Here is a 144,179-nt window from a genome sequence, read left to right as displayed (position 1 = left end):
TGATATGCGAATCCTAGGGTCTATGTGTGATGCAATATCTTGGTTATTTTTAATTATATGCCTAATCTAAATAAAAACCCTCCCTTAACTGTTTTGAGAAATAGTCCTCAGAATAGGTTGTGAAATGGAAGCCAACGGGAAGCAGGTAGTGGCCTGATTAATGATACCTCCTCTTGTGTTCCACCTACCCAATGCCTTTGGCGCTGTAGAGACTGTGGCTCTGATGACTGCAAGGTCACTGTGTTATCCACTAAGAAGAGTTGAATCCCTCAAGCTAATTGGAAAAAGGGTTGCCCTAGATCTCTATCAACCTAGCTTATGCTAGGAGGTAAATTTTAATGCAATTTATAGCTAGTATGCTTGTGCAAAAGATTATGAGTGAGACTTTTAGGTGAGATTACTTAAATGTTCTTTAAAGTACTTAACTATATTTTACCCAAGTTATGATGTTAAGTACTTCACAATGTTTAGAAAAGGTAACCCAACCAAAAGACGAGTGCTAGATTTTAATAGTGCCAACAAGAGATGAGATATCCACAAGTTGCAATTGCTTAATGAATACAGATCCACAATTGATAAATAATGTAGCAACAATTAACCAATGTTTCAGTATGATAAGCCAATGACCATTATCTATGAAAATTCCTACACTTGAAGGAACCCCTACTACATCAAATCTGAATTCACTTCACCTACTTGATTTTTAATATACATTAAACAAGTTACTCTTCTGAATACTGAAGCAAATTACTTCTTGAGCCCACACTAATTAAATATTTGATCTCATGAAACAGAAAACAGAGCAACGAACAAGATAAATAGGACACTTATTTTTGGACACAATAGTCCCCCGAAAAACCCAATGCGGGAAAACTGGTGCAACAGCTCTGAGGGTTTATTATTATGTAGGAGAAATATTTGAATACAAATCTAGGATGCTAGTCAACAATCCTTTACAGAGAAAACACTGGCGGAAAATCTGAGTGAGTTTTACCTCACTTCACCCGACAGAATTCTGGCTGATCCAGCACAAGATTGGCTAACCCCGGCTATTTCTGCGCCGACTTTGCATCACCTTCTTTGCCCTTTGCGGCAACTCTCCTGGCTGTTGTGGCAGTTTTTGACCATTTTGGTTGTTCTGGCAGTTCTGGATTTTGTGTGACATGCAAATTTTCTGCGTCAACTCACCGGCTACTGTGCTGCCTCTGCGTCAGCTCTTCCAGGTGTTCCGACAGTGCCGGTAGTTACCGGCAATTTCAGTTGTTTAGGTAGTTCTGGATTTTGCGTGACAGGCAACTTTTCTGCGTCTGCTCTCCCAGCTATTGCGCTGCCTCTCTGCAAGCTCTCTTCGCTTCTCTGTCAGTATTCTCCCGGATTCTCTCCCCCTCAGCTGAAAAATCTCCTCAATCGATTTTCCTCCTGAGAACTTCTCACCTCAGAAAATCAATTTCCTCAATCTCTCTGTGTGTATTTCCAAATGAACCCCAAGCCTCCATTTTATACTTCTCATGTTGAGTCTTCAACGACTAATATTAAAACATGACTTGATCCGCCTTTTAGATCATTCTCACCCATATTTTGATTAATACCCATTAATATTTTAATTTCCCTAAGTTTAGACTTAGGAACCCTATTAAAAATATTAATTATTTTAATAAAATACAATCTGTGTGGAATTTCGCCAAACGGTTTCTGGGTTCTTTAGAACTCATGTGCCTTAGCCTCTCCACCAATTTTCGAAGCTAGAGAACTTCCGATGCTACCAAAAGCTAACACTCTCTCTTAGTGAGGAAAGTGCTCTAGCAACAATGTCCACCTGCATGCTGCTCTGTTTCTGAAGCACCTCCTTTCTGCACTGCTGCTGCCACCAACACTGTGCTGCTGCTACTACTGTATTGCTGCCCATGACACTGCCACTGCCACTGCTGCATCTGTACTACAACTCCCTCTCAAATGTTGCATCTGCTATGCTGCTAGCACTGCCACTGCTAACACTGCATCCATACTGCAACTCAGTTGCTGAGAGAAGCAACTGAAAAACATCCAAAATTAGTTGAACTTAACTGTGTTTAGCATAATACAATGAATGTTCGAATATCACTGCTGCTAATCCTCTGAATCTTTTGCACTGCTGCTAACCTTTGCATTGTGCCATCTGCACTACTGCCAACCTTGCTCTGCGCTGATCAGTTTTTGGTTCCAAGCCACTGCTCTGCCCTCCAAACACTCCACTACCTCATCTAACACTAAGTCCATCTCACTATTACTGAATCTTGGGCTCCCGTAGCAAGGAATTGATCCAAGAGGTGGATTGCTCAAGGATCCTGCCCACATGTAGTCCTCATGACTACAGCTCAATATCGCCCCATCTCCCTCCTAGAGATGTGTGGGCACTCATGGCAAACTCATCATCGTCAATCTTTGCTGAAGCAGCCTTAGGATCATGTTTCTCATCCTTATCCTTTTTCTTCAAAGGACACTGGGATGGATAGTGGCCCATCTCGCCACAACTGAAACATTTCACCTTCGAAATGTCCTTCCGCTTCTGCTGTCCCTTCGATGCTAGAGCTACGTTTTCCTCCTCCTCCTTCGTCTTTGTGCCACCCCCACTGTTGCCATTGAGGTTGACCTTCACTAGGTCCCTCCTTAACTCCTCCTGTTGAAGAGGCGCCCACATCTCCTCCCATGAAGATAGTTTTTCCCTGCCCAATATGCTTTGGACGAAAACTTGCCATTCATTCGCGACTCCATTCAGGGCTATCCTCACTATCGTGGTTGGCTGAGTGGACCCCACTGCAGCAAGCTGGTCTCTAGTGTCCTGAAGATGTTGAAGATAGAGGTTCACCCCTTCTCCTTTCTGCATCAAGGTCCACTGCAACTTCTACTCTAAATACATCTTCAGCTGTTCGGAAGAGCTTTCATACAAAGACAACAAGGCTTCCCACATTTCTCGAGCTGTATCCTTGTCCTGCAAATGTGAGACCACAAGATCTCGAACTCCATCGAGAATGAACCTCTTTGCCTTCCCCTGCTCGACCTTGTACTTCTTCTTTTGATTGTTGTCAGCAGGAACAACTACAACACAATTGACGTAGGCCTCTAGATCATATTCCTCCAGAACAACTAAGATTCTGGTCTTCCATATGACATAGTTTGAAACACCTTACAACCTGTCGTGATCTCTGAGCCCATGCAATGCCATCTCACCCAACTGTCGAACTGACTCCTCTTGTCATTGCTTAGCACTGCACAGCTACTCAGCAAGTGAGAAATTCGAACTTTCTGGTAGAAAGTTCTCTAAGGAGAAAATTCCCCTTTTATGTGTCTTCGCTCTTTTTTGGTGGATTTCTGCCTTGTAGAAACTGCGTACTTCAAAAACTGCGCTGAGACTCTACGTCACTCCCTCTGCCTCTGCAAGCTCACGATCCATAAATCGTACCTCTCTATCGGATCTCTCGGAGAGAGATTTCCTCGAAATCTCTGCTTCCTGGCAAGGACTGTGCAATCCCTTCAAGGGGATTCGAATTGCTGCCAAATGCAGCTTTTGGCCTCATTGCTCAGCATTGGATTTGCTCTTCCTGTTTCAAAGCCTGGCTTTGATACCATGTGAAAATTCCTACACTCGAAGGAACCCCTACTGCAGCAAATTTGAATCTACTTTACCTACTTGATTTTTAATATACATTAACCAAGTTATTCTTCTGAATACTGAAGCAAATTACTTCTGCAGCCTAGACTAATTAAATATTAGATCTCATGAAACAGAAAATAGAGCAAAGGACAAGATACATAGGACACACTTATTTTTGGACACAATAGTCCCCGGAAAAACCTAATGCGAGAAAATTGGTGCAGCAACTCCAAGGGTTTATTATTATGCAGGAGAAATCTCTGAATACAAATCTAGGATTCTCATCTAGCAATCCTTTACAGATAAAACACTAGCGGAAAATTTGAGTGAGTTTTACCTCACTTCACGTGGCAGAATTCCAGTTGATTCGGCACAAGACTGGCTAACCCTGGCTATTTTTGCGTTGGCTTTGTGTCAACCATGCGTCAACTCTCCTGATAGTTCTGGTAGTTCCCTGTAGTTTCGAATGTTCGGGCAGTTCTGGATTCTGCGTGACAAACAACTTTTCTGTGTCAGCTATCCTGGCTACTGCGCTGCCTCTGTGTTAGCTCTCCCGGCTGTTCTGGTATTTCCAGCAGTTCGCGGCAGTTTCGACTATTCCGATAGGTCTGGATTCTGCGTGACAGGCAAATTTTCTATGTCATCTTTCCCATCTACTGCACTGCCTCTCTACAAGTTCTTTTCGCCTCTCTGTTAGTATTCTTCGGAAAGTGCTTCTCCCAGATTCTCTCTGCCCCTCAGCTGCAAAATCTCCCCAATTGATTTTCCTCCTGAGAACTTCTCACCTCAGAAAATCGATTTCCTCAATCTCTTTGTGTATTTCCAAATGAACCCCAAGCCTCCATTTTATACTTTTCCTGTTGATTATTAAACTGCCGAGATTAAGTCTCTAATCAACGGCTAAGATTAAAAAATGACTTTATCCGTCTTTTAGATCATTCTCACCCACATGTTGATTAATACCCATCAATATTTTAATTTCCCTAAGTTTATGTAATATTCCTAATTAGCCATGGCTAATTAGAATATTCGATTTTGCTCAATTTTGCCTTCTATAGTTATTTATAAATAAAAAGGTGAGGAAAGGGGGACCTAACTCACTTTTAGAATAAAGTCACTCCCTAGTAGCACAACGTTGTAACTTAAAGGGGAGCCAATGGGGCCATAGGACCATGTAGAGAAAGGGGCCCATGCAGACACTTGGAGGGACTACGCAGATGGAGAGGAGCACGTGGCAAGAGATGGCTATGTTGGAGGAGGTGGGCCTTAGGGTTTTGAGAAAGGCCAATGCTATAAAGGAGAGAGGAGCCTCCTCATTTTGGCATTTGATTATGTGCATTTGAGCTAGTCACTTCGACTTAGAGCACGCTCGCTGTTTAGCCTGTCTGCAGCACTGTTTAGTGCATCGAGTGTCTCTGTTCGGAGATCTCACCCTTAGCCCTGGGGGACTTCGAGTGCCTACTCGGGTAAGGTAGTTTCATCATTGTTTTGCAGGAGGATCGATTTTGGAGTTGAGGCGGAACTGGGCATTGTGATGACTGCGCAGTCTTGAGAGAGGAAGACGCAGTTCCTTCTAGTAGGAGTTCCGGATTGGGTTCATGTGGAGGATTTGAGCTGGGAGATTGAGCAAGGGATCAGCCCTTGCATATTGGAGGATTTTTGCAGAGTTTCGGGTAGAGTCTTGGAGGGTTTACTTCAGTGGCAGCGCAGAGCCTTGAGGGACAACGTAGATCCTCAAGGGGGTGATTTTCGGGGGTCAGCTGTTTCAGAAAAGCTTTCTGGGTTTTTCTGGGTTTATTGAGCAGAGGCCGATTCCAGAGTTTCAGCATTTTCTGTGGAGGGGAACAACCCCAAATCCTCACTTGATTCTAGCAGTAGCAGCAGCACAACAGTTCTCCGGCAGCTTGGACGCAGTTCAGAGAGAGGCCATTTTCTTCCGTCTTGAGTGTATTTCTTCACTTGCCTTGTGCAAGTCGAGGTGCTATCTTTCTGATCACCTTTGTACTCTGTCCATTACTCAGCATAATAAAATGGCTTAGCATTTCTCTCTGCATTTCTTGAGTATCTGCTATATTCCGTGTATGCGTTATTGTATATTGCACTACTGTTATTTTTATCTCTGTGAGCTTCCCGGCTACTATACCACTTGTGTGTTTTTCTGGTTGGAGTTTGCTTGTGTTCGAGGGATATTCCTGGAAAGGGATATTACAGTTTAGACTTAGGAAACCCACTAAAAATACTAATTATTTTAATAAAATACAATTTGGGTGGAATTTCACAAAATGGTTTCTGGGTTCTTTAGAACTCTTGTGCCTTAACCTCTCCACCAATTTTCAAGGCTAGAGCACTTCCGATGCTACCAAAAACTAACACTCCTTAGCGAGGAAAGTGCTCTTAACAACAATGTTCACCTGCATGTTGCTCTGTTTCTGAAGCACCTCCTTTCTGTACTGCTGCTGTTGAATTTTCTAAGACTATCCGTTAGAAAATTAATCTGTATTCTACTGGTTTATTTCTTCTACTTGTTAAATTCGAACAAGTTATTTAAGACATAAATAACGAAATAAACACAATACAGTCTCTGCATCTATAGATCATCAATTGAAAGAAAAAACACACAAGTGACACTGTTATTTTTGGACAAATGTCCCCTGAAAAACCCAATGCGGGAAAACCAGTGTAGCTATTCTGAGGGTTTATTATTATGCAATATTTCCTTGAGTACAACTGGGTGCCTAACCGGCTCACCCAACAGAGAAAAATAGACGGCAACAATACCTCTCTATTCGGAAACAGGTATTCAGAAAACCTATCCCACGAAACTCTCTCTGGCACAACTGCAGCTTAGCGTTGGCCCTTCTGGCCTCTGTGTCAGCCTCCTGCTGACCCGCGTCAGCCCTCTGAGGCACTACGCAGCCTATGGGACCCTCTACGTCACTCCAGCAGCCTTTGCGTGGATGACGCAGTCCCTCTGGCCTCTGCGCTGTCTCTGCTGGGCTCTGTGTGGCTTGAACTGACTGCTGCTCTCGCTCTCCCTGCTTCTGCGCTGGTCTCTCAATACTGTCTCTACCTCTCTGTCCAGTACTCACTGCCCCTCGCTGCTGATCACTAATTCACTTTTGCTTAGCAACCCCGCTCTAGCAAAATGAATGACTGATCACTCTGGTGTATTCTCCAACTGACCCTCAAGCCTCTTCTTATACTTTTCTCGTTGGTCCTTCAATAGCCGGGATGAAATCTCTAATCAACGGCTAAGATTAGATTTGGATTGATCCATGACTTTTGGAACCTTCTAACCAAATTTTATATTAATACCCATTAATATTTTATTTTTCCTAAGTTTAGACTTAAGAACTCCATTAAAAATATTAATTATTTAAATATCTCCCAAACCGGGTACAATCTGTCCAAACCATTTATGGGTCTTGGAGATCTTATGTGCTTTAGCCTGTCCACCAATTTTTATGGCTAGAGCACATCCGATGCTACCCCAAATCAACACTCCCTCTTAGTGAGCACTATGCTCTAGTAATACTCCACACTGAGCATCACCCTGATTATCCGACATTGGTACTTGTGCTGATGCTAGGCCTCCCCGCTCAACATCCTCTGGATTGTCGCACCCTGCACTACTGCCCATGGCCTTGCCACTGCCACTACTTCGTTCGTACAACAACTCCCTCTGCATCCGTGTTGCTGCTGGTCCATCCTCCTAACACTGCATCTGCATTGCATCCCTTCTCATCATGCTGCATCGTGCTACTGCATACTGCTACAGCCCACTGCACTGCAACTCAGTTACTGAGAAGTAAGTAACTGATCCACCCAACTTCTGACATCTCTGTCAGGTTAGAAACACTCCCGATGCTGAAGCTCTCTCTTTGCCGCTAACAAGTGCTCCTTCTATTGACCTCTGCGCTACTACAACAACTCCCTGCATCTCGCACCGTTGCATACCTCTCTGTGCCATCCTGCACTAGTGCAACACTCCCTTGCCTCTCGCACTGTTGCAACCTGCTAGTCTTGCCCTCCCCAGGGACTCTTGCACTGTAGCACCCTCTGCTGCTTCATCCGCATCCGTCTCTACCTACATCTGCCAGTCCTGCTACTCCTCTTCGGGGCTCCTATAGCAAGGTATAATCCAAGAGGTTGGGTACCTCAAGGATCCTGCCCCTCATCGCTTGCAGTCCTCCTGACTACAGCTCGATGTCTCCCCACTTCTTCTCAAGTGGCACATGATCACTCATGCCACAATCGTCATCCTCCTCGACTTCTTTCTTCGCCTTCGCTGGTGTTGTCTTCGAGTCAGAAGCCTCTCCCTTGTTCTTATTCCTCGGACACTGATTCGCATAATGACCCAGTTCCCCACAGTGGAAGCACTAGACCTTGGAGAGGTCCTTCTTCTTCCTCTTCTCCTGCTTTCCCGCAGATACCAGAGCTGCATCCTCTTCCTCTTCCTTCTTGATTCAAACTCCTTTGCTACTACTTCCCGTCTTGGTCAGTCGTTTGATCTCTTCTTGACGAAGAGCTGCCCATAGTTCTACCCAATCTGGAAGACTCGCCCTGCCCAGTATGCTCTGGACAAATGTCTCCCAATCCTCAGAGACTATGTTAAGTGCGGTCCTCACCATTAATTCCTGATCCAGCGTGGCCCCTATGGAAGTCAGTTGGTCACGGATCTCCTTCAACTGACTGAGGAAGACATCTATCTGCTCTCCCTTCTGCATCTGGTATGAATTTAGCTGATTCTCTAGGAGCATCTTCCTCTGCATGGAAGTAGGCTGGTACAATGTCTTCAAAGTGCCCCACATCTCCTTTGCCGTTTCCTTCTCGACAATATGTGGGACCACATGATCCTTGACCCCATCAAGGATGATACATTTTGCCTTAGCCATTGCCTCCTTGTACCTGTGATTAGCTACCGGGTCAACTGGGACAACTATCACTTTCAAGGTGAAGCCCTTGATACGATGTTTGTCTAGAATGGACAAGATCCTGGCCTTCTAAACCACAAAGTTGGACGCTCCGTCCAGCCTGTCTTGATATCTCAGCCCATTCACGGCCATCTCGTTGCTCTCCTGTTGACTCCTTCGAGTCTCTCTACTTCCAACCTGGAAGTTCTCGGTTCGACTCCTGCTGAGTCTCTCTACTTCCCGCCTGGAAGTTCTCGGTTCGACTCCTGCTGAGTCTCTCTACTTCCCGTCTGGAAGTTTTCTTCTGGACTCCCTCTGAGTCCCGATTTCCCTCTTGGAAATCCTTCTGCCAACCGTCAAGTTGCCCCTCTCCAATCATTTGTGCAACTACAACACTGATCTGGATTCCTTAGCTAGAAATCCGCCTCAGCAGCAACTTCCTCTACCTTGGTATTGTCTTGTTAGGTACTGTTCTTTTATAGTACCCCACTAGCTTCTCTCCCGCAAACTGCCCACAACTTCCTTTGCCCCAACAACTGAAGGATTGAGCCTCTTGGCTCTGCGTAATCCTGGCACCGGCAAAACAACTCCCTCAGCAAACTGCATCAACCCTCCTGGTCTCTATGTGACTCTGCGTGAGCCTCTCTCTGCCCTCCTCAGCCTCTGCGCTGGCCTCTCTCTGGCCTGGACTGATGACACAGTCCCTCTGCGTCAACCCTTCCTTTGTTGCTTCTGCAAGGATCAACTACGGTCACTTGGGACAGCTGATTCTGCTGCAAAATGCTTTGCTTAGCTGATGCCTTCAGCTCTTCTATGATCTGCAAACACAATCTAATACCATGTTGAATTTTCTAAATCTATCTGTTAGAAAATTAATCTGTATTCTGCTGGTTTATTTCTTCTACTTGTTAAATTCGAACAAGTTATTTAAGACATATAAATAACGAAATAAACACAATACAGTCTCAACATCTACAGATCATCCGCTGAAAGAAAACAAACACATAAGTGACATCGTTATTTTTGGACAAATGTCCCCGGAAAAACCCAATGCGGGAAAACCGGTGTAGCTATTTTGAGAGTTTATTATTATGCAATATTTCCTTTAGTACAACTAGGTGCCTAATCGGCTCACCCGACAAAGAAAAATACACGACAGCAATACCTCTCTATTCAGAAACAGGTATTCAGAAAACCTGTGCCACGAAACCCTCTCCGACACAACTGAAGCTTAGCGTTGGCTCTTCTGGCCTCTGCATCATCCCCAGGACCCTCTGTGTCAGCCCTCTGAGGCATTGTGCAGCCTTTAGGACCCTCTGCGTCACTCCAACAGCCTTTGCGTGGATGATGCAGTCCCTCTGGCCTTTCCGCTATCTCTGTTGGGCTCTGCGTGATCTGAACTGACTGCTGTTCTCGCTCTCTCTGCTTCTGTGCTGGTCTCTCATTACTGTCTTTGCCTCTCTGTCCAGTACTCACTGCCCCCCGCTGTTGATCATTGATTCACTTTTGCTTAGCAACCCCGCTCTAGCAGAATGAATGATTGATCACTTTGGTGTATTCTCCAATTGACCCTCAAGCATCTTCTTATACTTTTCTTGTTGGTCCTTCAATGGCCGAGATTAAATCTCTAATCAATGGCTAAGATTAGATTTGGCTTGATCCATGACTTTTGGAACTTTCTAACCCAATTTTATATTAATACCCATTAATATTTTATTTTTCTTGAGTTTAGACTTAGGAACTCCATTAAAAATATCAATTATTTTAATATCTTCCAAACTGGGTACAATCTATCCAAACCATTTTTGGGTCTTGGAGATCTTATGTGCTTTAGCCTTTCTACCAATTTTCATGGCTAGAGCACATCTAATGCTACCCCAAATCAACAGATGCTACCACCAACACTGTGCTGCTGTTACTGTACTATTGCCCATGACACTGTCACTGCCACTGCTACATCTGTACTACAACTCCCTCTCAAACACTGCATCTACTACGCTGCTAGCACTGCCACTGCTAACACTGCATCTTTACTGCAACTCAGTTGCTAAGAGAAGCAACTGAAAGACATTCGAAATTAGCTGAACTTAACTGTGTTCAACATAATACAATGAATGTTGGAATCTGATTGTTGTTGACCCTTTGAATCTTCTGCACTGCTGCTGACCTCTGCACTGTGCCATCTGCACTGCTGCTAACCTTGCTCTGGACCGATCAGTTTTTGGTTCCAAGCCACTACATTTATCCTCCAAACACTCCACTGCTTCATCTGACACTATGTCCATCTCGCTACTGCTGAATCTTGGGCTCCCATAGCAAGGAATTGATCCAAGGGGTGGACTTTTCAAGGATCCTGCACACATGTAGTCTTCCTGACTACATCTCAATATCGCCCCATCTCCCTCCTGAAGATGTGTGGGCACTTGTGGCAAACTCATCCTCGTCCATCTTTGTTGAAGAAGCCTTAGGATCATGTTTCTCATCCTTATCCTTTTTCTTCAAAAGACACTGGGATGGATAGTGGCCCATCTCACCACAACTGAAACATTTCACCTTCGAATGTCCTTCTGCTTCGGCTTCCGTTGTCCTTTCGATGTTAGAGCTATGTTTTCTTCCTCCTCCTCGTGTTTGTGCCACTTCCACTGCTACCATTGAGGTTGACCTTCACTAGGTCTCTCCTTAACTCCTGTTGAAGAGTCGCCCACATCTCCTCCCATGAAGATAGTTTTTCCCTGCCCAATATGCTTTGGACGAAAACTTTCCATTCGTTCGAGAATCCATTCAGGGCTATCCTCACCAACGCCGTTGGCTGAGGAGTGGACCCCACTGCAGCAAGTTGGTCTCTAGTGTCCTGAAAACATTGAAGATAGAGGTTCACCCCTTCTCCTTTCTGCATCAAGGTCCGCTGCAACTTCTGCTCTAAATACATCTTCCACTGTTCGGAAGAGCCTTCATACAGGGACGACAAGGCTTCCCACATTTCTCAGGCTGTATCCTTGCCCTGCAAATGTGAGACCACATGATCTCGAACTCCATCGAGAATGAGCCTTGTTGTCGTACAACATGTCTAGGCACCGCGACAATGGCTCAGATCGGGGGCTGTCACTTTGATCCCCAATCTCTTCGTTTAAGCCATCTTCCTACAACAGGGTAAGGGGGGTAGACCCTATGGAAAAATGGAATGGAGAAGAACTAGTTGGGAACCAACCAGTTCGAGAGACACAGTGAAACGATCAAGTACTTGATTAAGATTTAGCAAGACTTAGAGGATTTGATCATATTTTAAACGATTGATGCCAGTGCCTTATGGAGTCAATGATCTTGTTAGGGAAATTAAGACCAAGTAATCGATTAGCAAATGCAGCTTATATGAATGACTATCTTATATGAAATGTAGATCCTAAAGCTAATGTGAGATGCAAGAATGTTGGTTAATTTTAGTTAAATGGCTACTTAAATGTGAATCCTTCAATTCTTTCTGTGTTGAGTCTGATTTCGTAGTAATTGGCAGAGAGAAAATAAGGCAAAACACACTAAGGTGTGATTAACGATACCTCTCCTGAAAACCTAACATACTTGGTGCCTCCGGCACTACAAAGAGTTGTGTTTCAGATGACTGTAAAGTCACCGTTTTAAGTACTATTAAAAGCAGACTTCTCAAGCAAAGATGGATATCTATCTCTCTATCGACCAAGCTTATGCTTGGAAGTAAATTTTATTTATGCAAAGCTAAATTATATACCAGATGATGGGATGAAGTTAGACCCGAGGATTTGTAACACTTGTGTCGCAAAAGCTCTTAATCACCAAAATAAAATGCTCGCTTTATTGGATGAAGACTTAAAAATAAACCTCTGAAAATATTATAATTAAACCACAAGATTATTTCAAATCTTTTTTGATACAATTATAGCTCAAAGAGAACAAAACCTTCTTTGCAATCAATGCCAACAAATGCTCAAAAAATACTCAGTTTATGAAACAAAAGATATGCATTTGATCACAATTCCATGACAGAGTAGTTAATTTTCAGAAATTAGTTTTTAGGACAGCAGTAAGAAAAACTTTATGACAGCAACAATATGGCAATGAAAACAGTAAGTTATCAATGATATCTTTATGCCAAAAATTTACCGAAATTTTTCCAAACTTGCCCACATGAATTATAAAAAAATTTCAGCGTGTTATGATGTGATTCCCATAATTATATAAGATCTGCTATACTTATTACAACGAGCAATTAAAACATGAAATAAGCCTAATGATGAATGCCCAACTCAAAAAATTAATTTCTTAATGTATTAGACAACTTAGGAACTGATTTTAGGCTAACCCACATGAAATTTTGCCGTTGTTATATTTCAGACTTTAGAAACAAAATTATTCAGAGATAACAGCCACCCAAAATGTAGATCTAGGCCAAATTTTTGATACACATCAAACATAAATGACTTATTAATGTATTTAGCAATTTTTTTAGTTAATTTCAAACCATTTAGATGTGTTTTTCAGCACTATTAGAAATGTACATGACTGCTGTAGCAAACAATGAGAAAAAATATGGTTTAGAAATCAAACCCTTAGGCCCTAGGCCTTGAAGATCATTTGCTCAAGTTGCCAATAAAATTTCAATACCAGAAACACAAATTTTTACCAATTTTCTGCAAAAACCCACCAATGATCAGTTTTAGAAAATTAAATATTCAGATCAGAAATGGAGCAAGGGGAATCTAGGGCCAATGAGAGCTAGCACTAGACCTAATATAACTAGCGTTGGGCTAGGAGAAGGCAGATCTGGGCTTAGGAGCCCCGAAACATGAAACCTTTGTTTTGAAAAAATTATTTTGCTTCAGATTTTCAGATTTATTGCAAAATCTTTAATCGCTGGCCTTACAAAAATATTCTAGACAAGATATTGTTCTCCAAGTCCTAGATCTGTCTCAAAATCCCCAGATCTGCTTGAAAAAATCTCAGATCTGAATATTTACTTGGCTGATTTCCCAGATCTATTCCTACAAACAATCTTTGAGCCCAGATCTTGCTCTCTAGGGTCTAGATCTAGCTCAAATCTGAAGATTTTCTTGGCTGATTTCTTAGATTTATTCCTGCACACAATCTTTGAGCCCAGATCTTGCCCTCCAGGGTCTAGATCTAGCTCAGATCTGAAGATTTTCTTGGTTGATTTCTCAGATCTATTTTTGCACAAGTGAAAAGAGAAAAACCCAATACTCAATATGTACAAAAATAGAGAAAATCCCCAAAACCTAAGTGGTAAAATTCAAAATTATGTTACAAAATTTCAGATCTACACAAGTAAATAACAAATCTATACAATAATTTACAGATCTATACAAGTAAATAACATATCTATACAAATAATTTACATATCTATTAGATCTGAGGACTCAGGAGTATGAGTCTAACTCCGCTCCTAGATCTGATAATCTAAGGCTCTTAATAGTCAGATCTATCAAAATTTCCACAAAATATTTAAATTTTTTTGAAATTTTAGAGAGGTATTAGCCCAAAAACACCCTGCAGAAAAAAAGATTATCGTTAGATAAATCCTGAGACTTATATGAAGTAGGCTCTTCAGAAAATATGTGTTGAGAGTTCGCTGGTCCAACCGAAGACTATCCCCAAACGCTCAATGAGAACCTGAGAGATCTTCTGCAAACACTAGATCAACCATCAAATCAAATAGAGAAATAGAACAACAATATAATTTTGAAGAAATAGAGATACCTGCTACTTCAATCAAAATTAAAAATGTTACCCTAGATCCAACAAACTGAATAAGATACATGTATTCAGGTTATTCTAAGAGAGCTATTGATTGACAGTTTTCACATAATATTAAGCAGAAATTAAAACAACGTTACCATAAGTTCATGAAGAGGAACACTACAACACGTTAAAACCCCAAAGACTTTTGTTTTAATTCAAAAAAGTGTACAAGAGAGCTTGAGAGCTTAGTACACGATTCAAAGATCGGATCAATTGACTGACAATTTAAAGATAAATCCTTCAACGTCTAGTTCGAGTGATCATCGTCAAAGCAATCTCGATCGTTGATGAGTATTAAAATTTCTTTTAATCTCATCCGTCAAAATTTTAAATTCTTGAGGAAATTCGACTTTTTCAATTAAATGCATTTTAATTAATTCAAAAATTAAATTTTTGAATTAATTTCCTCAAAATTTTGACTTTGACTTAACCCCAGGGATCAAAGGCTTAAAATTTAGCAAAATAATTAATTTACCTTAGTCTCGGGACCTTTTAAAATTTGAATTTTAAGGACCGACGAATTTTGCCTTTGGAGAATTTAAATTTACCTAGGACTTAGAATTAATTAAATTTCTGGCTTAGGATTTTAATTAATTTTTTGGCCAAAGAATTTAATTACTTAAAATATGAGTGGATAAATTATTTTTTCCAACCCTCAAGACACTTTACATCATAATTTTCATATTTTTTACATCTCAAGGGGGAAAACCCATTTGTAAAAGACCCTCACAGACTACCCATTTCTGCAACACAAATATAATCCAGCAGACCAAGCAATTTGTAATAAAATAACCTAACCAAATAGTGAGGATTATTCCCAAATCACTTTTACATAGACTTGATCTAGAACACTAGGACTCGCTTAAGATCGCATTGACAAAATCCATTCCAGATTTGGGGTAAGGCTGAAGGAAAACTCTGTCAACCATTTGAGAATGGATTGGTGAGACAAAAAACCTCCCGGAATGTAGATCATCACCATAGAAGTAGGTTTACCTAGGCAATTACATACACGACACGGATTTGCTGAAATTATTTACATTATACACATGCAGAATGGGTTTACATTATAACATGATAATCAGGTTGATGATGATAGCTGAACGACACGAACACATCGATAAGGCGCTATCCCTTTTGCGAAAAAAGGGGGCGTACTGCTATGGGTCATTGACACGTAGTGGTCAACATCTGGCTCTACTTGGGGACACGTTGCTGCAACGGAGGAATGCGAGAATAAAAAATCTGCATCCACGCAACACACAATATAAAATAAGTAGCATCCATCCAAAAAATCATCATATAACATTAAGCACATGAAATATATAAGCTCTTCATTTATTAACTATCCTAATAACATGAAAAACACAAATCTAACTACAAAATGAAATACTGAAATAACAGGGTATAAGGTTAGAAATACAATACAAAGATGCCCCATGGCATCAGATGTGTTCAATATAGTGCATGTTGAGCATTTGCCTGCTTTCAGGCAAATCTGTCGGCTGTTTCTCAGATGTGCCATGTCCAATCCTGCATACGGTAGGACTTTTTCCTATCCGAAAATCAAGTTGATCGCAACCATCTGATGCATCAAACCGTTTTCGCATTCTCTTTCTTTTACGCTTTTTCTTTGTGGCAGGCTGTATTACTGATGATGTGGAACATTCTGCTTCAAAATTCTCAAATGAAGTATGTAAGATATGCATGACATGTCTTTCTTCATTCTGCATCTGCTCTATCAATATTGATGGATTAGTCTGACAGGTGTCATGAGTTATAACTTTATCTTTTATGACCGATGGATCAAACATGCAAGCATCAACCTGATTCTTATTAATTTCCATTTTATCTGAGTCACCTTGAATTAACCACTTTTCATTGGAATAAATGACCTCATAATAAGATGGAGCTTGCTGCAGCAGATAGGGAGGCTTATGATTTGTTGACGTTTCCTTGTTTCTTTCATCCTCTGACTGATTCTAAAGTTTCTGTACCTGTATTATTATGGCATCCATCTAGGTAGAGTGTTCAACCTTCATAGCACTGACTTCCTTGGGATGGTTTTCCTCCATGGTCAATAACTTATTCTGAAGACATATTTGACCAACTTCCATATTTTTTATTACTGTGTCATTATCTACTTTTTTGGTCATCAAGCAATGTTGCATAGAGTTTATCTCTTTCTCATTATTTTCTTGTATGATAGCTAAATGATTATTATAATTGAATTTCATGATGGTCATTTCTTCATCCATAGTTAACAATCTATTCTGAATCAAACTTATTTCTTCTTGATAGCTTGTTTCCATGGCAGTCACATGATTTGAATGATTAAATTCCATGATCGTCATATTTTCCTCTAGAGCTAATAACTTGCTTTGCATATAATTAATTTCCCTGTCATGATTAGCTTTCATGATTTCCATTTCCTTAGCATGCTGACTCTGCATGTCGGTCCTCATATCCTCCATATTTTGAGCACACTTTTCTACTACGGTGGCTACGTGATCGGAGTGTTTAATTTTCATGGTTTCCATCTCCTCATCACGTTTTTCCATTTGAGTGTACAAAGTTCTCATATCCTTGACGTAATTAGTTATAAATTTTTCTTGATTAAGTTCCATATTTTTTACCAGCTGTGTTTGACTGAATTGCATGTCTTTAACCAACTGCTTTTGTTTTTCTATAACATTCTTATCATTCTCCCTTTCATTGTCGACACTGATTTGATAACTTTTTCCTGCTTTTCCACCATCATGGATTCGTCCTGCAATGGTACAAGTGGATGGCACATTCTGATATGGAGAATTGTCTTGAAATATTTCATTGACAGTTGGATCCTTTACAAGATCACTTTTATCCTGTTGCATAATGTTAGGGGCACTAGGCGAGCTACCTTGATCACCACATCTATCCTTAAAAGCATTGATGATGTCTTGTAAAGAAGCGAAATAATATTCAGGACAATTATGACACCAATTCAAAGCATCACCCTCTAAAGAAAAGGCAAATAAATGCATTTTGACATCTTCATGTTTATATTGGGGAGAACTACAATATTTTATTATTGTATGAGTAAACCTGCATAGATGCTTTCTAACAGCGACTGAATCACCACCCGAGAACAAAGGCAATTTATGAAGGGCCTCTTCCGGCATATCATGGAGAAAATCAGTAAAATGACATGGGGTAAACGAATCATCCATGATGACTTGCTTGAAAGGATAAGGAGGGACCAAATGGATGCTAGAGAGAGACCCTTGCTCAAGAAAATCAAGAGATCCACAAGAAGCGAGCTTCTAGTAGAAATTCTTGTAAGAAATGAAAGAAGTGGAGTTGCCACTTGAACATGAATCTAGCACTAGGATCCATAAAGCAAAAACAGTTGGATATAAGGGAGGGCTTCTTGTCTGAGAAATAATGGATGAATAAGTAGAGTCGCTACCCAAACAAGAAACGAACTGAAATGTCCAGGTGTTAAAAGTGCATATGAAACGATTAATGAGATGACGAAAAAGAAGGTGATGAAAAGATCAAATGACGCCAAAAAATGTTTGCATTGCCGGCTCAAATGAAAAGATGAGAAACGATAAGAATGATGAGGAAATGTCGTTGAAACGTCGAGAATAAAATGTCCTCGGCAATGGCATCAAAAAATGTTGTTGTTGCCGGCTCAAATGAAAAGATGAGAAATGAGAAGAATGATGAGGAAATGTCGTTTAAGTGCTGATAATAAAATATCCCCGGCAATGGCGCCAAAAATTGTCGTCGTTGCCGGCTCAATTGAAAAGATGAGAAATGAGAAGAATGATGAGGAAATGTCGTTGAAGCATCGAGAATAAAATATGCCCGGCAACGATGCTAAAAAATATTGGCGTTGCTGGTTAAAATGAATGATAGAAAGATGAAAGATGAATGTCATAGAGCCAAGGCCCAATAAGTGTTGGAAATAATACTGAGAGGGGGGGGTGAATCAGTATTATCTAATTCTTTTAATGAACCTTCCTTATTTGATCTTTGAATTATTTTTGCATGTCAGTACCATAAAATAATGTGCATGAACAAAGAAAACAGATAGTCACACCAAAGAACACAAGATGTAAGGTGGAAACCCAATGTGGGTGAAAACCACCTGCTGCAATATGTCTCTATCTTCTTTCAAATTAGAAACTTCTTTTACAATGGTTTTGTACTGGTGCAGTCCTTTACCAGTACGCAGGCTACAACCTGCAGAGAGCTACAACTCTCTCTCGTTTTCCAGTCTCTCCTGGAAGGGAGTTACAACCCCCTACTTCTTTTCTTACAAGGACCACTTTTCATAAATTTTCAAACTGGATCCATAAGCATCAATTGATCATCAAGTATGAGAGAATCACCCAATCAACTGTAGTAACCAGATCAACAGTAATAGGACCAAACCCAGAACACAACAATGATAAACAAAGATTTTAAGAGAAGGAAGCACCCTGCTCCACTGCTTGCCTGCTTCCCGGACTCACCCTGCTCAACTGCTAGCCTGCGTCCCGGACTCACCCTGCTCAACTGCTAGCCTGCGTCCCGGACGCACTCTGCTCAACTGCTAGCCTGCGTCCCGGACGCACTCTGCTCAACTGCTAGCCTGCGTCCCTCGCTCTGAGTCTATTGAACTGCCTGCGTCCCGGCGCACCTGAACCCTTCTGCACCTGCGTCCCGGCGCACCTGAACCCTTCTGCGCCTGCGTCCCGGCGCACCTGAACCCTTCTGTGCCTGCGTCCCGGCGCACCCGAACCCTTCTGCGCCTGCGTCCCGGCGCACTTGAACCCTTCTGTGCCTGCGTCCCGGCGCACCTGAACCCTTCTGCGCCTGCGTCCCGGCGCACCTGAACCCTTACTGCACCTGCGTCCCTCCGGGCATAGATGATTTCAAGACTTCAGAAGTAACCCAGACAGTCAGATCTACAGATCTGAACATGCGCCGAAGAGATCTCGGTCCATCAGTAGATTCGCCTTCTTTAGATCTAGACCAGATCTAGCCCTCATAAGATATTCAACCAAAACCATGCTCAAGCCAAATGATCTCCTTTGCTTTATATAGGCAAGCTCCTCCTAAAATCATGGAACAATACCACGAGCCGACACCATAATAACCCAATACCGTCGGCTAGATACCAAGAGTAAAACACAAGAAACCCCCACGTGGCTTTTCTCTGCCTTGAAATGTGTGCACTGGGGGGACGCACCTCCTAAACGGCTGGCCTGCGTCTCTGGACGCGGTCCCTGCATGGTGTACCTGCGGGTACGCACCTTATGAACTAATTTCCTGCGTCCTTAATTTTCAATAAAATGAGAGCCTTGCCACGGGAGTTGCCATCAAGTACAACATCTGTAACATAAAGCCATACCAGAAACATAATGCCAACAATCTCCCCCTTTGGACTTGATGGCAACCTCACAAACTTCAGCTTCATTCTCCCCCTTTGACATCAAGGGCAAAGGGGTATACTCCCCCTAAGATCATGCTTCTCCTGAAAAAGAACCAGATCTGCAACAAAGAACCATAATCCACCATGAAAGAGATAGAGACATATTGCAGCTATTTCCAAGATCTCCTTCTGACCATCCTCCATAATGCCAACAATGCATTATATGCTCCCCCTGAACCTGTGAGCCAACCATGACTGAACCATTTCCTGAGTCTGTTCTGCTCCCCCTGAGTCTGAGCTAACCATGACTGAACCTGAGTCTGTTCTGCTGCCCTTTCTTCATATACGCGACTTTGCAGCCTGTAACTCGCGTATATACGCGACTTGTCTTCATTATATCAGCGTATGCAAGATGGAATACTGAATTTCATCACTTTCAGATTCCCCTGTGTCTGTTATGTCCGCTGTCTGAATTATGCCACACCTTTTTGTCTCTGTCTTCTTCAATTCCTGCAACTGTGATGATGTATGGTCCTTTTGTTTTGAGTTTTGAAATCTGCTCCTGCATTCCCTTGCTTTATGCCCATAGTTGTTGCATGTATAACATCTTACATTTTTCATGTTCCTTCTATCACAATCAATTGCTTTGTGTCCATATGCATTGCAGGCAAAACAATATCCTCTGAAATACCTGGGATGCGATGATCTTTCTTGAACCATTCTACTTTTACATCTGGCTGCAACATGTCCAAGATTATGACATACATAACATTCAACATTTTTCAGTGGAGGAAATAATCGTCTATCACGTCCATAGTTAGGAGTAAAGGATCTTCCTTGAGGAATTTCTTTCCTTGGTTGTTCCTTATTGAGCATTTCTGATTTCTCATTAGAGTTTCTTGCCTCACCTTGTGAACTAGATTCACCTTCAACATATTCGTGAAAACCAAGACCAGTCTTGATAGCAGGAGACCTTTGACTATTAAGAATATCATCCAAGACTTTAGTACTATTTTGAAATCGTAAAAGCTTATCTTTTTCTTCTATTTTACCTTTCAAGATATTTACCTCAACTTGATGTTGTTCTTCCTTTTTCAGATATTGATTCCTTAGATCTTCTTCAGCTTTTCTTCCTTCTTCCACTTGTCGCTTTAGTTTGGTCACTTCATGTTCTTGATCTTCAAGATCTTCTCTATTCTGTTCTCTTGATTTTTTAAGATCTTCTTTTAGAGAGAGGATCTTTGATTCAAGTTTCTGAATAGTTGTACTCTGATCCTTTACTATATCCTGCAATTGCTCCCTTACCCTGATTTCTGTCTCCAATTGTTCTTTTAATTTGGCAACTTCTTCAGTTTCTGCATTCTTCTCTTCATGTGCCATGAGACTTTTTAATATCTTCGCTATTATTGGATGAAACATTCTTCTTCTTATGTGCCATGAGACTTCTAATATCTTCACTATCATTGAATGAACTTTAATATGGGTATAATAGCTTCTACCATCTTCTTCAGATATCTTTCCTTTGTTATGAGGACATCTAGCAGCATAGTGACCAACTCTACCACATAGAAAACATTTGAAAGGTAGCTTACCTTTGAACCGTCCTGTTCCCCGTTCAAGATTCTTGACAAAATTTACCTCATCTTCTTCCTCTGACACTTCGAATGCGGCCTCTGGTGGTACCTCTTGTCGCATTTCAAAAGCAGTTAAGATCCCATGAAGTTGTGACATGGTGATTTTCTGCACATTCTCCTTTTCTTCTATGGCAGATACTTTAGAATCAAATTTAGCAAACAAAGATCTCAAAACTTTTTCAACTAAGACAACTTCCTCAAATTCTTCACCCAGATCCCTCATACAATTCACAATCTCATCCATACGCAGGAAATAATTAGCTATGCTTTCATTATTACGCATCTTAAGAGTTTCATACCGGATTCTGAGAGTTTGAAGCTTTGCTCTTTTTACTTGATCATCTCCTTCGTAGCTTGTGACGATTTTGTCCCATATTTCCTTAGCTGATTTGAAATGCATGATCTTCATAAATTCTGATTGAGTCAAACTACTCAATAGGACAGTAACAGCTTTGGCATTGAGCTCATATTGCTTTTTCTCTGCTGGATCTGTAGGAGTTGCTGATGGGAATTTGTATCCTCCTTCTACGATTCCCCAAACTTCTGCTCCAAGTGATTGTAGATATGCAGTGGTTCTTATCTTCCAGTGAGTAAAATTGTTCCCGTCAAAGACTGGTGGCCTGATGTGTGCTTCTCTTTCTGGATTAGCCATTCTGATGGATCTTTTCCTTCAAGCGATCAAGCTTCCTCAGAAGGACCTGCTCCGATACCAATTGTTGGAAATAATACTGAGAGGGGGGGGGGGGTGAATCAGTATTATCTAATTCTTTTAATGAACCTTCCTTATTTGATCTTTGAATTATTTTTGCATGTCAGTACCATAAAATAATGTGCATGAACAAAGAAAACAGATAGTCACACCAAAGAACACAAGATGTAAGGTGGAAACCCAATGTGGGTGAAAACCACCTGCTGCAATATGTCTCTATCTTCTTTCAAATTAGAAACTTCTTTTACAATGGTTTTGTACTGGTGCAGTCCTTTACCAGTACGCAGGCTACAACCTGCAGAGAGCTACAACTCTCTCTCGTTTTCCAGTCTCTCCTGGAAGGGAGTTACAACCCCCTACTTCTTTTCTTACAAGGACCACTTTTCATAAATTTTCAAACTGGATCCATAAGCATCAATTGATCATCAAGTATGAGAGAATCACTCAATCAACTGTAGTAACCAGATCAACAGTAATAGGACCAAACCCAGAACACAACAATGATAAACAAAGATTTTAAGAGAAGGAAGCACCCTGCTCCACTGCTTGCCTGCTTCCCGGACTCACCTTGCTCAACTGCTAGCCTGCGTCCCGGACTCACCCTGCTCAACTGCTAGCCTGCGTCCCGGACGCACTCTGCTCAACTGCTAGCCTGCGTCCCGGACACACTCTGCTCAACTGCTAGCCTGCGTCCCTCGCTCTGAGTCTATTGAACTGCCTGCGTCCCGGCGCACTGAACCCTTCTGCGCCTGCGTCCCGGCGCACCTGAACCCTTCTGTGCCTGCGTCCCGGCGCACCCGAACCCTTCTGCGCCTGCGTCCCGACGCACCTGAACCCTTCTGTGCCTGCGTCCCGGCGCACCTGAACCCTTCTGCGCTTGCGTCCCGGCGCACCTAAACCCTTACTGCACCTGCGTCCCTCCGGGCATAGATGATTTCAAGACTTCAGAAGTAACCCAGACAGTCAGATCTACAGATCTGAACATGCGTCGAAGAGATCTCGGTCCATCAGTAGATTCGCCTTCTTTAGATCTAGACCAGATCTAGCCCTCATAAGATATTCAACCAAAACCATGCTCAAGCCAAATGATCTCCTTTGCTTTATATAGGCAAGCTCCTCCTAAAATCATGGAACAATACCACGAGCCGACACCATAATAACCCAATACCGTCGGCTAGATACCAAGAGTAAAACACAAGAAACCCCCACGTGGCTTTTCTCTGCCTTGAAATGTGTGCACTGGGGGGACGCACCTCCTAAACGGCTGGCCTGCGTCTCTGGACGCGGTCCCTGCATGGTGTACCTGCGGGTACGCACCTTATGAACTGATTTCCTGCGTCCTTCTTAATTTTCAATAAAATGAGAGCCTTGCCACGGGAGTTGCCATCAAGTACAACATCTGTAACATAAAGCCATACCAGAAACATAATGCCAACAATAAGCTGGTCCCCGACAACAGCGCCAAAAAATGTTGTGCCACTTGACGGGCTAATGAATGGCGGAAAAGATGAGATGATTAAAACGATGTCAAGGAAACCAGGGACAGAAAAACTCTATCCTCGGCAACGGTGCCAAAAAATGTTGCCCCACAGAATGTCTAGGCACTGCGACAACAGCTCAAGTCGGGGGCTGTCACCCTGATCCCCAATCTCTCCGTTTAAGTTGTCTCCCTACGGCAGGCTAAGGGGGGTAGACCCTATGGAAAAATGGAATGGAGAAGAACTCGTTGGGAACCAACCAGTTCGGGAGACACAATGAAGCGATGAAGTACTTGATTAAGATTTAGCAAGACTTATGGAATTTGATCAGATTTTAAACGATTGATACCAGTGTCTTATGGAGTCAACGATTTTGCTAGGGAAATTAAGACCAAGTAATCGATTAGAAACTGCAGCTTAGATGAATGACTATCTTATATGAAATGCAGATCCTAAAGTTAATGTGAGATGCAAGAATCTTAGTTAATTTTAGTTAAATGCCTACTTAAATGTGAATTCTTCGATTCTTTCTATGTTGAACCTGATTTCGTAGTAATTGGCAGAGAGAAAATAAGGCGAAGCACACTATAAGGTCATTAACGATACCTCTCCTGAAAATCTAACATACCTAGTGCTTCCGGCGCTACAAAGAGCTGTGGCTCAGACCACTGTAAGATCACCGTTTTAAGTACTATTAAAACAGGCTTCTCAAGCAAAGATGGATGGATACCTATCTCTCTATAGACCAAGCTTATGCTTGGAAGTAAATTTTATTTATGCAAAGTTAAATTATATACCAGATGATGGGATGAAGTTAGACCTGAGGATTTGAAAAACTTGTGTCGTAAAAGCCCTTAATCACCAAAATAAAATGCTCGCTTTATTGGATGAAGACTTAAAATAAACCCATGAAAATATTACAATTAAACCACAAGATTATTTCAAATCTTTTTTGATACAATTATAGTTCAAAGAGAACAAAAACTTCTTTGCAATCAATGTCAACAGATGCTCAAAAAATACTCAGTTTATGAAACAAAAGATATGCATTTTATCACAATTCCATGACAGAGTACTTAATTTTCAGAAATTAGTTTTTAGGACAGCAGTAAGAAAAACTTTATGATAGCAGCAATATGACAATGAAAACAGTAAGCTATCAATGATATTTTTATGCCAAAAAATTACCAAAATTTTTCCAAACTTGCCCACATGAATTATCAAAAAATTTCAGCCTGTTATGATGTGATTTCCATAATTATATCAGATCTGATATACTTATTACAACGAGCAATTAAAACATGAAATAAGTCTAATGATGAATGCCCAACTCAAGAAATTAATTCTTTAATGTATTAGACAACATAAGAACTGATTTTAGGCTAACCCACATGAAATTTTGCCACTGTTATATTTCAGACTTCAGAAACAGAATTATTCAGAGATAACATTTACCCAAAATGTAGATTTAGGCCAAATTTTTGATACACATCAAACATAAATGACTTATTAATGTATTTAGCTTTTTTTTTAGTTAATTTCAAACCACTTAGATGTGTTTTACACCACTATTAGAAAGATATATGACTGTTGTAGCAAATAGTGAGGAAAAAGATGGTTTAGAGATCAAACACTTAGGCCCTAGGCCTTGAAGATCACTTGCCCAAGTTGCCAATAAAATTTCAATACCTGAAAAACAAACTTTTACCAAATTTTCTGCAAAAACCCACCAATGATCAGTTTCAAAAAATTAAATATTTAGATCAGAAATGGAGCAAGGGGAATCTAGGGCTAATGAGAGCTAGCACTAGACCCAATAGGATTATCGTTGGGCTAGGAGAAGACAGATCTGGGCTTAGGAGCCCCAAAACATGAAACCCTTGTTCTGAAAAAATTATTTTGCTTCAAATCTTCAAATTTATTGCAAAATATTGAATGGCTTGCCCTGCAAAAAAATTTGGGACAAGATATTGCCCTCCAGGGTCTACATTTAGCTAAGATCTGAAGATTTTCTTGGCTGATTTCTCATATCTATTTCTACACACAATCTTTGAGTCCAGATCTTGTCTTCCAGGGTCTAGATCTAGTTTAGATCTGAAGATTTTTTTGGCTGATTTCTCAGATCTATTCCTGCACAAGTGAAAAGAGAAAAACCCAATACCCAATATGTACAAAAATAGAGAAAATCCCAAAACCCAAGTGTTAAAATTCAAAATTATGTTACAAAATTTCAGATCTACACAAGTAAATAACAAATCTATACAATAATTTACAGATCTATACAAGTAAATAACATATCTATACAAATAATTTACATATCTATCAGATTTGAGGACTCAGGAGTATGAGTCCAACTCCGCTTCCAGATCTGATAATCTAAGGTTTTTAATAGCCAGATCTATCAAAATTTCCACCAAATATTTAAAAGATTTTGAAATTTTAGAGAGGTACTAGCCCAAAAACACTCTGCTGAAAAAAAGATTATCGTTAGATAAATCCTAAGGCTTATTGAAGTAGGCTCTTCAGAAAATATGTGTTGAGAGTTGGCTGGTCCAACCAAAGACTATCCCCAAACGCTCAATGAGAACCTGAGAGATCTTCTGCAAACACTAAATCAACCATCAAATCAAGTAGAGAAATAGAACAACAATAAAATTTTGAAGAAATAGAGATACCTGCTACAATCAAAATTAAAAATGTTACCCTAGATCCAAAAAACTGAATAAGATACCTGTATTCAAATTATTCTAAGAGAGCTATTGATTGACAATTTTCACATAATATTAAGCAGAAATTAAAACAATGTTACCATAAATTCATGAAGAGGAACACTACAACACGTTCAAACCCCAAAGACTTTTGCTTTAATTCAAAAAAATATACAAGAGAGCTTGAGAGCTTAGTACATGATTTAAAGATCTGATCAATTGATTGACAAATGACTTTCTATTTAAAGATAAATCCTCCAACGGCTAGTTCGAGTGATCCTCGTCAAAGCAATCTCGACTGTTGATGAGGATCAAAATTTCTTTTAATTTCATCTGTCAATTTTTTTTTTTTTTGATATCTAGTGGAATCGACAATGGCAGTGGTATCATACTTGTGTTACAGGGGGTCGAATCCCACCAGCTACCACTATAACCTCTAGGAGGAACCGCCTAGCCTGCAAGAACGGCCCTCAGGTTAAGACGAGACTTGAACTCGTGACCTACATAGCGACACGAACGACTTAGCAGACCGTCCGCTGGCCACGAGACCAAACCCCTGAGGCCCATCTGTTGAAATTTTAAATTCTTGAGGAAATTCAAAATTTTCAATTAAATGCATTTTAATTAATTCAAAAATTAAAATTTTGAATTAATTTCCTCAAAATTTTGACTTTGACTTAACCCTAGGGACCAAAGGCTTAAAATTTAGCAAAATAATTAATTTACCTTAGTCACGGGACCTTTTAAAATTTGAATTTTAAAGACCGACAAATTTTTCTTTTGGAGAATTTAAATTTACCTAGGACTTATAATTAATTAAATTTCTGGCTTAGGATTTTAATTAATTTTTTTGCCAGAGAATTTAATTAATTAACCTATGAGGAGATAAATTATTTTTTCCAACCCTCAAGACACTTTACATCATAATTTTCATATTTTTTACATCTCAAGGGGGAAAACACATTTATAAAAGACTCTAACAGACTACCCATTTCTGCGATACAAATATAATCCAACAGACCAAGCAATTTGCAATAAAATAACTTAACCAAATAGTCAGGATTATTCCCAAATCACTTTTACATAGACTCGATCTATAACACTAGGACTCCCCTAAGATCCCAGTGACAAAATCCATTCCAGCTTTGGGATAAGGCTGAAAGAAAACTTTGCCGACCATTTGAGAATGGATCGATGAGACAAAAAATCTCTCGGAATGTAGATCATCACTAGAAAAGTAGGTTTACCTAGGCAATTACAAACACGACACGAATCTGCTGAGATTATTTACATTATACACATGCATAATGGGTTTACATTATAACATGATAATCAGGTTGATGATGATAGCTGAACGCCACGAACACATCGATCAGACGCTATCCATTTTGCGATAAAATGGGGTGTACTGCTATGGGTCGTTGACACATAGTGGTCAACAGGCCTCTTTGCCTTTCCCTGCTCGGCATTGTACTTCTTCTTTTGATCGTTGTCAGTAGGAACAACCATAAAACTATTGACGTAGGCCTCAAGATCATATTCCTCTAGAACAACGAAGATTCTGGTCTTCCATATGACATAGTTGGAAGCACCTTCCAACCTATCCTGATCTCTGAGTCCATGTCATGCCATCTCACCCAACTGTCAAAATGACTCCTCTAGTCACTACTTCGCACTGCTCAGCTGCTCAACAAGTGAGAAATTCAAACTTTATGGCAGAAAGTTCTTTGAGGCGAAAATTCACCTTCTATGTGTCTTCGCTCTTTTTGGCAGATTTCTACCTTACAGAAATTGCATCCTTCAAACATTGCACTGAGGCTCTGTGTCACTCCCTCTGTGTCTGCAAGCTCACGAACCAGAAATCGTACCTCTCAGTCGAATCCATCAAAGAGAGATTTCCTCGGAATCTCTGCTTCCCAGCAAGGACTGCATAATCGCGTCAAGGGGATTCGAATTACTGCCAAATGCAGCTTTTGGCCTCATTGCTCAGCGCTGGATCTACTCTTCCTGTTTCAAAACGTGGCTCTGATACTATGTGAAAATTCTTACACTCGAAGGAACCCCTACTGCAACAAATCTGAATTTACTTCACCTACTTGATTTTTAATATACATTAACCAAGTTATTCTTCTGAATATTGAAGCAAATTACTTCTGCAGCCTACACTAATTAAATATTTGATCTCATGAAACAGAAAACGGAGCAAAGAACAAGATACATAGGACACTCTTATTTTTGGACACAATAGTTTATGGAAAAACCCAATGCGGGAGAACCGATGCAGGAGCTCCAAGGGTTTATTATTATGCATGAGAAATATCTGAATACAAATCTAGGATACTCATCTAGGAATCCTTCACAGAGAAAATACTGGAGGAAAATCTGAGTGAGTTTTACCTCACTTCATCCGACAAAATTCTAGCTGATCCGGCACAAGACTGGCTAACCTCGACTATTTCTGTGCTGACTCTACGTCAACCCTGCGTCACATTCTTTGCCCTCTGTGTCAGCTCTCCTGGCAGTTTTCGCAGTTCCCGACAGTTTTGGCTATTCCGACAGTTTTGGATTTTGCATGACAATCAACTTTTATGCATCAGCTCTCCTAGCAGTGCCCGGTAGTTCCAGAAGTTCAGCAGTTTCGGCTGTTCCAACAGTTTTGGATTCTGTGTGATAGACATCTTTTCCGCGTCAGCTCTCTCGACCACTGCGCTGCCTCTCTGCAAGCTCTCTTCGCCTCTCTATCAGTATTCTTTCGAAATTCCTTCTCCCAAATTCTCTTTGCCCCTCGGCTGCCAGATCTCCCCAATCGATTTTCCTCCTGCGAACTTCTCACCTCAGAAAATCAATTTCCTCAATCTCTCTGTGTGTATTTCCAAATTAATCCCAAGCCTCCATTTTATACTTTTCCCGTTGAGTCTTCAATTGCCGAGATTAAGTTCTAATCAACGGTTAATATTAAAACATGACTTGATCCGCCTTCTAGATCATTCTCACCCATATTTTGATTAATACCCATTAATATTTTAATTTCCCTAAGTTTAGACTTAGGAACCCCATTAAAAATATTAATTATTTTAATAAAATACAATCTGGGTGGAATTTCACCAAATGGTTTCTGGATTCTTTAGAACTCATTTGCCTTAGTGTCTCGACCAATTTTCAAGGCTAGAGCACTTCTGATGCTACAAAAAACTAACATTATCCACAAGACACAATAAGATAGAAATTGTTCTTAGCCAATACTCCTCAAAACAATATGATTCTCCAATTCAAGCTAAGAACACTTAGATGCAGTTTAGATCACCACTAATTAGATGCACAAATGAAACAAGTTATTTCTATACCAATTGGATTAGAGAGACTTAGGAGCAATTTATGTACTTAAACCAAAGATTTGAAATGTGCTTAGAGAGAGCTTATTAGATGTGAATTACAAACTTTGTAGCATATAAAATCACAATGAAACACAATGTCAGTCACTTTCACAGTGCAAACACTAGGAACAAGTAACAAGAAAATATAGAGCTACGAAAACACTTGTGCACTCTATGTTCCAATGATCTTTTTATGATCAATAAGTGACTATTATGACAACAGTATAAGATTTTATGACAGCAATAAACAAATTAGCTTAGATGCCAAACTTAGAGTGCGAATACTTGCCCAATATCATAAAGAGAGACCCAATTACCAAATCAACCTTACCAACTCAAGATCTTGGATGTATTAGCCTTTCAAAAATGCAATTTACCACTGTTATATCAGATTTGTTATGCAGAAATGACAGTCATTAAAACTCTTAGATTTATGCCAAATTATGATTGCCCAACTTATGCAATTTATTCCTTAATATGCCAAGCAACTTATGAATGATTCTTAAGGCCAATTTAGGACGTTTTTATCACTGTTATGAGTTAGTTTGTTTGCTGAAATGAAACAACGAGGAAACAAGGGTTAGGAGATCAAACCCTTGGGCCCTAGGCCTTGAAGACTACTAGCCCAACTTGTGCAAATTTTTTCCAATAACTTGATACCTGAAACACAAGCTTTAGGCCATTTTTCTCTGCAACATACACCCACAATCAGTTTAGAAAAATTTCATAAATAAGCATATGTCAGTTTAGGGCCAAGAGAGGGCAAGAGGGAGGCCAAAATGAAGGGAAAATGCCTCAATAGGCTTGCGTCTAGGGTAAAAGGCCTAACAGGCCTTACGACAAGCCCAAAAAATGCTACCGTTGGGCTTAGGAGGGACCGAAAAGCCCAAGCCTAACGTTTTGAGGCCCTAAGGCCTGCGGCACCCTAGAGGAAGCCTCAAAAGAGGCAGCCGCAAGCCCTTTAGGGGTTGCGGCTTAAGGGAGAAGGGTATGGAGGGAAAACAAAGGAGGTTGAAGAAGGATGGAGGCCGAGGGAGGGATAGTGTAGGAGGACAGAGGTCTTGGAGGAGGGAGGAGAGGCCATGGAGCGGGACAAAGGCCTAGCGGAGGAGGGCTGAAGGGAAGGAAGTCCGAGGAGGGTTAGTGGAGGAGGCCAAAAGACCTCTAGAGCCTGCAACAAGGGTTAGGAGGGGAGGTCGTAGCCCCTAGGGCTCGCGGCTAACCTCTAGGAGGCCTAAATCCCAAACGTTGGAGGCTAAAAGTGTGACGCTGAGGGTTTGAAGGGGAAAACCAGGGCTACAAGCCTTGAAAACCTTGGAACCCTTGCTCCAAATTTTTTTATGCTTCAGCTCTTCAATTTTCTGAAAATTCTTCTGTGGGTAGTTCTACAAATTTTTTAAGAGACTAGATCTTATCCTCAAGGGCCTATATCTAGCTCTTTTTCAACTTGATCCTTTGATCCAACCTGCAAAAATAAAAATACAACACCCAAAACCCCAAATATATACAAAGTTCTAAAATCCCCAAAACCCCAATTAGCAAAATAATATACAAAACAAATTTACAAAATTATTTTACAAATTATACAAATTTACAAAATTATTTTACAAATTTACAAAATTATTTTACAAATTATAAAAATGCTTCAGAAACCCCATGTACACTAAAGCCTTAGCGAAAATTTAATCCACCATACAAATACTTAGGATCCAAGCAAAATGATCCTTGCCCACAGTCTGTGAACTTGGAGATCAAGGATTGAAGTACCTGCATACACTACGTATTATCTCAAAATAATCATAGATAAACACAACATAGGAAGCCCATAGTTAGTACATACCACAAATCAATGAAAAAGTACACCTCGAGTTGCACCCCAAAGTCTTTATTATGGCAGGAAAAAGTAGTTCTCAGCTGGACAATAATTTACACAAATGCTTCAGTGGCGATTTACTAGCCAAAAATTAGATCGCTAGAGACTCAACTGACTTACTAGTTTATAACTAAATCCTCCAAGTGGAAAAATAATGGTTATTTTCTTTGATCCTTGTCAAAATAATCTCGGCCGTCAAATAAAACTTGATCATCTTTTAATCTTAGCCGTTTTTATTTTTGAGAAAAATTTGAAAAAATTTTTTTGATCCATTTTTTCTTAAGCTCAAAATTAATTATTTTGAGCTAATTTCCTCAAAAAATTGACTTGACTTAACCACCAAGGTCCAAGGGTCCAAATTTTCTTGAAATATACAATATTCCCTTGGTGGAGGATCTCTAAAAATTGATTCCTTTTAGATCCACGAATTTTTCCACTTTGAGAATTATTTTTCCTAAGACATTTTAATTTTGACTCTAATTAATTAATTTTCTAGCTCAGGATTTAATTTTATTTTTTCAGAAAAATGAATTAATTTACACATGAGGGGATTCAATTATTTTTCCACCCTTTAATACATAAGATTTTACATTTACAACCCTCAAAGGGGGAATACACATTTGGTTAGACCCTCAAGACACATACCCCATTTGTAACACAATATGAGCTAGTAGACCAAGTGATTTGTAATAAAATAATTTAACTAAATAGCTTAAATTATTCACAAATCAATTTTACAACATACTCGACTAATACACTAGGACTTACCTAAGACTTTGACGAAGAATTCCACCTTAGCTTTGGGGTGAGGTTGGAGGGAAAAACTTTGTCGACCATCTGTGTTTGGAAACACATGAGTCAGTGAGAAGAAAAACCTCCCAAGATGAAACTCTTGCCAAAATAATAGGCTTACCTAGGTTGTTACATACTTTCACGGTCTTACTAGCATCATTTACATTAAATGACTTGCAGATTGGGTTTACAAATGACATGTAGACTACTGATAGATGATTTGATTCTTCGAAAAATTTGGTCTTTCAGTTTCCTTGGAGCTTTGACAAATTGAGTGCAACAAGAACAATAAAGGATCGATTTATTCATTTTTCTTGTAAATATTCTATGTATTTGAATATCTTTATGGCTATTGCATGGAATAGATATTGTTAGGTTTTCTATGTACTAATTTTTGTTGAAATTTTTTCTATGAAATCTTGGCAATGGTATTGTGTGCATTACCCTTTTATGATTGTGTGGCAATCCTTTGAGTGATCTTTCATGTTAATCTCTCCTCAATGACTTTGCTCCCTCATAAAATGACAACTAGGGTATGAAACTAGGGTTTTTCATATTCCCTTACTCTATTCTAGGGTTTAGTTTTCTCCTAAGTAAATCTCCTTCTAGACTCCATCACCTAATGTCAAGCACTGGCCTCTCCACATTGTTGCTCACACAATTAAATATCCATAAATTAAAATTTTCTCCTTTTTTATTTTTATTTATTTTCGGCCCTTTAAGAAAAACCTCTAAGCTAGGATTAGGGCTAAAATTCAACTAGGGTGCATGTGTTGGCTTGTGGAAAGATTCATCATTCAACACATGGTTGGTAAGACATTGCCTCAAAATCATCATTTTCTCTGTTTCTAATTCTTCCATTTTAGGGATGACATCATAAGCCCAAGGCAATTTTTGCCCTAGGTAAACCCTAATCTAGCCCTAGGCTTCAACTTGGGGCTTGTTAAAGACTTGGTGTAGCTAAAGTTGATCATATTAATCTATTCAAGCTTTTACTTGCCCTTGTGTACCTAGGTAAACCTGTTAAACTTGCCTATTTGCAAACCCTAAGTCACTTGTACCTAGATAGGCCTTTTGGAGGGTATGCATTGCCTTGTTTAAGCTAGTTTGGGCCCTGTCCTTAAGTTGAGTACCTATCCTAAGCCTATTCTTGTCACCTCCAAGCCTTAGACTTGATATATCAATTAAATGACCTACATAGGGAAGCTTCCCGTATGGTGAAAATCCACTAAAGAGTAGGAGGCAGTGGTTGTGGTGACAGTGGGCCACACCTCGTAGTGTTGTCACTTGGTTTAGCACTTGCCTTGTGAGCTCCCCTCACAAGACCTACTAGATTTTGAGGTAACACAACTCTTGGCAACGAGATCCATGTGAAGCTGTTGGCTTAATATTGGGATAGTTTATGCTAGACTAGTAGGCTTCCCTCTACTTCTAGTTCCCAATAGCGATCTACCTCTTCTAAATGCAAAGACATATCTTGGGCTATGTTACCCACCACTTTGTGGGTGATATCCCTAGGAGAAAAAATTTCTCCATGATGGTCCTCAGCCGGCAACCAGCAGCCCCTTGCTGCGATTAACTAGCTCGTGGTGCCATTTCTCCGCCACCTAAGCCAGCCATGTGGTCCCTCACCCATCTGTCATGATCGTATGTTTGAAGGTGGGCCTCCCAATCCTAAACGTATGTCTTGTCATTTAGTAATTGAGTATTTTAGTTTACTTATCATGGAAACTCTTGGGCATGGAATAATGGGGGGATTCGGTGGAAAGAGTGGACTAGGTCTGTGCTCTTGTCCCCTAGGTCTCTTTTGGGATGGTAACCTTAAACCTTAGTCCTGTGGGATGTCTTTTATTGGCCTTTGGGTTTCTGGGATGGTATTACATAGGAAACCTTGATTTTGGCTGCTTGGTCCCGCTTCCCAATTCCCATATATCACCCCCCTTTCTACTCATTATAACCCTTTTCATGACTTCTACCACTGGGTCCACATTCCTCTCCTGGGTCCACATAGGGTCATCCATCCACTCCCCTTGCTCACATCTTGGGTCGGGCCTGCAACGATGCCCCAGGAGGTTGATGGAGTTGAAAAGAAAAGAAAAAGCATAATTGGCCACATTCAACAGGAAATTGTACCATAAATTGCAAAAGATGGTCGAGACAAAAACATTTAGCACGTGGGCAAAAGCCATTACATAAGCTCTACCCCTTCTAGGGCCATCACCTTGGTTCCTAGAGGCCCTAGATGAGTCTCCTTTATCATTCAGGAACCCATGATTGTCCCAACCCCTGGTGGGCGATGAACTGCCCCACCTTAAAAGGGGGTATACACTGCTATACTTTATACATCATGCTCTCATTCCTTTGAGCCTCTAGTAGTGAACCAAAGAAAATCATAAAAGGCAAGAGGCATACAAGGAAGGATGGAAAAATCAAGGCTGGGGTAACTTATGTACCACGATTGCTCACTCCTAACGTCATTTACCCAAGTGTGGGCTTCCCTTTTTATTGGCTACCCTTGTGCCATGGCATGTGACCCAGTTTGTTCCACCTCATCCCTTACTCTGTTCCATCATTATATCACATGCCACCACCATTTGAAGGATGTACCATGGACATATCACCCCCTTTGGAAGCAAAAACCACTTAATAGGATAATTGGTTAATCCCATTTGGAGCTTGAAGACATTAGCACACGCCAAAGCCCATTATGGAAGGGCATGCCATTATGAAGTGCCAACTTGTTTCCATGGTTTGTAAATTCTCTTACTTGATTGCTTTAATGACTTGATATGTTGGAAGGTACAGGGACGCATTGGATCTTATGCAGGATTGCAGATGGTCTCCATTTTGGGTTTGGTCTCCCTATACGGGGTTCTAACCCTCCAAAGGGCTACATTGGCACATGTAGGGTGTGTGTAGAGAGCCATGGGCCTCCAAAGCAGCAGGTACCATTCCATGGATCTCTAGAGTCACTCAGAGATCGCTTATAGTTCACCTATTGGGCGAGGAAGATGAACCTGGTTCACCATGCCCAACTGACCCCATAGTTACATTATGCACTTAGAAGATGACCTAGGACTTGTATGATGATGTGGCATCATTTATACTATCATCCGAACGCTTACAAATGATCTACAGGCATCTTCGATTTGTTTGGAGACCCATGAGGACACTTGTGTGCCCCCACACCCACTTGGGAGCACCACAGGTTTACTACATGGAGAACAAAGGGCCACCCCCTTATTCAATGCTTTTGGGAGTCCTATTTCACATTATGGCACCTATGGACTTCATTAGGCCTCCTCCAAGGCTCAATGACATGCATTATTGATCATTCGACCTCTTGAGAGGCTTATTCTTTTCATTTTGAGCTAGCTTGGTGGGCTTGTTACCAAAAGTTAGTTATCTTGTACATTATGTTATTTTAGGGGCTCAATTAGGCCTCATTAGACAAATCAAATTCATTTGGACATGTATAAATACAAGTGATGTGATTTCATTTTAGGATCATCACTTGGTTTTGGGACTTGTATCTCTTAAGAGATTTTCGCTATCCTTCTTGGTGGGCGAAATTTGGAGCATGGAATGAATTTTGATGTTTGGATCATTGTTCTCTTGTCTTGGAGCTTCTTGATTGGAAAATTTTTGATGGTTGGATATATTCTATTACATGTAAGTACAATTTAATGCTATTATTTCTTTTACTTTGTCACTTGCATTGATGATGAAATTTTTGCTATACTAGGGTTAATTCGCTGCATCCATTTAGGCGAAGTTGTGGAAATTATGTTTCTAGATAGTGCTTCTTCGTGTTTGGGCCACGTATGATGAATGAATGTTCCTAGGGATGTTCCATTGTTGAATTTATCTCGATAAGCCATCCAATCTTGTAAAACGAAGTATAAAGCTTTCAAAGCTACTCTCCTTTGCCCTAATGCTAAGCGAAGTTGTCTTTGAGGCCTCCTTGACCTAGAAAACGAAGTCCATAATCAATATTCTCTTGACTCCAATCTCCCCAAAGGATTAGGCACTGGTCTACCATAAGTTAATCACCTTAAAACCTATCTTTTCTCTCACCTTCTTCCCTTTTGCTAGGCCTAGTCCCATTAGGTCTCCTAGGGCATCACGTTTCTTGCAAACCACTCACCTCCCAAAAAAATTGATCTCTAGGCTCCTACTGCGCTGGTGTGTCTCCTAGGTTTCTCCAAATTTGAAGGAATTTTGACAGTGGGATTGTGGGATACACCAAGCCCTATCCTCATGATCGAATGTTGCCCTTGGTTTCCTTGGACTTGTAGCCTCATTGGGATCATCATATTTCCTTTATTATAAATTCTTTCTTTGATCCCTTTCTCTTCCCTAGTTGGGTCAGGTACATTGTTGGTTTCCAAATCCCATTACCTTGACCTATCCAAGGGTCCATTTGGTCCCGTGTTGTCCCACTTCCTATCAAAATTGATTCTTCAAAAACCACTTGGGAAACCAAGTTCCATAATGATTTTAGGGATTATGAAGCTCCTTTGCAAGTCATACTCATCAAAACTAGCCCTCGAATCCTCATCAACCCCTCCTCGAGAGCCCTACACCTTGCTTAAAAGCAAGCAAGCCCTAATTTTGAGTTTCTCCTGGGAAAGGGTTATTGGAATCACCTCCTATCCATTTCATTGATCTATCCTTCGTAGGTGATTCTCTATATCTATTGGGTCTCCTCCCATTGGTGAAAGTTCATAAAGAGTAGGGAGCTTTAGCTATGGTGACAGTGGGTTATAGCTCCGTTGTTGCTCTTAACCTAGCAAGTGCCCCTCTAGGACCCCTGCTAGTTTGAGCGGTAACAAGCTAGATCCAACTCTTCCAACTAGTCCTATATTCGGAGATTCTTTCCTTTGGCCTTGAATGATAGGACTAAGGAGAGTTGCGCATTCAAAAATGGATATTTTAGAAGAGGACTACAAGCACTTGGAGCTTTGAGGCACTTTTCCTTGTACTCTCTTCTAGAGGATTGTATTTTGTTTTCGCTTCACCCAATAAAGCTTAGATATAATAGATTGGCTTTTCTATTTTACTTTTATAGTAACAACCTTTTCCCTCTTGCTTTGTATCATCACTCATATATTGAACAACACTATTGACCTGCTTTTGGTCATTTGTTGGATATTAATAAACTTATTTTATCTTATTTTTGTTATCACGATTTGTTGTAATTGATGTATATCCACATTGTAGTAATGAACAATGTGCATGGGGATGTTAATTTGTATTTGGATTTCTTGATTGAACCTTGTTAATTGATGCACCATGGTTAGCAATGTACCCAACTCAAGTTTCGCGTGTTGGTCTAAACCAATGTTACGACAATCGTGGTCGGGATTAAATCGGAGAGGGTCTGAAATCAGAAAAAGTCGTAAAAATCGAGATAAATAGGCAAAAAATTGGCAAAATTAAAAAAAAAAATACAAAAAATACAAAAATCAAGATCTTTCCCCAAAAAATCGTGATTTTTTCAAAATGAAAAAATCACTGATTTAATCGTTTCAACGAAAAAATCGTGATTTTCGCAACACTGGACTAAACCACCCATGCTATGGACAACATAAGAAAATTCATGCAAAAATGAAAGCCAAATGATAACAATTAAGTCACAAAGGTTTACTGATTGATTAATTCAAGGATTATGATTAAATCACATTGAATTTTTACCCTTTGAGTATCATAGGTCCTCACAATCTCTCTAAATACAACTGCCTTTGCGAAGCAAACATGCTCAATTCTCTGTTTCTCATAGACTTCTTCTTCTTGCATAAAATTTCTTAATCCCAGTGCTTTTCTTACATTGACCAATCAAGTATGTCCTCTACTCAATGTTCTAGACATATGCATTCTTTCTCGTCAATGGAAACTCTCTTATCAATCTTCTCTACCTTTTTTCCCCCAGGAAAAATCGTAATTTTCTTAATGAAAACAAAATTACATGTTGTAGATGCTCACAAAGCATTTCGTCAAGCCAGTGAAAGACTAGTGATCACATATCCAATAGAAAAACTGTAACATGTAGAGAAACAAGTTATCGTTTTCTCCATTTCTTCTTTTCTACTTTCTGCCATTCTCCTTGAGTTGGAGTGTTTGCTACAAGTGCTAGCTAATTCTCAGCGTTTGTTCTTGGATTTTCCTTATCTGAGTCCGAGCTTTCCGATGCATGATGACGTTTGTAACCCCATTGCTCCTTTGCTTCTGGAATCCTCTCCATTTGAATTGATGGTTCTGGGAGTTCTGATATTGCGTGATTCGATTCCTCCTTTCCTGTATTTTCATGTGGATGCTGAACTTATTCATTGGTAAATGGTTCCATTTCTTCTTCATCATCTTTGTCATCTAGCAAATGTTGATGAAATTTCCATCCTTTGGGTTGTTTTCTCGGTTTCTTCTTACTTTGTTGCTCTTTCTTGGCATCGGGGCATGTTGATTGAAGATGACTCGTTTGTCGACATATTTGGCATCTAAAAGTCGTGTTCTCAAAATCAAGAAACTGTGTCCAACACTGATTGTTGTGATTCAATAGGATGCGATCTGGCAGACCCTTGCTGAGATCCACTTTCACACAAATTCTGGCAAAAGTGTAGATCCTTTCTTCGACTCTTTGTGTATATGTTTTGATATATCGCCCTAGGAGGTTCCCAATGCTTTCCAGTACTTTGAGATGCTAAAAGTGTAGGGGAAGATTATGCAACCTGACCCATACTGGCATTCTTGAGACTACCATTGTATTTGCATCGAATTCTGGGAACCATGGGGTAATATAAAGCCCCGTAGATCCCTAAAACCAAGGGCCTTCTCACACGATATATTCTTGTTCTTCTGATGATGTGAACTTTACTATGAAAAACCCTTTGGGGCAGAGATGGATCTCACAGTTTGTTCTCCAAGTTGTGAAGATCTAGTGAAAGAGATTCATCGGCTTTGGCCAGAAACTGTTGAATATTCATATAATGGCTTGGGCTTCATATAATGAGCATATATCATTTGTTTATGTAGATCTACAGTCAATGCTGAAACTTGTATTCATTGCTCCACAATATAGGGTCTAGGAATGTTGTGTGTCTGAACAAGATTTGTGGGGGCAATCGATTTTCCTTTAAGGATGTCTTTGAATGATGGGCCTCCATTGTTTTGTCCTTGATTTAATTTTGTTCCCTTTGGAATACTGGGTCCAGACACATCCCTTGCTCCCTTTGATTTGCTCGATCCAACAGATCCTCCCTCAATCTCAGATTCAATATGATGGTGGATGACCGAGAGGCGTTGTATTCTTGAATGCTTCGCTCGTCCTGCATTGATTTGCCACTGTAGACCAGATTTTGTAGGCATGTCAGATAACCTAGGATATGAAAGATATTTTGCTTCAAATTTAATACTCGATCAAATGCTTGGACCCATATGGGATGGGATTTCCCATCTGGGGATTTAATAAAAACTTGAAAGGGTGGTTTTGGTTTCGGATCTTGTCTCCTTCGAGGATAGATTTGGATGTCAAGAACCAGATTTGAGTCGAAAATCTGTTCTGAGGGGCAAAACAGGTGTTGCAATCATAGTTTTAAAAACCGTTCCGGTCCAACCGTTACCGGCCTAACCGGCGGTTGGGAGGCTCACGGTCAGAACCGTGAAAAAACCCGGTTAGAAGCCCCATGTGCCCGGAAAATTGACCTAACCGGTAAAAACGGCCGGTTTAGGTCAAAACCGGCCGGTTTATTGCTAACGGCCGGTTTTGTCCTAAACCGGCCGGTTTATGGACAGCCCACTGAAACATGACAAAAAACGCAGTTGTTTAGTGGTTTAGTGGTTTAGGGGTTATGATTTTCATGACTTTATCAATAGGAATGATACATGTTCTAGATACTTCATCTCTCAAACCTTACTACAATTTTCTAAGTTCTTAAAATATCACTGCAATTCGGGAAAATTGAAATACCATTGTAATTCAGACCTTTGTAATCCACTGAAATCTTCAGACCTTCTTTAGTATCATTATAGTTTCGGACCTCTATTAACCAAGGAAGATTTTGTACCTCTGCAATGTTATTAGGCCTACAATCTTCGGACTTCTATACGAAGTTACTGTGATTCTTGGGTTTCTGTAATACTCCGGACTTTGGATCTTTGTGATTCTTGGGTCTCTGAAATACACCAGACTTTGAACCTCTATGATTCTCGTGTCTCTGAAACACCTCAGACTTTGGACCTCTATGCAGACCTATTTTAATTTAGGGGCAGACTTTTTGTCTGTCATTTGGTTCTCTTCTTTTGTATAAGCTTCTTGCTAGTCTTGTTATACTTGATCTCCAAATGATCAAGCTACAGATGAAATAGTGATATTTCCAGCTACCAAGGATACAAACCATAGCTTTGATACCATGTTGGAAAATGGTTAGGGCAACATATTAAACCTAACATTTTCCTTAGATGAAATTTACTTGTGATATTAATATCTTCTTAGTGGTTTAGAGCCTCATTGCTTATGTATTTTGTCGATGATATGTATTGCACTCGGTGCCATTTTGATATATTCACCTTTACATGGTATATAAATGAGCAATCTTTGCATATTTTGTCTCTATTGGCTTGGAATCATGCTTTTAAATCTTAAAAATAGTTTTTTTCATTAAAAAATAATTATTTAATGTATTTTTCTAAAACCGGTTCGTTTAGACCAAACCAGTCCCGGTTAGACCGGTTCCGGTCGGTAAACCGGTTCATTAGGTGGACCGGTCCGATCACCGGTTCGGTTTTAAAAACACTGGTTGCAATAGTGTAGGAAAGAGACATGTCTTGTTTATCCTCAGATCAGTTGAGCCAGAGATTCGATTCGTCATAGGTTGGATCACGTGGCTCTGTTCCAACCCCAATCTTCATATTTGACATTACAGGGTCCTCTGCGGGAGGATAGACTCTTGATCCGCTAATTTTGGCCTTGGATCTTCTGTTGGGTCCTCTCCAAGGGAATAAGTCTTGATTTGACCCAAGGGAGTAAGTCTTGATTGCTATCATTGAACGATTCCCCGATCTGAGGTTTGCTTCTCCTGCAGCATAGGGAAGACGGGATAACTTTTTTAGAACAGGATAGGTTGCAGCTCTATTCAAATCCCAGCCCTGCACAGAATGGTGATGCCCTTGTTCTTCGATTGATCCATCCAGCACAAGAGGAAATAGAGCCTCTGCAATACCGAACCTCGAAACCCTTGCCGTCGCTTCCATCACTGAACTCAGAGCTCAATATAAAGTATCAATCTTCTCTACCTTATCCTTGAGGTACAATTTTTTTAATTCTAAAACTATTTTCTTGGGCACTGTTACCCACCACCTGTGGGTAGTGTATATAGGAGAAATGCTTTCTCCAATATGGTCCTCAACAGGTAGCTAGTAGCCCCTTGCAGCCACCAAATAGCTCGATGTGCCATTTTTTCCATCACCTGAGCCAGCGATGTGGTCCCTCGCCCATATGTTATGAATGTATGTTTGAAGGTGGGCCTCTCGACCCCAAAGGTATGAATTTTCGTTAGTTTAGTTGAGTAATTTTGTTTACTTTTCATGGACACTTTTTGACATGGATTTGTGGGGGGATTCAACGGAAAGAGTGGGCTAGGTTTGTGCTCTTGTCTCCTCTGCCCGATTTGGTGTTTAGCCTTGTATCTTAGTCCCGTGGGATCTCCTTTACTAGCCACTAGCTTTAGGGTTGGCACTACATGGGAAATCTCAATTTTGGTTGCATGGTCCCGCTTCCCGACACTACATATATCATCCCCCTTCCACGCATTTTAGCCCCATTCATCTCTTTTCCCATTCGGGTTACCATGTGTCCACTGGGTCTACATAGGGTTGGCCTCCCCCTCCCCTTGTCCACACCTTGGGTTGGGCCTGGAACAATGCCCTAGAGATTGATGCATCTATAAAGAAAAGAAAAAGAATGATTTTGCCACTCTCAACAGGAAATGTACCACAAAATGCAAAAGATGGCCGGGACATACAAATTTAGCACGTGGGCAAAAGCCAAACATGAGCTCTACCCCTTATCCATGGCCATCACCCTGGTTCCTATGGGCCCTAGATGAGCCCCTTCCATCATTAAGGAACCCATGATTGTCCCAACCCCTGGTGGGCGATGAACCGCCCCACCTTAAGGGGGTATCCACTGCTATATACTACACATCATGCTCTCATCCCCTGGAGCCTCGAGTAGTTATGAAGAAAAATCAATCAAAGGCAAAAGGCATATGAACAAGGGTGGAAAAACAAAGGTCGGGGTAACTCATGTACCACGATTTTCTCCCTCCGACACTCATATACTTAGGTGTGGGCTTCCTTTATTATAGCTACCCTTGTATCATGACATGTGGTCTGGATAATTCCCCTGATCCCCACTCCATTCCATTACTATATCATTTTCCACTTGCCGCTTAAGGGATGTACCATGGACATGTCACCCCCTTTGAAAGGTTGAAACCACCTAATAGGGTCCTTGGTTAACCCCCTTATTGAGCTTGGAGACACTTGTACATGCTAAAGCCTGCTATGGAGGGGCATGCCACCATGAAGTGTCGCATTGATTCCATGACTTGTAAGCTCTTTTACTTGATTATTTTAATGATTTGATGTATTGGAGGGCGAGGGGATGCATTGGATCTTTTACAGGTGGGTCTCCATTTGGGGCTTGGTCTCCGAATACGGGGTCCTAGCCCTCTAGAGGGCCACATGGGCACTTGTAGGGTGAGCGTTGAGAGCCATGGGCCTCCACCATAGAAAATAGTATTTAATGGATCCATAAAACCGCTCGTTGATTTCTCATGTTCCACCTTTTGGATGAGGATGATGCACTTGGTTCACCATGACCAACCGACTCCACACATGCACACACTTGGCAGATGTTCTAGGGTCTAGAGGATGTGTCTCTCGCTGTAGACGGAGGGCTTATGTCATCACTCTAGCCCTTAAAGATGGTCTACATGCATTTCCGATCCACTTGGAAACCCATGAGGATGTCCTTCTGCCCCCACACCCACTTGGGAGCACCATAGGTTTTTGCTTGGAAAACAAGTGGCCAACCCCTTGTCCACTATGTTTGGAGTCTTGTTTTACATCATGGGACCCATAGGACTTCATTAGGCCTCCTCAAAGGCTCAACGACTCACTATATCGATCATTATTCCCTCTTGAGAGGCTTATTCTTGTTTTATTGAGCTATTTTGGTGGGCTTGTCACCAAAATTATTGTTATTATGCACATTATTTTTATTTTAGGGACATTATTAGTCCTAGTTAGGCCATTCGAATCCCTTAGAGGATTGTATAAATAGAAGTGAGATGATTCATTTTCATCATCGTCACTTGGATTTGGGTCCTAGTAGCTTCTTGAGAATTTTGCATTCCCTTTTGGAGGAGGATTTTGGATGTTATGGATGAATTTTGATGTTTGAATATCTCTCTCTTGTCTTGGAGCTTTATTATTGGCATAATTTGGTGTCTGGATATACTCTTTTACACATGTAAGTAATCTTTTCATGTCTATTCTTGTTATTTGCTTTAATACATGAATGTTGCTAGGATTTTCGCTATACTAGGTCTGAAATTTACTGCTTTTCTTATGCGAAATTGTGGAAATTTAATCTTTTGTAGTGTTGCATCATCTCATGTATCATGTGTGAAAGGGTGAATGTTCCTAGAGATTGTTTCTATTGAACACATCTTGATAAGTCATAAATTATTGCAAATTGAAGTATAAATTCTTCTAGTAGCTGCTCTCATGCCCTAATTGCCATGCGAAGTTGTCTAGAAGGCTCCTTGATTGGGTGTAGTTCCTCTAAATCATAAATTTCATCTTGACTCCATCTTCCCCAAAGGATAAGGCATTGATCCTTCCATATGTCATCATTTTCAAAGAAAATTTCTCTCATCTTCCCCCTTTTTCTAGGCCTAGCCTCCATAGGTCACCCAGGGCATCACTTTTCTCACAATTTAGCTATCAAAAGAATTCGATCTTTTTCCCACAATTGCGCTAGCGTATGCTCTAAGGGCCCTCCAAATTTCGTGAAATTCTGACAGTGGGATCTTGAGATATTTCAAGCCCTAGCTCGAAGATCGATTCTTGCCCTTGGCTTCCCATTGGCTAGTGACCTCATTGGGATCATAGCATTAAATCATCAAAAAATATTCTTTCTTTGATCCTCTTCCCTTCCCTAATTAGGTCAAGTACATACCTGGTTGACCAACTCCATAACCTTTACCTAATTTTGGGTCCACTTGGCCCTTTGTGGTCTCGCAACCTTTTGACTCCAATTCTACAAATATCACTTAGAAGCAAAGCATTCATTGGACATTTTGAGTCTAGGGGCTTCCTTGATAAGACATATTCTCAAACCCTAACATCAAAGACCCTCTTAGCCCTTCCGAGAGAGCTTATCACCTTGCTTCTAAAGCAAGTAACCCATCTCATTGAGTCTCTTTTGTGCATAGGCCTAGGAATCACCTCTGTATCTTATCATTGACCATATATTCTAGTAATTCCTCTTTACATCGAGTCTCCTCCCATCGTTGAAAGACCGTAAAGAGCAGGGAGCCTTAGCTGAGGTGACAGTGGGCTATCACTCCATTGTTGCCCTTGACCTAGTAGTTGCTGTTTAGGATCCCCTCCTAGGACCCCTACTAGTTTGAGCGGTAACAGGGACAACCTCTCTTTTTTTATGCTAATTTGACTCCAATCAAATGCCTATCTATCATGATTGGGGCCAACTCGATTTCTGTCTACATTCATCAATATATAATACTTGCTTTCAACCCTTGAAATTCTTACCAACTCAATCATCTTGCTACAATGATCCCTCTTCTCCATTTCTTGGTTTGTTCCAACTTCCATGTGTATGTCCATTCAAATTCCCATATATTGCCTTTCATATTATTTTGTGCCCACCACATTTTGTCTTCTTGCACGTATGGCTTTCTATGCCAACCATTTCATTTGTATTTATGCAATGTCTTGCACTATTGCTTCCTACACATACTTTATATTGATCATCTCCTATGCATACCTAACTGAGCACTCATTTTGATGCTCTTGCGTCAAACTCTCCTTGTAGAAAATGCTTTGAGATTTTGTGCCCAAATACTCCTTGCTTGATCAACTATCATCTTTCTGTTGCACAACTTTTAGAATTCTAGTTCTGAAACTCATGTATTATCTTCATTAGCTTTTCCTCTCCATTTCGCCCAGTATTGCTTGTATTTTGTACTAAGTTGTAGGAAATGCTTAACTGGGCCATGTCCTAGTACTAGAAACGCATGGAATCATCGTCATAGGTACAAAACAACTTGGAAACACCCCTCCATGTTGTATGATGTTTCCAAATCTGGAAACTCTATATGGTATGGCTGGTGGCATTTCCAAGCTATTTTAGCCATTTACTATGACATTTTGAGCACTTTATGGAAGTTTTTGTGCCCACACTAATGTGCCAAAGGGGCATGGGACCTTTTGGAAAATATCGCCCTATCCATGCCAATGACCCTTTAAGACAAATCAGAGTTAGGGAATTGAGATTTGAGGAGTTTGTCACCTTAGTAATTAATGATAATATTAAATTCTTAAATTAAAAGGATAGAAAAGGTAAGATAAAGGAGAATTCCAACTTGGGTAAAGATAAATGAGAATGTTATCTTCTACTTAAATTTTTAACATTACCATTAGTTGTTTTAGGATGTTTGAGAGAAATTCCAATCTCATTGGACTTGATATGGAGAAAGTAGAATTTCATATCCCATTCTGAATTTAGCTGACTTAACGATTTTAAAGACTTAAGGATTGGTAGGATTGTCGCATTTCCGTTGGATTATATCATGTATGATGGCATAGGATTGGCATTAGTCAAGGCCACCAAGCTTTGGGATTTTACTTCATGTAATCATCTATGGGAGTTAATATAGACATGGACAGACCTCCTCCTGAAATGCCATTTATGTATATTATTCTTATTTTCTTGCAAGATACTGTGTTTCCCCTACATACTCATTTTGGAGGGGTCATGTTTCTAGGCATTCTCATTTTGGAAACTTTGTACACGTTTCCATGTTTCATGCAACATAGATTTTGTGCCTCACGATTTGAAAACTCTCTTCCAATACACTTTCTATCTCTAGCTACTCTTTCTTTGGCATTTGTTCCATCCAATCTAGTTCTTTATTTCTCTTATCCTCATTTGCAACTTCTTCTACATCATAACTTGTAAAATCATTAAGGTCTTTCACATTGTTTTTTGTGTAATCTAGGCAGGCATTGTATTAAATCACATCAAAAAGGATTACATATTATATGTCTTATGTGTGACCTAGTCTCTCACTAGGGAAACCAGACCAATCACACATGAAAATTGACATTGTCCATTGGAACTGTTTGAAACTAAAATAAAAACTACAACAATATTGAAAATGTAAGCTCCTGTAAGTATCCTTGCCAACTTTAGACTGTGCATTATCATCTAATAGACTCAAAAAGAAACTAAATATGGTATCAAATTTCAACAACATAGCAATCATTCAGAGGTAGTATCTGCTTGAATGGTTACAAGTGGACTGGTATCTTCCTCTAAATCAGTTAACTCTAGATTTTCCAAATCACAACCCATCTTTATCACTTTATAGTATAGCTTCCCTATCTGCCTTTGTGTCTCATCCAAGCATAGAAGCATTTCTTGTTGCTCTTTATATCGCTCAACTAAGACCTTTCCCATAACGGTTTTAAATTGCTAGTGAATGTCAACTGCTTGCATATATTTTGTATTCCTTGTCCTTGATGTCCTAGTATCCGAAATCTAATTGCCCACTTGTGCAATCATTTCCTCATTCTATATGAACCTACACTCTATACAGGATTCTTCCTCAGCGTTTTCTATTTCGTGTTTTACTGTCAAGGGAGTGTTACTACAATAGGAACCTACGCTCTATCCAAGGTTTTTCCTCCGCCTTTTCTATTTCATGTTGTACTGTCAAGGGAATATTACTACAATAAGTCCTGGCAGAATTTTCAGCAGCCGTCTTTTCTCTGGAGGTGGAGGGCCCTAAACTATCATGAAGACCTCTGTGACGTTAACCCCCTTTGCCCCTAATCATTGAAAAAATTTGAAGTGTGTACCACTGAAAGTTAACCAGAGGGGATAGAGAAGCCTGAGATAGGAGAGAGAAGAGGGAACATGAGTGAAGGAGATAGAGTTGGGTGGCTAAGAGAGGACTTCCTAGAAATCCAATTGGAGAGTCTGATAGTGCTACAGACAGGAAGAAAACCAATAATCCTCCAAAGACAATAAAAGCACTAACGATAAAGCTTCGAGAACCAACATGTAGCTTGTCCACCTGAAGGAGAATTAGGGAGGAATAAGATTTACCACCAGACACCAACAATTCCTCAGACTATTGAAAGTAGAGAGAGAAGGTCAGAACTATGATCATGAAAAAGCACTTGGGACAGGAAGTGAAGAGCTTGAAGGGAGACCTAGAGCCAAAGAAATAGAGCCAAGTAGCATAAAAGTGCAATGAAGGACTGGCTTAAATTTGAGCCTAGATAACCAAACATGAACAAGGAGCTAGCCTTGACGAGCAAAGGAGATGACCATGCATGATTGAGCAGAAGTAGGGAAAAAACTTAGAGTAGAGCAATTACCAAAATTGAGAAAGGAAATGCTAAGAGGAAATAACAACAGGGAATGTGAGAACACTTGACACATAAGTTGTTGAACAGAACATGGCACGCCAACCTGGAGGAGTCCTTTCTCCTCATTTGTCTGTGTGACCTCTGGAAACCTCAAATTCCTTCACTAGATTTCAGCAAATTCAAAACTAGGACCAATTGTTACCACGTTGACTCAGTACCTGTAAAGTTTTGTAGATGTTCTATGCTAAGAGCAATTTCACTTTTCTCACAGCAATCATACAAGTAGTTAAGCAAAATGCAGATAGAACATATAAGCAGATCTTACAGAAGACAAATCAGAAACAAGAAAAATGTGTGTGTTCGTTTCGACGGTCAACAGGATGCTTCAACCAGCAAAGTCTCCTTTGGTCAGCCAGCCCAGATGTGTCACAAGATCCCTCCAACTAGTAGATGAGTCAACCCAAGTCAATTCTACAAAAAGTCAACGCTGTCCTGAAAGGTCAACGCAGGGGCAGCAAGCTAAAAGTCAACGCAGCAGCAAAACGGTCAACCCTTTGACCTCGATTTTTGTGCCAGATAGTACGGTCTTCAAAAATCGAACTTTCCACCAATTTTCAGCTTGATTGGACCAAGCGTTGACCAAAGTCAACGCTGGTCAAACTTTCTGCGAAACCCTAGCAGCAGAAAATCCGTACGGTCTGTCCTCTTCGTCCTTCCCACGTGTGGCTGAAATTCGTCCTCCAGGTAGCGTACTCTCTAAGATGAGAGAGGAAGATGTGAGTTGAGTTGTGATAAAATTCTCTCCAACCTTTCCTGTATATATATCCATCAATGAGGGTGTGTGACACATCTGTTGGGCATGTGAGCCTACATTACAAAACTGGCTGACCTTGCACATATAATTTATTAAGAATAATAAATTCACAATATAAGTTCTGCTCATCGGATTAAGACTATTTTTATATGGATTTTACACCTCTCAGAAAGAGGAATCCAACAAAAATATTAGCCTCTTAATCTGAGCATCAGAACATGGAGTTTGGACCTAGTTGTCCAAATTTAACACTCCCTCTCAACTAGGGAGAACTCCATTTATTAGTGCAATCAACACCGTGAGTCATCCCGCCGAAACTTGCTTTGTTGGCTTCTTTATTTCAGAACAGAAGTGGGTCAGTCACAAAGACATCATTCCCCGACTGACATAATCAGTCCAGAGGTCCCAGACCTCACAAATCTTGATCCCAGATCAAGAGGTTGGACCATGCCATCCTAGATAGAGAGTACGGCAATCTCTGATGCGTCCATCAGTCTTTGCTAATAGTCTCTAGCTTTTCCACACCTCATTGGCCAAATGAGAGGTACTTCCCATGAGCCCTGAACTCAATGGGTAGGATGCATACGGAGCACAGATTAAATGAGTGGCGAACCAGCTCAATAATCACAAGGGTGGGGCAGAAGCATTATGAGTGCTTATAGCTTCGAGAAGCTATCCCCAAAGCCCCCCAGAGCTCCCAGAGCTCATCGTCCAACAGGACCCACATCATAGGGTCTTTCCACGACACCAAGACTCTCACGGAAGGTTAGGAACTTGACCTTCCCCAGGGGCTTAGTGAGAATATCTGCGACCTGCTCATCAGTTCCTATATGATCGAGCCTTACGGCGCCTCGCTGTACCATATCCCGGATAAAGTGGTACTTGATATCAATATGCTTGGATCGGTCGTGGAACACAGGATTCTCAGTCATACGAATCCCACTCTGATTATCACAGAGTATTACAGTGGTATCTAGCACATGTTGGAACAGCTCACTAAAGAGCTTCCTCAACCAAACTGCTTCACAACAGGCCATACTAGCAGCAATGTATTCGGCCTCCGCGGTGCTCAAAGCCACCGATTTCTGCTTCCTGCTCATCCATGAGATCGAAGCAGAACCAAAATTGAAACAGCATCCAGATGTGCTCTTACGATCCACCACACTGCCAGCCCAATCGGCATCAGTATATCCCGGAGTATCACACTCCGGCAGTGTATCTCAGCCCATGGTTTATCGTGCCCCGAAGATATCTCAAAAGATTCTTGGCACCAACCCAGTGAAAATGATGAGGCTCAACCATCTGTTGGCTCAAAGTATTCACTGCAAAACATATGTCCGGACGGGTGTTCACTAAGAACATCAAAGCTCCTATGAGTTGACGATACTCAGTAGGATTGGCCAAGATAGGCCCTGCAGCGCTGCCACTCAACTTCTTAAAGTTGAGTTCCATTGGTGTCGACACGGACTTACAGTCCACCATCCCAAATCTTTCCAGAAGCTTCACAATATACTTTCCTTGAGAAAGGAAAATCTCTCCAGGTCTCTGCCAGACCTCTAGGCCTAGGAAATAGTGCATCAGTCCTAGGTCTTTCATCTTGAACTCAGCAGCAAGCTCCCTCTTACATTGATGAATGAGAGGGTCACCACCTGTCAGGAAGAGGTCGTCCACATACAGCACTAGAATGAGAGGCTTTCCTTCCACAACCTTAAAGTAAAGGTTTGGATCAGCATTGCTTCGAGTGAAGCCCAGCTTCATCAAGTAACTATCCATCCTCTCATACCAAGCTCTGGGTGCTTGCTTTAACCCATAGAGGGCTTTCTTCAACCTGCAGACATAAGTGTCTCGATCTTGAACTTCAAATCCCAGAGGTTGTTCTACATACACCTCTTCCTTTATTGCACCATGCAGAAAAGCGGTCTTGACATCCATCTGATGAAGACTCCATCCTTGCGTAGCAGCAAGGGTTATGATGGATCGGATGGTGGTATATCGAGCCACAGGTGCAAATATATCATCATAGTCAATTCTCAATCATCATGGATCTGCACCTCAATGACTGTAATGTTGCTCTCATTATACGGCATCACATTGCTACCCCAAATCAACAAGAATGACAGATCTGGTCTTTTCATTGTAATATACTCCTAGTGGAGATTCATATCTTCTTTGCTGTCTATGCATCATCACGCTGCATGCTACCCATGCTGCCTTTGCATCATCACGTTGCAACACTACAACACAGTCAGATCTGCACTAATTGAGGCTTACGATCACCCAATCAAGCCTCCAAATTTGCTCCCACAGGTTGCCCAACCATCTGATCCAAAACTGATCAAATTCCTTGACCCAACACAAGGCATAAATTGTTGTTCCAATCTGTTTTCGCTGCTGCTCCTAATTGTGACTGGTTAGGGCATCCATATGCTGCAACAGCCCTTAACCAAGTCACCAAACAGCCTTCAAAAACTACGTGCTACCCTTGTATAAGTCCTCTGCATCCACGCTGTTGATTAGGGCTCAATCTAGCCCCAAAACAGTCCCACGCAATGCCTTTTCAGTGGGGTAAGGGCCTGCGGCCTACCACAGGTGGCTTCCTGTACCCACGGCCTGCTGAAACAGAGTTTCCAGCCCGCACATAATATTCAAATCAACCAGAATTTTGTCTCCTTTATTGAGGCCTTTCTGCTGGTTAATTTTCACTCCAAAACAGTCATAGGAGTGACCTAAACGTCCCCTCTTCCTTCACTGGAAATGCCCTTACCTGCACCCAATAAAACAGAGATTTAGGGCCCAATATACTGCAGATTTAGGGCTCCTATTCTTAGCGTGTAAGGGTGTCACACGGAATCTGTCAAGGGTGCGGACACGACTGACCTTCCTAGAAGTCTAAGACATTCTAATGACAAACAAGACAAAATGGAGTGATCTTTCTCTAAATACACCTTTTACAACATGAAAACTACAAGTGTTTAGGCTTACCTTATTCCAAAACGCTGTTGTTGAAGTCCGTTCTTGATGATCCGGATGAGCTCCTCCTTCAAGTCAATTCCTGCAACCACAAACAATCAAACAATTACCAAGCACTTGCATTTCATATAATAAAACATATATTCAACATGCAGACCAAGGAACACATGAAATAACTCATTAACACAAGCTATTGAGAAAAATAAACCAGTTTGTATTAATAACGAAACACAGAAACTCTTACAACCTGGCCTTGGTGTTGTGCAAGTTCCTCCCAGGGTCCATCAAGGGTTTTCCTCTACTTTGACAAAGCTCACCCTCTCCCAAGTAGAATCAAGTGAAGACAATCTCTCCTCACAAAGGCTCTAATGGAAGACCTAAATCCTGCAGCATTTACCCAAAGAAAATGTATAGCTCCAACCTCCTCTCCTTCTGGCTCAATGCCTTTATTTATAGTGCTGTAAAGAGGTTATTCAGGTCCACTATCAATGGGATCATCCCCCTCTATGGGTGGGATAGCTCCCTTATTGATGGGATAAGTTCCCCCTTAATAGAGATACATGAACCAACTGGAGGCGCATCCATTTCATCAAACCGACCTCTAGAATGTTCTAGAAGTAACCACAAGTAACTTTTTCAAGATAAAACTCGCGCATTTTGCCTTTTACAGAGGGACGCACCTGTCCCTTAACATACAGAGCGTCCATGGACGCAGATTTTGTGAACATGGTCCGCGTCCCCGCAGGTAAGGCTAGAGAGAACCTGCGACCCCAGAGATAAACATGATTTTTACAAGACTTTCTCTCTTTTTGAGTTTGAGATGGATAACAGAGGCATGAGACTTGCCTAAGAGGGTAGCATGACTGTTGATTTGAGCCATACTAACTGTAAGTAGTCAAGGTGACATTTTTTAGTGTAACAGATTGCCCCCTAAAGTGCGAAGCCTGGAATAGAATAGGGTTTTGTAATTCTAGGAAGGGTGAAGCGCTTTATCATTTCAAGGATTGCCTTGTGGATGGCCTGGTTGGAACCTGCAATTTTCAACACAAAATACATGGATAAGATTATATCATCACTGAGGTAGGCATTCCCATACTCAGATTCAAAACTTTAACTAATGGACTAACTATTCTGATACAGGAATGATCTTGCAGTACATTATTTTTATAGACTTTTGTAGATACAGTATGGACGCAGCCATCTGTTTATGATAAGTCTACATAGACAATGAATACAAAACTCCTCGCAGCCTGGATGGTAGAAACTAGATCCAGGGTCTTCAATTCTACTTCCCGAATTGGTACGATTCTAGCCATGTGATTAAATGATTCGATGTCGAACATGGTAGAAACCACTTGATTACCAGTCAATGATGTAAACTGTTAACAAGCGTGAGAGAAACCACCAGTAATGTCAATGGTCCTCAAAGTACCAAGCACAACCCGTGAAATGTGAATAGATGTTTTGATGTCGAACACTTCACGGAATCCTCTGATCGAAAGTCAATGATGTAAACTGACGTCAAAGGCGAGAAACCTGCCATTGATGCATGCAGACTTCAAGGTACTGTCGATTCCTAAGTCATCTTTCTAGATAATGTGTCGATGTCGATAGAAAGCGACCCGTTGCAGGCAAGCCCGCAACACGAAATCATTGTTCAAGTTGAAGAAATGTTGCTGTAAGGACTGACTCAGGGATGGTCAAATGGATGACAAGTATTTTGCAGATGAAAGTTTTGCTTGCAGACCTCTTGAACACATAACGACACAACAGATGGTTTGGTGACGAATAACTCAAAGTTGATCCCTGAACCCGGTTAAAGATTTTCAAAGTGATTTAGTCAACTGTGAGGTAAAAGATTTCCCAACCCAGGTGAAATGAAAAAGTGTCGTGCTCAAGAGTGGTAATAAAGTTTCTTCTGAGGCAAAAGGTGACAAATAGGTTCATTCTTCTCTTTTTTCCCCCACCATTTCTGGCAAGTACCTCTTTATTTTTAACAAGCTTGAGGAGGATAACATATGCTTGATTATAAGCTCATCCTTCGGACGAGTCCAACCTAGTTTAAATTCGAACCCTAGGAAGGAGTGGTTCGTTCCTGTTTGTAATTGAACAGGTCCTTTACTGTAAAAGTTTAACGAGCCCAGTATAGGAGAAACTCGGCGTTTTTCATTTTTAGAGAGTCTGAAAAACTTAAGGAAACTCCACGTTGAACTTTTTCGTATATTTGTGTCCCTCAAGCCCGAAAAAGTATAAAATAATACCTGGGGGAACCGCTTGATCTTGCGACCAAGGAGTACTTTCATAATAGTGTCGTTGACCTGAAAAGTAAAAAGCGATCAAAGACACGTCGTTTTATTTCCTTATCGAGTTTGAAACGACAAAAACCCGGCAATCTTTTCCTGATTTTGCGGTCAGAAAAGAGCTAAAAGGGGACCGTCTTTTAATTCCGTTTTAACGAGTGAAAAAGAAACACTCGGCGATCTTTTCATGTTTTAGGAGTCAGAAAAGGGCTTAAAAGATGACTTTGAAATTTTGTTTGTGAAAAATTACAATTTCCCTCGAAATCCCTTCGTCCTGTACAAAAGCGACACATTACTCATACCTGTTTAAAATAGGCAAAAATACATTCGAAAACATCTTTTCATGGTAAAAAATGAACTAATTCATCCAAAAAACCTATAAAAAGACCTTTTACCATGTCATTTTTACCGTTTCACTGTTGAGGTTGAAAAAGGAGCTTTTGACAAGAAACTTCCCGTGGTTGCTGCGGAAAATCTGACCGTCGGAATCGAACGCCGCTTCACCGAGGTATTTTACACATCCCACTCTTCATTTTTATCCGTTTAGTTTTTTGTTTTCGGTCTCTGTTTCATTTTTTGGGGGGTTTTGGGTTCAAAATGCGCCCCTCGGCGGACGCAGGTGCCCTTCGGGTGACCCGCGTCCCCCGACTTTTTCTCACACGGGAAAAAGGTCGGGGGACGCAGTCCACCTTCAGGCGAGCTGCGTCCGGACGCCCTGTGCTACAAAGCCGGGGTGCGTCTTCCGCAAAGGGCGCATTTCAAAACCCTAACTCTCTCAAAAAACCACCAAATTTTCTCAAATTAATTTCTAATTGACTCTTTTGATGTGCAGGGCCCAAAACATGTTAGACTGGAGAGAGAGAGAGCACGTTGAGGACGATGAAGCTGCGATTAACCACCAACCCTCTCTGGATGCCTTAAGAACATGTGGATTGAACAAATATTGGACCATACCGGGCATGAGGGGCCAGGTAAGATTTTTGGAATGGCTGGTTGAGCGATGGAACGTTCAAGATCAATGTTTTTACATTGGAGGGCACCAGCTCGAGATAGAGCCCTCGGATGTATACTTTCTCACTGGCTTGCCAAACAGAGGTGAGCAACTCAACCTTGCGGGGACCAGGCCGGGTGGCCAATCCCTTGATGATCTCCGCGAGGAGTGGTGCAGACCAGGGACTCGCCATAAAAAAGGCGTGGAGATAAAGCACATCGCTCTGGCGGAACTTAGAGTTATTGCATTTACGGTCACTAGGATTTGTGGCGCGGCCGCCTTGCACATTGCTCCGGATCCCAAATGCGGATGGCAGTTGACTGTTACCAAGGCACCATCTTCAACTGGTGCGAAGCTGTGTCGGCTCATATGAAGAGCCAACTAACCAAGGCAAAGAACGGACGACTAAAGACTTTTGGATATGGGCCTCTAGTCGTGAGCTTTGCCTTGGAGAGAGTTCCTATGCTGATCCCTCAGCAACTCACTGTTGATGACTTGGGTCCTCGGGAGCCAAAGCTTGTTCGATGGGTTGCGGTGATGGCCCGGCATCCTGACGAGGGTGCTGCAGTGGTTCGATTCTCAGACAGTTACTTCGACTGGCTAGAGGGCCAGCTTTTTGTGATACAAGACTTTCTATATGCCGGAATGGATTTCAGAGGTGATCCGGACATGGTTCTTCCACAGGGAGAACAATGGGATGACAGAGGTACTTTTATTTTCACAAGTTTTCTAATTATGTATTTTTTATTTTTCATATATATCGTCTCAAAGTAACAGTAAAATTTTAAAAATGCAGATGTTGGACCACAGCGTCCAGCCAATCTCCGGCCTTACGACAGACGACATCCAGCTGCACCGGCACCGGCCCTACAGGATGCAACAGCAGAAGTACTAGCTGATTTGGAGCATGATCTAGAGCGTCTCACGGCAGATATACCTGAGACTGCTATGGATGATATTCCTATGAGGCTTCAGCGCTTCGTAGTCGCGGTCCCTGGACCGTTTAGGAGATTTCTGCGCAAGGTAGCCCGCGCAGTGGTGTCGTACAGAGAGCACCACCAGTGATTGACTAGTCACTTTTGTAGTCACATGTGACATTTTTGACTTTTTGCACTATCATTTTGCCGATCATAAGGTGTGTTAAACCTATGATCGAAGACGATGTATATATTTTTGGACACACTTCTATCTATATCTATATATCACTATTACCGGCTTATCTTGTTTAACATGTATGATGAAATGTCTTTAAATTTACTTGCATGATTATTATAAATGTCTGTCCAACACTCGAGAAGCAATTGCATCTGCTAATGTATTCAAAGACCTTGGAATATGTTGATATTCAATGTAATCAAATTCACGTTCCAAGAGACGCACTCTCAAAAACAACCTTAACAACACAGGATTTCTAATGGCATAAACTCTATTAAGCTGTAATACAACAAGTTCAGAATCTAACCTCACTATCAAACGTCGAATTCCAAATGAAATAGATTCGGATAATAATTCAACCACTGCACTGTATTCTGCAATGTTATTCGTTGTTTGACCGAGGCTTACCCCATGCATAGAAACTAACTCGTCAGAGGGTGAATAGATAACCCAAGCTGCGGAAGAGATATTCCGTGTACTACGACAAGCACCATCAGCAAATCCAATGTATGTTTGGAGAGGCGTCGACATCTACAATATCAAGAGTAAAACCAAGATGAGCCAAAATAATGACGAAAAACCACACTTGCTAAGCTAAGCACACTGACTAAACTAACACACTTGCTAGCTAGAAAGGAAATCTAACCTATCTAAAAATTTCTCCATCCATCATTTTAAGCATAATACCTCTTTAGGTAAAGTCCATTTCTGGGTTTGCCCAAAGAGTCCCCATCAAAATCAACTAACTCATAAGCCCCTTTTGCTAGCTTTCGCTTTACAATGTAGGGCCCATGCCACATGGGAACGAACTTTCCGGCACCTAGTTTATCGTTAGCTTGATCATATAATGATACTAGGTCTCCTTCCGAAAAACTTCGAGGGGTTACATTTTTATCGTACTGAGCTTTCATTCGTTTCGCGTGAGTCTCGATAGCTAAAGTAGCGTCACGTCGAGTCTCATCTAATTTAGCTAAGTATAACAACCGTTTCTCCTCTTCGGAAGTAGCTGGAAGTAATTCGACAGCCATTTGAAGTGATGGGATTTCGCACTCAATAGGTAACACAGCTTCTAAGCCATAAACTAGCTGAAAAGGGGTGAAACCTGTTGAATTTTTCACTGAAGTTCGATATGCCCATAGCGCCGAAAATAACATGTTATGCCAATTCGTTCGATGGATACCAATGATCCGTCGAATCATGACGACTAGAACTTTGTTGATTGACTCAACCAAACCGTTGGCTTGCGGATAATAAGGTGTAGAGCTATCGTGGCGCAAACCAAGCTGGCTTGTAAGTTCAGTCATCATGACATTTCGAAAATGGCTTCCATGGTCCGTAATGATTGCTTGTGGGACACCAAACCTAGTTATGATATGATTGAATACGAAAAGTGCAGCTGTCTTGCCGCTTGCGTCGAATGTAGGCATCGCCTCGGCCCACTTAGTAAAATAATCAACCGCAAGGATGATATACGCATGCCCCCCGGCCGAGTGAGGGTTACAAGTAATAAAGTCAATGCCCCATTTGGCGAATGGACCAGCGGCAATTATAGGGTGGAGAGGAGCAGGTGGAGCGCGCATCTTGCGATCAAACACTTGACAGTTGTGGCATTTTCTGACGGCAAGGATACAATCTTTAAACATAGACGGCCAGAAATAGCCAGCGCGCAACACCTTCTGAGCTGTGGCATACCCAGACATATGACCGCCACATGCTCCAGAGTGACAATCATTCAAAACTCTCTCAGCCTCATCGTGAGTTAAACAACGTCGAAAAACTAAGTCTGCCCCCAGGCGATAAAGTGTATCTCCAATAATTCTGTATTGCTGGGATTGAAACCGAATTTTTCGACGGTTTTCCTTGGAAGCTTCAGGCCGAAAGGTTTGGGTTTGGAGATAGATGATTATATCCCCATACCACGGATCTACAGTGCTAATAAGAAACAAAGATTCGTCCGCAATGGACTCCTCTGCCACAGTCTCTGTGTCAGCACTCGGGAAATCACACATTAATTCCGCGAAGACTAAAGATTTCTTAGACTTGGACTTCTCAAACTCCAAGTCGAACTCTTGCAGGATGACGATCCATTTAGAGTACTTGCCCCCTAGCAGTTGTTTTGTCAAGATATAAATCATAGGGTTGCAATCCGAAATAACAGTAGTTTTGCGGAGAAGAATGTAGTGACGAAAACGCTGGACAGCTTGAACGGCTGCCAGGGCCAATTTCTCCACATGTGAATATTTTAACTCAGTTGGATTTAAGGTTCTGCTAAGGTAATATATCACATGCTCTGCCTTGAATTCATCTTCTTGAACTAACACCATTCCAATGGTGGAATGCGAAGCTGCGAGGTATAAGAAGTAGTCCTGGTTGTAGTTGGGAGGATGCAATAACGGTGCATGGGTCAACGCGTGTTTCAGTGCATCAAAAGATTGTTGAGCAATCTCGTCCCAAAAGAATTGTACGTTCTGTTTCAACAACCGTGTAAAACCTTTAGTGACCTCGGCGTAGTTAGGGATGAATCGGCGTAAAAAGTTCGCTTTCCCTTGCAAACTTTGGAGTTGGCGCAAACTCGAAGGAGGAGGCAATTGGATGATAGCCTCGACTTTCGAGGGATCGACGCGAATGCCGGTTTTGGAAACAACAAATCCCAGCAATCGACCTGTTTCTATACAGAAAACACACTTGTGGGGATTCAACCGAATTCGATAATGCCTACACCTCATAAAGATTGCTCGTAAATGGACAAGGTGATCAGCTCGGTGTAAAGAATGAGCAGGCAAATCATCGAGATAGGGTTGCACAATGTGCTTGATGTCATGAAATGCATAAGACATGGCCCGTTGAAAAGTAGCACCGGCATTCTTAAGGCCAAAAGGTAATTTGCAATAAGCAAATGTCCCCCATGGACAAATGAATGCCGTTTTTGGTTGATCGGCAGGTAGAATATTGATTTGATTATAACCTGAGAAACCATCCATGAAGGAAAACATCTCACTTCCGGCACAATCATCAATAATTTGATCGATATAAGGCGTAGGATAGTTGTCTTTTGGACAAGCTCGATTGATATCCCTATAATCGATACAGATTCTTATTGTTCCTTGTTTTTTATTGACGGGAACAATATTCGATACCCAATCCGTTAACGGGATCGGATAAATGAAACCTGCTTTCAACAGCTTTTCGACTTCGGCTTTGATTGCAGCTGCTTTTCGAGGGTGAATCTGACGCAACCGTTGCCGAATGGGTTTAGCATCCGGGTAGGTTTTGATTTCATGAACAACAATGGCAGGATCGATTCCTGGCATTTCTTCGTAGGACCAGGCAAACACGTCGCGGAATTCTTGGAATAGGGCCTTGTAAGTTTCAATTTCTTCGTCAGTACATGCGGCACCTATATGAATGTTCTCCTTGATTCCGGGCTTCACTGAAATATCAATGGGAATAGTACGAGAAATATTCCCTAAATTCAGCTCTGAATCAGAATGTTTCGTTGGATCCTGAGCGTCTTTGACATATTCAGCGGTAAAGATAGATGAAAAATCATTTTCAAAGGCATCATCCTTAGGTAAAAACGAAGATCTGTGATGGAGATCTTCCCATGGTAGATCATCTACACTTAGGATTTCGCGAAGTTGTTCGTCAGATGACACTTCTTCGGGAAACGTTATCCGTTCTAAGGGTGAGGTGAAAAGTGACTCTTCACTGACCACATTCATTTGGTCGGTTGAATGAAAGTCGGTAAAAGACATAAGAGCTTCATAAGCAATCTCATACGGACTCAACGGCATAACATCACCGAGTGAGTCTAGCTCAGAGTCAGAGGGAACATACCAAGGATCATCATAAATAATGTTTTCTGACGTGATCATATGAATTGTTGCGAACGAAGGGTCTGCATTGAGTGGAGGGAGAGGAAAAGTTCCCAGTAAACCGGAATCCTTAACTAAACCTACACCAATGTCCCTATAAGGGATTGTCGTTTTACCAACATGCTGGATAGTTTCTAAAGAGGTTGGGTCGGATGAAAAGTATGTCAGCTGATCAATAGTCACGATCTTACCGTTATGTGGAAACTTAATGACTCTGAAGACCGATGAAACGACCGCTGTCATAGCATATGACCAACTTCGACCCAAAAGAAGGTTGTAGTCTAGAGGGGCATCAACCACTTCCACATCCAGACTAACGGTTTTACCTTCGACCCCTATAGGCAATTCTTGTAGAATACCAAACGGACGGAACCCACGGCCATCAAAGGCCTTAAGGATGGTGGGGGATTGGTTCAACGAAGGAGAACCAAGCGATCTCCAACATTGAATCGACATAATACACGTAGAAGCTCCCTCATCAATCACAGTCCGATGAATAGGCCTGTTTTTGACTATCACTGGAATTTGGAAAGCCATTTGATGGGGGAGACGCGGTGTACTACTTTCTAGATCAAAGATCATTAGGTTCGGGTCCTGAACATCGACAGCTCCAATAGCCGACAAAAGCAATTTTCGTTGCGCTGGACATGATTGCAGCACTTCGAGTGCCGACATTGCTGAAGGTGAAACAGCTAAGTCTTCAACAATGTTGTAATTCTGGGCTGCTCTCGCATGTGGATTGAAAGCAGACCTTCGAAGTACACCCTTGGCGGGCGGCTTAATCACTAAGTCTGGGTTAGGTTTTTCGATCTGTAGTGGATCGGAACCAGGAGCTGAGGTTGATGGGTTAGAGTTAGAAGATTCTGCTTCTTTACCATCAACAGGAGCCTTACTACCATAATCTTGCGATCGAGTCGCAATCCTGACATGAGACATCATCAAAATGGGTTCTTCACTGGCATTCGAAGAAGAACCTATCATCTTATTTTCCTGCTCGGGGAATGGATTCTTTAACACAGCAGGAGTCGGAGAACCTTTAACTATTTTCACTACCTCGGCCCGATGAGGGCAGTCTCTCGTAAAATGATCTTCTTCACAAATGAGACAAGGATAACGAGGTTTGCGCTTTTCGTCATTGGTTTCCGACTTTTCCGTTTTCTCCTTTGGAGCCTTGTCTGCTTTAGCCTTCTTCTTTCCTTTCTTCTTTCCACCGTTTTTGGATTTGGCCGTAGATGACTCTACAGCGTGAATGTCGGCGGTAAGTTCAGGAGGAGAAGACTCTCCTGTCGGAGAATCAGGCAAAGTGATAATTGGAGTATTGGAGGTCTTGGAAGACTTCTTCTTACTCTTCGTAGTCACGATACCGATCATACCATCAGCGGCATGAGATCCCGAAGGAGCAGCAGCGATTTGGTTTGACTTTGGAAGATCCGGAATTTTCTCGTGTAACGTACCCGACTGAGTGTAAACTAAGTCAAGGTATTGTGCCTGAGCAATGACTTGCTCCTCAGTAACTACTCCGGCCTTAGCTACATCTTCAGTAATTCTTGGTAATAATGATTTGACAAACCATTCAGCTAAGATTTGGTCCGGGATAAAAACTTTCACTAATCTTCTTCGACGTCTCCACTCATGGATGTGATCAGAAATGTACGTGGATGTCGATTGTTTTAGCGAAGTTAATAATTCCGTACCATTATCGTATCTGACTGGTAACTGAAAATGAGTTAAGAATGAAGTAGCTAACTGGCTAAAGTTGTAAAAAGAAGCCCGTGGCAACTCAATGTACCACTTGGCTGCGAGACCAATGAGTGTACGCTGGAAAAGACGTAAGCGGATAGAATCATCTGAGATGGAATTTGATGCACACCAGAGGTGGTAAGTCATCACGTGATTAGACGGATCCTCTCCAGACTTACCTTCGAACTTGGGTATATCGCTGGGCAACTTATTTGGCATTGGCGGCCAAAACGGAAGATATTGAATTGGATCGTTCGTTAGGCGCGTCAAGTCGGGTAAATCTAAAGTCGCAATAAATGGTAACTGCCGGTTAGGATCTCTGAAACTCTGAGTCACAATACCAGCCCCAGGAGGAGGATATCCAGGATAACTAGGAACAGGATTCGCATTGGGGATATTATATCCTCCTGGAAAACCAGGATTAACCGGACCGTACTGGGGTTGTTGAGGTGGTTGATAAGTGTACCCAGGATACGGTTGATACTGGTAAACCGGTTGTTGGGCAGCTTGCCCAGGTTGATACTGTCCCTGGTACGGAGGTTGAACAAATTGAGGTTGAGTAGTAACAACCGTACTTGTACCAGGTTGACCTGCAGGCATCTGGACTGTGGTTTGAACCGTGGGTCCAGACAACGGTACAGATGTCTGAGGAGCGGTTACAGGGACAGTAGAAACCGGAGCTGCCGATACTCCAGATGTAAGCATGGTAGATGAAGCGGTAGTTGCTGCAGCCGTGTGAGGTGGAGTACTAGGTGCAATTGGCGGCTGAGTAACTACAGAAGTTACAGGGGTCTGAACACTTGACTGGACAGGTTGCGGTTGCTGGGGTGGACCAGGAACTGCAGGTTGTCCTGCTTGAGGTACCGACTGTATACTTGGTTGCGACATCTGTTGACCCTGTGACGGATCCCATGTTAACATTCCAGGGTATTGACTCGTAACAGGTTGAGGATACTGAGATCCATAGCCGTATTGAGGATAGGGTTGATAACTGTAAGGTGTAGTCCCATATGATTGCCCTTGAGGTGGTTGATAACCTTGACCAGGGTATTGACCCGTAGGTTGATAACCTTGAGGTAAATACGAATACTGGGGTTGACCTTGACCTTGAGGTTGGTATCCTTGAGGTTGATACCCTTGGGGTTGATACCCTTGGGGTTGCCATCCTTGAGGTTGCCATCCTTGAGGTTGATACTGATACTGAGGTTGACTTTGGGGTACATATTGAGGCTGGGGTTGATACCCTTGGGGTTGATACCCTTGAGGTTGCCCCCAGTCACAAATGAAGTACCTTGAGGTTGCCCCCCAGGCATTAACGAAGGTTGCCCCCCAGGCGGTAATTGGCCACCTTGAGGTTGGTTAATGGGAGTTGAACCTGACATCATATAAACTTCACCTATACTCAATGGTACATTACCACTGTTTCCAACTAATAACCCATGATCAACAGGTTGAGGAGATGCTCCCGCAAAGGTACCAGAAAGTGATTGATACCCAGTAGGAACAGAAGGACCGCCATGTAAAAATGATTCAGGACTTTGTGAAAACACAGATGACTGACCAGACATATTTACAGGAGAATGAATTCCTCTAGGTGGAACCGGAGTACGAGGTGTAGAAAAACCTACTGAGTTGTCTAAAAAATTGGTTAATGCAAGGTACCAAGATTCACTTCTAGGAGGACTGTAAAAGATGGATTCACGCTCCCTTAGATCAAGGGTAATTAGATCTTCAGAATCAGAAACGCCTATTTCTTCCTCTGGAACAAGTTCTTCTATAGCAATTAATCCAACAGGAAGATTTTCGGTGATAATTCTTTCTATTCTTGGTGAATCAGGAACACTAGGAGTTGGAGTAACAGGTTCTGAAATTTCAGGTTCTTCGCCTGTTTCACTGGCAGATGAAAAACTACCAGCAAGCTCGGAAACTGTAACAGCTTCGGGATTGTAACCTGTTTCTAATCTTTGGTAATCTGGATGGACTACCAAAGAAGATTCTCCTTCTTCAGGTGAACCTACTCTACTGCCACTAGGAGGAGTTACAAGGACCTTTAAACCCTCTAAATAACTGGGGTCGTCTCGAGGAGGTGAACCCCTAAGTTCACGGGATCTTCTCAACAATTCGGCCACAGAAACAACTTCAGGAGACTGGCCCGCAATGCGACGGGACCTTCTCGGTAATTCCGCCACAATTAAAGATTTTAACTACAACACACGAAATCAAAGTAAAAAATTTCAAATCAAACCACCTAAAGTCTTCTAAAGAACCAATCAAATTTGAAGCACACGCCTAAATAATCTAGAGCGTCAAACCACACACAAACAGAAGTCTTCCGGACCAAAAGCGCTAGTTGGTGATTAGGCCCAACCTCGCAGGATTCAGTACAGAAATAGTGGGTGGAACAGTTACCCCGGCAACCTGCTTAATGAATAGACTGGACCAAGTTCCTCCACTTTAACCGTCTCGAAGTGAAGCGAACCCCCCAGAAAATCCAAGTGAGTATAACCGACGTCTGCTCCAGGTACAGTGGGACCTTCCCTCCACCGTCACCTTGGGTAGAATCCTAGATATTATGGCCACTAAGGTTACCAATCACAACAATTACACCTGGGGGAACAGTCTAAACTCCGACAGCACGCAAGGGCAGAGTAGCAAGCTCCAATCCCCTTACCGGCTCCTTGACAACAATCCAAGGTTTACCGATAAGTGACCCCTGGCTCCTCGACAATGGTTAATCCGAGGTTTACCGTTTGTAATACGTACTGCCTGGCGTCGTTCCCAACGAGGGAGGAATGATCCCCTCACTGGTTCGGACACGAGCTCGTGTTTCTCCTTTAAGAGGAGCTTTCCCAGAATGTAACTGAAACAATTGGATTTGTTCTACTCAAGATAGACTATCTGTTTGGTTTTGTAGTCTTGGAGAGTTAAGTACTCACCTACTCCAAGACCCTAGCCTAAGCTATGTTGGTGCTTCAGAGCCCTAGAAAAATAAAGATTACTAGATTGATTTTAATTTAAGCGTTACTTTTAAGGTTGTTTCTTAAGTCAAAAGGTGATGGAAGTGAAACTAGTGGTGTGTTGACTCGACTCGAAACCACTACAAAATGCACCTAAAATGATTTATCCACTACTTTACTTTTTCGATGAATTGCTTAACTAAAAAGTTGAGAGAATGCAATCTTTATAAAAGCAACTTCTTAATTGAAGACAATCAAAGAAACAATTCGTTTTTCTTTTCCAAGCATAAAAACATAACTTCTCTTTACATGCACGAAAAAAACTCTTTTCTTCTTTTGAAAACAAAAAGCTACTTGAAACAAGACTTTTTAAGAAGATGTTTTTGTTTTTTTTTTTTTAATAAAGCAAGTAAATCTAATGTAACTAAAAATCAATCTTAACAACTCTTAAAATCTATGAAAATGCACTCATAAGCAAACTAAAAGCAAATTTACTCTAAGCAATCTTAACGAGGCCAAAACTAACAATGATTATTTCTAAGGTGTTTTACTTGATCACAATCAAATCAAGGACTAGCTTATTGCAGAATCAAAAACTAGCCAAAACAAAACTCTAATCTTTTTGTTCTTTTTGTAAAATGGAAATCAATACTTTATAAACAAGTAATTCGAAATTTGACCCAAAACAACTCAAATGACAAGTTGCTCAAACAAGGAGACTTTACGACAGGCTCAACTTCTAAGAAGGTTGACCAAACAGAGATATCTAAGGCTGGACAACTTTCTACTATCAAAGTCACTACAAAGCCTTTCCAAAAATCAAACCCTAGGTCTAAACTTCGTTGAAAACCACTAAAACACTCAAAGCTCACAAAACTAGTTCAGGTGAGAATTCTTGACAGGGTACTAAAGGATATGGGCAGAAAACACTAAGAAAAAACAAAATCTAAAAGTAATTTAAGGCAAAAATGGAATTTTCTTAACTTTTACAGGAAGACGCAGGCCACCCGTTGTCACAGGTGCGGCCCCGCACTGTGCAGTCGACAACAGCGCGTCCAAGGACGCACTGTGCAGAACACAGAGACTGCGTCCTTCTGGAAAAAGGAAGAAAAACTAAAGCCAACTAAATCTAAAGCTAAGCCACCCAAATACTAATTCTCACAGTCAAAAACCAGAAAATAAAAATGATTTTCTCAAAGCAAAGTTCATATAAAGGAAAAGACTCTCTCATTAATGGATTCCCCAGCGGAGTCGCCAATTTGTCACACGGAATCTGTCAAGGGTGCGGACACGACTGACCTTCCTAGAAGTCTAAGACATTCTAATGACAAACAAGACAAAATGGAGTGATCTTTCTCTAAATACACCTTTTACAACATGAAAACTACAAGTGTTTAGGCTTACCTTATTCCAAAACGCTGTTGTTGAAGTCCGTTCTTGACGATCCGGATGAGCTCCTCCTTCAAGTCAATTCCTGCAACCACAAACAATCAAACAATTACCAAGCACTTGCATTTCATATAATAAAACATATATTCAACATGCAGACCAAGGAACACATGAAATAACTCATTAACACAAGCTATTGAGAAAAATAAACCAGTTTGTATTAATAACGAAACAAAGAAACTCTTACAACCTGGCCTTGGTGTTGTGCAAGTTCCTCCCAGGGTCCATCAAGGGTTTTCCTCTACTTTGACAAAGCTCACCCTCTCCCAAGTAGAATCAAGTGAAGACAATCTCTCCTCACAAAGGCTCTAATGGAAGACCTAAATCCTGCAGCATTTACCCAAAGAAAATGTATAGCTCCAACCTCTCTCCTTCTGGCTCAATGCCTTTATTTATAGTGCTGTAAAGAGGTTATTCAGGTCCACTATCAATGGGATCATCCCCCTCTATGGGTGGGATAGCTCCCTTATTGATGGGATAAGTTCCCCTTAATAGAGATACATGAACCAACTGGAGGCGCATCCATTTCATCAAACCGACCTCTAGAATGTTCTAGAAGTAACCACAAGTAACTTTTTCAAGATAAAACTCGCGCATTTTGCCTTTTACAGAGGGACGCACCTGTCCCTTAACATACAGAGCGTCCATGGACGCAGATTTTGTGAACATGGTCCGTGTCCCCGCAGGTAAGGCTAGAGAGAACCTGCGACCCCAGAGATAAACATGATTTTTACAAGACTTTCTCTCTTTTTTGAGTTTGAGATGGATAACAGAGGCATGAGACTTGCCTAAGAGGGTAGCATGACTGTTGATTTGAGCCATACTAACTGTAAGTAGTCAAGGTGACATTTTTTAGTGTAACAAAGGGCCTCTTGGGACAGCGTATGAGGGCTCTTTAGAACTGCGGATTCTCCTCTAGATCTTTCTGTCCACAAAACCCAAACACGTGGAGAGAGTGCAGTGGTAGTCTCCCTCTTAATGCCAGCTTCTCTGCAGAAGTCTTTGAACTCATTTGACTCATATTCAGTGCCATTGTCAGTCCTCAAAATCTTGATCTTCTTTCCGGTCATATTTTCCATCAAGGCTTTGAAGGTACGGAACCACATGAAAGCCTCATCCTTCTTTTTCAAGAAGTATATCCAGGTTTTGCGAGAGAAGTCATCAGTAAATGTCATATAGTAAGAACATCCCCCCAGGGATGTTACAGGCAACATACCAGAAAGATCAGAATGGACCAGTTGCAATATCTCAGATGTCTTTGTGACACTTGAGGGGAAAGGTCCCCTTGTATGTTTTCCTTCAGCCCTTACATACACCTTTATGATTATTTCCAAAATCAGGCAGCCCTTCATGTTCATGATCTTATAATGCTGCCTATGCATCATCATCATGCTGTCCTATATATCATTGTCACATCACAACCATATAAATCACTGTCATACAAGAATCACTTCCATACATCAAGAAACATTGTCCAAATATCACTAAAGTCGCTGCCCAAACATTATTGTCATAGGAACAAATATCTCTTCCATATATCATCTCCATTTGTCAAGAGAACAATATCACTGCTATGCATAACTGTTATAAGAGTAAGTGACACTACAATGAGTGCAGAAGATCACTGTCAAAAACTCTGTCATATTGTCATATTTCACTGTCATACGTACTGAAGATGGGGTCTGATAATAAGCCCACTTGACTACCCTTAAGCTCTTCCATATATCCATTTTTAAGACTCCAAATCATCTACCTTCTAACAGCCCTTGTTGTCCTTCTCAAGGGACTATACTTGGAGCTTTACCAAGCATCTTCTTACAGCCCATTATATCAGAATTGCAAACTGTCTAATCTGGACCATAGTATCTGGCAAATTCATCATTATAAAAGACAAGCACATACCTGTGATAGACGTCATATTTCTGTCCACAACTACATTTTGACCAATGCACAGGACCCTGAAATTTCAGCCCTGGTTAGGGCTTTCTGTGGCTTCTACGACAGCCCACTATACAGCCTTCAAACCTCTTTAATTCCTACGTTGATGGTCAAGGGTACTGCGGCCTTCTTCCTGCTCCTTGCTGGGCCTCTCGGCCCTCTCAAAACAGACTTTTATCCCATTGTAAAACTCAAAATCACTCAACGGCCTGTGCATAGAGAATAACCCTTGCATTTATGCTCAGAACTCCTCTTTACAAGCTCAGCTAGCCTCCTTCCTTACTTGGCCAATCAGATCATAAACAAAAGACACAGAAATACTCCTCTTCGCACTTTGGCCAGAGCCTTAAGCCTGCAGATACCTCTTCATCACTACGACTTGACTCTTCATGACTGCAGCCTCATGTCCTTATGACTGCGGCTTCCTTTACTGCCTAAACATATCCTCTACAGCTGCGCTGTATATCTTTCCGTTACAACGTATATCATTGATAGCGTATATAATCCTCTATGTACAGCGACACAAAGGCATCCATTGACTTCGATTAGGGCATGATTATTTCGATGATGATTGCTATAGATAGAGTTTGTCTTCACCTCAGCTCTGATACCATGTAAAGTTTTGTAGATGTTCTATGCTAAGAGCAATTTCACTTTTCTCACAGCAATCATACAAGTAGTTAAGCAAAATGCAGATAGAACATATAAGCAGATCTTACAGAAGACAAATCAGAAACAAGAAAAATGTGTGTGTTCGTTTCGGCGGTCAACAGGATGCTTCAACCAGCAAAGTCTCCTTTGGTCAGCCAGCCCAGATGTGTCACAAGATCCCTCCAACTAGTAGATGAGTCAACCCAAGTCAATTCTACAAAAAGTCAACGCTGTCCTGAAAGGTCAACGCAGGGGCAGCAAGCTAAAAGTCAACGCAGCAGCAAAACGGTCAACCCTTTGACCTCGATTTTTGTGCCAGATAGTACGGCCTTCAAAAATCGAACTTTCCACCAATTTTCAGCTTGATTGGACCAAGCGTTGACCAAAGTCAACGCTGGTCAAACTTTCTGCGAAACCCTAGCAGCAAAAAATCCGTACGGTCTGTCCTCTTCGTCCTTCCCACGTGTGGCTGAAATTCGTCCTCCAGGTAGCGTACTCTCTAAGATGAGAGAGGAAGATGTGAGTTGAGTTGTGATAAAATTCTCTCCAACCTTTCCTGTATATATATCCATCAATGAGGGTGTGTGACACATCTGTTGGGCATGTGAGCTTACATTACAAAACTCGCTGACCTTGCACATATAATTTATTAAGAATAATAAATTCACAATATAAGTTCTGCTCATCGGATTAAGACTATTTTTATATGGATTTTACACCTCTCAGAAAGAGGAATCCAACAAAAATATTAGCCTCTTAATCTGAGCATCAGAACATGGAGTTTGGACCTAGTTGTCCAAATTTAACAGTACCCTTTTGGTCGAGCGCTTTGGCTCGTTCTCCATTGAAATGACATCCTTATTCTCTTTTGGTTGCAGACGTGAGTGCTTTGGCTCATTCTCCATTGAAATGACATCCTTATTCTCTTCTGGTTGCAGACGTGAGTGTGGGAGGTGATAACTATAGTAATGGTGGCAACCATATGAATATCCCCCAGTCACTTTCTATGCTAGGTGGAGGGTGCCATCCATCCCCTTGTCTTCTCCATCTGATGAACCATCCCTCGAATAAATTCTTGCTTGGAACACTTTCCATGGGGAAGGTATTTCACATTCAAGATAGGTGAATTATCCAATTCTTTTGACAACTAAACTTCGAAAGCATTATAGCCAAATTTCCTTGTGATTCGAGAAGGTTCAATATTTTTGTTACTTTCAGCTTAATATATTCTTTTTATACTAAAGCATAACATTCCCTTTTTGTAGTAGCTATTGGTAGATAATTATATTAATCAAAATTCGAGGCAAGTGCATGCAACAAAAGTACAACAGAGAGAAACTTATGTAGAAAATTCACTAGGATACTATAACAAAGATACCCATCTGATATATATATATATATATACACACAGTGAAACAATGTTCCAAAAAAGTACCTTATAGTGTATATCCTAATATAAAGAACAAAAATACTAGAGATTGAAAAACATTAGAATCAACGAGGATCATTTTGATTGTCAACTGTATTAGTTGTTGCTAGTTATGTCTTTGGTGCCTGTAGATTTAAATTTGGGAGCTGAAGGATTGAAGGGTTATTATTCCCGTTACTAGAATTGGTGGCTAATATAGAATTTTGTAGCTCAATCTAATGCCCTAACGAGAGAATATCAAATGTTCCAAGAAGCGCTTCAAAATTCTTCTTCAACCCGCTTTAGAATTTGCCTCTATTGAATAAGAATCCCCATGACTACATCCACTTTTGATAGGTTGGCATCTCTAATTTGAGTATGTTGAATTAAGTCCCAAATTTCGTCTATCATCTCTTCATGCTACAAGAGAGCTCTTTTGAATTATTTCTTGATTGTCCATTGGAGAATTAAAGAAGGATAGGCCACCATCCAAGAGAGGTAAATGTCGAAAGACAAAGAGGGAACGAACTCGTTGGATGGGAGGAAAGTGTTGTACCAGGGGTAAAAATCTGAATCTTCATGCACACAAAACAATACCAACAACATTCTTAGACATCCTCCTTTGATTAGGAGGGCCTCTTTGCCATAACAAATCCTAGTAGTGATAGCTTCCCCTGAGCCTTGTTACATCCAACTCAACCACAACCTCATCTCACCTCAAACCATAGTATTCAAAACCGTCCGGTTCAAACCATAAACCAGTCAAACTGGCCGGTTCATTAGCCTAGGCCATCAAACTGTTTGAAAAACCTGATTATTTGAGCAACCCCACCAGTTTTTTGGTATAACCGGCCATAAACTGTCTGTTTGTCCCATAAACAGGTTGGTTCCATCATAAATCGGCCAATTTATTGCCAGGCCAGTGACAAACCCCACAAAATGCAGTTTTGAGTTTTGAAGTCGTTGTGAGGGACATATGGGGTTGTTTCCCTCTAAAAAAACCTGTCCAAGAAAAGCTTGCCCCCCCATCATTTGCCACACACATCTCAACCCTAGCAACGCTGTCAATCAATGGTCATTTATTTGAATTTTTAACATTACCATGAAATGACTCGGGATGTTTGAGATTGGTTTCAACCTCATTGGATTTCATATGGAGAAACTAGAATTTTAGATTTCACTCAAAATTCAGCAAACTTGGTTTTTAGGATTTTATGGTTTGGGGTTTGCAATGTTTCCATTTGGTTCTATCATGTGTGAGGGTATGAGATTTACATTTGATCAAGAGCATGAAGCCCTTTAAGAACCTTGGTGTTGGTGGCATCTATTGTTGAACTTTGTTGATGTTGGTGGTATTGATTGTTGAACTCCTCTATTATGGCCTTAACAAGAATGTACCCTTCACTCAAAGGAAAATAACTGGTTAGGCATGCTAAGATTTTTCTACCACATTATAAGGTTGAGTAGATGAACCCTTCGCTCAAACCAAAATCACTGGTTAAGCTTGTTAAAATTTTTCAATTTCTGTCATATTATAAGGTTGAGCAATCCAAATCTGAAGACTTTGAGCTAGATGATGTTTATGTATCTCTTGTTGATGAATATGATCCCATTTCTAGTATCGTTGAATCAATGATGAGTTTCATTTGTGATCATGTTGATTAGTGATTTGTAATTTTGATGTCTATTTTTGCTACTACTACCACCACTACTACTAAGGTTGCAAAGGAGTCCGCAAACTCTAAGCCTGATTATTTATGTAGCTCATGTTGATGATCCCTTGTCTAGTAGTGGCGATGAGTTTGATCATGATGAGGAGTGATCATATTGATCACTGATATGTAGACTTGTAGTAGGCTAGTGGCCTCATAACTTGTAGCGTTGTTTCTGGACTCCAAAGGCCATTTTGAGCCTCATTGATTATGTATTTGGTTGCTGATATGTATTGTACTCGCCGCTTAATGTCAATTTGATATATTCACCTTTACATGGTATATAGATGACCAAACTTTGCATATTTCTCCTCTATTGGTTTGGAATCATGGTTTTAAATCTTAAAAATAGTTTTTTTCATTAAAAGCTAATTATTTTATGTATTTTTTTAAAGACCGGTTCATTGAGATATGACCAGTCTCAGTTTGACCGGTTCCAGTTTGAAACCCGATTTAATAGGTAGACTGGTCCGGTCACCAGTTTTGGTTTTGAATACTATGCTTCAAACAGTGATGAAATTTTTGCATGGAAAAATCCATCGCGTGGAAATTAACCCCACCTGAAATTTGCAAGGATGGTATGAGTAGCGTATAATGAAAGGTGATGCGTGCCATAAATAAGTGACACGAGTGGAATCTTGTTAGCCCATTGATCCCTACATCATGAACACCAACCACCTGTTGTGAAGATGAGAGCTCCACGATGTAGCAATAAAGAATTATGGTTTAGTTTTTAGAAAGTCGTATTGTTGATAATAATATCATATTCTTTTCCATGTGCTATTTTATTGGCAAAAAAATCTGCTCAAGCGTTGCTACTCCTGAGCACATGGTAATACTCAACCTCGGGGAAGGACCTCAAGACATTACTTTGTGAAAGATTGAGCCTAATTCCGAATCTAGAGGAGAAGTGCTTGCTTGCATATGTTCAATAATGTTATTTGAGTCACCTATTGTAATTAATCTATGAATACATAAGGTACTTTCCAGGTGCACTCCCTACAAAAAAGTGTAACCTTCAGCCTAGTTATTGGAAGTGAGTCCCTACAAAAAAGCATAACCTTCAACCTAGTTATTGGAAGTGTGTCCCTAAAAAAATAGCATAACCTTCAGCTTAGTTATTGGAAGTGAGTCCTAAACTCCAGGTATAGGAAAGCTCCAAAGTTCCTACGGGGTTAGTGAGAACCCCTTGTTGGTCGCCAAATTAACATATTTTCACTCCATTTTCACCTTTATCCTCATTTTGTCACCTCATTTCATCACATTATCATTATATTTTCATTACCATATGGGTTCATAGTTTCATTTTCCAAAGTTATTTATTTTATGCATTTAAAGTGAATTTATAATTAAAAGTTAGAAAAATAACATATATTTGCTTATACCTAAAGGTGGAATGAGTTTGGTGACATGTGTAGGTGATTTGGAAGGTTCCAAGACACTCTTATGTGGCCTCCAAGACTCAAATTCGAATTCTCTTGAAGATTTGGAGATTTGGGATAGGGGTCAATCATATCTCATGGAGAAAAATCATGGATAAAGGAATATGTGTCTCATATTGGTTGTAACCATATGAATGATTTGTGGAACTAGGAGGGATTAGTGGACCTCCATTAATGAGTTAGTTGCTTATGTTTTTGTATAAATAGGAGTACCTCCTCCATTCCAAAGGAGGACTCTTGGAGCATGTATCCAACTTATGATGGAATAGAATAAAGCTTCATTTTACATAAATTTCCATTCTATAGTTTTAGATATAAATTGTGTTAATGTAGTATATGGAATAATTTGTCACTTTGTTCTTAAGAGAATTGAGCTCACTCTAAAAGGATCAAAGAAACATTTTATTTCATAATAGATCTTATTTCATTTAATTTCCTAGATGTTTGAGGATTTGTTTGTGATTGATGAATGAGTTTTAAATTAAAATCTTATCAGCATATGAGGGGACAACCAAGGGTCTAAGTTAGGCTCTCTCTCTATTTGATTTGCATGATAATTGAAATTCATTCTTTTGCTTTTAAGTTTCAAGTTATTTCATTTCTTATGCTTATGAATGAATCTTAGTTTAGTTTGGATCAGTATACGAGGGGACAATCAAGGGACTAAGTTAGTCTCTCTCTCTATTTGAATCTGAACAACAATTAAAATTCATTCTCTTGTCTTTATTTCAAGTTTCTGGTTTTATGTAATCAATGATTTCTTTTCAATCTATAATACTATAGGGAAGGACAACCAAGACCTCCTCAATTAGGAGCCTCTTCCCTTGCATATTATATTGAATAAAAAATCATTTAGTTAGACATAGAGTTAGTTGCCTACTCTTGCATATATTTTGCTGGCATCATCACAAGCTTACGAGTATCCTTGGTTGATAATTTAATGAAAGCAATTTAGCAATTGAATTGCCCAACACCCCTCTTGGACTTGCCACACCTAAAAATATTTAATTTAATAAATTAACTTTCAATCAAGTGAGCTATTTCAAAATATTTAATAAAATAATAGTTCTTTTAATTTAAAGTACAGTTAAAAGTCAAAAAATTGTGTGTAGCTAGTATTGATTGCTTGCAAGCCAATCCTAGCAGAAACTTGCAACTTGGAAAGGGTTGATATGTTTGAAGACACTCCCATATGGGGGTTCCACTCTAGGGGGACACCTACCCTTCAAGTCTCATCACAACAGGCAAATATTAATCATTCAACATGCACAAACTATACCCCCCTCTGGTTTTTGAACCTGTGACCTCCAATTAGGAAACACATGTTCTTAACCATTAGGCCAACTCAAGTTGTACATAAAAAAAATGAGATTAGGATTTATTCATTTTTCATGTGATTCTTTTTGTAGTGAACCGACAAAGCACTTCCCCTCATTCCAACAATGCTACCAAACTTAAACTAAATTTTGTAAAAGCTCAAAGCTTTATGATGTCAGTTACGATGATAGAATCTACGCGGGGAAGTGATCCAGGTGGATATTGGTGGCCACCTGCCTATTCCACTTAGACCCCCAACACTGTTTCTTTCAATTTCATTAATTGTAGCACAATTTTCTATTTTTTGGCAGTTTTCCGAGTCCTAAACTTCCGAAGCCGTTTTGAGGTCCAAAAAGACGTTTTCTAGGAAAACAAAGAAACTGGAAAAGTGTTAGAATTTGTTTCACAAATTTTTTTCCTTTTTGCCAACTCGTGGAGATCTTCAAAACAAGGTATTATGATAGCCAAACGAATATCATATGCCAAAGTTATGAACCCAGGAAGATGGCGGTCCAACTTACCCCAACAGGGCCCAGAACCTTTGGCGCTTCATCCCCCAAGGTTAGTGTTTCACACTTCCTTTTGATAAAAAGGACTCTGAGCCTCATTGTAACATAGTCGAGAGGTATGTAGCCGTCACATCACTTCTCAGAGATAAGCTACCATCACCTGAGCCAGTTTATTTCCATTCCGCATGTAAATAGTTTTTAGTATTTGTATTAATTAATTGAAGTTCAATTTCATTGTAGCTCTATGTTTCTGTTTAAATATGTATTTCATTTCATTCCTGTATAAATTCGGATCAGTGGTATCAAAGTACTGTGTAATTCAATTGGTGGTATCAAAGTACTGTGTAATGTTGCCCCCCTTGAAGTTTGTGATGTATTATTAGGCCAACCATACGTGTGGAAGCGTCATGTTGTATATGAATCCAGGCCTCACACTGTTATTATTACTCGGGGCAGTAAACTATTTAAGGATATCGGAGGTAGCCTCGCCTATCGCCATTTTTTTTATCTCTGTTAAGCAATGCAGTAAGATCTTCTCCCAGACCGGGAAATTTGTTTGCTTTCCGGTTCACTCTCAAAGTAAGGCAAGATCATGGCCACATCCATGGTCCCCAGGGAGGGTACCTCCACGCAGCAGAAGTAGGTGTATAAGATCGTGGAAGAATACAGGGACATTTTCTCCCCACCCACAGGGGTACTTTTGCACTATCAAGTCAAGCATTCAATCGATCTGACTCCCGGAGCACCTCTACCTAATAGGTCGATATACTGCCGCTCTCTTCTAGAAAATGAAGAAATCAAGCGGTAGATCCAAGAGTTGCTACAAAAGGGCACATCCGACCAAGTTCCTCACCTTGTGGGAGCCCAATTGTACCGTGCAAAAGAAGGATGGGATCTGGAGACTCTTTTTTGATTATCGGACACTAAATAAAACACTGTCAAGAACATGTATCCAATCCCATGGATTGATGACCTTCTTGACTAGCTCTAGGGGGCCAAGTACTCTAGCAAGATTGATTCGAAGTTTGGCTATCACCAGGTTCCAATAGAACCCACAGATGTATGGAAGATTGCCTTCAAATCCAAGGAGAGCCTTTTTGACTGGTTGGTCATGCCTTTCGGGTTGATAAATTCCCTTGCAACTTTCATGAGGTTGATGGATGACATTTTGCGGCCCTTCACCAACTCATTCGTTTTTGTATGTTTGGATGACATCCTTATCTTCAATAAGAGTTGGGAATAACACTTGCAACACATTTGATAGGTCCTGCAAACCCTTCGTCAACACAAACTATGTGCCAACTTGGAGAAATGCACCTTTGGCATGAACCAAGTCCAATATCTAAGTTACATCATTGATGAGCAAGGCATGCATGTGGATCCGACTAAGATCCAAGTCATTCTAGATTGGCCAGCCCCGACCACTCTAACAAAGTTTTGCATCTTTTTGGGCCTTACTAATTTCTATTGAAGGTTTGTGTTGGGATTCTCTCATATCACTTGGCCTTTGAGTCAAGTTACTAAAGGCGAAGCTGTTGATTTGGGGTAGCATCGGATGTGCTCCAGCCACGAAATTTGGTGGAGAGGTTGGGGCACATGAGATCTCCAATACCCAGAAAGGGTTTTGGCAGATTCTAAACAGATCAGGAGATATTAAAATAATTAATATTTTTAATGGAGTCCCTAAGTCTAAACTTAGGGAAAATAAAATATTAATGTGTATTAATATGAATCTGTGTTAGAGAGGTCCAAAAGACATGGATCAGGCCAGATCTAATCTTAGCCGTTGATTAGGGACTTAATCTCAACCGTTGAAATATCAACAGGAAAAGTATAAGAAGAGGCTTGAGGGTCACTTGGAGAGGCACACCAGAGTGATTAGTCATTCTATTCTCTAGAGCGGGGTTTGCTAAGAGAGATAGAACCAGTGATCGGGAGAGTAGTTGAGGGGCATTGAGTACAGAGAAACAGAGAAGGCAAAGATTATGCCGGGAGAGCAATGCAGCAGCCAAGGAGAGTGATGTAGAGCCAGCAAGGGCTCATGCAGGGCCACGCAGAGGTAGCCAAGCACTGCGCAAAGCAACAGAGAGGCCAGCGTGTCTGACGCAGAGGCCTAGAAAGCTGACGCAGGGCCTCCTGGGGCTGACACAGACCAAGAGAAGCTAACGCAGGGCTAGCGTGAGACAGAGAGGGGCTAACACAGTCCAGATTGGGCAAATGCTGGGGTTGCAGAGCAGTTTTGTGCTGAGGAGCTGCTAGAAGGATTTTACGGGGTTTTAGCCAGGAGATTTCTCTCAAACTGTGAGGTATAGCTGCTAAGGAAATTCTTTGTTGGGTATGCCAGTTTCCGCACCCAGATTGTAGTCTGATATTGCTTAATAAGAAAACCCTTAGATAGCTGCACCGGTTTTCCCGCATTGGGTTTTTCCAGGTACATTGGTCCAAAAATAATGGTGTTATGTGGTGTGTTTGTTCTTGTTTCTTTTAGTTGCTGATTTGTAATATGTTGAGCATGCATTGGTGTTTATTTTCAGTATTTACTTTATAAATAACTTGTTAAAGGAAAATAACAAGTAGGTAGGAATAAATCAGCTAAAGTGCATGGATGGTTTCTAAGTAAGTAAACTTGGAAACTTCAACATGGTATCAGAGCGTGATTGCAGATCATAGGAGGATTAAGGGACATCAGCCGAGCGGAGCAGTAGCAGCAAAAAATAGTTGTCCCGAGGTGACAGAAGCTATTTCTAGCAGCACAGAGGCCAAGAATTGCAACGAAGAGCCAGCCAAAGCCACACAGAAGAAGTTGGGAGTTGCGCAGAGCATCAGAGAGGCCAGTGTTGCTGACGTAGAGGGCCAGAGGGCTAACGCAGGGCATCCCAGGGCTGACGTAGAGCCAGCGTGAGGCAGAGAGGGGCTGACGCAATTCACAAAGATGCAGTTGCTGGAGTCTAGAAGGCTGCATAAATATTGCAGAGTGGAGCTGGTGAGGTACTGTAGTCAAAACAGTACCTAACAGAGCAAGGCCAGAGGAGTTCTTACCGGGGGTTTCTAGCCGAGGAACTTAGATAAGTAGTGCAGTTGCACAAGACTATCGTAGTAGGGGGAATCTCGACAAGTGGCAAAAGGATTTCTAAGAGGGAAATCAGGACTCAGAGGAAGTCCAGAAGAGAACTTCCATACGGGAAGTAGAGACTCAGAGGAGTCGAACAGAGAACCTCCAGGAGGGAAGTAAAGGAGCATCATGGCACGACACGGGGTAAGAGACTAGGATAGACTAGACGGAGTATCGAACTTCGCAGTCTAGAAGGCCAAAATCTTATTAGTGCTTGACAGGAATTGTGTCAAGAACTTCGCCTTGAAGATGATAGCTATCCCAGTCGACCCAAATGATAATGACAAGTACGAAGAGGCGATGGCGAGGGCCAAGTGCATTATCCTTGACAGGGTCAAGGATCATGTGGTACCACATATAGCCGAAAAGGAAACGACAATTGAGATTTGGGAGGCTCTCAAGAACCTGTACCAGCATACTTCTATGCAGAGAAGAATGCTGCTCGAGAACCAGATGAGGTCGTATCAGATGAAGAAGGGTCAATCGATTGACACCTTCCTCAGAGGACTGAATGAAATTTGAGACCAGTTGACTGCTATAGGAGCGACACCGAATCAGGAGCTTCTGGTGAGGACAACCTTGAATGTTGTCTCAGAAGAGTGGGAAGTGTTTTTCCAGAGTATCTTGGGCAAAGGAACTCTCCTACCTTGGGACGAGATGTGGGCAGCTCTTCACCAGGAAGAGATCAGACAACAGTCAAAGACAGGTAGCAGCAACAAAGGGATCAAAGTTCAGCAAGAGGAGGAGGATGTGGCCCTAGCATCCAAGGGAAAGCAGGAGAAGCAGAAGAAGAAAGATCTCTCCAAGATCAAGTGCTTCCACTGTGGGGAGATGGGTCATTATGCAACCCAGTGCCCAAGGAAGAAGAGTAAGGGAGAGTCTTCCAAGACTAAGGCAGCGCTAGCACGGGTAAAGAAGGAAGTTTTGACAGACGAAGACTGTGCCATGAGTGCACATGTGTCACTTGAGCGGAAGTGGGGAGACATCGAGTTGTAGTCAGGCAGACTCCAGGCGATGAGGGGCAAGACCCTTGAGGTACCCAACCTCTTGGATTAGACCTTGCTACGGGAGCCCCGACGAGTAGCAGGACTAGCTGAGTGGGTAGAGACGGATGCGGATGGAGCGAAAGAGAGAGCTACAGTGCAGGAGTCCCGAGACATCGCAGAGCTAGCAGGCTGCAATAGTGCGAGAGGCACGGGAGTGTTGCACTAGTGCAGGAAGGCATAGAGGTGTGCAACGGTGCGAGATGCAAGGAGTTGATGCAGCAGCGCAGAGGTCAGAGAGGGAGCACTTGTCATTGGCAGAGGGAGCTTTAGTATCAGAGCGTGTTTCTAGCCCAACAGGGAGGTCAGTTACTTACTTCTCAGCAACTGAGTTGCAGTGCAGCAGTGGGCAACACGATGCAACATGATGAGAGGAGGTGCAGTGCGGATGTAGTGCTGGGAGAAATGACTAATAGCAACACGGATGCAGAGGGAGCTGTCGTACAGATGCAACAGTTGCAGTGGCAGAACCATGGGCAGTAGTACAGGATGCAACAGTGCGGAGGATGTTGGGCAGAAAGGCCTAGCATTAGCACAGGTACCGATGCCGAATGATCAGAGTAATACTCAGTGAGGAGTATTGCTAGAGCACAGTCCTTGCTAAGAGTGAGTGTTGATTTGGGTTAGCATCGAATGTGCTCCAACCACGATATTTGGTGGAGAGGTTCGAGCACATGAGATCTCCAATACCCAGAAAGGGTTTGGGTAGATTCTAAACAGATTAGGAAATATTAAAATAATTAATATTTTTAATGGAGTCCCTAAGTCTAAACTTAGGGAAAATAAAATATTAATGTGTATGAATATGAATCTGTGTTAGAGTGGTCCAAAAGACATGGATCAAGCCAGATCTAATCTTATCTGTTGATTAGGGGCTTAATCTCGGTCGTTAAGATGTCAACAGGAAAAGTATAAGAGGAGGCCTGAGGGTCACTTGGAGAGGCACACTAGAGTGATCAGTCATTCAATTCTCTAGAGCGAGGTTTGCTAAGAGAGGTAGAATCAATGATCGGGAGAGCAGCTGAGGGGCATTGAGTACAGAGAAACAAAGAAGACAGAGATTATGTCGGGAGAGCAGCGTAGCAACCGAGGAGAGTGATGCAGAGCCAGCAAGGGCTCATGTAGGGCCATGCAGAGGCAGCCAAGTGCTGCGCAGAGCACTAGAGAGGCCAGCATGTCTGACGCAGAGGCCTAGAAAGCTGACGCAGGGCCTCCTGGGGTTGACGCAGACCAAGAGAGGCTGATGCAGGGCCAACGTGAGATAGAGAGGGGCTGACACAGTCTAGATTGGGCATACGCTAGGGTTGCAGAGCAGTTTTGTGCTAAGGAGTTGTTGGAAGGATTTTCTGGGGTTTTAGCCAGGAGATTTCTCTCAAACTGTGAGGTATAGATGCTAAGGAAATTCTCTATTGGGTAGGCCAGTTTCGGCACCCAGATTGTACTCTGATATTGCTTAATAAGAAAACCCTCAGATCGCTGCACTAGTTTTCTCGCATTGGGTTTTTCTGGGGACATTGGTCCAGAAATAATGGTGTCATGTGGTGTGTTTGTTTTTGTTTCTTTTAGTTGTTGATCTGTAATATGTTGAGCATGCACTGGTGTTTATTTTCAGTATTTACTTTGTAAATAACTTGTTAAAGAAAAATAACAAGTAGGTAGGAATAAATCAGATAAAGTGCATGGAGGGTTTCTAACTAAGTAAACTTAGAAACTTCAACAGAAACAAAAGCAAAGTTTTTCTGGTCTGATTCCCAACAGAAGGCATTCGTTGAGCTAAAGCACTGCCTTTGCTCTGCACCAATACTCACATTACCAGACTTGCAACAACCATTTGAAATTGAGACAAATGCCTTTGATTATGCCATTGGTGAAGTCCTCACCCAACAAGGGCATCCGATGGCCTATCACAGTGAGACACTCTTCGATACAATTCGGAAATACCCCACCGATGATAAAGAAATCTATTCCATCATGTAGGCTTGCCGACAGTGGAAACATTACATTCTGGGGAAGGAGACGATAATCCACACAGGTCACCGACCTCTTCAATTTATACAGACACAAGGGAAGTTGCAGAACGACCGCCATAAAAAATGGTCCACATACCTGAAACAATTTCATTTGAACATTAAGTACAAGAAGGGCAACACCAATAATTTTGCAAATTGCCTTAGTCAGCCACCGGTTGTGGCACTTACCACTTTCCTCGACTCTTATGGGCACGAGACTTTGGATGGCTGCAACTTTACAAAAATGATCCAGAATTTCCCAACCTACACTAGATGTTGATGGAGGGCAAGCAAGTTCAAGACTCCCACCTCCAAGATGCACTGTTATGCCACCTGGGACACCTTTGTGTTCCTTCAAGCAAGTGTGCGAAGATGATTTGGGAGGCGCACTATAGTGGGGTCGCAGGACACTTATGATTAGAAAAGTCAATGGCAGTTCTGTAGAAGTATTTTTATTGGCCAAATCACTGACACAATATTTGAAAATATATCAGATCCTGCACTACTTGTGCCATCGCCAAACCAACTGTCAAGAAGCAAGGCATGTATACTCCTCTTCCTACTCCTAGCCGGCCTTGAGAATCCATCTCCATGTACTATATGGCTGGCCTTCCTTCTACCAAGCATGGTAATGACTGTGTATTTGTGGTTGTTGACAGATTTTCTAAGATGACCATATTGACTTCTTGCAAGAAGAGTACCATAGCAGAAGCAAGCCACTGCCAAACTCTTCGTTGAATGAGTATGGGTACATTTCGGGGTCTCGTAGACCATTATATTAGATTAGGATAGCATGTTCCTCAACACATTTTGATCGAGCCTTTGGTCATTGTTGGACACCAAGCTCACCAAGTCGATTGCATTCCACCCCTAGACTGATGGCTAAACAAAGGTTTTCAATAGGATGATTGTGCACATACTATGCATGTACAACTCTAAGCATCCACGAACATGGGATGAGAGTCTTCCCTATGTGCAACACAACTATAATAGAGCTCTCCATAGCTCGATTGGCCACAACCCCTTTCAAGTGGGCCTAAGATTTCAACCATTATGTCCCCTTGATGTTGCACTGCCTTTTGCAACTACACAAGAAGAATCTGCCCATGTTCAGTCCGAAGATGATAAAGCCACCAGGTTTATTGAGCATATTCAACACATCCGCAAATAGGTTCATGACATCTTGGATAAAGCCAATGCCAAGTACAAACAATGACATGATCAACATTGGGTGCCACATAATTTTTAGGTGGGCGACAAAGTTTGGTTATATCTGTAGAAAGCATTCCTTGCCAGAGCCCATCGGAAGCTTCGACCACTTTGATACAAGCCTTACATCATCACCAAGGCTGTGGGAGACAACACTTTCGAGCTTGCACCTCGTATTCAATGTGGACCACCTTCAGCCATACTTTCCACCATTGTTAGATCAACCATAAACTCGTACAACTTGCAGCAACATCGACAGATCAACAAGCCCTTCTCAGATGAATTACGGAGCTGCTTCACCTGAACAGATGGTAATAATCCTGAAGCTGGAAACTTCTCGTTACAGCTGCTGCACCTTGTTTCTTCTTCTTGTTTCTTAAGATAGGCCTCATCCACATCATCTTCATTTGAATCATTATCTTGATCTGTATCATTCTCATCCATATCAAGATCAACTTCATCTGGATCCTCATGTTGATCGATATCATCTTCATATTCATCATTATCTATTACATCTTCATTTTCATTATTAGCATTTTGATCGGAATCTTCTTCTTTTGCTTCCTCTTGTTTCGTTTCTTCACCATCGCTATCGTCTTCTTCTACATAACTTTTCTTTAGACATGCTGTAACTTCTACATATGATTTTTCTAATTGCTGAAATGCTTCTTGAATTTTAATACATTGTTCAACGCATTTAGGATGTGAACGTAATGGCACATTGTGCGGCGGGCAACGTTCAAAGACCCACATGATTATATTGTGCGGCATGGCTCTGATACCATTGAAGCAACAAAACCTATAGGTTGTTGGCTCTAAAATAAAAATACACAAGAGGTATTTTGTAAATAATAATTTATTATATATAAAATTGTACAACTGATGATGAATGTTACAATGAGGACCCGCATATATACCTAAGCAGGTGTCCTTTCGTGATTGGTCATGTCTTTTAGACATGCCTTTTCACTTAACTAATGACTACTTAATATAATCATTACTTGATTATTTAGTATTTACATTTATTTATGTTTTATTTTATTTTATCCAATTTATGTTCGTAACATAACCAAATTTCCAAAGTTCAAACAATAATGTTTACAAAATAGGCCATCAGACCATCTACACAATGAAGCAGGAAAACTAATAAGTCCAAATTCAAAACACTAAATTTTAATCTTTCATCTATAGACTAGGACAAATAAAATAAAGAATTTATCTACTATTCTCTCCTGCTTATGGTGCCATAGCTACTGCTTGAGCCTCCATGTGGTGGGAGTGAAGCAGTTAGTTGTCATGTAACAGAGGAAGCCTTCACTGCAGCTGAAGTCTTGGACATGGGAACTATGGAATTAGATGGAGGTGGCATCTCAACACAATCATCATCATCCTAGACAAGAGCATCCAACAATTTCTTTAAATACAACACTCCATCCTCCAAATTATCCTCCTTTGGATTTTTGTCCCAAACCTTCATTTACCATGGGTCTCGACTCTCACCAATGGATTAACCAAAATTAAAATTAAAAAATTGCCTTGCCGAAGCGCAAGTGTGCCTAGTGGAAGTGGTCGTGAAGCTTTCTGGAAGCATACTTGAAGCAGTGTGGAATTGCGCTTCCATGTGAGCTTCGCAAATTTGGAAGGTTCCCGCTTCTGCTTTTCGTAGAAGTGTATTTTTGCAGACAAAAGTGCACTTTAGAAAACCAACTCGCTCTTCGAGGGTGAGCTTCTAGGACACTTCGCTTGGAAGCGCGGATCTTGCCTTGAACTGGAAGGGGGGTACCTCTTGCAACACTAGTATGGACATTGGTGTTGGCCAATATAGTTTCTTCCAGATCCCTTGTAGTAAAACTCTTCCCAAAACAATCCATATTCTAATGCCTAATTGCCTCTTTATAACAAAGACACCACCTCTTTTATTAATTAGATTGACCAACATAATTAAACTACTTAACATAGTTAGTATGACTAATGGAATCACTGACCTTTTTCATAAACTCCCATCTTTTTGTTAACTATACTGACTAATGTGATTAAACTTGTTGATCCAGTTAGATTGGCTAACTAACTTTTCTGGTTAACTCCCATAATTAAACTGATTGATTTTTTTTGTCTTTCAATGCCAATAATTAGTGATGCCATGGATCATCCTCAAGTATCGTGCCAGTCTCCCCATTCTTCAGTTGCTTTGGCCCCAAAACAATTGTAGTGCTAGGTGTTGTAGGATATTTGGGACTTCCCATGACATTGCTTCTTATGTTGATTGATCTTTCCTCCATCTGATGATAGTCCATGGAGCTGATCTTGGATTACAGTCAAATTCATTAGTTAGCTATTGTATCTCTTTTTATATTTCTTTTTTTCGATTCTTAAGCTTACCATGCAAGCACTTCATGGACTTGTACTGGAAAACAAAACATGGTTTGCTCTTAGCAAGTTGTTTGGACATTTTATTTGTTGATTGTTAGTGCTCAGTTATAGCCCTCCAATAGTGATTAAATGTTGTTCTTCTTCAAATTTTACACACAACTTCAGATTCACATGGAATTCACCCACAGTCTTCCAACTACTGAGCTCCTATGACCCCATCAGTGCGTCTAGAGTCAACAATAAATTCAGGGCTTAATTGATCATCCCTTTATACTACATCATACTATCAATGGCCATTGATACCTGGGAATTGAAAATTTTGTAATGGGACAACTTTTAGGCCCACTAAAGTCACTAGCTTTGCATTTATGAAGTTAAGAGATCTGCCAGAGTGAATGAAGGTCACCACAGTCATACCCTTCACTTTGCATTTTACCCTCAATGTATGGTGTTTAGTAATTCCCACGATGGGAAACAATTGGTATTTGATGTTCTTGGACTTTCTCATCCACAATTGCTCCTCCATGACTATTGATTCCTCCTGATCACTGTCAACTGCTTTAGGTTCTTTTATCATGGACAATTTTAATCACATGGATTTTTTGTAGAAGCCTTTCATCTGTGTCCCTTAGACCAGGTTTCTTTGCCAATTTTGTAAAGCCCATTTGGATGTAAATCACCCAAGGGCCAAAACATTAGGGCCCAAAACTTTGGCTTTTGATGGGCCAATACCAGGGCTTAGAGAGGATTTGGGTTTTCCATTTCCTTTAGAATCAACTTTTGTTGTGAAACTAGTTGTAAGTTTACTCCTAACAACCTCTGGATAGGCCTTTGCGTATTGAATAGCCTCTTCCGAGGTACTAGGATTCGAATCCTTGACATACCATTTGATGGACTCATTCAATTCATTGATATATATGGCAATCGCATACCTGCGAGAAATGTAGACTTTTCTTGAAATTTTGCAACTGCTGTAATGAAAAATCTAAAAACTAGTTTCTTTTCATTAAGACCCAAAATTTCTCTACTTATTTGCAACGGAATAGGAACATAATTAAACACAGTCACACGATAGCCAAAAACACAAAAAAAATTCTAGGGAACCCAACTAGGAAAACCCTCTACTTGTATGAGAATTTTATTGATAGAATACTAAACAATAGATCCCTTACAATTCAACTTTGTTTCAATAGAAACCAATATGATTTCCTCTGCTTGTACTAATATGAAACACCTGCAAGACCCTAATCTCCTTTCCTTCTCATTTGTGCAATCTTGGAGGCCTATTTCCTAGCGCAAATCCTCCTAAATCCTAGCGCATAGGCTGCTCCTATTTAATAGGATTTTCCTCCTATTTCCTAGCGCAATTCCCAAGGAAAGTTGCTCTCTACCAACTCGCATACAAGCTCCTTCTTGTTCCGCTCTCTCACAAGCTCACACACAATGCTTGTGCTCAAGAACAATGATTACAATTGTGTTTTCGTTCCTCCTTATAAGCAATTTGAATGGCTAATTCTGGAAAATTATATTTTAGGAACTTGATTTTGTTATTGAAGAGTTAATTGAGTTGAACTAACTCATGTGACTCATTTCATCTCAATTCTAGAACTTGAGATTCAGTCGCTTGTCCTTTTCCCAAATTAACTCACACTAGAATACAACAAACTCGGCCTTCCACTTTTGCACATTAGTTAACTGCTTCATAACTTGTCTTAACTTTTAGGAACAAATCCTAAATTATAGGAATTTGTCCTAACTTATAGGGGACTCGAGTATGCTAAGGAGAAACTCATTTTGGTCCCTTTGATTAAGGCACAAATTAAGGAACCTTTTCTCGCTACTATTTTCAACACTTTCTTAGTGAAGAAGGTGCTTCTAGAAGAACCTCGTCCACCTAGATCTGTCTCTAACACTACCATGTTCTCCGCTGCTACAACTGCTCCCTCTGAACTAGAAGACTTCCCTACTTCCCTCTATGGAACCTGATCTGAAGACCTGTTCTTTCCTACCATGTTCCGCGAGTCCACAATCCACCACTATGAATGATCACAACGCCTTTGTGTCACTAAACTTTGGCTCATTGATTTGTCCCACTAGTATGTCTCTAGCTCCGCTAAGAAGTCTGCTCATTGGGTCTTTTGGATATGCCCTCTTATCAGTGGTTTCGCCATTTGCGACCCTCTAAACTAGGGCTCCACAACTCTGCCTCCTAACAACTCATTAGTCCTTCAATGATCACTATACATGAGGACTTCAAGGACTGCCCACTTGTCAATATTCTGGTTGCTCCAGAATGTTGCTCCTAGGGCACACAAATCTTCCTTGTCACTATGACACATCAACCCTATTGTCACTCTCCTCAGGGCCTCCAAAACTTCCCACACAGTCAACTCTTTGACTGATCTAGGGCTTGCAAATTAACCACTAACAGTCCATACACTTACTGTTCTTAGGCTGCTTCAGATCTCTGTCCAAACACCACTAGGACAATCTTCCAATTGCATTCTCTGTGTGTTGGTCTAGATTTTGTTCATTGCTTTGATACCATGTAGAATTTCCTTGAAATTTTGCAACTGCTCTGATGAACAATTTGAAAACTAGTTTCTTTTCATTAAAACACATAAATTCTCTACTTATTGGTAGCAAAATAGGAACAAAAATAAACATAGTCACATGATAGCCAAAACCACAAAAAAATTCTAGGGAACCCAACTGGGAAATCCCTCTGCTTGTATGAGAATTTTATTGATAGAATATTGAGCAATAGATCTATTACAATACAACTTTGTTTCAATAGAAACCAATCTGATTTCCTTTGCTTGTACTGAGCTGAAACACCTACAAGACCCTGATCTCCTTTCCTTCTCCTTTGCGCTATCTTGGAGGCCTATTTCCTAGTGCAAATCCTCCTAAATTTTAGCACATAGGCTTCTCCTATTTAATAGGAATTTCCTCCTATTTCCTTATGCAATTCCCAATGAAAACTGTGTTCTACCAACTTGCATACAAGCTACTTGTTCCGCTTTCTCATGAGCTCACACAAAATACTTCTGCTGTAGAAGAATGATTACAATTGTGCCTTCATTCCTCCTTATAAGCAGTTCGAATGGCTAAATCTGGCAAATTATATTTTAGGAAATTGATTTTGTGATTCAAGAGTTAACTGAGTTGAACTAACTCATGCAACTCGTCTCATCTCAATTCTAGAACTTGAGATTCAATCACTTGTCCTTTTCCCAAATTAACTCACACTAGAAGACAACAAAATCAGCCTTCCACTTTTGCACATTAGTTAACTACTTCATAACTCATCCTAACATTTAGGAACAAATCCTAAATTATAAGAATTTGTCCTAACTTATAGGGAACTTGATCATGCTAAGGAGAAACTCATTCTAGTCCCTTTGGTTAAGGCACAAATCAAGGAACCCTTTCTCGCTACGATTTTCAACAAGAAATATTTCAATCATCAAGTTGGTTTGTTGGAATTCCCTTGAATAATATGCCATTGTGCCTTTTTGTTTCATGATCTTGAGGGCTTCGAAGTAGTCTTCTAGGGTATCAACCTTGGTACTGTTACTACCCAAACCAACACTTTTAAGTAGTAACATCCTAAAACAAAAGTGCATCATTAGGAGAACTAAGAGGAGTTGCCCGTTGTCACTATTGCCCACCAAACGTGGGTAACCCATAGGAGAAGTTTATTTTTCTCCTTATTTGATAGCTAACCAGCCAACTAGTATCCCTATGATGGTCAACAGATAGCATTATGCTAGAGTTCTCCACCTATTGCTTTGGTTGGTGCTGTCACCCATCTAGCATTCTTCTTGAAGGAAAGTGGGTCATCTCTTGGTAGGTACTTCAACCACTCTAGCAATCATGTGTTTTCATTTAATGTTATGGGCATATTAATATGGAGCACATGGAAAACTGAATGATTGATCGATCCCGATTGTATCCTTGTTCCCACCCTTAACTTGGGAGCTTAGTCTTTGATTCTCGTCCAGTGGGACCTCCTTTGAAGCCTTAGAATTTAGAAAGGGCACTACTAGGGAGGCACTCATTGATATAGCATGTCCAAGGTAATCCACTACTACTTTCCATCTTTCCTGATTAACCATCTCCAATCTTCAAGTTAGTAGTCATTGGTCTTTGGAATTGGCACCCTATATCCACATCCTTGAGTCAGAGCTCATAAACTTGGCCCCAGAGGTTTCTATGTATGCCATGTTTGAAATTGCAATATTTATCTCGAAATCTTGATTCCTTTTGCTATGTGAAGTTGTTTCCTTGAATCCTTCAATAGAAATCTGAGTTGTGTATCTCGTGAACTTAAAAATCTCCCTTTTAAGGAAGTCACTAGGATTTGTAAGAAGAGGCTATTGCTCTCTCACCCTCTTCATCAAGGCCATCTTCATTAAATTTGCCCTAAGGGACTCCATTGCACATTTAGATCAAAGCACTAGTCTAGGAGGTGTTGAACAATTCTTCTTTCATAATAATTTTCTCTCCCTTCTCTCTAAATTCTAGGTATCTAGGGTTAGGGTTAGGGTTTCCTTGAAATATTGCTAAATAGTAATTTTACTTTATGTGTTATTCCCCTTTTAATAGGGATTTTTCATTTGGTAATTGGAGAAAAAAACAAAATCTAGCATTAATGCATAATAAAACCCTAATACAAGGGCTGGTGTCATCTTTATTATTGCTGTTTTATTCATGTTTCAACCATAAAAACTCAATTTCAAACCCTAAACCTTGTATGTCTAACTAATAGTCTTGCTCCTTTATTGATCATCATTATAAGGTTATTTCTTCTAGCTGTTATATGGCATTGCATGCCATATCATTGAAAATCTATCAAACCCTAACTTATAACAGCTTTCTAATACATTTAAGTGGTCTAGGGATATAGTACTTGAACTTTGGTAAATAGTATCTTAGCCTTCTTGGCTCCGCTAGTACCTTATCCTAATCATTAAACCTTTCTATCACCTTAAATCCTTCTTGTTGAATATCCTTTAGGTGGATCTATATATAGGAAAGCCTCCCTTGCGGTTTAATTTGCCACTAAATAGCTGAAGAAAGGCTGCTGAGGTGACAGTGGTGGCCAATTTCTTGTTGCCATGAGGTCTGGATCTGCCTAGTGAGGCTTTGCACTAGGCTTGCTCAATTATGGGGTAATAATCACCACAATATCTTCTTTCACTTTTGGCTGCCTCTCCTCTAGAACAATGGGGGTTTCCCTATACAAAGTGTATATTGCATCTCTAGAAAAGGGATGGTAGGTTGCCTAGATTAGTGCCAATCCCAAAAGGTGAATGGATTCAAGCTTAACTAGAAAGAGGGTTTGATAATTATGGAGAGATGTGTAGTTGGGTTGTTACAAACATGCACTTAACCGATTACATGAACTCTTCAATGTGCAGAAATTTAAAGAAGTGACCCTTCCAAAGCTGCACCATTTCAACTATTACAAATTAGCAACGATGATGTGCAACCATTGAACAATACAATATAGTAATATCCTGTCATGTAAATGGCTTATAACAACCAAATATTGACAATGATAAGCAACAAGTTATAAGAAGTGTTTCACCTCTCCTTTCCTTCAATGACAAAACTGCCTATTATATGAAGGTCATTACAGCAATGTCATAAGAGCAATTTCAGCACTCAAATACATCCATACACAATACAAAAGAATATGATGAACCTCTCATTTACTGGTCCCTTAACTTCATCCTTCAGCAGATCTATAGTTAGGCTTGGAAGGGACTTCTCTATCAATGCAACCATGAAAAACAAATGAGGGAGATACTCTTCAAAATAGAGCTTCTAACTCAACCTTTTACAATAATATGTGGCTTCTAGTTCCACAACATCCTCCAAGAAGAAATAATAAAATATTGATCACTTCAATCCATAACTTGCTCCATGGGTAAATAAGAAAGAAAAACATAGACAATGTAACTAATCTCCTCAAAAGAAGAATGTTTCTATTCTAAGGCCTTTATTGTTCTTGTAGCAAGTGCTTGATGCTTTCTTGCTGCCACATATCAGTCTCATATGGAGGATGCCTACCTTCAACATGTATGTTTGACCTTGTAACAAGGTCTTGGATGCCACTTGTCCACTTTCTACTTGCAATGCTCCTCAAGATAACAAATTATGACCAACTCCTATTAAAATGCTAATAAAGGGCCAAGTCTTGGGGTGCTTCTTCAATCATGCCAACCAATTTCTCAAAATGTGGATCTCATGGATGCATGTCCTTACAGTTTAATATAATAGTATATTATATTATATATTGGCAACTTCTAGATCCATGTGCATCAACACTCAATTGTATTAATAATATATTATATAATATAGTGGCAACTTCTAGATCCATGTGCATCAACACTGAATTGTATTACTAGATAGGCCTCTAAGATGATGTGTGTTAGTTTTTGTAGCATCGAATGTGTTCTAGCCACAAAATTTTGTGGAGAGGTTAGAATACAAGAGATCTCCAAAACCTAGAAATTGTTTCTAGAAATTTCACCTAGAAATGATTTAATTAGATTATTACCCAGTTTTTAAATATTTCCGAAGTCTAAACTTAGGAAATATGGTTAATTAATCATAATTAATTAAGTCAAGGCGTGAATGATCTAGAAACTCGTATGGATCAACTTCAAGTTAATCCTAGCCATTGATTAAGATTTAATCTTGGCCGTTGGCCGTTGGAGTCACAACAAAGGATTATAAGAAGAAGTCGATGGGCACTTGGAGAATACACTTGTGAGGTTCGATTTCATGAGCAGATCGATTTCGAGAGTAGCAGCAGTCAGTTGTTGGAGAGAGAGCTAGTGAGATCAAAGCAATGAGAGAGGGGCAAGGACATTGAAGTTAGAGGAAGGATTCTAGATCCGGTGAGTGCATTTGCAGAGAGGCAGAGGAGCCACAAAGAGGCTAACGTGGAGCTGCACAGTAGCCTCTAGAGGCAAAGTCAATTTGCTAGGAGAGATCGACGTTTTCAGTTCCAGAGGCCAGGAAGGAGTCCCAGAGTGCTGGAGAAGCGTCTTTCTGGTCAATAAAAGGCAGAAAGACTTCATCAGAATCTAGCAGAATGCAAGCCGTCCAACCAACTATGCAAAGCAGCGCAGAGGCTGACGTAGTGCCTCAGAAGACCGAAATTTTGAAGGCAAGTTGTGTCGGGAAAATCCCTGTGCGGTGAGGAAAATTCCTCTCCAAAATTTTGCCAGTATTTCTCTGTAGGATTGCTAGTTTCGGCATCTAGTTGTACTCATATTATTTCACTATTGCATAATAATAAAACCCTAAGCTGCTGCACCAGTTTCCCAAGTTGGGTTTTCCTGGGGGCATTGGTCCAAAAATAACTGTGTTATTTTATGTGTGTGTGCTAGCATTTCTTCCAGCATTTACTCTTCTACAGTTTTATTTGTGTAGATTGCAGTGTGAGTTATTCAATATTTGCTGTAGGAAACAATAAACAAATTGTTAAATTTAATTAACAATTAGGAGAATAATTTCCAGTTGCTGCAATAGGATTCCAGGTTTTGGAATTTTCACAATGTGCCCTAGGGTTGTGAGCAAAGATGGAACTGCCTCATTCATAATATAACGAATCTCTCCATATTCCATCCTTTGACCAAATTCCCTTCCCTAGATAGCAACTAGGCTAAGCCCTTTATAATTGAAATATTATTTTTTAAAATTCTAGGGACTTCCTTTAGTGGAGTGTTCCCAATGAGTGGACCCTTTGACCTTGAAACAAACATTCAATGTGCATTTACCTGCATTTTAAGGCAGAGTGTTCGTTATATTAGGCCTGGATTTTGCTGTATATATCCTTCTACAGGTTAGATCTAGACATGCACTACATGTCAAAGGTATGAGGGAGCTGAAGAAATATCTTTCAGATTACAAAACAACCTTCTTGACTGCTGTTTTGATTATTGGCACTACAAAAAAAAGACTAAACAGATCTGGCATTGAGGTTCATAATGAAAACACCATCAAAGTCAACCTATTCCTGTAGCTTCATTCACTGAAACAGATCTAGACTAATCATTCTATATGTCGAATTCAATGCTATTATGAGAGCTTTTAGACCAATCCATTAATACCTCCAGTGGTTGCTGCTACAGATCTTCATTAATGAATCAAATATCCTTGGAAGCATGAACACATATTTGTTTCTAAGCAGACAACCTGATCAACACCCACTGTCAGCATAATAATTTCCAACCTAGCAGCATCCTGACTGCTGGTTTTCATTCTGAACACGAGCCTTAAGGAACCAAGCTCTGGGCTGCTTTCCCTTTGGTGAAGAAGTACAATAAATACCTCCAGGCCTGGAGATTGCAATTTGATAGATTTTCCCAAATTCTGACCTGGTATTGACCAAGGTAATGCGTTTTCTAGGTGTTCGGCATAGCACGGCCAAACATATGCTGAGGAATAATTCAATTAATGCAAGCTTCAACAGTCAGATGTCATATGGTTCCTCCTGTTCTCTTGAATAATCACCAAATCTTACATTTCCACCATTATAGGTTAGAAACAAAGTCTGCTGCTTTGGCAACAGCTTGATTGGATGTAGAAACTGTAGATTGAAGGGGGGCAATAGACACACAAACTGTCCCAAAATCCTAATTCCTGATACTAAGGTGGCTTGCCTTGTACCTACCCCTTTCTTTTGTGGTCATAAGATCTCCTGCCAACTGCAGTCTGCAGAGGTTTCACCAATTCGGGCAGTATTTCTATAGCAGATGTGGTTGGAAGTTTTTTCTTCCATTACATCTTCTATTAAAAAAGCTATGATGCAGTGCACCCTAGTCCATGATTTTGTTCTAATAAAGGCATGCATCAATAAGTTCTCTTATTGTATGGTGTTGGTTAGGCTGGAATTCTTGAGTTACCTTGTTGCATACAGCCAATCAATTTTGTAAACAATTCTGCAGCCATCTTTGAATTTGAAAATATCAGTGGCCTTCATATATTTGCAGATGTTCACACAAGCCATTCCATTTTCAGATATGCTGGACATTAGAGCTGGAATACACTTGGAAATTACACCTAAACAGGCTCTTAACTCCAAAGCACTGCTCTGATCCCAGCAATATCAAACAAAATTCTGTAAAATGGCCTTTTAATCCTGCTAAAGTGAACAAGACAAACACCAACACTGAGAGTCTTCACATCAAACTGCTATGTGACTAACCAGCTCAATGGAGTTAAGTGCTCTTGACTAGGTGCCTCTGAAAAATCTCACATGCTCATTCAATTTGAGGGGTAACAGACCTTAAAATTTTGTCGTAACACAATCACAAATTGGTCCCAGGTGGTTATATCTGGTTCACCATCCCCTTCCTTGTAGCCCTCCTTGTAATGTTGTTCAACCATATGCCTCCAATCAAACGGGGATCCTTCAAGGTGTTAAATGGCCCCATAAGGTTTTTCGTAGTCCCCCATAAGGTTTAATCAAAAGAAACAAGGCAACGTGCCTACCAAGGCCTTTGGTTTAATGGATTTGCTACAACCATCAAACATAGGAATAGGAATTTTCTCCGTCAGCCTCTGATTTATACGGTCCCCTCCTTTGTTCACGCAATTCTGTTGATAAAAGGGTTGTCACCTCCTCTATTACGGTTTCCTAAAAAAGGTTTTTCTCATGATCACAGCGTCCATCCTCCCTCCCTGGATTGCAGGGTCCTTGCCAAGCATCTTCTTCACTACTCCCATTTTCTTGTTCCCTTCTATGCAGTATCATTGTATGCAGGTCTTGATGTTTTAGCTCCATACTTCCGTTTAAATTCTCCAAGGGAGTTCTTATGGCTTCTTCCACCAATAACACAATTTTTTATTTCAGGGCATCTTCTTCATGAATAGCTGAGTATGAAGAGATGGTGGATGTCTTTCCATAAGGCCAAGAAAGTGGCCCCGATGCCATTGTTATGTTACAAACCTCGCAATTTGATATTTTTTGTTTTTGTTTGAGAAAAAAATTGGAATCTAAAAAATGCTAACCACAACAGAAAAAATAACAAAACAATGGTAATGATTCTTCCAGAAACCGTAGATTCTAGATTACCAGTGCAAAAATTCTCGCAATTTACCAGTGTTGGACTTGATAGCAGATTCTAGCATTAATAGAGGAAAGGAGAACAATAGTAGGAGCTAGTAACAACACTTCATTGCTTGCCAATCCTCAACACATACAACTTGAAACTGTCCTGAGCAGGTGTGGACACCAACTTAGGCCAAGTGCAGGGCTGTATGGATCTTCTCTTGGGCCAAATAGTGTCTTCCAGACTACCTGCAATATTACTTTTCCAAGAAAGACCCCTATTCTAGTGCCTAAGAGTCTCTTTGTAATGAAAGCAACTACTTTTTATGTTAATTAGACTGACTGATATATTTAAACTAATTGGCACAATTAGTCTCACTAATGGTAGTCTCACTAATGGATTGAATGAACTTCATGAACCCCCACTTTTTGTTTGTTACACTTATTGACACAAATAAACTAGTTGACCTTGCTCGATTGACTGACCTTTTGTTAACTCTGACAAGAAAATTGATTGACAGTTTTAGCTGCTGAGCACTAATAACTAGTGCCACTTAACATCCTCGAATATTGCAACAACCCCATCCCCTGCTCCTTGAATTTCTTTGCCTCCAAAGAGATTGTAATGCTGGGCACTGTAGGATACCTTCCTATGTCACCTCTGTGCCAGTATAGCTTTCCGATATCCGGTGATATTCCATGGAGCAGATTTTTGAAGACATGCAAATTCATTAGTCAGCTGTTGCACATCATTTTGTATTTTGTTTTCTGAGTCTTAACACTACCATGCATTCTCTTCATTGAATTACACTGGAAAATGAAACATGGTTCATTCTTAGCAAGTTGTTTGGACATCCTGTTTGCTGAAATCTGTTTGTTTGCACTCTGTTGTAGTCTTCTAACAGCAGTCAACTGCTCTCCTTCCTCAAATTTTAGGTACAACTCCCCCAGATTCATGTGGAATTCATCCAGAGTTTTCAACCACTGAGCTCCGATGACCACATCAGCCCCCATGACAATCACAACGTATAAAAAGAGGCTTAACTCATAGTTTTCCAGCTGCAATTTCATTCCTTTGAAGTCTGAACATCTCGTTGCTGTCCATCATACTGGCAGACTGTCAGTAGGCATTGATACCTAGAAAATTTGTAATGGGACAATATTTAGGCTCGCAACAATCCCGACTTTGTATCTATGAAGTTATGAGTGTTGCCAGACATTAAGAGTTGCACATTTCTATCCTTGAATTTGCTTTTTACCTTCATAGTATTGTGTAATTCCCAACATGGGAGGCAGGGAGATGGTATTTGTTGTTCTTGGTATTTTCCATTCACAGTATGCTTCTCCATGACTGATGATTCCTCTTGATCACTATCAGCTGCTTCAGGTTCTTTTTCCATCGATGATCTCAATTGTATGTATCTTTCTGGAAGCCTTGCATTTGTGTCCCTTGGGCTAGGTTTCTTTGCAAAAATAGCAGAGCCCCTTTGAATGCAAATTATCAAAAACAAAGGGTCGAAACTTTGGCTTTCGATGGGTTAATATTTGGGACTAGAAAGGTGTTGGGTTTTTCATCTTCTTTAGAGTCAACTTCTGTTGTTGAACAAGTTGTATATTGATTCCTAGCAGCTTCTAAATAGGCCTTTTCCTCGTCCAACGTACTGGGCTTCAAAGCCTTAATATACCCCTTGATGCATTCCTTTAATCCATTGATATACATATAATCACATGCTTGGAAGAAATACTTTCAACCAGAAACTTGGTTTGGCAGAATTGCCTTGAATAATATGCTACTGTTACTTCTTGTTTCATGTTCTTGTGGGCTAAGATGTAATGTTCTTGAGTATAATTCTCAAAATTTTGACAGAATGTAGTCACAAATTGGTCCTAGGTGGTTATATATGGTTTTCCATCCTCTTCCTAGTAGTCCTCCTCCCATTGTTGTTCAACCACTTTCTACCAATAAAATGCTGAGCCTTCAAGGTGTTAAGTGACAATTTGAATTTTTCAGTTACCCCCACAGGATTTAATCAAAAGAAATGTTACAACTTGCCTATCCAGGCCCTTGGATTAATAGCTTCTCAACAACTAAGGAATGATAACCTTTTCCCTTAGCCTCTGATTTATGTGGTACCTTCCCTTGTTCACCCAATTGCCTTGATTAAAAAAGTTGTTTATCTCCTTTTTTGGTTTCATGCAAAATGATTTCTTTGATGATCATGATGTCCAACTTCCATCCTCTGATTATGTGGTCCTTTCCAACCATCTTCTTTACTACTCCCATTTCCTTGTTCCTTTCTGTCCAACATCAGTGTTTTCAGGGCTTGATGTCTTTGCTTCATACTGTTATTTAATTTCTCTAAGGGAGTTCTTGGCATCTCTTCCTCTCATAGTGCACTTTCTGGTTCTGGGTCATCTTCTCCATGAATAATTGGATATGAAACCATGGTGGAAGTCTGTCCATGAGGCCAAGACAATGGCTTTGATAGCACTATTATGTTCCATACTCTGCAATATGTTATTTGCTTTTAAAGAAAATATGGAAACTAAAAAATGCTGACAATAAAGAAAACATTAAAAAACAATAGTAATGATTGTACCAACCGCTGTAGATCCATATTATTAACAAAAAAATCTGGCAATTTACTAGTATTGGATTTGATAGGAGATTCTAGTGCCATCAACAGAAGGAAAAGCAACAGTAGTGGCTAGTAACAACAGGAGATTCCTCACAAAAGCTGAGAACATACAATTTGAAAGTATCCTGAGAGGGTGTGGCTACCAATGCAAGCCAAATCCAAGTCAATGTGGATGCTGCATGCGACCCAAATAGTCTGTTTTAGACTATTTGTAATTATATTTTTCCCAAAAGACCCTGATTCTAATGCCTAGGAGCCTTTTTATAACAAATACTCCTACTTTTTTTGTTACTTACACTAACTGAGACAATTACTCTCACTGATGGACCAACTAGCCTTTTTCATCAACTCCCACTTTTGTGTTAATTAGATTGATTGAAAAATTTGAACTAATTGACCTAGTTAGATTGACTAACTGACCAACTTATTTTTTTCATCGTCTCCCATAATTAGACTGATTGATTCACTTTTTTTGCTTTTTGAGTGCTGATTACTAGTTTTGCCGCTGATCATTTCCAGTATTGCAACAATCTCACTTCCTTTAAGTGCTTTGTTCACAAAGCAATTGTAGTGCTGGTTGCTGGATGCTGTGTGATAAAGTTCCCATGTCGAGTCTTGTGCTGGTAGATATCTCCTCTATTTGATGACAATGCATGGGGCAAATCTTGGAAGATATCAACAAATTCATCAACTAGCTGTTGCAACTCTTTTTGTATGTTTTTTGACTCTTAATTGTACAATGCAATCCCTTCATAGCATTACACTGGAAAATGAAACATGGTTTGCTCTTAGCAAGTTGTTTGGACTTTGTTTATATGTAGATGTAGTCCTCTAACAGTGTGTCGTCATTCCTCACATTTAAGGTACAACTTTAGATTGATGCCAAATTCACCCAAAGTCTTCAACCACTAAGCTCCTATGACTACATCAGCCCCCACTAGAACCATGTCATAAAAATCATAGCTTAACGCTTAGCTGTCCAGCTGCAATTTTATCCATTTGATTATCCCTTTTGCACTTCATCATAGTGTGATTGGCAGTCGATACCTAGAAAATTTGTAATGAGCCAACATTTAGGCCCATGAATGTCCCCATATTTGCATCTACGAGGTTATGAGTGCAGCTAGAATCAATTGTTGAAGAATCTAGGGCTAATGTAGTTAACGAGATTCTTCTTAGCATGATAACTATGAGATGTTTTTCAATTTTTCTTCTTATACCAATCTTCACTTATTATTATTAGAGTGTGTCTTCTTTAGTTCATCAAATAGCTACCAAAACAAAGAGAAGAACACAAGATGTTAGCATTCTGCCAAGGCCAAAACCTCCCCCTCTTGGAGAGGAAAACCCACACAAAATTCTTCTTATAGAGATTCCAATTGACGAATACCAAGACCATAACCCTTGACCCATCATGCCACTCCAAGACCAAGACAACAATCCTCTTCTTTGTTACTGTTGAGATCACCATCATCATGATTGCTCCTTCAGCTAGATCACTTGTTGCACCATGACTGCTCCTTCATTGAGATCTTCATTACTATTGTATTGATGCTATACCTTCATTGAGAACTTGATGCACCAATGCTTCACCTTCATCGAGAATCTTATCTCATCAATGAGATCTCCATTTAGAGATATGTATATACAGTTGTACCGAAATCTTCATCTTTGTTAGTATCATGACTATTATCATAATCATAGTGATGTTGAGGACATGACTGTGACTAGGATAGTACACCGACATCGTTCCTCCATCATGAATGTTGAGGTCATGATTGAATTTCTTATGACTATAATTACTTGCACCATGATGATACCCGAAATTACAGAGACATACTGCACCCATCAAAATATTGTACTTATGTGCTCAACTGAAATACTGTAACCCTGTACCTTGTCCGAGATACTGTGCCCTGTACTTCATCCACAATATCCGAGATCCTATACTTGCTAAACCATCCGAAAATCACAGAGAGAATCCGAGTTTTTCTTGCAATTTTACATTGACGCTAACTGGGTATATATAGTGGTTAGTTCTCCATAATTGGTCGACGTGTCAATGAACCGATGTGTCTCCTTTTTGAGCGGACATGACTGTGTCTAGTTATTTAATTCAATTTGAGGCTGACATGACTGCATCTTTCATCGTTTTGCATGCTGCCTTCTTCAAGAGGATTGTGCTTGTCTTGGAGGGCTGATCTAGACACTAGGTTGACTCATATACATTACATAAATGCTCAAGAAGAGCTCTTTAACATTTCCTTTGACTCTTTGACTTTCATATACCACTTCATCATGTGCTGGACCTATGTAATGAGAAAGAAACTCATTTTATAATTTACAAAAATAATATTTCTTTTCTTTTACAAGTACAAAGATCAAAATTACATTTATGAAGACCGAACCTAGTTACACTTTCTTCAACACTCCCTCTTAACTAGGGAGGTATTCATAATGGTACTTGGTCACTCTCAATCTGAAGAATTTCTCATAAGAAGAATCGAAATGGTAACCCATCTGTATAGCATCATAGTAATCAACATTGTTTCCACAGCGAGGCCTTGACTGACAACTCTATCTCTCATTAGACCAGAGCACAATGTTGGTGAGAGCAATGACTATAGACACCTTCACCATTGTCTCTCAAGGTACATACCCAGCCGAGTGTTCACTAAGTATGACCTTCTAGGATTATTCTTATTTTGGGTTCTCAGTCCTTAAAGAATATCGGTCCTCTTGCCTACTCTTGTCTTGGATGCCCTACACATCCTCAAAGAGCATTGGATGCCATATGATTACCCAATTCTCCATTCTTTCTTACAAAGTGAAGACAAGAATGTTGTGTCCATCTCTCCCTCTCAACTAGGGAGGATGCCCTACACATCATCAAAGAGCATCGGATGCCAGATGATTACCCAATCCTCCATTCTTTCTTCCAAAGTGAAGACAAGAATGTTGTGTCCATCTCTCCCTCTCAACTAGGGAGGATATCATGTGTCTTCATTTCTCTTCATGGCCTTCACCTAGACTTATGGCTGTTAGTCCTAGTCTAGTGCATGACACATGAAATAGAAAAACACAACTGTCACTACCTTTTAATCAAGGGTGATCCAATCCAAGCTCCTTCTTGATCAAGGACTTGTCAGAGCTCCTTCTTAGCTAGGGACTCTTCTATACATCAGCAACTTCTTCTTCATGGGTCCTTCAGCTGCTTGATCAACTTCTCTTCTTGATGTCATGAAATTCAGTTGAGCTTCTTCCTTGTAGGGCATTATCCATCCATCACTTTCCTTCTTGGTGCGTCATGTCATTCCTTTCTTCATGGAAAGTGGCCTTCTTGATACATATCTAGAACCTTTGTCATATGGCTACTTCTTCCTTATCATGTTTCTTTCAAGAATTTCCATTTATCACATGAATGATAGTTGTACTTGTACTTACAACTTTTGTGCCAGTAGCCCTGCATGAACTCATCCAGATAATATTCAAGAAATCAAAACATAACATTAAATCAAATTGTACCTTTCGAGATGGCTCTTCATCATGACATCTTTTTGTAGGGATCAACATCCTGCATACATGTTGTCACATCTCCCAAAGATATTTATTGTCAAGGGTCTTCATCTTTTCCATCAGAGTCTTCATATTTTTTCGGGAGATTTCCTAGTTAAGTCTTCTTGGTCTTTCGGATGTTGATTGCCTTCATTAGGGTTGCATATCTCACGATCTCTTCCTTCCTCACACATTCCATTCCTAGGTGCTTTCAATCATAGTTTCTTAGTTGTGGTCAACCTTCTCATACTTCATATGAGAACATATTATGTTGATTTCATCTAGTGTGACTTTTATGTTTTCCTGCATCCTTTAAGAGGAGGAGATCATGTTTTTCTTGATCATGCTTCTTAAGATAGAATTAATGATCCATGTTACCTTCAACCATACGACATGACATTATAATATTAGACACAAGCATACATACCTTATTTTATCTTTAGGTCATCGAGGCTTCTTCCAATAGCTTCCTTGATTGAAAAGATCTTCAATCCCTTGATCTGCTTCATGTTATCACACCATCATCTCATGGATTCCATAAGTTGAAGTTCTTGTTGAAACACTTGCTTCCTCTCTAGATTAGTGAACCCTACGATGAGGATTCCATCAGAGAATTTTGAGGATCTTGTATATCCCCAGCTGGCAGATGTTTCCTTTTTGACTTTATGTATGATGACCCTTGTCCTAGATGACCCCTTCCTTTCCTTTAATGTCCATTGAGGTTCCAAGAGATATATCCTACAGGTTTGTCTGCCATGGATTTTGTCCTTCATGATTCCCATGGTGATGTCACGAGCTCTTGTTTCTAATGCTTTCATGATGCCATGATGCATCTTAATATCTTGGTCATATCTTTAATGAAAATCGAGGAGCTTATGACAATATCCTTTTGTGAGGGAGGCCATCTTAATCGTATTGGAGATATGTTGCTCCCTCTTTCCTTGGCCCTTTTCTTTAGCTTCCTCTATCTTTCCGGTGATATGATCTTCTTTCCATATTCTTTCCATAGCATTGAATCTTATACTATTCTGTCTTTTCCTTTCCTTTCTGCACATAATTTTGTTCTTCAACATCTTTGCCTTCTATCTAACATAGATACCACAAGTTGTTGAATGAAGTAACCTTCTTTGTTCATGGGTATTTGTTTGATGATTATCTTCTTATCATCTTTCCTAGATTTCTCAATTTAGATCTCATGAAGATATTCTTTCTTTCTTTGATACCTTCATTTTGTGTAGATCAAGTCTAAGTGATGTGACCTTCTATACTGCATTTTTCAGAGAATGTATCCTCTAGCATTTCATATATCTCTTTGATGTTTCTTTCTTGGCACATGGGGATGAGAGAACCTTAAAGAGTTCCTTCCCATGAATTCAAAGAAGACATTTTTCTTTGATATGTTCACTGACTTCTTTTATCTATGAGGATTATGACAATCCTCCTCATTTCATGCAAGGATCTTTGATGAGGCATTCAATCCATAGATCTTCTTGCAGTCATGAAGTCATTTAACCAAACTTGATTATAAAAATGAAAGATACTTACTTGACAAGTGAAGATGAACTCTTCTACTTGATCACTTTGATGCTGGATGGAGAAGATGTATTGGAGTTTCCTCTTGGATGACTTTCCTTTTCGATGGAAAGCTTTTCTTCAATGGAAAAGTTTGCTCCCTTTTGATGAGGATGATCTACTGCTTCCCTTGGATGATCTTCTTCTAGGGCAAGGAAATGATCCTTTCTTTTATAATCTTGAAGGTGATGACAATGCTTTTTCTTCTTCAGTAGTGTAGATCAGGATTGCTGCTAGGGTTTCAACTTGTTTCAAGATGAGGTGATCTTTGATTTTGAGATCCTTTGAGTTACCTTGATTTGTAAACATCTTGATGAGGTTCTTGGTGGGATTTTGATGATGGTTGTGGAGACACAAGCTCTTGTTGTTGTAGACTACTTGTTGTAGACTTGATCCTTCAATCTTGACAAAACCCTTCAACTGGCTTTGATTCCCTTGAAGACTGATCCTTGTATGACTCTTTGTTGCCCTTCCTTTGACTTCTGAACCTTAGCTCTTAAACCATGTTGAAGAAACTAGGGCTAATGTAGTTAACGAGATTCTTCTTAGCATGATAACTATTTGTGAGGTGTTTTTCAATTTTTCTTCTTACACCAACCTTCACTTATTATTATTAGAGTGTGTCTTCTTTAGTTCATCAAATAACTACCAAAACAAAGAGACAAGAACACAAGATGTTGGCATTCTTCTAGAACCAAAACCTCTCCCTCTTGGAGAGGAAAACCCGCACAAAATTCTTCTTATAGAGATTCCAATTGACGAATACCAAGACCATGACCCTTGACCCATCATGCCACTCCAAGACCAAGACAACAATCCTCTTCTTTGTTACTGTTGAGATCATCATCATCATGATTGCTCCTTCAGCTAGATCACTTGTTGCACTATGATTGCTCCTTCATTGAGATCTTCATTACTGTTGTATCAATACTATACCTTCATTGAGAACTTGATGCACCAATGCTTCACCTTCATCAAGAATCTTATCTCATCAATGAGATCTCCATTTAGAGATATGTATATACAGTTGTACCGAAATCTTCATCTGTGTTAGTATCATGACTGTTATCATAATCACAGTGTTGTTGAGGACATGATTGTGTCTAGGATAGTACACACCAAGATCGTTCCTCCATCATGAATGTTGAGGTCATGATTGAATTTCTTATGACTGTAATTACTTTCACCATGATGATACCCAAAATTACTGAGACATATTGCACCCATCGAAGTACTGCACTTATGTGCTCAACTGAAATACTGTAACCCTATACCTTGTTCGAGATACTGTGCCCTGTATTTCATCTTCATATCCGAGATCTTGTACTTGTTGAACCATCCGAAAATCACAGAGAGAATCTGAATTTTTCCTGCACTTTTACTTTGATCCTAACTGGGTATATATAGTGGTTAGTTCTCCATAATTAGCCGATGTGTCAATGAACCGATGTGTCTCCTTTTTGAGTCGACATGACTATGTTTAGTTATTTAATTCAATTTGAGGCCGACATGACTGCATCTTTCATCATTTTTCTTACTGCCTTCTTCAAGAGGATCTTGCTTTTCTTGGAGGGCTGATCTAGACACTAGGTTGACTCATAGACATTACATAAATGCTCTAGAAGAGCTATTTAACATTTTCTTTGACTCTTTGACTTTCCTATAGCACTTCAACATGTGATAGACCTATGTAATGAGCGAGAAACTCATTTTATAATTTACAAAGAGTACAAAGATCAAAATTACATTTATGAAGACCGAACCTAGTTACACTTTCTTCAACATCAATGTGGGTCACCATAGTTCTACCTTTTAGTTTGCTTTTTACCTTCAGAGCATGGTATTGAGTAACACTAATTCCCAACACGGCAAGTAGGTAGATAGCTGGTATTTGTTCTCCTTGGTCTTCTCCATCCATAGTATGCTCCTCCACGTCTATTGATTCCTCTTGATCCCTATCAACTACTTCAGGGTCTTTTTTCATTATCAATCTCAATTATATGAATCTTTCCAAAAGCCTTGCATTTGTGTCCCCTGGACCAGGTTTATTTGCAAGTGTAGTAGTGTCCCTTTGAATGTAAGTCATTGAAAATAAAAGGCCAAAAAATTGTCTTTCGATGGGCTGATATTTGAGATTAGAGAGGTGCTAGATTTTTCATTTCCTTTAGAGTTGAATTCTGCTTCTAAACTAGTTTTAAAATGACTCCTAACAACTCGTGAATATGCTTCTACATGGTGAATGATCTCCTCCAAGGTACTAGGTTCAAAGCCTTAACATACCCTTTGATGAACTCCTTCCATCCATTGATATACATAGCAACCACGCCCTTGCAAGAAAGATTTGTGATCACCAAGTTGATTGGCTGGATGCCCTTGAGTAGCATGCAAGTGTTCTTTTGTATTTCATGTTCTCGAGGGCTAAGATGTAGTATTCTTGGGTAGAAGCATAAATTTTTGATAGAACAAAGTCACAAATTGGTCCCTTGTAGTTATTTCTAGATCACGATCCCCTTCCTCATAACCCTCCTCCCCTTGTCATACAATCATCTTCCACCAATTAGATGTTGAACCTTCAAGGTGTAAAGTGGCAAACTGAGTTTTCTGGAAGTTCCCCAAAGGGTTTAATCAAAATAAATGGGTCAATTGGCATATCCCCTTGGCTTAATATCTTCGTTACAAACATCAAACTTAGGAATGAGGATCTTTTCCATTGGCATTTAAATTTTATTGTTCCCTTACTGGTTCACTTAATTATCTTAATCAAAATGGTCGTCACTTCTTTTATTACAGTTTCCTGCAAAAGGGTTGCTCTCATGATCATGATGTCTAGTTTTTCTCCTTCAATTATGGGGCTCTTGCAAGCATCTACTTCACCACTCTGACTTCCTTATTCCCTTCTGTCCAACATGAATGTTTGCAAGGCTTAATGTATTTGCTCCATACTATTGTTGAAATTATTCAAGGGAGTTCTTAGGAGTCAGGAATTCTTCGACTGATAATGCAATTTTGATTTCAGGGCATTTTCTTCATGAATAATTGAGTATGAGGATATGGTGGAATATGGATGTCCTTCCATGAGGCTAAGAAATTGGCTTTGATACCACTGTTATGTTCCATACATCACAATATGATATTTTTTTTGTTTTCTTGAAAGAAAAATATGAAAATTGAAAAATGTTATCGATAAGAAAAACAATTAATGATTGTGTTAGTTTTTGGTAGAAGCAGACAAGTGTTCTAGTCTCTATGATGTCTAAGAGGCTAAAGAACACGAGGTCTCCAAAACCAGAAAATGTTTCGTGAGAAAAGACTTGGAGACACCTTAATTAAATTAATTAGCCAATAATTAAATTTTTTTGGAGACATCTCAATTAAATTAATTAGCCAATAATTAAATTTTTCCTAAGTCTAAAGTGAATTAATTGAGGAAGTTTGATTTTTCTCTAGAGACTTCCAGAAAAGTTAATTGACGGAGTCAAGATGATCTTAGCCATTGGTTGAGATGTATCATGTGATCGTGGCCGTTGAGACACCAACGAAAGATCATAAGAGTAGGTCAAAGGGTTTGGAAAACACATCGAGTATTTTGTGAGCAGTTTGACTACCCAGTTGCAGGTATTCAACAAGGGCACAGGTTTCAATAGAGATTTCAAAGCAGGAGTCTGGAGGAGATTTGCTCAGTATTTTCTAGTGTTTAGGAGACAGGAAGAGGAGGCGAAATTCATCTGTAGAGGAGGCCACATCAGCTAGTGCAAGTAACCAGATTTCCCAGTGCGAGTTGCCAAAGGAGACAATATTTCAGTTTCTAGAGACTAGATCTATTTACCTGAGGCGGAGCGAGTGGGTTTCAGAGGTAGAGGTAGGTAGGATGACTTGCGGGGAAGTGTTTTCGGAGGCTGAACGAATTTTTGGAGGCAAAAGTGTGCATTTCCATCCAGGCAGTGGGAATAGCCAGGGAGTGCAAGTTACTGGTAGAGAGGCAGGATCTAGTTGCAGAGGGAGATAGTTAATCTCTAGTATATTTTTCCAGTGGAGATAAATATTTTCTGAATGTTTGGTAGTTAAAGGCAACTAGTTGTAATTTCTCGTAAATTGTTGGATAATAATAAAACCCTCATATGTTGCATTGGTTTTCCCTTCGGGTTTTTTGTTAGAATCACGATTTCCGTTAGAACAAAATGCGCAGGAATTAGTCTCTGCTACAATCGCTAGAGTAAGAATCAACGAGAGGCAGTTAGTCCATGTCGCGAAGCACATGGGGTGTGCTGAACCCAACGTCCAATCTCGCCCCCAGCGCGAGCCAGGTGAGTTTCGAACTCGAGACCTATTGCTCTGATGCCACTTATAAGAATCATGATTGTCATTAGACCAAAACTCGTAGGCATTAGTCTCTGTTACAATCGCCAAAGTTAGGATCCATAAGAGGCAGTTAGTCTATGTCAAGAAACACACAGGGAGCGTTGAACCCAATGTCCAACAATTTTTCCAGGGACAATTGTCCAAAAATAATTGTGTCATATTTTTATCTGTGTGTGCATATTTTCTCAGTTCCGTATTTTATATTCCTCAATTTTTTTATCTTTGAAGATTGAAATAGTGATTTAATCATTATTTGTCAAATAATAATTCAGAAGACAAATAATGTGCATTAGATAGAATATCAAACTCCAGTTTGTTGTAATCGTAGAAATTTCACATGGTATTAGAGCAAAAGATCGGATTAGAGAGGCTCCATAGCAAAGTGAGCAAGGGGTTGTGTAGTTCAGAGGGAGATGCACATGCCAGCTAAGTGGTGCGAATTTCCGGGGAAAAAAATCAATTTCCACTCTAAGGAGGTGATCCAAAGGAAAGATCAAGTTGTCTCAGTTGTAGCAGCAAGAAATGAGGTTGCCAGAAAGGGTTTCCGATGAGCAGATCAGAAATTCATAGAACAGATCTTGCACAGAGATATGCAACATAAGGGTTTTACAGTAGCAGATCAACGTAGGGAAAGGAAGAGAAAAACACAGAGTTTTTCGATAGTGGGAATTTCTAGAAATTCTCAGAGGGTTTCCAGCATTCCAGTGATAGAAAAGGAGATCGTGATTTCCAGCTAGAGAAGGCCGGAACAAGCAGAGTGAATTTCTAGTGCTAGCTTGCCAGTCGAGCTAGTGCATGTTTCTGGGTCAACAATGTGTGTAAGTGTCGGTATATTTTCCTAAGGTAGAGCGAGTTGCCCAAAAGAAGCAGTAGGCAGAGTGAGTTTCTCGAAGAGGTTCCAGAGTAAAGTGCGAGTTACCCAGAGTAGAATTGCGCAGTCTAGAAAGGAGTAGGATTTGCAGCGAGCGGGCTGAGTTATTTTGTCGAAAGGAGAAGGATATTTTCCAAGTTTATTGAGTTTCACTGATTTTTCCAGAGATGGATGCAACAAGACTAAGAGATTAGGACAAGTTGGATGGAGCTTCCAACTTTGGCATTTGGAAGGCTAGGATGTTGTTCCTATTGGATGAGAACAGTTTGAAGGAGTTTGTGGCAACAATTGTTGTTGTACCAACATATCCTATCTTGTTACATGATTATAGAAAGGACATGGCCAAGGCTAAGAGGATGGTCCTCGACAGAGGACGAGATCATATTGTTCCACACATCGCAGAGAAGGGAACTGTGAAGGATATGTCGAACGCCATCGTCAAGTTGTACCAGGATCCTTCCTAGAGTCAGAAGATGATACTCAAGGAGAAGCTAAGGATGGTTAAGATGGAGAAGGGCAAGAATGTAACATCCTATCTCACCAGGATTCAAGGTGTCAGAGATGAACTTGTAGTAGTTGGAGAGAAGTCAGCAGAGGATGAACTGGCACGTACAACCTTCAATGGGTTTACCAAGGAATGGTGAACGTTCGTTTAAGTGATTTTAGATGGGATACGCTACCAGATTGGGAACAACTGTGGAGTGACTTCATTCAGGAGGAGTTGAGGCTCAATCTCATCGATGGTAATACTAGCAGTATTGGAAAGGGACTGAATGTAGAGAAGGAAAAGGAGAACGCTACTCTTGCGAGGAAGGGAAAAGTGAAGAAGGGTACCAACCAGGGACAAGACTCTAAAGGAGAAAATAAAAAGAAAGATATGTCGAAGGTCAAGTGCTTCGAATGTGGTGAGTTTGGTCTGTTGGAAAATTAGAAAGACAGTAAAGATTTTCTCGATCTTGATAACATCAAGAAATTACCAAAAGCAACAATACATAAAACAATGGACACAAGATGTAGGCACATGCTAGGGAAAAACCCCCCTCGAGGGGAAAACCCAATCAAAGTAATTCTTCCTTTCAATAGTATTTTTGAGACCCTTCACCCTAGACCAATACCAGACCTTCCCTCCACACCAAGTTAGCACCCAGAAGATTGAACTCTTCCCAGTAACTGCGACTATGCAGCAACTTGCAGCAGCCGACAGCTTCCAGCAGCGATCCAACTTGGAAGACTTTGATCTCCCAATCCAGAGCACGAAACAGAGTGAGACCGCAACCAAAATTTTGATTTTTCTTTTCTCCTTAGACTCACCCAAACTTGCATTCACTTTGGCTTCTCGGCAATAGACTTTCCTAGCTTCCTACTTCACACTTCTGCTCAACAAATAGATTTTCTCATTTCTACCCAGTAGAGAGAGAATTAGAAGTGATGCTCCAAATGAATTTTATGTCCTTCCTTTTATAGGATTCTTTTGGGGTCGAATGGGTCCTTAGGCGGACTTGATCTTCTCTTAGGTCGACATGGTGTGGAGGTTACATAATTCATATTTGACTCAATACTTAAGCTTTTTACATGATGCAAAAGCCCAAGAAGGGTCTCTTTAAATTTACAATAATTCTATAGACTTAGAATAAATCCTAGAAGTCCCGAATGGGGACTTTGACTTAAAACATGGTGACCCAAGCATGAAACCCATGCTTTAATAAGTCACAACAATAATAATAAAAATTATTTTCTTTATTCTTTTGACAAGTACATTACATAATGACTCAAGTATATTATTGAAGACCGAACATAGTTACTTTTTCCAACACTCCTTCTTAACTAGGGAGGTATTCATAATGCACATGTACAATGGAATATCTCAAACAATATGAACCATGAAGAACTTTAGGCACTGCAATGCCATGGACTAGATTCCTAACTAGAGAAATCTATCCAACTAGTCAATCAATTTAGGCACCGAAATGCCATGGACTAGATTCCTGACCAGGGAAATCTATTGAGGTGGGACTAAGATGGACTCAAGCTTTCAGCCCCTTTAGGTACGATTAGGGTTACTTGCTAACCATCAACCCAAAAATCCAAGTGTGTATCCAAAACATAACTCAATAATCAACACCACCTTTCCAGCTTCTAGAGATCAACATAATGTGTCGGCCAGATATCCTCCGAGGCAATGCTCCACTCACGAAGCCTCAACACCCCTTGATCCGACAGATCAAGAATGACCAATCTCTCCCAATCAAACTGATTGGTAACCAACATGCTTTCCTTCGAGAGATTCACTTGTACAAACACAACCCCAACCAATAATATACTTTTGCATGTACATAACCAAATACAAACCTCCGGAGTCTTCCAGGAAACAGATGTTTTTTCTCACTTTCCATAGTAGGACTATCAACCAAATATTTGATAGAAGATTCCTCAATCATACATTTTTCTTCCTACTTCTTATGTAGCAACATATTCTTCAGTCAGATCCTCCTCTCCTTCTTTCAGCAACACTTCAAAATGCATTCTTCAATTTCCTTTTCCTGTTCATAGCCTTCACTCAGAGTTATGGTTGTTAGTCCTGGTCTAGTGCATGACACATGAAGCAAAGAACCATATCTGACACTCCTTCTCAACCAGGAAGCACCTCTTTATCTGGACTCCCTCTTAATCTTCAGGATCTCTTCTATTCATGCTTCCTCTGGGAGATCAACTTCTTTTTTTTCAACATAGGAAAATATTTTCATGGCTTCCAACCATTTCATCAGAGCTATCATCAACCTCTTTATGCTTGTCACATAAAGCATCTTCACCAAGTTGAAGATTGTGTACTAGCACAACTTGCTTGTCACATCGAGCATCTTCACCAAGTTGAAGATTGTGTACCTACACAACTTAGATAGCAAGTACAACCAAAACTATAGAAGCATGATGTTAGCCATATCAAAAACATGGAAGCATTTCAACTTTATTCATATTAGATACCCAGACTTAATTATAAACAAGAGACATATACTCTTCAACATCTTGCTAGGGACTTTGTCATACACCCTAAACTACTTCATAACAACACTCATTCCATCTAGGGTTTCAATATGTCTTCCAAAGGTATGACATACCTTACTACAACATATAGCAAACCCTAGAAACCATTCACACAAATATGGATCTACAAATCATCTAACAACCTTCCAAAATACATGTGTTAGACTTCTCACTAGGGATTCATACAAATCCTAGATTTCATACAAAAGAATCAATCAAAGTCAATCACAGCTTAGTCATTAACCTGACTAACTTCCACTAGGGTTAGTTCTAAAACCCTATATTTTCAATCATCCATCAATAAGTCACTAACATCACCAACTACTACTAAGGTTAGTTGCAAACCCTAGATTTCTGAGCAATCAGCATACTCAACCAAAAATTCAAATTTCAACAATTTCTTCACAAATCTGAAATTATCATATTCCAAAGATTTTAATTTGACTAAGGTTTAATTCCAAAGCCTTATATTTCCAATCTCAACAATCATTACATGCATAAATCTCAAATTGTTATATTTCACACTAGACAATGTCACTACTAGGGTTTCACTGCTAAATCCTAGATTTTCATTTTTCAACAATCATCTAATAGATTTCAGAGTGTTTATCACACATACTAAACAAATTTTAACTTCACTAGGGTTTTGCTATGACACCCTAGATTTCCAAACAACAACATCCTAGAATCTTAGACAAGGACTTCATTAAATCCTAAGACTCATGACCATCAATGACTAGGTCAACACACATGTCTAGGAATTCATAACCATACATAAGCATATCATATGTCCATTAACATTAATACATTTGACCTAGACCAAGCTAAGGATTCAACTAAAAGGACATATCTCTATATGTCTATATCTCATCACCATTCAAATACATTTCATATCATGAGATAGTTAAACCCAACTTCACAAATATCAATAAAAGTTAGACACATAAACATATTGATTATACTGGGGTTTGATCAGACAGCACACACATACCAAGTAAATCAATTCTAAGACAATATAAGGGTCTTGCTCACACATTCCACCAAACCCTAATGAGCTAGGGTTCCAATGTAGAACACACATTCCACCAAACCCCAATGAGCTAGGGTTCCAATGTGGAAACATAGCAAACCCTATATTACCAAAACTTCAAAGGTTCTGAGATTTTAGATCTTATCATTCCATCCTAACAAGTTAGGATTTCCCGATCATACCAAAATCCCAAATATGAAATCATCAATAAAGACTTAAACTAGCACTAACAATGTAAACTTTGAAACAAGAACTATAAACTCAAAACAGGAACTCTGGAAAAAAAACCCCGAAAAAACATGAAAAACGGTGCTAAAAATGAAAAGTGTGTATACTCGAACTATGTTTTTTTTAGGGTCAATTTTGAACATGTTTTAAAAATGGTAGTAAAAACGAATTTTCTGTGCAAAAATTGTGCAAAAAACACCTTGAAAATGAAAAGTGTTGATACTGGAATGATAGGTTTTTTTAGGGTCAATTTTTAATATTTTTAAAAAATGTTAGTAAAATCGAATTTTTATGTGCAAAAATTATGCGAAAAACACCTTCAAAACAAAAAATGTATTGATGCTGGAATAACATTTTTTTTTTTTTTTTTTTTTTAGGTTAAATTTTCAACATTTTGAAATAATGGTGTAAAAGATTTTATCATGGCTCCGAAAAACATTAAAATTTCAAAAGAATAATGAAAACATAAAATTAAAAATAAAAACAAAAATTAAGCAATGAAAAAAAAAAAAAAAAAAAAAAAGAAGAAAAAAAGCTAAAAAAAAATAGCAAAATGGAAATAAAAATATATATTAAAAAAAATCAAATATACAAAAAAAAAATTAACAAAAAAAAAGATCAATCATAAAAATGTTAAAAAAAAACAAAATTAACCTATAAAAAATAAGGATTAAAAAAATAAAAAATAAAAAAAAAGAAATAAGGATTAAAAGATTAAAAAAAATTAAAGAAATAAATAATAAATAAAAATAAAGAAATAAGGATTAAAAGATTAAAAAAAAAAAAAAATAAATAATAAGAAAAACATATTTTCAAAATTTTTAATTTTTTTTAAACTATAAAATTAAGTAAGTAAAAATAGAAAATTTTTAAAAAGTATACACAGAAACTAAAAAAAATAAAACAAACTAAATTTAAAAAAATAGAAAATTAACAAAAAATAAAATAAAAACTACTCAAATTAAGATTAAAAACATTTAAAAAAAACCAAAAAAAAAAAAAAAAAACGAAATATATTTTTGGTTTAAAAAAATACATTTAACAATTTTTAAAAATATATATAAAATAAAAATAAAAAACTTTTAAAACCAATTTTTTTTTTAGTACGTTTAACATTGTGAATATATATATATATATATATATATATATATATATATATATATATATCTGTTTTATTTTAAAAACAAAAAAGAAACGTTTAATTTTTTTTTTTTAATAAATATTTTTTTATTTAAAAAAATTGTAGGCATTTTCTTAATTTTTTTATAAAGAAGGAGAAAATTACAATTCATAGCCTTCATAGTCATGAATTAACACATTTAATTCAATGCGCACTTGCATAGTGCAAAAGAACAAAAATTAAGAAGTCTGAAACAAATTGCTTTCCGGTTAATGCTTGGTTTGAAGAGAAATGCAAAAAGGCAAGGAGAATGTGGAAAGAGTCAAACAAGGATAACATAAAGCTCAAATCTTACAAGTAGTTTTTAAGCAAGAAAAAGGTTGATTTCATGGTTTCAATGAGGGAAGAACTAATCTTCCTTGGGAAAAATAATCCCAAATTATTTTAGAAGGAGCTCCAACCAAAAAAGATACAAATTAGAAATAATATTACAATTTCTAAATAGTTTGACTATGCAAGACAACTTTATGAGCAGGTTCCCAAGGTTGACCCTCCCCCTTGGTCAACACTGATATTGAACTATGCACAGTACAAGAGGTAGAGATGGGTATCAAGAAGTTGGGTGTTGGAAAAGCAAAAGACTTAGCTGAACTCCAAGCGGAATATCTAAAGTGGGGCTCAAAGATTCTTGCACCTCACATTACAAAAATCTTCAACAACATCATAAAACAAGGGCTCCCCACAGATTGGACAAGTAATCTGGCAATACCTCTTTCCAAGAGCGGTGAGGTCAATAATCCCTCCAATTATAGGACCATCATGATAAACCCTTTGTTTGCAAATGTTAGGCCCCTATACTACTAGGGTAACCCCTTATTGTTATTAGTACAACCCCCTTATTATATTGATGTACCCATGTAGTACCCATATTGTTACTATTGTGCCCCATAGAAGCCTACGATTGTTATTATTGTGCCCTTACATTATTATTGTTATGTCGGCTCTGATTATATTATGACCCCGTGGACTCCTATATATAGAAAGGAGGTCTTTTCATTTGTATCATCCAAGAATTGTTCATTTGTGTAATGTAAAGGAGGTTGCCCTCTCGAAGAGGCTGAATTCTAAGGCATTCAACTATCTTTTCTATATTTTTGTGAACTGGTTTCATAACATTTGGTATCAGAGCTTTGGATTCTAGGGTTTCGCTGCTCCAAATAGGTCATCGTGACATTTTCACTATAATTATTTTTTATTTTTATTTTTATTTTTATTTTTTCACGTTTCAAAAACGAAAAAAAAAGCCCCATTTGAGACGAAATCACGTTGAACCGCAGGTCCGAACTTCAAAGCTTTTCGCGCTATATTTTCGAAGATATGATCTGAGGAAGTTGGACATTTTGTAAACTCCTGAATTACATTCCAAACAGGTGACCTTAGGAAAATCGTCATAACTTTCTCTCTGAGCATCAGATTGAAATTTTGTAAGAAGGTACAGAAAGAGGACAGATTATAGTTTCTTGTATATATTTTTCAGAGCCAAAGGTTGAAATAATGACACATGGCATTTCGTACAAGTTAGCTCTACTGAACTAGTATATAATCAGGTCACTGTGGGAGATTTGGCATAACTCTTCCTTGGAGAATCCAATTTGGATCAGACTGGTGGCATTGGAAAGAGAACTCTAGGGCTACTGTAGGTCGCAATTTCAGAACTGGAAGCACTGAAATTACAGAGTTATAGTCATTTCCAGATCGAGCTCCTCAAATCAAAAAAAGGCGATATGAGAAAGTTTGATGGCAAGGATCCGGTAAATTGGATACTTCAAATGGAGCAATATTTTGATCTACATGGTGTACCACTGTTACAAAAGGTATGTATTGCATCTTCATATTTAGAACTAGATCAATTTTTATGGTATAAAGGGCTTTGTTCTAGTAAACAACTTGTTACGTGGTCAATTTTCACGGAGGAAATGATAGCACATTATGAGGATACAAAGGGCAACACATTCTTTAGAGCAACACCACAACAATTGGAAAGAGTAAAAGGGCTTTGTTACATAGTGGAAAGTAAAATTATGGCAACAAGGAAGTCTACCCCTCACAACCTACAAGGATTACACCACAACAATTGGAAGAAAAAAGACTTTGTTACAATTGTGATAACAAATCCACTAAAGGTCATAAGTGTGTTGAGAAGAAATTTCTTTACATAGAGTATGAAGAGAAGGAAGAAAATGATCAAGAAACATCAAAAGAAGAGGATATACGCTATGACCTAACCCCAGAGAAAGAAGAAATGAATCAAACCATATCTTGTAAAGCATTGGCAAGACTTGCCACTCCTCAAACTCTCAAGATTAAAAGACATATCAAGAAGAAAAAAGTTCGAGTGAAAGATCACATCGAGAAAGAAAAAATGAATCCAACCATATCTTGTAATTCATTGGTCGGAATTACCACTCCTCAAACTATCAAGATAGAAGGACATATCAAGAAGAAAAATGTTCAAAAAGTGAAAGATCACATCAAGCATCAAGAAATGAATCCGACTATATCTTGTAAAGGATTGGAAGAAATTACCACTCCTCAAACTCTAAAGATAGAAGGACATATCAAGAAGAAAAATGTTCAAGCAGTGAAAGATCACATTGAGCATCAACAAAAAGTTTTCCAACTTTTAAAGGATAAGGCTACTTTGGTGCAAAATCAAATGAAACAACAGGTAGATCAACATCGCAGTGAAAAATGTTTTGATGTAGGTGATTGGATATTTTTACTGCTACATCTCAAGCAAGCTATTTATGAGAAGGAAATGTTGGCAATACTACATGCACTTAAAAAATGGCGACCTTATTCAATGGGAAGACACTTCAAGGTAAAAATGGATCATGATAATCTTAAATACTTTTTAGAACAACTATTATCTTTAGAAGAACAGAAAAAATGTGTCACAAATATGATGGGTTATGACTTTGACATCGTCTATAGAAAATGGAAGCAAAATTTTGTTGCAGATGCACTTTCAAGAAATGATGAGGATGTAGAAGCATCGTTTTGTGCTGTTTCTATTATCCAACCAGATTGGGTAAACGAAGGAAAGGATGAATGGAAAAAGGACGAAGAAGTATGGCAACTTATTCAAAAGTTGCAAAAGATCCAAATTCAAACAATATTGCCAGAAATTGAAGAGGAAGGAACAATCATATTGGAACCTGGAGCAGTCACAGAAACAAGAACCCGACAGCTACAAAATCGATCAATTTCAAAGTATCTCATCAAGTGGAAGAACTTACCCGCTGAAGATTCCACATGGGAGGACAAGAATTTTATACAGAAGTATCAAGAACTACTCAAGCGTTGAGGACAACGCTTTTTGAAGGAGAGGGGCATGTTAGGCCCCTATACTACTAGGGTAACCCCTTATTGTTATTAGTACAACCCCCTTATTATATTGATGTACCCATATGGTGCCCATATTGTTACTATTGTGCCCCATAGAAGCTCACTATTGTTATTATTGTGCTCTTACATTATTATTGTTATGTCGGCTCTGATTATATTATGACCCCTTAGACTCTTATATATAGAAATGAGGTCTTTTCATTTGTATCATCCAAGAATTGTTCATTTGTGTAATGTAAAGGAGGTTGCCCCTTCAAAGAGGCTAAATTCTAAGGCGTTCAACTATCTTTTCTATCTTTTTGTGAGCTGGTTTCATAATAGCGAAGCTATTTGGAAGCATGCTAGAAAACAAAATTAGCAAGTGGGCAAAAGAAAGAGATAAGCGTGCTAAAGAGCAAGCAGGGTTTAGACCTAAACATTCCACAGTTGATCATTGCATAACTTTAAGGCACATCATTGAAATAATTTGGGAGAAAAATGAAGAAGTCTTTTGTTGCTTTGTTGATTTCAGAAAATTGTTTGACTCGGTTCCTAGGGATAAACTTTGGTAGAGAATGGGGGAACTTGGGGTTCCTAAACATTTGAGAGCAGCTATGCATACTCTGTATGAAGAGGTGAAAGTCAAAATTAGAACTTCAGCGGGCATTTCTGAAAGTTTTAGAAGCGATATCGGGGTCAAACAAGGTTGCCCATTGTCTCCTACCCTTTTTGGGTTATATATCGACAAGCTTGAGGAGTGGTTAAATTCACAAGGGGGTGATGGTATCTATTTGTGCAAGTTTGTTATAAGGCTTCTTTTGTATGCAGATAACCTTATTCTGATTTCTAAATCGGTTCTTGGTTTGCAAGAGCACTTACTATCCCTTAAGCATTTTTGTAGAAGCGTGGGGATGCAAGTCAATATTAGCAAAAAGAAAGTAGTGGTCTTTTGTAAGAAAAAAAAACATAACTAGCACAAGTTCTACTTTGAATGCAACATTCTGGAAGAAGTTGCGGATTACAAATACCTCGGAATTGACTTCAACAAAAATCTAAACTGGAATGGTTGTAGAAAGAAAAGAACTTTGGGGGGTTGGAAAGCATTTTATGCTTTTCAAAATAGGTGTAGAGAGGTAGAGTTATGGGACTGGAAGACCACTCAAAATCTTTTTGGGCTTCTAGTAATTCCGGTGATTCTCTAACAAAATAGGTGTAGAGAGGTAGAGTTATGGCACTGGAAGACCACTCAAACTCTTTTTGGGCTTCTAGTAATTCCGGTGATTCTCTATGGTTGTGAACTGTGGGCTAGCAGTACCTCCGACATGCAGTGGAGACAAATTGAGAAAATTCAGAAGCATTTGCTTACAAACAAATTTAAGATTAAAAATGCAGTTCCTTATGATATCTTGTTAAGTGAAACAGAGACTGCTCCTATTGAAGCAATTGCTATGGTGCGAGTCATAAGAAATTTAAAAAAAATTGAGCAAATGAAAGAGGGTAGATGGCCTAAGGTTGTCTTTAATGATAGATTGTGCAAGAGAAAAAAAACTTGGATGCATCAAAATAACAAATGGTTTAGTAAATGGGGTATTTGCTTGAACGCGTGTCCCATAAACAACAAAGAGATCAAAGCTTTTGTTATGTAAAAGTTCCACAAACGTACTTGGGATAAGGAGCTAGGAAGAAAGAAAAATTACTATATTGAAGTGTTTAATCCCACTCATAATCATCAACCAAAAACATACATAGAGGTCAATATCTCTTGGAGAGCCAAAATTCTTATTGCTCAGTTAAAGATTAATTCTCATCAAATCCGTAGTGAAACAGGGCGCTGGAAAAGGCCAAAGGAAGTGTGGGAGGAAAGGGTATGCATTTTTTGTTCTTTTGGAAAAGTGGAAACAAAAAAACATTTCATCTTAGAATGTGAGGCCTTCAAAGACAACAGGGAAACTTATGCAGATATGCTGGCAACTAGCTCTTGGGATAATCTATTTAGCGAGGGGTTTGTCGAGAAGCTGGGAGCATTTATTGTGAAGCTTCACAGAAAAAGAGCCGAATACATCAAGAAGATGAAGAAGCAATCTGTCCCATAGGGGTTATCTTTAACCTCGTGTACGTTAAAATAATTTCTTTCTTTCTTTCTAAAATAATAATTTCATTTTTTTTTAAATATAAATTTACTTTTAAAAAAAGGCCAGTGCTGCAGCGCCCTTTTAGGCGGCGAGGTGATTCTAGTTGCGCCGCCCAAGGTCACGCCCCCACAAGCAGCGACAAAATTGTTTTGTTTTTTCTTTTTAAATAAAATTTTATATTTAAAAAAATATTATGATTCTTTATAAAATAAAAAATTCGAAAAAATGCCAATAATTTTTTTCAATAAAAAATATTTATTTTATAAAAAATTTTAATGTTTAAAATATAAAATTTATATTTAAAAAAAAATTAAATGTTTCTTTTTTAAAAAAATTCAAAAAAATACTCATAATTTTTTTGTTTTTATTTTAAAAAAATTAAATGTATTTGGGGTTTTTAAAATAATATATATATATATATATATATATATATATATTTTTAATAAGTATATTTTCGTTTTTTAACTTTTTTTTTTTCAATGTTTTTAATCTTAATTTTAGTAGTTTTTAAATTTTTTTTTTGCTAATTTTCTATTTTTTTCTAATCTAGTTTGTTTTTAATTTGTTTTTTTTTTTTTTTACTTACTTAATTTTATAGTGTATTTTTTTTTTTTCAAATTCTTTTATGGTTTACGTGATAATTTTTTTTTTAACATTTTTTTAATGTTTTTTTTTGTCTTTTTATATATAGTTTTATATTGTCTTTTTTAAGCAATCAAAATTTAAAAAAAATAAAACAAAACAACTTGAAAATTTATTAAGTAATCATGATTTCAAAAAAAATTGGACATAATAAATTTTAAAGTGTCAAAAATAAGCCCTTTAAAAAAAAGGTTGATGCTGCATCAACATGTTTCAAAATCAACACGAAAATCACTAACATTTAAAACAAATATTTATATTTGATACATAAGAAAATTTAAAGTGTCAAATATTCTGCATCACCACTTTTCAAAATCGGGTCAATTTTTTGCTACCTCTACGAAATGGGTAATCGTATCAGTTATTTAAATTGTCAAAAATATGCTCCAAAAAAAAAAAATGTATTCTATATCACCACTTTTCAAAATCGGGTCACTTGTTTGCTATCTCTATGAAACAGGTAATCGTATCAGTTATTTAAAATGTCAAAAATATGCTCCGAAAAAAAGAAGTGTGATCTGCATCACCACTTTTCAAAATCGGGTCACTTTTTTGCTACCTCTACGAAACGGGTAATTGTATCAGTTCCCGTTTCAAAGTTTACATTGTTCATTTCAAAATATCCCTAATTAGTTTAGGGTTTCAAACGTTCACAACAGCGTACCCTTTGGTTAGGGTTTTCCATAACCTATCTAGGGTTCTACCAAATCAAATAAGAGTGGGGTGGGTAGATTTATCAAGAGACAAATCACCCAAACAAGAATCACTATGATTCAATACTGCTAGTCATAACAGGGTTAGTAATAGATCATCAAATGAATAATCTTTTCAATCAATGATTTCAAAGCATGCCTTTGTTTCTTGACTAACCTTGTCTTGAGAGATCCTCCTTCTTGTGGATGTTTTCCCTAATCAAGACAATAGATAGAGAATGGTGATTAGTATTTAACATAATCAAAACTAAATGAATGCATAAGCCCAAAACTGAAAATACATGAGATACTTATCTTTTTGCGGAACAATCTCATTAATGGCCAAGAGATCATTCTTGAGTCTAGTTATCTTCACAACGACGGTTTTCACAGTATCTTCTTTAGTCATCTTCGTAGTCCTTAGCTCATTCTTCAAACTTGCTACTTGACCATTGTTTTTAATAGTGAACAACGTCGACAAGGCTTCATACATCTCCTGAGCATGATCGATGTTATTTATGAATGGGACAAGATTGCCTTTTATCCCTTCTACCATTAGATTCATAGCCACCAATTCTAGATCCCTGAATTTCACTTTGTTGGCATCACTCACTTCTTCAGTATGCTTCTTTACATTTCCTTTTACCAAATATAGAACCTTATTCTTCTCGAGGATTAGGTCAATCCTCTTCTTCAAGGATCTGAAGTTAGATTCCCCTTCAAGCTTGTTCTCACCCTTTATAGAGTTAGACATCCTCCTCAAATATAATAGACTCCTTCCCTGAGATAGTGGCTATGAATGGATCTGCCTTTTTATTCCTTCTTCACCAAAGCTCTAATACCATGTTGGAAAATTAGAAAGGCAGTAAAGATTTTCTGGATCTTGATAATTACTTGTGATGTTTCTTATTATTACGATTATTTATATCTTCTTTCTTTAGTACATCAAGCAATTACCAAAAGCAGCAGTACATAAAACAATGGACACAAGATGTAGGCACATGCTAGGGAAAAACCCCCTTTGAGGGGAAAACCCATTCAAAGTAATTCTTCATTTCAATAGTATTATTTGAGACTCTTCACCCTAGACCAAGACCAGATCTTCCCTCCACACCATTTCATCGTCCAGAAGATTGACCTCTTCCCAGTAACTTTGACTATGCATTAACCAACAACTTCTGGCAGCAGTCCAACTTGGAAGACTTCGATCTCCCAATCTAGAGCACGAAACAGAGTGAGACCACCACCAAAATTTTGATTTTTCTCTTCTCCTTAGACTCACCCAAACTTGCATTCACTTCGGCTTCCCAGCAACAGACTTTCCCAACTTCCTACTTCGCACTTCTACCCATCAAACAAATTTTTGCACTTCTGCCCAACAAACAGATTTTCGCACTTCTGCCCAGTAGAGAGAGAATGAGATGTGATGCTCCAAATGAATTTGATATCCTTCCTTTTATAGGATTCTTGTGGGGTTGCATGGGTCCTTAGGCTAACTTGATCTTCTTTTAGGCCAACATGGTATGGAGGTTACATAATTCATATTTGACTCAATGCTTAACCTTTTTACATGATTCAAAAAGTCCAAGAAGGGTCTCTTTAAATGTACAATAATTCTATAGATTCAAAATAAATCTTAGAAGTCCTCAATGGGGACTTTGAGCTAAAACATGGTGACCCAAGCATGAAACCCATGCTTTAATAAGTGACAACAATAATAATAAAAAATATTTTCTTTATTCTTTTGACAAGTACATTACATAATGATTCAAGTACATTATTGAAGACTGAACATAGTTAATTTTTCCAACATGGTCACTACATCAGATGTCTGAAGAGGAAGAAGGACAAGAAGGGCAAGCAAACATCAACATCGATAGAGATTGAGGATTTGTCCGCTAGGTTGGAGGATGAATTCACTATGTTTGTAGCATGTTCCTCGGGAGGAGGAGTATAACACTCCAGTATGTCAGATCGAACAGGGTCCGAGGAAGGAGCAACATGGATAACTAGATCTAGCCAAGAAGGGCTTGATCAATAAATTAGATCTAGTTTTTGTGCCTGGGATTCTTCAGATTGGAGCAATACCTTTCCTACGGGAGCCCAAAATTTAAAGTAACAAGTGGATTGAAAGGTCAACAAGGCATAGTTAGATACTTGAGTAACAGTTGTAGAGCTAGTTGTGAGGTGCAGTCAGACACTCGATAGACAGATGTAGGGATAGTTGCAGTGACATAATAAATTAGAGAGATCAGTACACACAAATGCAATGGATGCAACAACACAAGGGCATCAACAGTGTGAAACAAGAGTAGTGCAATGACAACACATATTGGTTTAGCTACAACATGTAGCAGTTGAATCAGAGTAACGCAGTAGCATGGTGTGCAGTGATTTCCTGAGTGTTTTCTTCACAATGATTTCCAATTATAGGAAGTCATATCAACTAGAAGATGTGAAGGAATGAGTTCACCGTAAGTATCACAGATGTTAGACACCAACAATGTGGATCAGTTTGGCTACAACATGTTTCCACAGACCAACAGGTGGTTGATATATTCACGATGACCTTGGGTAGGGCAAAGTTTGTCTACTTTAGGGACTAGATGGGTATAGTGTAGAACACCTTCCTCGCTAAGAGGGAGTGTTAGTTTTTGGTGGCAGCGGATGTAGGTTTTAACTCCGCATAGAAATTACCTGCATATGAATTCTAAAACACAGAAAATAAACAATGCGAGAGCATAACACATAAAACACATATACACGAGATTTCCCCTGGATCCCAAAACCGGGACTACCAGCTTGATTTTTCATTATGTTCCTTTCAATGCTATAATACATATTTATACATGCCAAAGCATCCAATACCATGGACCGAAAACCATCGCGTCCAATACCATGGACTGAAAACCATCGCGTCCAAATTTTTTTTGCGAAAATCATGCACAAAACCATAGGTGGGTCCGCCTAACCTAACATAGGGTCGAAAACCAAAATTTTCCGGGGCGCTGCCCCGGACCCCATAAAGTGGGGTTACAGGTACACCTCAAACCCCCTGTGACCCCCCCCGGCTACACAATTGGCGCAATGAAAGGAGGCTCCGCCCCCCCCCCCTCTAATCCCCCGGTTAACTATGTGGGCTAGTCGTGGAAAGAATATAACACAACCCAACATTCTCCCACTTTTTGTTTTCTTTCCACATGGGGTCACAAGAGAGCTTAGTCATTTTCCCAGCCCTGAAACGCCCATTGTCTCTCTACACCAAGAGAACTTCTCAAAGCTCACAGATTTTGTCAATGCATCTGTAGTATTCTTCAAAGTGTCCACCTTTACTAGCAACACCTTTTTGCCTTCTATCATATCCCTCACAAAGTGATACTGAACATCAATGTGCTTTGTCTTTGAATGATATGCAGGGTTCTTTGTCAAGAAATTTGCACTTTGGCTGTCACAGTGTATCCTTATAGCTCCCTGTACTAACCCCATACTTGAACACAATCTCTGCAACCAAATTGCTTCCTTGCTTGCATGAGTGGCTGCCATGTATTCTGCCTCTGTAGTTGATAGTGCCACTACAAATTGTTTCTTACTCATCCAACTGATTGCACCTCCAAATAGGTTAAACACATACCCACTTGTAGATCTTCTCTTATCCAGATCTCCAGCCCAGTCTGCATCAACAAAGCCACGAATATCAAACATTTTTTCCAATCTTGATCTTTCTTGGTAGCACAAACCATAATCACTAGTGCCACGCAAATACCTGAAAACTCGCTTCACTACTGTCCAATGCTCCTTTCCTAGTTTTGACATAAACTTGCTCAATACTCCCATTGCATGTGCAATGTCTGGTCTAGTACAAACCATTGGATATATCAAGCTACCGACTGCACTTGCATATGGAACACGGGACATGTCCTCTTCCTCTTCTTGTGTCTTGGGACACTGTTTAGCAGATAACCTCACACCTACAGGAATAGGAACCTTCATTGGTTTACTATCCTGCATATTAAACTTCTGCAGTATTGTCTCGACATAATTCATCTAGTTTAACCAGAGCTTCCTCTTTGCCCGATCTCTTTTAATTTCCATACCCAAAATATAGTTTGTAGCACCAAGATTTTTCATGTCGAATTTGGAGGATAATTGGGTCTTCAAATCGTGGATAATTTCTTTGTCATTTCCAACCAGCAACATATCATCCACATACAAGACCAGATAAATAACACGTTCACCAATTAATTTAAAATAAACACAGTGATTTGCTTTGCTTCTGGTGAATCCAAGTCCCTGTATAAATGTATCAAATTTCTGATACCACATCCTCGGTGACTGTTTTAACCCATACAGAGACTTCTTTAACTTGCATACCAGTTCTTTCTTACCCTTCACTGCAAAGCCTTCAGGTTTCTTCTTGTAGATTTCCTCTTCCAGATCCCGTGAAGAAATGTTGTCTTCACATCCATCTGTTCTACCTCAAAATCAAAAGTAGCAGCAATAGATAAAAGTAATTTAATAGAAGTTACCTTGGCAACAGGAGAAAAAATATCACCAAAATCAATTCCCAACACCTGGGAATATCCTTTTGCTACCAATCGAGCTTTGTATTTCTCCACTTTTCCTTCTGCATTTGTCTTCTTTTTGAACACCCATTTGCTGCCAATGGGTTTCCTTCCAGCCGGCAACTCCACCAGATCCCAAGCCTCATTTTTTTGCAAAGATGCCATTTCATCAACCATGGCCTCTTTCCAGAGTTTTCCATCTTCTGAATCCACTGCTTCCTTCACAGTTCTGGGATCATCATCAATAATAGACAAAGCAAAATTTGAACATAAAGCAGATGGACTATACCTTTCTGGCTGCCTTCTTTCTCGAACTGATCTTCTCACACCTGGAGTTTGTGGCTCTTCATCTTCTGATTCCTCCTCTGCTATAGAGTCTGATTCTTCCTCCTTAAGCTCAAACTCTATCTTCTCAGGTTCCTTTGGTTGGACTTCATGTTTAATAACATCTTTTACCTCTCTGAACACCACATCTCGGCTATACACAACCTTCCATGTGACTGGGTTCCAAAGCTTATAACCCTTTAAACCATCCTTATACCCAATAAAGATGCACTTTTCATATTTACTATCCAACTTGGTTCGTTTCTCCTTTGGAACATGTACATATGCATCACATCCAAATACCCTCAGATGTGAAAGAGAGGGTTTCTTACCAGTCCATACCTCTTGTGGAGTCTTATCCTCCAATGCTGATGAAGGTGACCTATTGACCAGGTAACATGCAGTATCCACTGCCTCTACCCAGAATTCCTGTCCTAACCCGACACCACTGAGCATGCTTCTTGCCCTTTCCATCAACGTCTTATTTATTCTTTCTACAACTCCATTTTGCATGTGTATATGGAGTAGTCTTCTGTCGTGTTATACCACACTTCTTACAAAATTCTTCAAATTCCTTGCTACAAAACTCTCCACCATTATCTGTCCTCGGCACCTTTATCTTCTTCTCTGTCTGATTTTCCACGAGAGCCTTAAATTCTTTAAACCTGTCAAAGGCTTCAGATTTCTTCTTAAGGAAATATATCCATGTATTCCTTCAGAAGTCATCTATAAATGATACATAGTACACAGACTTACCCAGTGATGGAACCTTCACAGGTCCAAACACATCACTGTGCAAAAGTTTTAATATCTGTTTCGCCCTCTTACTACCAGAGGGGAAACTCACCCGATTCTGCTTCCCATGTACACAATTTTCATAGAAATCAAAATCCAAAGAACTATTACTCATACCTTCTACCATACCTTTACCATGAAGTATTTGAAGGCCCTTCTCTCCAATATGTCCAAGCCTTTGATGCCACAACATGGTCTTCTCTCCAGAGACCACTAAATTTTCTGCTCCACTTTCAGGAACCACAGAACTGTTGCACCCATCATTAACAGTGTTACCTTGCAGCTTGTACAAAGTTCTAATTTGAACTCCCTGCATCAATACTAGTGCTCCTCGAACCATTTTGCAGGTATCCTTCTCGAACACTGTTTTTACACCTGCATCATCCAACTTGCTTACAGAAATCAGATTTCTGGCCAATGCAGGAATATTCGAAATACCCGAAAGTGTTCTAACCCTTCCACCTTTCAACTTCAACTTTACTTTTCCACGACCAATGATTATAGCCTTCCTATCATCCCCTAAGAAGACATCACCACCATCGTATTTCTCATACTTGCAGAACCACTCTCTATGGGGAGTGCAGTGAAAGGATGTACCTGAGTCAATCGACCATGCCTCATGATCTACATGTGTACTTGAAGAAGCCAAATACACATCCCCACCTTCATCTAAGGTGGTTTTCGCCTCTGCAGAAGGAGCATCATCAAATCCCTTTCCTTTATCAGGAGCTTTAGATTTACAGCCTACAGAGCTACCAACCTTAGTAGCCATCTAACTAAGCCAGAAAGACAGAAAGCTAGCTAAGAAGGCCTCATCACCAGCCATTATAACTATCTATCATTCTCTAGGCTTTTGTAGTGCCCTTCCTTTCCACATTTCCAGCACACCACCTTTACAGGTTTTCCTGGAGATTTAGATCTCCCACTCGATGACTTATTTTTGTTTCTGTTCTGGGATCGTCCTCATACAGACAAGGCATCGCCATTTTGGCTCTCCATATTTTTCCATCTCATCTCTTTCGTCGTCAAGGATGAGACTATTTCATCAAATTGCAAGGTAGTTGCATTGCTACCTATTGCAATAACCAGACTATCCCACGAATCTGGTAGAGAACACAACAAACTGATGCACTTATCTTCATCTGAAATTTTAATATCAACAGATGATAATTGACTTACCACAATATTAAATGCATTTAGATTTCTGTCATTGAGTCTCCATCTTTCATCCTCAGGTTATACATCTTTTTCTGCAGGAACAGTTTATTCACCATAGACTTATATTGGTACAAAGTCCCTAACTTGTCCCACAAAGCCTTCATCGTAGCTTCCCCTGATACATTCAGCAATACTGAATCTGAGACACACAATCGTATTGTGCTCTTTGCCTTCCGATCCAACTTCTTCCTTTCTTCATTAGACACTCCCGTTGGTTTAGTACCCGGATCTACCACGATCCACTGACCTTTATCCACCAATAGATCCTCCATCTTGAGTTTCCACAACTCAAAACTTTCACTATTAAATTTCTCGATCTCTATCTTTCCATTGCTTGCCATATTATTTCACCACCAGAATCGATCTCACAGATCTCCCACTGAACAGGATCTACCATAGGCCCGAGCGAAACCCCTCAGCAACAAAGGCATCCCCTTGAAGCCAAAACTACTCTGATACCAAATGTAGGTTTTAACCCCATACATAAATTACCTGCATATGAATTCTAAAACACAGAAAATAAACAATGCGAGAGCATAACACATAAAACATATATACACAGAGATTTCCCCTGGATCCCAAAACCAGGACTACCAGCGTGATTTTTCATTATGTTCCTTTCAATGTTATAATACATATTTATACATGCCGAAGCATCCAATACCATGGACCGAAAACCATCGCGTCCAATACCATGGACCGAAAACTATTGCGTCCAAAAAAAATGTCCGAAGATCATGCACAAAACCATAGGTGGGTTCGCCCAACCTAACATAAGGTCCAAAACCAAAATTTTTCGAGGCGCTGCCCTGGACCCCATAAAGTGGGGTTACAGGTACACCTCAAACCCCCTTGTGACCCCCCCCCACATAATCGGTGCAACGAAGGGGGGCTCCGCCCCCCATCTAACCCCCCGATTAACTACATTGGCTAGTCGTGGAAAGAATATAACACAACCCAACAACAGACATATGTTCCAGTCTCTATGATGTCTAAGAGGCTAAAGAACGTGATATCTCCAAAACCCAAAAAAAAATTTGCGAGAAAAAGACTTGAAGACACCTTAATTAAATTAATTAGCTAATAATTAAAAAGTTCTTAAGTCTAACTTAGGAAAATTGGTTAATTAAAGTGAACTAATTAAGGAAGTTCTATTTTGCTCTAGTGACCTCTAGAAAAGTTATTTGACAAAGTCAAGATGATCTTAGCCATTGGTTGAGAAGTAATCGTGGCTATTGAGACTCCAACGAGAGATTATAAGAGCAGGTTCAAGGGTTTGGAGAAGGAATAGAGTATTTTGTGAGCAGTTCGATTACCTAGTTGCATGTATTCAGCAAGGGCACAGTTGAAGCTAGGGAAGCATTAAAGCATTAGAGGCAGGGGTTTTAGCAGAGATTTGGGAGCAGAAGTCTGGAGGAGATTTCCTCTGTATTTTCCAATGTCCAGGAGACAAGAATAGGAGGCCAAATTCATCTATAGAGGAGGCCGCATCAACTAGTGCAAGTAGCCAAATTCCCCAGTGCAAGTAGCAAGAGGAGACCACGTTTTAGTTGCTAGATACCAGATCTATTTACCAGAGGCAAAGCGAGTGGGTTTCAAATATAGAGGGAGGCAAGACGACTTGCTAGGAAGAGTTCGCAGAGGCTAAACAAATTTCTGGAGGTAGAAATGCGCATTTCTAGCTAGGAGTGCGAATAGCCAGGGAGTGCGAGTTGTCAGAAGAGAGGCAAGATCTAGTTGCAGAGGGAGATAATTAATCTCCAGTATATTTTGCTAGTGGAGATTGGTATTTGCTAGAGGTTTGCTAGTGTAATTTCTACTAAATTGCTAGATAATAATAATACCCTCATTTGTTGCACCGGTTTTCCCTTCAAGGTTTTTCCAGGGATAATTGTCCAAAAATATCTATTTTATATTTTTATGTGTTTGTGCATATTTTCTCAGTTCCGTATTTTATATTCCTCAACGTTTTTATTTGTGAAAAATTCAATAGTGATTTAATCGTTTTTTACTGAATAATAATTCAAAAGACAAATAATTTGCAGTAGATAGAAGATTAAACTCCAATTTATTGCAACCGTGGAAATTTCACATGGTAAGTGCAAGTTGTCGAGAAAGAGGCAAGATCTACTTGTAGAGAGAGATAGTTAATCTCCAGTATATTTTACCAGTTGAGATCAATATTTGCTAGAGGTTTGTCAGTGAAAGGCAACCGGTTGTAGTTTCTCCTAAATTGATGGATAATGATAAAACCCTTATCTGTTGCACTAGTTTTGCCTTCGGGCTTTTTCTAGGGACAATTGTCGAAAAATAACTATGTCATATTTTTATGTGTATATTTTCTCAGTTCTGTATCTTATATTTCAAAGCGTTTTTATTTGTAAAGATTACAATAGTGATTTAATCGTAATTTTCTGAATAATAATTCAGAAGACAAATAATTTGCAGTAGATAGAAGATTAAACTCCAGTTTATTGCAATTGTGGAAATTTCACAGATTGTACCAACCACCATATTCATAATATCAATAGAAAATTTCGATCAATATACTAGTATTGGACTTGATTACAGATTCTAACACTAATGGTGGAAGGAAAAACAATAGTATCAACTAGTAACAACACTTGGTTAGTTGCAAATATTCAACACATGCAGTCTAAAACTATCCTGAGAAGGTGTGGACAATAGCTCGTGCCAAATCCAAGGTAGCATGGAGGATTCTCTTGGCCAAAATAATCTCTTTTAGGCTATCAGTGATAACACTCTTCCCCAAAAGATCCCTATTCTAATACATAACAATTTTTTTTATAATGGAAAGTCCCATTTTTTTCTTAATTAAATAAACTAACATAATTAGTCTGACTAATTCAATCGTTGACCTCTTTCATTAAGTCACACCATTTTGTTAATTAAAAAATCTAATATAATTAAACTAATTGTCCTGGTGAGTTCTTGGAAGACATATACAAATTCATTAGTGTGTTATTACACCTTTTTTGTATTTCTTATTTTTGAGACTTAACCATACCATGCAAACCCTTCATGGAATTTCATTAGAAAATGAAACGTGATTTTTTATTAGTGAGTTGTTTGGACATTTTGTTTGTTGAAACCAATTTGTTTTCTCCCTATTGTAGTCATCTACCAGTAACAAATTATTATCTTTCTTTAAAATTTAGGTACAACTCCTCCATATTCATGCAAAAGTCACCCAAAATCTTCAAGCACTGATCTCCTATGACCACATCAATGCACACTCGAGTCACAACATAAAACTCAGAGCTTAACTCATAGACATCCAATTGCAATTTCATCCCTTTTCACTCCATATAGTCATTGGTCATTGATGCCTGGAAATTTTGCAATGGGACAACTTTTAGGCCCACAGAAGTCATTGACTTTGAATCTATGAAACTATTAGTGTTGCTAGAAACAAGAAGGGTCACCACTGTACTTCCCTGCACTTTGTCCTTTACCCTCAAAGTATGGTATTGAGTAATCTCCAACATGGAAGGAAGGGAGATGATGATATTTTTTATTCTTGGTCTTTTCATCCACAATATACTCCTCCAAGGTTGTTGCTTCCTCTTGATCACTATTAACTACTTTTGGGTCCTTTTAATTGATAATATTAATCATTAAGCAAAGTCTTTCGGTAGAAATCATCTGGTCCTGATGATGAACCATACTTGTTGGTTCGAAACACGTTGGCCAAAAAATTCTCTTATGTGATTTCTACCAAAAGGCTTTGCTTAATTCATTATGGATCACATAAGCTTGAATACATAAAATATTAATCATATGAATCTTTCTGGAAGTCTTGCATTTGTGCCTCTTCGACAAGGGTTCTTTGCAAGTGTAACAGAGCTCCTTTGAACAAAATTTATCAAAACATTAGGGTCCAAAACTTTGGCTTTTGATGAACCAATATTCAGGTATAAGGAGTTTGGTTTTCATTTCCTTTAGAGTCTACTTTTATTGCTAAACTAGTTGTAAATTAACTCGTAAGAACTTATGAATAGGGATTTTCCTATTGAATGGCCTTCTCCAAGGTACTAGTCTTCAAAGCCTTAACATACCCTTTGATTACTCCTTCAATCCATCAATATACCTACATCCACACACCTGGGAAAAATATTTTCCACAAGCTTGTTGGTTGTGGAATTCCTTTTCATAATATGCCATTGTGCCTTGTTTCTTGTTCTTGAGGTCTAAAAGTAGTCTTTTGGGTAATAAGCCTCAAAATTTTAGTAAGCATAGTAAAAAATTGGTCTTATGTGGTTATTTCTTGTTCACCATCCCCTTCCTTGCAACCTTCCTCACATTGTCGTTCAATCCTTGCCACCAGTGAAATATTGAGCCTTCAAGGTGTAAAGTGGCATATTGATTTTTTTGGCTACATCCCATAGGATTTAAGTGAAAGAAACAAGACAAGTTGCTTGTCTAGGTAGTTGGATTAATAGCTTAGCTACAATAGTCAAACCCTAGGATTGGGAATCTTTTCCACTAGCCTCTGATTTATGTGGTCCCCTACTTGGTTTTCATAGCTGCCTTGATTGAAAAGGTTGTCACCTCTTCTATTATGGTTTCTTTCAAAAGGTTTTTTCTTATGGTCACCATGTCTTACCTCCCTTCTCCTATTATGGGATCCTTTCTAACCATCATCTTCATTGCTCCCATTTCCTTCTTCCCTTTTTTCCAACTTCAATGTTTGTAGGGCTTGATGTATTAGTTCCATTTTTATTTAATTTATTTTAGGAATATCTTAATACTTCTTCGACTAATAATGCAAATTTTTATTTTAGGCCACTTTCTACTTGGATAATTGTGTATGAAGCCATGGTGGATGTTCGTCCATAAGGCCAAGCAAGTGGCCCTAATACCATTGTTATGTTCCAAACCTTGTATTTGGGCATTTGTTTTTGGATCTACTTGTGGATTCAAGACAATCAATGGTAGCACATGTAGAGGACTCTTATCCACACTAAAAGTTTATTTGGTGTTGACAAGGTTGTTTTTTATGGTATTTTCCATATGATTCTAGAATGTTTATATAAAATCTAGATGCATGGGGAACACCCTGTATGGAGGGATTAGAGATGGAGAAGTGGGAAGCTTATTTATATCCATGAGACATTATATTTATGAGCTGGTTAGGCACTCCTCTAATCTAGGTATGTTCTTAAATAAAATATGGGGGCTTGGAGATTCAATGTACCAATGGTTGAGAAGTTTTCATTCCATTTGGAAGGTTTATATCTACTCTAAACTCAAATTTTGTAGTGGCTATTACTTCATCAAGGATCGACTGTCAACAACAAGTTTCACAAATTGGCATGTGCATTGTGTGGCAAGGATGAGATAGTTCAACATGTTTTTTGGAAATGTCAGGTTTCCAAATATTTTTGGGCATGGTTTCTATTAAGATCCATAAGTGAGAGAAGGATCAAGTGGAACCACCAACAAACCCCAAAACCTACAATAAATGGAGAAAATAACAACACTAGGGAATTGCGCTCCTTAGAGAGGAAATATGCCGTAGCACAAGTGCATTAGAGAGATAAATATGCAATAACAACGAAGATAACCTTGAAACAATAGTGTCAGAGTTGACCATAAGTGCACTAGAGAGAGAATCACCAAGGACAAGAGATGAATTAACGCATGAACAATATAGAATGCATCAGATGTAGCTTCCTTTTAGGCAAAAATCATTTTATGATAGAGTGATGCTGATAGACTAGAGAATGATCAAGATAGATCATAAGATGTCAATACAAATGAGACTTGAGTGTGTATGTATACACAACTGAAGAGGAAGGGGCCCCTCCCCAAGAGGGATTATGGGCCGACATAACAAGTTGACTAGGTTGGCTTTAGCCGTAACTTGGTATTATGATAAGTGATCATAAGTTGGCTTAGAAACATGCATTAATGATTAATATGGGTTTGTTGTAGTCACATGTGAGGATTACATCATTCTCAACACCCTCACTTAAGTTGAACAAGGGTTACAAAGAAGAACGATGAAAAAATAGAAGTGAGTGGGTTTTTGGATACCTATATCAATAGAGTTGACCATGGGTGATACATTGAAGTGAGTCAATCTATAGATACCTAGTTCAAAATAACATTGACCCTATTCACCATATCCCCTTTTAATCAAAATATGAGTTTTTGGAGATAAGGCATTGCATCACAACTTCTCATTTAATGTCGAACATTGGACATGTACTAAAGATATAATCTCCCTTGAATGTCATATCTCCCATAGGAACATGGTTCCATAATCAAGTGAAGGTGGCCACTAGTAGAAGTATAGAAAATGATCCACTGGAACATGTTGGTTGGCTAAAGCTACAAAGGATGGCACATGTTGTCCTTGAATCAAAAGCTACAAAATATGGTAAATCCAAACCAGACCAACAACATAATGTGGAAATGAGATCTATTTTAATAGGTTGAGACTCATTTGTGGAAGTAACATTTATAAAAAATAGCAGGACCAAAACTTGCCGACCTATGAATTAAAACTTCGTCAAGGATAACATTTGTAGTGAAGGCTCACATAGAAAATATACTAAAATATGGCCTCGCGTACTCGATCCAAAATGCTAAAATGTGACGTTGATGAAGGCATATTTTGAATATTAGGAGGAAGTAGGTTCTCCATCCACAAACCCTTGCTTGATTTGAAATGGATCCAAACACAAATTAATGGTTGTAAGTCTCATTATCTAAGGCAATTCTACAATTAAGGAAGGTTAGTAATTATGTAAAAGACAATGCGAAGTAAAGTGGAATAAGACAAAGGGGAATAAAATGAGAATTAAATAAACTATAAAATGAAAATAGGAGAGAAAAGATTGAGCAATGGGAAATTAAAGCTCAGGCCTGTTGGCCTTCCCATCACACCAACTCTCCCTATTTCTTCCTATACTTTCACCCTCAAAGGGTATTTTTTAGCTAGGAGGAGAGAATGGAAAGGAGAAGATGTTGTTGAAATTGTTGAATAGCCTTGTTACAGATAAGAGTAGCAAGGTTGTGTTGAGGGCCCCGAAGTCGGGTCGACAACAAGGGGGATACCCACCCGGTCCGGAACCTGGTTGGCGGCTCCTTGCCCGTTTGGAGTAGCGGGTCCGACTGGGGGTAATGGGACCAGTTTCCCAATGTGAAGGATGTGCGTGTGTGTGTAGAGTTTGATGGTATTAATCTAAAGGTTTCTCTAAACTAGTCTTAATCTTAACTGCTAAACTAACTCTATGCTAATGTAATCTAATGAAAAGAAACAGTACATCTAGTCTACGCTAACCCGGGGTGTTTTCTTTTGTTATGCGATCTAGAAAGATTTCAAACAACAGCTGGTAATAAAGATCATTCAACTGTTATCAGAATATAAATCGATAAAGATAGACCATTCTGCATAAGAAGTTAGGCAGAGTAGTTGTGAACAGCATATCGCATAATCAGTTTTCTATATGTCAAGCATAAATAAATGACCCCACCGTACAGAAGTGCCAAATGGTAATACAGACATTCATACAGTAACATATAAAGAACTCAGCTGTATATTACTTTAGGGATACTAGCAGAATTTAGTCAAGAGATAAAAGTACCATTTATGACTGATTTCACTAATAAACTTCAAGCAATAATGATTTATTTCTACTTGTTCTAATATCTGCTAAGAGTACAGAAGTGCAACATCAGTAACAGACATTAAAATGCAAACATAAATAAATCTCGATCCATCCATTCATCAAAAACCTCCTCTGAGGGTGCAGAAGTGCATGTTCTGAGGACAAGTTTTTTGATAGATTTCCGGACCCTTCTCCAAATGCCATGAGAAGGGTTAAATACTACTAACTAATTAATCTTAATTACACGAAATTAGGGAATCGGCTTCAAATGACCGCCCTTTACTAAAAATAAATTTATTTCTAAAACTTTAAATCTAATTTCTGACCGTTTCTGTATATTCTCTTTAGTGCTGTCAACAACGCAACGTTTTCCTGGGAACAGTCGGCTGGCCGCCTTCTTCTTTCGCTCGGGAGATAAAAGTGGAAATAACAAGAGCTGGCACTTCCTTCTGACAGACTAGAAGATATTTTCGAAAACCTTTCTCTAGCTGGGTGTATTCGCCGCGTGTATACTTAGCACAACCCAGGTTCTTCTCGAACTGATTTTGCTGTTGCTATTCCGGTTTCCGGTCGTGCGAATGACTGAGTGGGTTAGGAGTCGTGCTGTATGGACAATCCCCTGTTTCGAGAATTGTTTCCGCTCTTTGTTCCAGGCTTTTCTGGAGCGTCTTCCTTCTCATGCGCTTCTTTCTCTACTTTACCAAGTCTGAGCTTCAGGATCTTTTGTGAACACGCTGCTTTTGTGCGCCTTTGACTCTGAGTCCTGGATAGTCTAATTTCATCAGTGCCGGTTGGCTTATAGTCTGGAATCCGCGGTCCTGCTGCATGCGGCATCCATTTGTGGAGGCATCTTCTCTCTGCTGTCTGATTGGCGCTTTCCCTTTTCCTTTAGATATTTCCTGCATATAGATTTATATTAGTTGCGTGTCTTGCAGTCTACGCAAAGAAGAAGGGAAATGAAAAGATTGACATGAAAGCATTAAACTCTAATGAATGCATAATCCTGACATTCATCATGACTTGACTCTTCGAAAAATGCGATGCAATCATTCCTTGATACTCAAGCATGCGGTCATTAATTTCCTTTAAGGCGCGCGCTTAATCTTGGGTCTATCGGATATGTCGGAGAATTCGTGCGATGAGTCTTTTCATATCGCAGATCGCAGATCGCAGATCGCGGTTCGCCGATATCGCAAATCGCAGATCGCTGTCATCGTAGATTTTATTCAATGGTTATGCCGTCTAGTGCGACGTTTGCGATGTGCGATGTCGCATATCGGCGATCGGCATTTCTTGAAGGTCTTCTTTTTAGAGAGCGCTTGGGATGCATGCGATGCGATGAATTTCGCATCGCTCTTTCGCAGTTTTGTTTTCCACGCTTGGGTAATGCTTCAGCCTTCCCTTGCGATGCGATTTAAGCCTTAGGGAGAAAAATACAAAAATTTAAAAAATATTTTTTTGGGATTTTTCTTTCAGGGTCCCCCCTTTGCTCGATGTTATTGCTAATATCGAGCAAAGAGGGGGGGTTGTTGGTGACCACAACAATGGCGATTCACTGTGAAGAACCAGTTATCTCTGCTTGTTCTATTGCATTTTCACTTCCAAAACAGAAAAATTTTCTTATGCCTAAATTTTGTTATGGACAGATAGAGTATTACCCCTTATCCCGTCAATGATGTTTCGTCACAACTTTTATTTCATTCCGATTGTTTGCTCCCTCTGGGTTATTTCTTGTATTCACACCTAGACATTACTCAGTGCTTTTCAAAGACAAAATAAGGTCTTCTCTGCGTACTGGCTTTGTAAAATATGCTCATTTGTCGTAGGTAGAGCCTCTGCTGCCCGCAAGCGTCCATAGCCTCGACAGGGTTACCATGTTATCCAGCAATGATCCTTTTTCCTGTTTGAGGTTATTTACAACATACCAGAGAAAAATCCTTTTGACACTTTTTCTTTCTTTTTTGATTTTTTATTCTCTAAAGAACAGTGTCTTGGTTTGGTGGCCAAATTATGACACAGTCATTCACTTGATTTACACTTTTGCTAAACAAGCTGGCTCGTGATGAGACCCCTTGTCTTTTGATTGCAACAATCTTGAGTCGTTGCCCTGTTTTGGTAGACAGTAGTGGCAAAGTCAGCAAGTTATAATATCTGTGATCATGATAAGCCGGCTCGTGATGAGACCTCTCATTCTTTGAGATATAGTGTTTTCTTGGATTGTTTCTCTGGATGCTGCGATTTCCTTAACAGGGAGGAAATCATTGTTCCTTAAGAAAGCTCTGGACGACAATAATAGAGTTTAAGAACAACAGTTTTGCAGAGAATAATTATTTTGCTATTGATGATACTTTTCATTGCGTTGGTATAAAACAATTTTTTGCCAAAAGTTACTTTCATCCCAGATTTCTTTGTGAAGTTGAAACTAACATCATATTCAGGCTAAAGTTAACTCTATCTGTCAATAATAAAAGTCAGATTTTTTTTGAAAAGTTTTACTATTTATACAAGTGAAATCAAAATCTGATAGAGAAATGGTATGTTTCTTCATGAATATAATTTATGATCATTCACAACCAACCTTATTTATAAGAAATAAAAACTAAAAATAAAAAAAATAGAACTAAAATTATCCTACAAAAATAGAAGCATGACCTTCTATGGAAAATACATTTTGAGGATTTGTCCATTCACAGGCAGAGAATCTCTCCTGCCTGTCAAGTCCTGCAACACAAAAGTCGACGGGCCTATGACCTCTACGATCTGAAAAGGACCAAGCCATAGCTTCTGGAATTTCGTATGTTTGCCCTTTTCTTCGTGAGCCTTATCCATTTCAAAACTAAATCTCCCATCTGAAAGTTTTTTCTGGTCATTATGTTCGAATCAAAAGAGGATTTTATCAGCGCTTGGTGGTGGGCATGGGTTTTCTTGGCCTGTTCTCGTTGTTCTTCTAGCTTGATTATTTCCATTTGCCTTAGTTGTAAGGGAGAAGTAGATACTTCATCAATGTATTGTACTAAGGACAAGGAGGGAATGACTAAGTGAGTAGGAAGAACTGCTTCTCTCCCGTAAACTAAATTGAAGGGAGAAGTGCCGATAGAGGCTTTCTTTGTAATTCTGTCTGCCCATAAGGCATTTACCAGCGCTTTATGCCAATTCTTTTGGTTTTGGTCGACTGTCTTTTTGATAATCCTGATTAGGTTCTTGTTCGTTGATTCAGCCAGCCCATTACCTTGCGGATAGTAGTTGGCAGAATACTTCAGTTTGAACCCTCTTTTGAGCGCGAACTCAGTCATGGTATTTCCAGAAAAATATGAAGCATTATCAAATATTAAGGCCGTTGGAAATCCAAACCTAGTAATGATAAACTGATCTATGAATTCAATAATGTTTTCAGAATTAGCTGTCTTGAGAGGAACTGCCTCTACCCATTTAGTAAAATAGTCAGTTGCCGTGAGGATATACCTATGTTGTTTAGAGGAGTGAGGAACGATCTCACCTATTATGTCCAGGCCCCATTGGCTGAACGGCTGTTCGATGTTAACCGGCTGCAGTGGCATGGATGACTTCTTTTGTTTTCCTGCAGCAGTTTGGCAGACTTGGCATTTCCTTACGTGATGGTACGAGTCTTTGAACAGCGTGGGACAGTAGTATCCTGCACGTAAGATTTTGTGTGCGGTGGCTTCTCCAGCATAGTGTCCACCTGCTGGTCCATCGTGGAGTTCCTGCAAAACCTTTTCGGCTTCAGTTTTCTCAAGACATCTAAGGAGCACAGAATCATAATTCCTTTTAAACAGGACATCATTTACGAGCTGGTATTGTTTAGCTTTTAATCTCAGGGCTCTCTTCTTGATGTGATCCAGGTGAAATGGAGCATGCCCGTTTTTTAGGAAATAAATGGTGTCAACATATAATGATTGTGCGTCGTTTAGGCTTACCTCATACGCGTGTACCTCTTCAGATGATTTTTCGGGAATTTGCGATGCTCCAGCTAACATCTTGCAGAAGCCTTGGCCTCTTACGATGTGTGCCGGCTTGATCTCCAGGTCGTATTCTTGCAAGGCGGTGATCCAATTCGCTCTCTTTTCGCCCACATCTTTCTGTATTAGGAGGTTTCTTACCACTGGGAATGGTACTATGACCTTGGTATGGGCCTTTAGCAAGAAGGGTCTGAAATATTTAATTGCTTTGAAAACGGCGTATGCCTGTTTCTCTACGTCCGAATATTTCAGCTCGGCACCTTGTAAGTTTGAGCTAAAGAATGCGATCGGAGCTTCTACCTTTTCTTGATTCGCTTGAGTCAAGATCGCAGCATAAGAATTCTCTGAGGCAAACGTGTATAAGACAAAGGGCTCTGAAAAATTTGGGGTTGCTAGAGATGGAGCGTTGATGATGGCTTGTTTGATTAAGTTAAATGCTTCGTGCTCGTCTAGACCCCATTTAAAGTTTGAATTCTTTTTTATCATTTTTTGTAAAGGAGAAATAATACGTGAAAAATCTGGGACAAATATTTTCACAAAATTGATCTGTCCTAGGAAAGATTGCATGGTCTTTTTGTTATGAGGCATGGATATCTCGAAAATTTCTTTGATTCTGTCAGGTTCAATGTGAATGCCAGATTTAGACACTATGAATCCTAGCAATTTTCCTTCACTTAACGCAAAAAAAGATTTCTTCGGGTTAAGCGAGATCCCATATCTTAAACATCTTTGAAAGATTTGCTTCAAATCTTTGAGGTGGTCGTTTCGGTTCTTGGAGTATACAGTTATATCATCCAGGTAGATCACTACCGATTTATTGACTAAACCTTTAAACGCAATGTCCATGGCTCTCTGAAAAGTAGCGCCGGCGTTGATCAGACCGAACGGCATTTTCCGATACGCGTAGGTACCCCATTTAGTTCGGAAGGTGGTTTTTAACTGATCATCTGGGTGTACCAACACTTGATTATATCCTGAAAATCCGTCTAGGAAAGACATTAACTCTGAGCCTGCGACTGCCTGTAATATTTGCTCCATAGGTGGGAGGGGAAAATTGTCTTTCTGACAGGCTTTGTTGAGATTCCGGAAGTCGATGCAGATTCTAATATCTCCGTTTTTCTTCCTAACAGGTACCATGTTGGATACCCATTTGGAATGTCTGACCGGGAAGATTATTCTGGCTCTCAACAATTTATTCAGCTCAGTTTTTATCTGATTTTCCAAGTTGGGGTGGATTTTTCTGAGCTTCTGTTGGACAGGTTTCTCGTTGTCAATCATAGGGATAGTGTGTTGAATGATAGAAGTGTTGTAAGTCTTTAGCTCATCGTAATTCCAGGCAAAGACGTTTTTGTACTGTCGTAGAAGACGGATATATGCTGATTTTTCTTCAGGAGCTAGGCCTTGACCTAGATTAACGTTTTGCGGCTTCTCATCGGTTCCTAGGTTCACTGATTCGTAGTTCAGATTTGAACTATAAAGTTTGGCGTTAGCTGACCTTTTGAACAGACTTTTCAAGTCGTATAAGTCTTCTAGTTTGACCACCGATTTGGGTATAGCATTATCCGTGCTATTTTGTTGTATCTGGTGATCATGACAGTCTTCGTCGATTATCTAGTTTGAGTAGGATCCTTCGGAGGTGAGGAAACTTACGATGTTTGGGTCGTCGTTGAATACTCTCCAGTTGGTGATGTTGTCAGGGATAGATGGTTTAAAAATCAATTCTATCGAAAACCTATCTGGACTAAAGTCTTCGGAGGGGATGAGTCTGGAGGCTACGTTAGCTAACAGGTCTGCGTTTGCATTGTGAAGTCTTGGGATTGAAGAAATATTGAACGCTGTAAAATGTGCAGTGAGATCTTGTACTAAAGATTGATAGTGCTTTAAATGACTAGACAGGCAGTGTATGGTGTTACGTACCTGTTTGACGACGATCTCAGAATCTCCATAGACTTGAAGATATTTGACGTTGCAGCCGATTGCTTTGTATAGGCCTTGCACCAAGGCTTCGTATTCCGCTGTGTTGTTCGTGCAATCGAACTCCAGTCTGCATGTGAGCATGGTCTTATTTCCGTTTGGGCTGATTAAAACGCATCCTGCTCCCGCTCCCTCGTTGGATTTAGAGCCATCAAAATATAATTTCCAAAATAAAGAAGTATTTACAGGGTTATCTAAGAAACTAACACATTTTGAATCATCAGTCTGGGAAAAGTTTTCAACTTGGGACAAAACTGAATTTTCTAAATATGGTGATATGTGAGCATTGAAATTTCTGAGGAAAGAGTCTACCAAGTAGTTGCCTATGATGTTGTTGTTGTATGCTATGGCTTCGTTCTCTCCTTCCAAATCTGTCACTATGTATTTTTGGTGCAATTCCCGTTCAATCTTTATTTGATTTGGTTTCCCGTTGAAGGGTAACCACATGTGCGACCAGTCGGTTGAAAAGTATCCGTGGAGTTTCTCGGACCAGTCCCTGCTAAGAATCAGACCATAAAATTCAGGGATGTCAACCACTAGAATGTCGATAACCTGACATACCTTGGGGTTAGACGACAATCTTATGGTCACTTGATTAAGTTCGCCTATCTCTTCGACTTGCGATCGATCAAGTTGAACTATGCGCACTACGGATTTTTGCGGTTGAACATTAAGTTTGGCACATATTGACTTGGGTAGAATATTGGTTGAAGCACCAGAATCGACCAAGCAGTTGTGCACGTTTCTGTTAAAGATTTCATAAGTGAGGAGGAAAGGAGGAGTATGAGATCTAGATCTCCCTCCAATCAGAGCGATGTCATTTGGATCGATTTTATTGATCGTGTTGATTGGAGGTCTTCCTATGTTATGGGAAGCTACAGCTGTAGGTAAAGGTGTAGTAGGTACAGCGTGTAACTCTTTCATCATGATTTTCTGTTGGTGTTTCAATTTGCTCAACTCGTACAGAGTGATATTAGCCCGAGTCTTTTTCATGTCATCGATGATGTTATACTCCATTTCATCCGACACTATTAGTGTCTTTGATGGAGGTGACTGCTCTGATTGGACTGGGCTAAATGAGGTCGTTTTAGCAATTGTTTTCTTTGGTGCGACCTTTTCTTTTGCTGCAGGGCTTGCGCCCTTCTGTTTTGGGGTATTCTGGGGAGGATCAAGTTGATTTCTGCTTCGTGTGCTAACCGGAAGTGCTTCTTGATCTTCCTCTTGTGGGAGGATGAAATCCCACATTCCTTGCAGTTCCACCACTTCTTCATCGTCGGTCTGCGTTTTGATGGTGCTCTCCTCTTCTTCTTCTTCAGATTCCACATTTGAGACCACGTTGGGTGGCTTCGTCTCCATGGGAGGGTTTCTTTTGAAATTCCTAAAAGGCTTTCTTGGGGACGATTCTGCTACTTGTTTTCTTATGTCAATCATCTCATTAGACATGGCCTTTAATACCTTTTGTAGTCCTTCCATGTCGAAAGGATCTTTCGTTTGCTTCTTCTTGGTGTCTTCTTTGAAAGAGATTTTCTTAGATTTACGCTCTTCGATTGTAGATCTCTTTTCTAGGGCTACTACGCGTCTTTCAACTGCTAACGCCTCAGCCAAATTTTCGACTAAGGTTGTCTTGCTCGCCCTATCTACGAAGATGGCCAAGTTTGAAGGTAAGGCGGTGATGTACCACTCACATCTTACTTCCTCGCCGGGTTGAGAAGCAGCGGGGATTTTGTTGAGGATCTTGTTGAATCGTAAGTTAAAATCCTTAATGGGTTCCCTATCCTCAGCTTTAAGATTGGATAAATCGTTGATCAGTGTCGCTGTCGATCTATCATCGCCGAATTTGGTGAGAAATTTATTTTGAAAAATGTCCCAGCTGATGATAGATTCAGAGGGCAGCGAAAAGTACCATGACCCGGCTGTTCCTTGCATTGTATAGGGGAAAAGTCGGACCACGACATCTTCGTTGGTAACTCCGTTGAGATTAACAGAAAGCATGAAATTATTGATATGTTCTTCAGCTAGCATTCCTGTTTCTGGATTGAACTTTGGTAGCCATTTCTCGGGATGGGCAGGTATTGGACTTAGGGGTGGAGGCATTTAAACCGCCCCAGGATTGTTCCATGGAGATTGGGCCATCGCTGAGTTACTAGTCAACAAAAGTGTAGGAGATGGTCTTTGATGTTGAGAAGATGGAGATGTTATGATCTTCGACGATTGCGGAGGAAGGGTTGTGGAAGATGGACGGGTGACTTGAGGTGGAGATGTGGGTGGTTGACTTCGCGGAGAAGGAGTTGAAATGGACGAAGTGGATGAAAGAGTCTCTCTGTCAGACTCTGGGAGTGCTTTCCTTGCTCTTTTCCTAGCGGGGAGAGGGATTTCAGTTGGCTAGATGCCAAACTTTTCACTCTTCAATCGGGTCAGGGGATGAGCAGGATTGTACTGCGAAGTCAGGCTGCCTTTAGATTTATCAGACTTCTGGGTAAAAATAGAGAATCCCTGGAGCTTACGGATCAAAGTTTGAACTTCAGGGGGATCGATAATAAGTTGGTCTGATGTATCAGTATGTATAGCAGCGGTGGATGTCCGAGCGACTTCTAGTTCTGAGATTAGTCGTACCGGGGAAGTCGGGGAAGTTGGTGAGGGTGATTTGCTCTCAGAATGGTATTTGGATTTTGAATTATGCGCCATTCATAGCTTCGGCCCTCCTTCTAGCGCCAGAAATGTTGAGGGCCCCGAAGTCGGGTCGACAACAAGGGGGATACCCACCCGGTCCGGAACCTGGTTGGCGGCTCCTTGCTCGTTTGGAGTAGCGGGTCCGACTGGGGGTAATGGGACCAGTTTCCCAATGTGAAGGATGTGCGTGTGTGTGTAGAGTTTGATGGTATTAATCTAAAGGTTTCTCTAAACTAGTCTTAATCTTAACTGCTAAACTAACTCTATGCTAATGTAATCTAATGAAAAGAAACAGTACATCTAGTCTACGCTAACCCGGGGTGTTTTCTTTTGTTATGCGATCTAGAAAGATTTCAAACAACAGCTGGTAATAAAGATCATTCAACTGTTATCAGAATATAAATCGATAAAGATAGACCATTCTGCATAAGAAGTTAGGCAGAGTAGTTGTGAACAGCATATCGCATAATCAGTTTTCTATATGTCAAGCATAAATAAATGACCCCACCGTACAGAAGTGCCAAATGGTAATACAGACATTCATACAGTAACATATAAAGAACTCAGCTGTATATTACTTTAGGGATACTAGCAGAATTTAGTCAAGAGATAAAAGTACCATTTATGACTGATTTCACTAATAAACTTCAAGCAATAATGATTTATTTCTACTTGTTCTAATATCTGCTAAGAGTACAGAAGTGCAACATCAGTAACAGA

The sequence above is a fragment of the Pinus tabuliformis genome, chromosome 7 (assembly GCF_031772625.1).
Source record: "Pinus tabuliformis cultivar Carrire ecotype Pingquan chromosome 7, CPIR1, whole genome shotgun sequence".
Lineage (NCBI taxonomy): Eukaryota > Viridiplantae > Streptophyta > Pinopsida > Pinales > Pinaceae > Pinus > Pinus tabuliformis.
Note: the sequence above shows the minus strand (reverse complement) of the source record.